We start from the raw sequence: 141,269 nt of genomic DNA on the forward strand, positions 1-141,269 counted from the left end.
TAATAATAACTCTTTATTGTACACACACAAGAAAAAACTTACATTCAATAACACAATATTAAAAAAAAGAAATATACAACAGACGGTCTTATCGCTTAAGAGCGATTCCTTCCAGACAACCAGCATGGAGGAGTTAATGTGAAAAAGCGGAAAGCGGGTGTACAGCACATACTATATGAAATGATATTATTATATTTATACATAAAATATTACACTAAACACATATAAATATACTACACAAACACATATACAAATATATCGAAACATATAAAACATACATACCTACACATACATACATACATACATATAGATATAGACAGCGTGTCTTAAACTTATGTACGAGTACAATCGAATACAAATATGAATAGCTAGTGATAATGTAATTGACAGCAAACTTAAAGCCTTAAATAGTATTCCTTAACTTTATTTTTAAAAGATACAAATTATTTCGCATGTCTAATGTGTAATGGAATTATTCCAAAAGCGTGCTACTTAAATACAAAAAGACTTATAATACTTATAACTTAAAGACTTAGAATATAGTGTTTTGGCGTTTCGTTACAACACGAATCCCATATTGATTTCAAATTCCTGATATGATTAATTATAGTTCTCACAACACAGAATTACCCCCAAAAATGTGCATACATACAATGAACACACACATATGAAATCGATAAAAGAAAACCAAAAAATATTTTCAAATTTCAAATAATACCTCTGTTTGTAAAATTGGGTTTTTTTTGTATTGAGTATTTATAAATACTAGTTATATGTATATGTATTTGTCCACGATTTATTTCCGTCACTGATAAGGTCTGCAGAAAACGACATATAAATTACATACGCCATCAGATAGGCCACCTGACTGTAAGCCACATAGACATTTACAAAGTAAAAAATATAAATTCGGCGATCGGCGTGAGAGTTTATATTATGTATTCCTGTGTTGTGCAATAAAGTATTTTAAATAAATAAATAAATAAATAAATTCGCTATATAATATTCCTAATAATTTGTTTATTATAAACTGTGTTTATTACAAAATTATATTTTTACTTCCTTAACAATATACACAAGATTCTTTCCCTTTGATTTCCTGCAAAAGGTTAATTATTCTATTTTTAGTTGAACTTTAATTTTCTATGAAAGTGAAAAGGCTATTTTGATATTTACACTACCTTTGAAAAACTCCACCTATACATTATTTTTTATTATATTAATTTAGGAATAGATTAGGAATAAAATCTAAGCTTGTGTATATCGTTAACATATTTTAATAGAGTTGACATCTTTGGTTTGATAAAAAAAATGGATTTTCGTATCATAAATTCTCTGTAGCAGCCCAAATCTGGAAGTTAGGAGTTTTTACACTCTCGTGCCTTGGAGAGCAGGTAAAGCCGTTCCGTCCGTCTCCGTTTAAGCTTAAATTGTCTGATTACATCGGAGTTGCCATCTCATAGTATGATAGACGATATCCTCCTAACGTAAAAGAAGCTTCGGAGTCTAAATTCCTCTTCCAAGTCCTATACGCTTAAATAGGCCTTTGCCCTTCAGAGAGAGAGAGTTTATTGTTATTTATTCCAACGTATATATAACTACGGACAAATTACTCATGAAATGGGCAAGATGGAGAGATTTAGTTGGACATACAACGTAGTTCACCCTACAGCGAGGTAGATGATCTGAATAAATGTACGAGATCTGATTGACCGAAAAATAAGGCGCAACTTATGAGCTTTATGTTAGTATAACGATCATGAGGAATTTATTTATTTATTTTCTTTAAATATACCTTTAACTGTTAAGGAACTTCCAGCCATTGCAACTAAACAGCCAAGTAAAGTAAATAGTCCACAAAGCACCATTAAATGTTATAGAGTATAATCAAAGCCAATACATAAGTCGACAATAACAATACTTATCCTGTTAAGCCATTGAGAGATATAAAGAAAAGCATTGTAGTACATTCCCGTAGTTAAGCCATCTCTTTCTAATTGCTAACGATAGTTGCAACGGAGAATGGGAGCAATTAAAATCTAGGTCAAGTGTAGGTCTTGGATGGAATAAAATCCTTAATTCCTAGGATAAAATCATCATCTGAATTGTACATAGAAGTTTTCTTATACTACTAAAATTCTAATTAATCTCAGGTAAAAAATCTCTAATGATTGTAAGCCTTATTTATTTTTGGCATATCATACACAGCACGATCCACATATTTTGAATTATATATGTCATTTATATAATAAATCATATATATACCCTAACCGTCCAGATTTACTATGGTCAAAATTCAAATTTACTTCATAAATTTTTTTAAGCCAATACTTTACAATACAATCAGGATCAATCCAAGCGATACTTGTGCTGTGCATTGTATGTATTCACGTCTTATTATTTAGTTGATAAAGCTTAATATTGTGCAGCACAAAAAAATACTTAGATTATTGATTATTTTTTAAATTTCAATCAGGTTAATGTCATTACGCTCTTGAATGCCATCATGTCCCCTCTCCGCCTCCGTTGTCTTCTCCCTTCTTTGTGAATGCACACTACACACGCAAACAACATTTTTTTTTCCTCCAATTTATTCGTTTAATTATAAATTGCTAATTCAGTACGATTGAATTTACTAATTTATATTTTACTTTCAATCTTTATATCTACCGGGCATTTGGCATACCAAAATTAAAGAGATACAAAAACATAAAAAAATAAAATAAATGAGGACTATGTATATAAAAGAATTTTTTTCCTTACAGATTCTTCCAGCATAACAAAGAAGATTGAAAATATATGGACGATTACATAGAAGGTAAATGGCGTATAAACACTCAAAATTAAAATTACAACGATAATAACAAAAAGTTATATAGTAAGTTATTAAGTTCAATCATATATTATAAGCCTTTATTATACTATACATAGTTATACATATTTATCGTATGAACTAAGATAATGAAGGAATTCATCCCTTTTAACTTTTTCTTAAAAATAGAAATTGATTTACTCGTGCGAATGATTTCCTTAATCTCGCTCCATTAACACTTTAGTTGTAGGAACAGATCAGTTAGAAAAGATACGCAATAAACATAAGTTGCAAATTTAATATGATTTAATGGCTTTATATAATAATATCTTAAGCAATTGTAAATTTAATATATCAATATAAAAATATCTTAAAATCAATATATTAACATAAAAAATATGTTATTTTAAAAACAAAAATTCCAAATCATAGAGAAGTAAGATATCATGAAATATTTTACGTTCAAGGTTTACATACATTTTATTAAATTTCAGAAAGTTTTTTTTAATCGACAGATTAAATTTGACTTCAAATTTCAAATTGAACGTCTGGTATATAAGTGTAAAATTTTCACTTAACTAAATTTATATATTTGTAATTTATAAATTCTCATTATTTTCATGATAGAATATCATTTCAAGGATAGAATATCAATTCAATTAATAATGACTCAATTGAGCCGTTATTTTAAAGCTTTTTTCTTAATATATTCGACTGATATGATGTGAGACTGACATTATGAACTAATACATAGTATTATAAATATATATCTCAACTTTTAACAGAGTATTAAAGTAATATAATATGCAATGACTACACTTTTTTGACTCAAAATAAAATTATCGCGGACGGAGCGAAGACGCTAGACCACTTAAGTTCTCTCTTAATACTCCATTTTCTTTAACTTTTTCTTAAAGTTTTAATAAACCGCTATAGAAGTTTTAGCGTTCGTTCAGACATGCGCGAAACCGCGCGATTACAAACTCTGCGTTACAATTACGGTTACGCTACGGTTACGACAGCGGCGGTTAGTAAGCGATTGCTGTGTTTTGACATTTTATAGATGAAAACAAAACAACAAAAAACCCATATTATGTTCCACTAACATTACTAGGTATTCAAAATTTAAATTATCTGGGGATCGACAGAATTCGCGCGGTAGAGCGCAATCACAGTTTTTTACACAAAAACAAAAAACGATTATTACATTTACTCTCGAGAAAATGATAACAATAATAAAAAAGAAGGATTTTTTTTAAACTAAGCTCTTCTAGTCTTCAGTAACTAAGAGAGAGAGAGAAAATCGTTTTAAAAGTACATATGCAACGTTGCTCTTTCAAAGAACTTAAGTACAAATAGATACATTCTGTTTTCAATAAAATCCACATTTGAATATTATTCAGTCACGTCGACAGTTGAAATAGAATTAGCATTTTGATTGAAGTTTAGAGAAAGATGTTTCTTCCTTAAGATTTCAATTGTAATTGAAAAAGATCTAATAATAGATCGGCAGTCGAAGCCACACTAAGTCGTTTTATTGACACAGCAAGCTAAACAGTCTACGGTTTGTTTAATATCGGAACTGCAGGTAAGATTACCTAATATATTTTCTTTCGTTTGGAATTATTTCTATTTATCTACCTTTAGAACAATTGGAATACTTCTCGGGGTCCTTGCCGGAATAAAAAAAAAAAAGTAGAACATTATTAATGTTTTCGATTTAATAACAATTCTCTCCGCAGTTTCAAACAAACCCATTTCGTAATATTATATTATTTGTTTACCTCGTATCAAAATAAAATTAAAATCAAAATATAAGTACTTTATTCAAGTAGGCTTTTACAAGCACTTTTGAATTGTCATTTTACAAGCTATTAAGTGAATCTACTATTAATAGAAACAAACATTAGCAGTACATTTATTATAAATAATATTTACGAATTACCAAATTGAACAGCCAATTATGTAGAACGTTTCACGTTATCGACAAACAAAAATAAACTTTAAACGTATCTGATAGAGTAGATAATTTGATAGCAAAAAAATCTTATTTGACTTTCAATATCAAGTATCGTTATCATCAATTTGGGCCGGCGTTTATTACGTGCCGAATTACTTCGACTGTAAACTAATGGAATTAGTCTAATCAAAGCTATCAAACTATGATCAGGGCTTGGCTACGATTTTTAGGGCATCAAAACCTTTTAGAGCAATGACTATGCCGTGACAGAATTTCATCCAAGCCTTGCTCTCATTTCATCCCAATGTTTACTTCCACAGACACAAGATACATTTCTATATATATATATATATATATATATATATATATATATATATATATATATATATTGTCATATAAATTCATACATTTGCAATTGATGTTATCATTAAACTCAGCCATCCAGAGGATTATCACGTTTCAACTGTCAAATAAACGGACATTTTGTTAACTATGTGTCATGTCCAACGGTTTATATAATAGATTCATTTCAATAGCATATGATTGAACAATCTAAATATACTGAAATTAGTCGATTGTTCCATTAGGATTGAACTGAAGTTGGCGTATTACCTAATATGAATTAATTTCCTAGTTACAATAGAACAATGGAATGTTCAAATGGTGCAAATAATTTGACGGATATATTGTCAAATGAATCACCTCATTGGTTTTGGATATTTTAAAATGCACTAAATTCAACAAGGTCCTATCGACCAAAGTTCGATCTACGAGAATTTCCAACGATAAAATCTTAGTACGAGCCCGAAGTAATCTCATTGAATATTGATAATTTAAACGGTTGCAAGGAAACAGTTGAAAATAACAGCCAACGTGCCCAAACAAGTTTTAGTACTTATTAATTCAGCGTTGTTGTTGTTTCTGATAATATCAAGGCCAAATAAGGTTGGAAACTGTTTTGTTTACTTCTCTAAAATATTTCATTATATTATATACTAGCTTTGCCCGCGACTTCGTGTGCGTTTGAATTTAAAAAGCGTGACTTTATTATTATTTTACATATAATTCTAAAATAAAAGTAGCCTAAGTTACTCCTTATTACATCAGCTCTGCCAGTGAAAGTCCCGTCAAAATCGGTCCAGCCGTTCCTGAGATTAGCCGAAACAAACAGTCAGACAGACAGACAGATAAAAATTGTAAAAAATAGGTATTTCGGTATATGTACCGTGTATACATACATATGCATTTAGTAAAACGCGGTTATTTTAATAATACAAACAGATACTCCAATTTTATTATATGTATATAATATATAAATCTATAATAAATATTTTAAAAAAATCGTTATCGCTATCTGTGACCGTTACTGAATTTACATACTGAATCTTGATAAAAAAATGCTGTAATAGCTACGCCCCTCGGTTTCACTCGAGTTACATTTGTATTATACAAGTATCATTCGGTTTACCATATCGTTTGACATTTATGGTTACTGCTCGCTCCTAGGATCGTAGCATAAAGTTATAACCTATAACATTCCTCAGTAAACGGACTACCTAAAGCTAAATAACTTATCAAAACGGACTTCTAGTTTCTGGAACTGGTGCCTTCAAATTCTGCACTTTTATACTTAATGTTTAAATATAGATAAAACATATTAATTATTATTTTTATTTTAACCAGTTAGACAAATTGACAACCTTATAGTATGTCACCACCATTTAAACCGAAGTTTTAAACATTTATATTATTAATGTACCACCACAACCTTGGGAACTAAGATATGGTTTAGTCATCGTTCAAAATATAACATAACATTTGTTAGTATTGCTATTATAGAAAAATATTTATAGCAAAATTATAAGAAAACAATATAGAGACTTGCAATAAAACCTCTAAGCCGGTCCTTGCACGTCTGATTACCACATTATTATAGAAGCCATAGACAAGACTTAGTATTCAATACCGGTGATCAAAGCAGGCGGTTTTGCGGAAAATTTGAGTTAATCTGTCAAAGTATGATACCTAATGCTAAATTACATTATTGATTTTGGTGTCTCTGAGCTATTAATAACTTCGATCAATGATATTTTTTTTATGACGTCAATTATTTTTTTTAAACTTTCAAATATTACCCGTGCCGACATAGTAGTTTTTTTTTTATAAAATAAGTTATGTGCAAACGTAACAATACAGATTCAACTGACGTATACCCGCGTTTTTAATACACGCTTTTATTCAAATATCTCGTAAACTAGTAATTAAAAGCTAACTATTAACATAACAAGCTTTAAATAATATATTATGTGTTTTGATTAGAGTTTATTCGCTAAGAAGTAAGTTGAACTAAATTAATCAATTATAATTCTTCTTTTTAATTGTGTTCATACCAGATAGGTTCCTTCCAGAAGAAATTATCTTAATTATTTTAAAAACCGCATCAAAACTCCATTGATCAAAAGAAGCTAATAGTCATAAAAGCTGAACAAATTTACATTTAATTTAATTTAAAGGCGACTTTTTTTACAAAGAATCAGGTTGGTGTAATGTTTCTATATATAGTTGGCGCTTACGTTGGTGTATGATATTGTTTCAGTTATATACTTTGAGAAAAAAAAAAAAGAAATCTTTTTAGATAATGATTTAAGCGACTTCGGACATATTTAAGAAACCCAAATCATCCACAGTATATGTTATCGAATCAAATAAACATCCTATATTAAATATAGAAGCATCACGCATACCATTTATGGTCAAATTAAGAAATACCACCGGTTTGGAAAATCAAATATCCTGAAAACGGTAAAATAAAAACAGCGGTTTTTTTATTCAATTTGTGATTGGTTACATTAATTCTATGTTACAAAGTAATAGCCGGGAGGCAACCGTTCAGTCCTCAAGGTATGCTATCAACAATGAACTCACCGATTATTAAACTTTTGCACAAGCGTTCCTTTATATATATTTGTTTAATTGGCAGCATATATTTCACAAGTGCGTAAACCTCAGTGAATACAATTATTCCTTTACTCTCAATCCGATTGGACTACAAATCCTCCGCGATCACAGTCATATATTTTTAATTCAATTGAAACGTTTAAATATTACAATACAATAAAGCCCTAAAATTTACGTCAATTAATTTATTTCGTGACAATATAATCCAACGCTAACCTGAATTGAAAACATTGGCTTACATGATACGATTGCGGTATTCATGTGGTATAAAGCTAGCTTGAATCGGCTTATTAAATCGAATAAAACTTTATATGCCATTGAAAACTAAGACCTGTACTACTAACTTGTTTCTCCAACGTAAAATTAACTTGGCTCCAATGTTATCGCCAACTTTACACAAGATCGAGGTTACGATATGAATTTATAATCATATTTCGAGATTATTTATCTTTATAGTATAATTAATAAGGTAATGTATGTTCATTTGGACTTGAATCGGTTCGGATGGATGTTGATCGGAGAACTGGAACTAATAGTGACTGAAAGCAGTGACAGTTCATTGGGCGGCACAATTGTCGGTGCAGTAAACGCATTTTGCGTGTCGATTATTGGTAGATTCCCAAATGCATGGCCTGTTAACGACATATCTGAACAACTTTGTTCCACAGACTCCTTCTAGTATAAAAGAAATGAAACAATGACAACGATAATAACTAGCATACAAACACAAAGCACATTAAAATCAATACTTTCCCGGATTAGAACAAGCGATCCAAGTATACCAATAGACCATCTCGGTTGCGGTATCTGCCGGATCTTCAGTCTTACATCTGTAAAACTTCGAAATTGATGATTATTTAAAAAAATTTTGGTGGAAGAAAGAGGGAATGACGTCATATCAGAGTGTCATGAGTGTTTGCCGTCACGGTATACAAACCGGTCCTTTCCCCAAGGTATCCCAATAGATGCTACTAAAATTGCAAACTTTATACATTTTAAAATGTTTTATGATTTTTTTCTTACAAGTTGCGAATAATTAGTTACAATCTATTTAAATTAAATTAAGTCTACGTGGCTTAAAGAATAACGATTTCATCGAACTTAAAATTAGCAAGCGACTAATATTCGGTAATAATTCCTCCGACTAGCGCAATCAACTAGTATCTGGAATCCTTTGATTTCCATGTTCTAATTAACATAGATGAGAGTTTACTAACATTATCTAAGCCTGATTATTATTAGAAGCGGTTGATTCATAATTGTTCACCTAGAATTAACTTTAAGAATCAATTCGCTTTTTTTTAAATACATCATCTTATAATTTACATTATATTCTCATTATACACTTAATGTTATTTTAATTATACATGTAACTTCATCCTCAAAAGGGCGAGGAGACCTTTGACCAACATTGTTACTTTTCTTTAAATTGTCATCAGGATCTCTAATTGACCATTTGCTTTCCAATTACAAACGTTTAAAAAAAAGATGAAGCTAAAACGAAAATTCATCAATGTAATATATAAATAATCATCATCAGCCAATCGTAATCCAGTGCTGGATACAGGCCTCTCCCTAGGATACAGCCTCGAGAATCTCAATCACTACCAAAAGATTATCACATCGCTCACCATGTATCATCTCATCACTGGGCACAAATTTAATTATTCCTCTAGACTATACACCAGAAAATAGGTGGAGCAATATGCTACGAGACACGTACATGTTCTCAATAACTACGTAGAATGTCCTCAAGACAAATGTTGCGGAACCCTTGTTATGGTCTACAGTATAGTCAGTATTTAAAAAAATGTCGCCCGTGGAGGTTGCGGCGATTAATACTGTGTGTATACTTATTCCGGGATTAATTAAACGTGACGTAGCACCATCTTACGGGACAAATTGAAGCACGTTATACGATTATATTCGGTAAAAAGGCGCAACAATGACGCCGGATTGGTGCGGTCGCTTGCGGAGCGGAAGCAAGCAACATATTTCGAGCGACGTAAAATGTTGCGGGACGCTGTACAACGTTGACGCATCTCGTAGGTGTAGTGTTGCACGTCATGCTATGGATCAAAATGAACCCTAGTGTATTCATCGCTTAACACACACTTAAATATAAGACACTGAGCACAAAATTCGTTGTTGTTTAACTGGTTTTAAACCCAAAATCTTCGGTTAATATTCACGTATCTCGACGACATACGCATTAATTTTAATAATTTTATTACAATATGAATAGAATTTCAGTATTAACTAAATATTATAAAACACGCCAACATTTCAAATACCTATTATAACTTTCAAAACAGAAAGCCATTGTTTGAAATTTAGTTTTGCGTAATATAATATTCTGAGTCTTGAGACATGGACAGAAGCGTGCATCTAATTTAAAATTTATAACAAGTTTTTCTCACTGTGAGATTATATACAACTATATTTCTCTGACACTATAAGCTCTTAAATCTCGCTTACTGTATTTAAAAAACAATTGGTTTTGCTTATTTAAGCGAATGTGAATATATCTTCACTCATTGCATTAACCCAATTACCCGTTATTTATAACCTACTATAATGGGCTATTTGACTGGTTTGTAAAATCCATTTTATATTATTTAGTAGTGATTCAGGAACCCAATAAAAATAGTTTTTTTTTTTTAAATTCTAGTACATATTTGCTGAAATATAACAAATCAAAATTTACATATTTAAATAGTGCGCGAAAACGCTACTTCGACAATATGGCGCTGCAATGGCGTCGGTGACGTCACTTGCCTGTATTGTAATCTGTGGCACATATAATCCACATACAGTAGGCAAACCAGGTTAACAAGCAAGTGAGCCCGACCAATCCAAAGCCAATCCACCAAAAGTGGATTTTTATTTATGGATTTTTGAATAAATTCATTATTATTTTCAACTTTCGTTACTAAATAACCATTTTTAAACTCATATATACTGATTACAATAATTGACACTTTATTTTTCGCATTATATACTTTCTTACCCTTCAAACTGGAATACACCAATGCTACCTTTTGCTGTTTGGCGGTAGAATATCTGATAAGAGGGTGATACCTAAACAGATGGAAGCCACAAAGCCCTACCACCAATTTAAGTATATGTCTGTTAGTATCAACGAATGTTTTTAATCTATATCTATATCTGTGCTACTATATAATTCTGTAGAGTCTGTCCGCGCAATCAATTTTTTGTGTCGAATTTCGTCATAATTACTCGTTTTATAAATCACTGACATCAGTTTTACCATTTTTGAAATTTTTGTTTGTCCGTCTCTTTGTATGTCCCGCTGAAACTCAAGAACGGTTAAACCGATCTTTATAATAATTAGTATACTGTAAAAACATGTAATTGAGCAAATGATAGAATATATATCTATATCTATCAATATCATCATTAATAAATATATTCAAAATAAAAAGTATGGCTTCCATTTACCATCGTCATCTATATCAGCCTGAATTAGTCCACTGCTGCACATAGGCCTCCCCCGAGGCGCGCCACTCCCATTTATAATAATAATTATGATTATTATAAATTACTAATTTTAAATAAATTTTAAAACGCCCAGCGAAACCGGCGGGTAACATCTAGTTATTATTATAAATATATTTATTCATTCTTAATTTTTACTTTATTTTGCACACCGTGTTTTTGTGAGTATCTTAAGGTGGATGCATTATGCATTATTTTTTATAAAATAAATAAAGTATATTTTGATTATTGTCGATAATATATTGTAAAAAAATTGTATTTCGCCTATACACTTTTGATAAAATTTTAAAATCAAGTACCCCAAAACAGCTTCAGTAGGACAAGCAATCAATAAATGTTATATATTTTTCAATTATTTAAATATAAAAATAAATTAATTCTAAAACATTTTTGTTATATATTATGTACACACCATCAGCGTAATCTATTCTAAGAAAATAAATTACAAGCTAGAACTTTGATAACCAATTCAAGGCAGAAAAAGTAATGATTATTTCAACGTAGCCTGAAATAAAATCTTTAACAATATTAATCGAATAAAAAACGTACTGGAATTAAAAAAGAAAGAACCAATAGTACAGAATCAATTAACCTCAAAATAAACGAAACAGAATAACGCCACTGTCAGGCTCTGTCGAGTCCTGCGTTGAACACCTAACAATAAGCTTATCAAGCGAAACCACAACATACATGACTACGAGTTGCAAATATACATTATTGTTACTATTTAAATAAACTGACTGCGTCAATCGATATAAAATTATTGTATCTATTAGTAGTATGGTATTTTATAAACACATATTATTGCATTATGTATGAAGGTGCTAAATTGTATAACTGTTTACCCAAAAATATAAAGGACGCAAAAACGATGGCTAATTTCAAAAAATTACTTAAATTCTACATTACTAGTAATCATAACATTCTAAGTTAAATTATTTAATAAATAAAAATATATGTCCAAAATTATATTTAGGAACCTTAAACTAATATAGATATTTACAGAACCGATGTTATTAAATTACTGTACAATACAATACATATCAAATATTTTTTAACATTATATCAAACTCCTAAATTTCGGTATGTTAACACTTCCAGTTGCAACAGTTCTTTGTTTCTATGCATCGAGTGTACCGTAAGAATTGTCGAACTACCCAACAAAATTTTTATAATTGTATTATTGTTTTTTAAGTGAATGTAAATTCTTTTAAATAAAGTTCTTAAGCCCGAAATTAATCATAAAAAAATTCAACAGCCCATACGAGCATTTAAACAGTTGAGTTTCTATTTTGACCCTTTTTTTCTATCAACTGGGCCATCAACTCCAAGAAACAAAAGGAGCGATAATAAAATACGAAATGTTGATAGCAACTAGGCTACTAATGGACGCTCTAATCACTTGATTGGAGTACTTACTCCAAATGGATTTGCAAACAAATATCAAACAGTAACGTAATACTATTAGCAGAGTCAATTTAAAGAAAGGAAATTTGGAGGATAAATGTTGAAACTCGACCTTAGCTGTGATAATATTTAATATGCATGTCGGCATAAAAGAACATCGACTTGTGTTGAAACGAGTTGATTCTACCTCCAATAGATGCTTTACAACAAAGTAAATTATATACAAAAAACTATCATTATCCGACGGTTTTCTGCTGTAATATCCACCAACTCTCATCCATTAGCAGCGGCAGTGAGGTGGGTCTAACAAGGTCATTTCACAGAAGAATTTCTCATAGAACATAGGTATGCCTAAAAACGATTATTTAAATATTCATCACCTATCGTATCGAGGGCAACAACTGCAAAGTCAAATGTCAATAAAACGTACAAAAACATACATATAACTATAATTAACGTTACAAAGTATTATGTAAATTTTACGTACGAAGAGGTGTATTTGTTCAGAGAGCGTTCTTGTGTTTAAATTCGTGATCATTTCACTTGGTTTGACATTAAAGGAACACAGCCGGTAACACATCAAGCAGCAGCTGTGACCGTTAGACGTTCACATCCTGTCTCCGTGATCTCTATTAAATCTGTTCTTGGTTTTCGTATAAATGTCGCACAAGAACATTATGGAAATAGGCTAAATACATGTATAAGTAGAGTAGCCTGTAGAGTTTTGGTAATATATGAATTTTATCTTAGTGCCATGAAGATCATATTATTGGAAAAGACTAATTACTGTGTTTCCTGCTGGTATTTCTCGATAGAATATACATTCTGAAAAGGTGATACCTTTAAATTAAAATATTTTTTTTAAAATGGTGATTCAAAAGTTTGTGCAACAGTCTATTTAAATAAAGTATACGTAGATTAAAACTTAAAGAAAAATAATATCCTTTAAATGTCCCACTGTTAGATTTAAGTCTCTTCCCATTTTGAGGAGATGGCCTGGAGCTGAGAACAAGCTTATATCACGCCCACTGCTGAATATACATTTGGTAAATTTACGAGTACGAGATAAATAATAAATTCAACTTAAACCCATAATCACCGCTTCAGATTCACGTATCACCAAGTCTTACTAATTGATTAATTTGATTTCTATAAAATTCCTTCACATTTATGTACTTTAAAAAAATTGATTGAATACAACGCACCGCCTTAACAAGAAATATTATGGAAATATGGTGAGTACTAAGGAAGGATTTTTCGAAATTCACAAGGAGATGCATTTGAAGATTGGAAGGGAATTTCATGAAAACTTACATATGGGATGAAAGTTTGCATAGAAATTTATAATTTTTAAAGTTTAGACTTCTTTTTATGAAGATAGGACTCTTTTAATAGCGTTTTGAACATATTTTATCTGAGTAAAATTGAGGATGAATGTTTGTATTGGAACCTACCATTTTTATTTTTGGGATAAAGTTTTAAATGGTTATTTTGCTTCAGTTTATGAGTAGCCATCTAAAGCAATTTAAAACAAAATGTTTAGATTTTTGTTAAAATGATGTAAGAAAAGTCGTCTGTAATTTATGAAATTCTACATATGAAAATTGTCGTGTAGGCGACGAAGATTAGCAAAGAGCCTATTAAGAAAATTAGATCCGTTTTTGAATGTTCCTTTGGGAAATCCCATCGGTTACTTATATTAGAATTTTGACATCACTTGTGTTCATAGCTGGATTCTAGTACACTATTTTTATTGTTAACTAGTTAACGCCTGCGGCCATTTCTCGGGAATTATGGACCCCACGTGTTGAGTCGTATAGGTATGCATTAGCAGCCCGTAAATGTCCCACTGCTGGGATAAAGGCCTCCTCTCCCTTTGAGGTGAAGGTTTGGAGCATATTCCACCACGCTGCTCCAATGCGGGTTGGCGGAATACACATGTGGCAGAATTTCTTTGAAATTAGACACATGCAGGTTTCCTCACGATGTTTTCCTTCACCGCCGAGCACGAGATGAATTATAAACACAAATTAAGCACATGAAATTTCAGTGGTGCCTGCCTGGTTTGAACCCGAAATCATCGGTTAAGATGCACGCATTCTAACCACTGGGCCATCTCGGCTCAGGTTGGTATAGGTATTAGGGATTAAAATTAATTTATGTGCAATCAATCTTCATGCCAAATTTCATTTCCCAATCAGCCATTCTGGCGCGATTGAGTATCTAACTTCCGTCCCACAAAAGTTTACATTTACAATATTAGCAAATTAACCTAGCTTTTTATATCTACTTGATATATTTTAAACATCTAAAAAAACCGCATGATAATCGATGTCCACTTTAGTTATCATTTATTTGATAATTTACTAAATAGATAATGTTATCGGGATAGCTTAGCAAGTTAAATTCAAACATTGAATGTTTATTTCTGTTTCAGACATCAATATTCATAGGTGCTTAAAACTTTGAAATAGAAAATATTTTTGTAACATTCGATTTAAAACATCTAGTCAGAAGCAACTGATAATAAAGTCACAAGCATACGGTAAAAGAGAATCAATTAATACTTACAATTTGGATTATACTAAAATAGTTAATAAATTTTATGAAACTGCCATTAAGGTCGATACTACAAACATGCGGTAAAATATATACGATTGAAATAGTATGGTATTAAATAATTTAATATAGGTTTCAAAATTTCAAAAACCGACAATAAACTCGCATTACAAAGTTAAACATAATGGTACAGAAAGCAAACGCCAAATTATAATAAAAAAGCAATACACCGATTACTATAAATACGAATAAATTAACCTGTTACAAAAATATATTGTCTCATAAAAAATATTGCTCCTATTATTCGTAGCTTTTTTGTATCAAACGCCAATGAAAGCTCCATCGACGGACAATTAATTTTAACTGGCAATTTCAACTCTGTGCTACGATTTTCAGCTTCGTATGACATGAATTGTCAATTTTACGACACATATTAGGTTTTTAGGTTTTACAGAAACAAAATAAAATAGAAATTGTTTCAAAAATATTTTCATTTGATGACGATATTTTTTGGACTGATGAATGGCTTCGTCGTCTTTCCGTCTGGATGGGTATTGTTGTGCTTCAGTCTGAGGCATGAGTTAGTTAGTGTAACTACAAATTTAGTAGCGTATTGGCGATGGCTAATATTTCTCACAGTATCACAATGTCTATGGGTGGAGGTGACCACTTACCATCTATTGACCAATAGATGGTAAGTGGTCAATTGCATGTCTGCCTTATCTAATTTTACATTAAATAAATAAAAATATTTTAAAACTTTCACTTTAAGAACTAAGGTAATAACAATTCTAGACCTCAATAACTTAAAAATTGTGATGTTCATTATGATTGAATAATCAATTGAATAATGAGGTTAACAATTCATTCATATCTAAATGTTTAAACGTGTTTTTTTTTAATTCGGTAAAAATATTTTAATTGGATACGATCGCTTTTTATTGCTTAAGAAAAAAGTAGTTCAATATCCTTTTTTCTGTGATCGAGTTTGTTTTTATTAAAAAATATCTCATCATACCTTTAATACTAAATTATAATATTATATTTATTAAATAATAAAAAGTATAGTGAATATATCCATAGTAATTTACTTACGGCTTACCATTGCAAAGCAATGCAATACGATTTCATATCCAAATGGACTACGTTTTAGACTTCGTATAAAGATAGCTTAGTGCTGAGTTCTTCATTTAATTCATTCTTTCAACGTTCGAATTGCAGCAGAATTTTAACGTTTCTGCTTATTTTCAAAGATAAAGTGCATTCAAGAAATCGCTCGAAGTTAAAGATGATGTCTGTTTGAGATTAATAAATATCGTAATTCGCTACTAGATGGCGCTGCAACAAATCAATTTTATTTTATTTATTTAAAAACCTACATTAAGTATATTTTACAACTAATAAGAAAGACAGAGTGTTCGCAAAATTCACTTATATGTATATCAATTGAAAATGTACAAAAAATTACAAATTTAAAAATGTAAGCTGATTTGTATTGTATATTCCGAATAGTGATCGATAAGTTCTTTCTAAAAGCACAGTGTGGATCGGGAAATATATCCGTACCAAGATTTCGATATTTCGTTATGCTTATTACATATGCTGCTAATGAGAGATGGATATCCGAGACAAGTTTTCGAAAGGGATGTGAAATCATTTTCGATATACAAGAACGGGGATCTCTACACTGAACTGCTATTTACATGCGATCGAAAAGTTTTCGACGATCTCCGTGGTCGAGAAGTGTGTACACGGTTTTCATCGGTACGCCAGTCCGAGGGTCCGGGTTCGATCCCCGGCCGAGTCGATGTAGGAAAAGTTCATGAGTATTCTATGTTGTCTTCGGTCTGGGTGTTTGTGGTACCGTCGTTACTTCCGACTTTCAATAACACAAGGGCTTTAGCTACTTACGTTGGGATCAGAGTAATGTATGTGATGTTGTCCAATATTTATTTATATTTATATTTACTATTTTATGTAGGAAACAAAGACAAAGATATTCACGTCTGCTTTCAAACTATTCAACCGTTAGTAATACAATAGTACATACAAATTTAGGCCGTCTTACGGAACCCATTACTACTATATAAATAACGTATTTTATTAAAATAATAGTACATTAGTAACAACATAAAAAGTGACTATTGTTCCTTATAATAATATCAACAGGGCATTTAACAAATTGTTGTACCTATGTATATTTTAAACACAATTAATCAAAGAAATATATTATTTATTTATAATATAAAAAGATTTAACATTTTTTCATACAAGTATTATTAAATGAAACTTACAAATAAATCTCATAAAATAATATTTTCTCCACATCCTAGAACTAACTTCATATTCCAGAGCCCGTTATTACTTTAATCTAGATTAACTTTTTATCAGCGAAGTGCACTTTGAATAAAGATTGTTTTTTTCATCTTTTAAGTTTTAATATTCATTATGTATTTATTTCCTTATAGAAAGTCATTCAGGAGGCACAATTTTCCATACTAGATTAGGTAACTGCACATAGCGTACCGTATTTAATCTAAATATATGTAAGTGAATAAATTGACAAAAAGGCATTTAGGTAGCCTCGCGAGCTAATATGTCATATCCCTCTTGTCTGTAATTATACTGGCACACTCGCTCTTCTGTATGGAATACAACAACAGGGCTAGACCGTGAGTTTAGGGGGCCCTGGGCTAATACTACTTATTGGCCCACCTATATGTACACCTATATACACACCTGAATGTAGACTTGAATTAAATAAATTGAATGGGTTTGTTTAATTGCAGAATTACTTGCAGGAATACGGGATTAAATGCAGCATACGATCTGTTTAATTTAATAAAATTTGGTAATTTCGCATTATCGTCTATTTTTCATTTTGACTTGACTTAGGAGGACCCTTGATCCACGGGGCCCTAGGCTGAAACCCAAAAAGCCATATGGTTGATCCGGCCCTGAACAACAATACAAAGTATTACTATTTTTAGGTAGACTATCCAAAGAATATGTGAATGGTTCTTACCCTGTTTTGCACAAAGTCCTACTATCAAGTAATTTATTATTTCAATTGGCTCAGCTTATTATTTTCAGCTTAAAACTTCATCGGAAGCGGATCCAAGTAGGAGTTTAAACTTTCTGAAGTAATTACTAGCCCGCTATTGAGATAAACGGTCGTTTAAAGTTAAAATCTTTAACCAATATTAAAACAACTATATCCACTGTGGATTAAAACAATTATTATTTTAGATATTATGTGAATATGACTGCACGATGACTTTATTTTTACATACAATTAATTAGTAAAGATTCTAGTCTAGATTCAATTGTTTTATTTCCAATGTACTAAAATCGCTTGGTTGTTTTGGTTGAAAACTATTTATTCTATTTTACACTGTAATATCTAGTTAAAAATGGCTATCATAATTCAATTAATTGTTTTTATATCAATTACTACTGGCTAAATAAATAAATGTTTATGTTAATAATTACGTTTAAATAAAGAAACTTTTTTTAAATTAAACCTATTTAGTATTTTTAGAATTAAAAAAAAAAACACTTCACTATTTTTAAATATGGAACGAAGGAAAACACACAAACGGTTTTAATGCATTTTAGCCTTTACATTCGTAGCCTTCGCTACAAAAAGCATCTCAAAAATCGAATTACTAGTGCTGCGTTGATAATTTAATACTATTATATTATGAATCCATAAAAAAGCTTTCAAGTATTTAAACTGTGCGCGTACACACTTTAAAAAAAATCCTATAAAATACATTAGAAATTTATGCCTTTATCCAAATCTAAACTATTAGATATTGTAATATTTGATATATATAAGGCGGGTACACTCACGCAAATCAAATCGGCCAGATTCTTTAGTTTATTGGAGGATGTTTAAGCAAAATTCTTAATATAGTTTTTATTTTAAGTAGTGATTAATTATTTTAAGTATAAAGAACTTTTCTCTTTCGCTCAAATTTTTCGTGCGTTTGCATCCTCCGTCATTTATTAATATAATTCTACACGATCTTATATTTAATATATAGAAATATCATATGAACGACGAGTCCTCGCACACATACAAACAATCTTACAATACAAGCGACAGATCTTTTATATTCTGTCAAAGACAGAATATGAAGACAGACACAAATTAAGCACATGAAATTCAGTGGTGCTTGCCTGGGTTTGAACCCGGAATCATCTATTAAGATGCACGCGTTCTAACAACTGGACCATCTCGGCTCATGTATGTATAATATAAGCATATTACTCTAGAGAAAAGCCGATAATTTTAACTTAACTTCCCGAAAACAAAAACTTTTTATGTTTTTCATTGTACCCTCAACGTACCCGTGTATAATTTAATATAATAAAATTTGCTTTGCTGTCAAATAATTAAGTTGATAAAATAAGGGTTTTAATAATAATTACCTATGTTTTTTAAAATAATTTTTGTTAATTTGTTAACATACTTTTTTGTTCACCACAAACATAAAATACTTAGGACTAGCACAAAAACAAAATAGAAATAATACTAAAAATAAGAACAAATATTTGATGTGTTGTACAAAGGGCGGACTTATGACTAGGTATTAGCCATCTCTTCCATACCTAATATCTTATTAATAAAAATAAAATATATGTTCTTATGTATGTATGTATATGTTCTTATACTATCTATAAACTTATATGCTATATTACTTTTGACCGATCACCATGACACTTGGTACACATACACAGAAAAGATGACATCTAATACTATCAAAAGAAAAAGCAAAACATTCGATTCGGTACAATAGCAAATTTAAAATAAACGTTAAGGAATGCTTAGCAAATAAGTTTAGAAAATCTAGCTATTCCATTGATGATTACACTATATTGGGAATAAAAACAAAATGTAGAACGAAAATAAAAGGGCTTGTAAAGCGCTTCCTTCAATAATGTAACAGATATTTTCATTTGATACGAAGTTATCATAGAAAAATATTCAAGTAAAAGTCTTTGATATTTCATAAAATGCCCGATGATATTTGAAAGTTACTTTTCCTGTAATTTTTGACAATTCATTTCTCGTTCTTTTGTATCACGGTGAATGGCTGAAGAATTTTCTCATTTTATTTATTAGTGATCACAATTGTATCAAATACATAAAAAATGGTAATAATTTTTATTTGCACGTGCCGTCATTTGTATTAAGTACTCTAAATCAGTAGTATTATAAGCTGACCACTAATTCAATTGGTAGACTACTCGTATCAACTATAAATTATAGAGTTTATTAAATTTAATCAATTTTAATTATGTTTCTATAAGCACAATAGGCCGTGCGGTTTCCGACATAGTTGAACATTGAATCGAGCTACCGCACCTCAATCAATCAGGTGTATTATGAACAGAAATTATAGGAAATTTTGTTTTAAGTTAATTCGCCGATAGTATCAACACTTGATGTGCTCCTGATAGATTTCGGCCACAGCAGTAAATTCTGAACGGAGACTAGCTATCTGCGCACATATTAAAGTGCACATGTTTGTGTGCAAGCAGTACACTTATCAACCAAGTGAACGAGGAATCTGTTATGACAGGAGAGTCAGGTACAGGCTTCTTGTGTTTTACAACTAAGACTGAACAAAACTAACTGTCAACACCAAGATGCCACTGAGAGTTTCTATACTAAAAATTTCAATTACTTTTTTTGGCCGAACGTAAGTTTAATTCCAGGACCTCGGAACATGTAGCTTTATGCGCAAACCATCAGACCAACGAGACATTATATTATAATGTTGGCGAGGAAACCAGAGAAAGTTTTCAAAAGAAGAATTGATTTCAGGGACGTGACTGGTCGAAGAAGAAAGGCAAGTCCATTTTTGCAGAGTTACATCAAACATAAATGGAATAGGTTTAGAAATTTAGACATATATTGAAAATTTACAAGTTAATCCTACAGGGCAGTGCTTGAGCAGTTTTGCCCAAACATTTGGTCATACTGACGATCCGATAGTGTACAAAATGAGGTTTAGTACATCGATTAAAAAAGTTATTTTGAATGTCTTCAAAGCAGGTTGATTCCAAAAAAGGAAAGAAATTATAAAAATCTGATCCAGATATTTAAATTTATTATCCTTATATTTCAGGCGAAACTGCGACATATCTTGCTATTATTTATGACGCATAAAATTTAATTAAGCATAAGGCCTCAATGATAAATGTGTTCGGTATAAGTGGAGCGAGGCCTTCTTATTTCGTATAACACAATAAGTCTTCACGAAGCTTTGACGTGTATTGATGAAGGAGCTAACAACGTTTGAATTTCAAGCATAGATTTCGTACACTTAACTTACATATAGGTCTCATACAATATTGTTTTATCAAAGAAGTTATCATACGTTTGATCAATCAAATATAATGGCATGTTTTAAAAATAAAAAACAAGAGTGTCTTTCGTTTATATATGAGAAGAAATTTAAAAGCAAAATTCTTAGGAATCCGTAAAGACGCTTCAGACGTTTTACAAAAATAAATATTACTAGCTAATTAAGTTTATATATTAAATGGCTTATAGTATATTATTCAATTTTTTTTTATACTAATATATTTGAAAGAATTCAATTTATAAATTTATGTTACATACATATTTGGGAAGATATTATACTAACCCATTTCATCTCCCCGGGCTAAAATGTTGCTATATTATAAGTACATCCCCAGGTTAAAATGTTGCTATATTAAAAATACAATCTGATGAATTGGTAAATCTTTATTAAAAATTAATAATATATTGTATTTATTAGCTGCGTCCCGCGGTTTTCAGTCTCATTCGATACCTAATTTTTATTGACGCTGATTGATCTTTTTACTCCCGGGAAGAAGACTGTATTGTATGGAATGCTTAGTCACTGAAACGATCGCGATGGCTATCTTCTACACAGCTCATTTCTTGAATCTTTCTAACTTGAATTTTCAAACTGGCACACAAAACCAATGCATACAGTACGAACTTAATATAATACTACTTTAAGCAAATAAACATATTATATAAACACGTACTCTTTACATATAAAAATATTTGCAACTATCCTAACCAAACCACACGGCACCACTTTTACATCTTGAATGAAGTTTTTTTTTTTTATAACATTGTTAGGTAGACGTGCAAATACGACACGATACTGGATGTGGCTCACTGCCCAAATACATTGACACCGTAACGATTTTAACCATTCCACACCGCCACGTGGCAATGCGCCACCAAGCGTGAGAACTAAGGTTCTATGTCCCTTTTGCCTCTAGTTGCACTCGCTCACCCTTTAAAGCGGAACACAATAATACTAAGTATTTCTGTTTAAATGTATTTTGCTAAATGATAGCAGCCTGTAAATTGCCCACTGCTGGGCTAAGGTATCTTCTCCCTTTGAGGAGAAGGTTTTGGAGCATATTCCACCACGCTGCTCCAATGCGGGTTGGTGAAATATACACATGTGTCGTTGAAATTCGTGAAAAGGCAGGTTTCCTTACGATGTTTTCCTTCACCGCCGAGCACGAGATGAATTATAAACACAAATTAAGCACATGAAAATTCAGTGGTGCCTGCCTGGGTTTGAACCCGAAATCATCGTTTAAGATGCACGCGTTCTAACCACTGGGCTATATCGGCTCTTTTTAAATTATATTACGTAATAATAATTATTATTATTTAGTCTATATCCAATAAACAGATCTAACGGAAATATAATTTACCATTGTGTTCCGTTCAACCAAACAAATTCACCAGAATTGTAATATAAATAAGGCGACAAGGATTGAAATGCGTCAAATATATTTATTATCAAGCGGATTTGGAATTCGTTCTATTATTGTCGATGAAAGCATTGCTTAAGCCGCCAAATCCATAATTTATTGGGACGTTCGAAGTATTGCATAAGCTATTATTATCACATTCCATCTAATATTCGGTTTTAACTGTAAGCCATATTTTTATAATATAAACAGAAAAGTTATTATCACAAAGAAATATAATAAAAAATACATTATACATTATATATATTTATACATCGTGATGAAAAGTATGTTTAATTTCAAATCAACCGTGTTATTCCATGCAGACAAAACACTTTTACAAAAACACACACTGTGCGTGTTTTGTACATATACAAAAAATTTACTACCGTGAACTTTCTTTTTCTTGGACGACGGTTAAAACTATGAAATATTGTCATACAACCGTTGTTTATATTGGATGTAAATTTGAAAATTTCTCATCCCGTATTCATGAAACGGACTGCGAAAAGTGTTACCGCTTTATCAGTACCGTCTACTGAAATATGCATCACATTGCATTGTCGAGGGATTATGAAGTAGATTTACTAACAATGCGAGTGAACTTTTGCTTTATAATAATCAGAGGACTACAGGTCATTTACTCTCGAGTTAAAGGCAAATTAGTATAAAACTTGAGAAGCAAGGCTTAAAGTTTTACCGCAATCCCAGCAAAAACTAAGCCTTTTGTATTCAAGTTAACTTCTTTTCAGATTTAATACTGTTCTGTAATTACAATATATTTATTTAACTCGTTGTGTTAAAATAGTCTTAAAAACTTAGCCACTAGACGTCTACGCTGTAGATTCTGAGTTCCCGGATTGAGAGCCCCGTTCAAGCAAAAAATAAATAAAGCGAGCTATTGATTTTTCCCGTCGAGATATTATCAGCACCATTCCTTCGCACTCCGTGTTGCTACTGAGAAATATATACATATGTTAAATAATCGGTACTATTAGGCGCAAGTTACAAGCTTATGCATTGTACTATCACCGGAGCATTTATTAACTTTATAACTATACTTCATATATTATTAAGTGTAGTTTGTAACGCTCTTATATCATATATATAAGAAAATGATAATCATAAGTCGAATGGTATCCATAACCTATCGTGGAGTATCACAACGCACCTTTTCCGGCACTCCTACACATAACGTATAGTGCCGAACACATGGAAGACTGCTTAGATGTACCCGGTATATAACAAGACTTTGTCGAAGATAAAACTTTTTTCGGCCGACTCGATCCTTTGGCTCTGCGTAGAGATCTTTTACCACATTATCACGAGGAATATTCTAAGGAATTGTTTGGCTTACAAACGACCGCCGAATTTCACCTTCAGACCTCGCGCCAGTTTTCCATCTACACCACCTCGATGTCCAGAAATCCATGACAGCGACATTTTTATTTGTGCGAGACAACCTCACACAACAACTTTCATGTGCGATTTTTCCAAGCTGCTCTGACTTGGAGACTGGAGACCTTTAGAAAAACGGGCGGAAACGCACCTTCAAGCCCCGATATTGCAGATATCCATGAGCGGTGGTTCTCATTCAGCCTGCCGCTCGCTTGCCACCCATTACATTACAAAAATACCAAAGAATAAAATCATAGGAATAGAGAATAGAATCTAAATGCCAAACTTGAGTAAGGTGAGAGTGTGGGCCTCACACATTTTTTTATAAGAGCTGAAAATCCCATATAACAGTATCCAATGCTTGGTATAAGGTAAATAATGATAGCTGCTATGTTCAGGGAAATAAAGTACTTTTATATATATTTTATTGAATGGGTTGGTGGATGGACAAATGACAAGGACAATGACGAAACAATTAGCCAAGTAGTTGGTAAGTAGTAACCACCATCCATAGAAATTGATGCTGTAAGAAGAACAAACTATTCCTTACATTACACCAACGCGCCACCAACCTTGGGAGCTAAGATGTTATGTCCCTTGTGCAATGTTGTTATAGCTTGCTTGTACCTGCTTCATTATAATTATATCGATATATTCTTCAGTAGATTACAGGAAAGCTTATTACGATAAAGTGAAGTCCATTAGCAGGATGACTGTGTTACACTATATATTAGTATAAATATTCTTGTGCTTCTATATAAAATTATTAAGGGTGGAATATAATTTATTAATAATTATTTATATTTGTTGTTGAGACTATGTGAAAGCTCGCCTGGGTAGGTTAGATTAGTACCACAGTCACTTATACTTACAGGTCTAAGGGATATTTAGCTAGTCAAACAACCTAATTTAAGCAAAAAATATTTAGTATGACAGACTAAATTATCCTGATGATTAAATGTCACACAAACACACTCACATAAAACTATTTTCCAAATTGAAAATTAATGTTAAAGGACATTTATAAAAAAAGAAGTCAAAATATATTTGTTAATTATATATCCCTAAAGATTCATATTAAGTGAAAAATAAATTAAAATTATCTTTTATCTTTTTCAAGTCCGGGCAAACTATTCAATTTTTTGTGCTAATCAATGAACTAGTCAATACAATATCCAATTCAAATGTACATTTAGTTTTATATAAATAGAATATTAAAAAAGGTTTCAATCGATAAACTCGGGTAAGATAAATAAAACCAAGCTGCAATTAGACCGATTTATTTTTAAATTTTAAACCTTTAATAAAAAAAGGATTTTGAAGTTATATGAGGAACGTAGATTAATAAATGGTTTAGCTGACAAAAAGGGTTATGATCGCCCATAGACATTGGCGCCTTTTATAATTTATAAACGATCTTTTACATCATTCAATCGCTACCAACTGTAAAAATAGGCACTTAGATGTTACACCTTAAGCCCAAAAAAAACAGAACAATAAAAAAAAAATAAGCGCTTGTACTTTAAAATTGCCATGTTACAGGATTGAATTGAACGTAAAACTATCGACGGTTAGGAATATTTTCAGTATGATATTTCTCAAATGAAAACTCCCCATTATATACAATTTCCTTGCAGTATAAGTAATACTGAAAGATATACCACCTATGATATCTAAGTTATCCCGCAATTCTAGCCTCCTCATCTTTTCCGATCCGTACAGGGAATGGCTACCGCAGGGGTTTTAGTGATTGAGAATCCCACATAATCCGGTTTCCTCCCCAACGACTTGCTTACCTTTCTGTAGATTTCACCTGCGTGGGATAAAAGAGACAACATAAATTCAAAATGCGTGGCATTTTAAAATATTTTACATAGCCTTGTATTTTTTTGATAAATGGATCCATTACGCTGCTAAAAATAAAATATTAAAAAAAACAACTTTTTTAGTAATATAATGTTGGAAATGAATTTCATATGTTTATGCATTGGATTCAAAGGAATACGTGTTTTTATAGAAATATGATATGCATTTTTTTTTAAATATATATTAATATAAATTTCTTCGATTTTACGTCATTTGTGTGCGAGTGTATTCAATGCCGAAGTTATTTTAAGGTATTTATTATTATTTGCACTTAAAAAAAATATTTCATTCAAAAACATATTTACACAATAATCAAAATTCTCGTGTATCTTAAGTAAGTTTTACTAATAATTAAGAGTTGTACTTGCTCTTGCATTACATATATTGTTAACAGAAATATGGATTTGAATTTTAATACAGCTAGAAAAAGTGCACCCTTATCAATCTTGTAATCCGTTCATCCTACATACATATATGTGAACTTAACCTAATTTGTAAGTCAAGCTGGACGTGCAGGCTTACTCGATTAGATTACCTCAGCAGAAATATGATTACAATCTGCTACATAAACTGGAATAACGAATTTTGCATTGAGAAAAAATTTATTATGGAAAGACAAAATTCAGACATGGTGCTCAAATCTGGCACGTATGATATTAAACACGGTTTCAGTTGCTCTTGAAATCAGTCGAATAGATATCTGGGATGTTTCTATATAAATTTTAGTCAAACAATTTTCTTTACAAATTTTACTTTAGATTTTTTGTTAAGATATCGGTAGGCGGACGAGCAAATGTGCCACCTGATGGTGAGTGGTCATAACCGCCCATAGACAATGGCGTTGTAAAAAATATTAACCATTCTTTACATCACCAATGCGCCACTAACCTTGGGAACTAAGATGTTACGTCCCTTGTGCCTGGCTCACTCACCCTTCAAACTAAAACACAAAAATACTGAGTACTGCTACCTACCACCTACCTACCCAGACGGAGTTGCACAAAGCACAAAAATTTTAAAAAGATAAATATGATTGAATTAGAAATAGGAAAATAGGTAAAAATATATTTTATAAAATCTCAAGGACGACTAGCCACTGCATCAGTACTGCATGACTACGCATATTATAATATAATACGTAAACACAATTAAACTCGCCTTTCCCATCTCATGATTTAATTGGACGGAATTCAAGTACCAATGCTTCTCATGTTTATCGAGACACGAAATTATTCTGCTAACATCCAGATTCCGGGTTGCTACCGTGAATAAGTCGTCTAGGAACCCAAAAACATCATACTGGTTCGAACCGGAATTTGATCCCTGTACCTCGGAGTCTGTGACTTTACAAGCCACACATTACACCAGCGAAGATATAAAATTTCTAAAAGCACATACGAAGTAAGATTTACGTGTATATTCTTTTATTAAAACCGAAACAATTTAATAAAGTTCAAAGAGCAAACTAATGAACATGCGAAGTTAATACATTCAAGCAATATAACAGTATATTGCATTATGCATACGAAATTGGAAGCAAATTGGTATATGAAATTTAATTTAATCGCTACGTTAGGGCTTTGTTTGCAAAGAATCGTATAAAAAAGATGAAAAGATGAACAGAACGTGACAGTAAATACTTTTACAAGCACTGTACAATTAATATAAAATATAAATTGACATAAAAACAACTTTAACTTGTTATCCCATACTCAAACTCAAATTCCTTTATTCAATATAGAAGCATTACACTTTCTTATTGATGGTCAAATTAAACACTACCAACGGTTCGGAAAAGGAAACACCCTGACCTGAGAAGAACCGATGGAAGGAACCGATAACAGAATCGTTTGTTATTGTAGAACTTTATCATCACATATATTGGAATGTAAGTATTTACATTTGAAAAATTGTCTTATTTTTATCATTGCTTCCGAATTTAGATTACTTTACTTTTTCTATTAATACGTCTTCCGTAGCGTCATCATGAGCCTGCTTCCGTACCTTTCTCAATCGCAAAATCAAAATCGGTAATTATTTATATTATTATAGTATTTATTACGCGCAGTAGGTGTTAGACATAAACATTCATATTAATTGCTTCGGAAATCGCGGGATTGCGCATCCATCCTTTGTTAACTGTTACCGTCGTCATCGAGCAAAATTCTTAGGCTTTGTGGCTCTTTAAGACATAAATATTGTCAGGTTTCAAATTTTGTTTTTATTAATGGATGCAATGTCATAATTTATTTGCAAAAAAAAAAATTCTATCCAGCGCATTGTCTTAAGTGTGTTTCGAACTTAACAATATAATAATTTTAAACCGAGCTACTTTTAAGTCACTTTAAAAATGTAAGCAATCAAAATTTAAATAAAATCTCTTCCAAAATCACAGAGCTTAGGATGAATTTTAATTTTATGGTCCAAGTGAGTTAATTACGAACGAGAATGATTTTATCAAAGAAAAATACATTTCGGTTCTTTATTGAAGTTTTATAATCATCTAAGTTTTGATGATAAAAGATGTTTCTTAATCATTGAATATCTGTGGGCAATAAAGTTGACAGCCTTGAATGTTATTATAACCAGCTATTCCCAGAATTGATTTCGCTTTGAGGTTTATCGTCAAAGCCTTATTGTTCTGTAGAAAATTGTTTCTTAACGGCTTATTACTTTCTTTTTAAACTTTTGAATTATCGTAGTCGCAAGTACATTTTCACTTTTACATCTTGCTAAGCTTCATTAAATTTTAAGATAAAATTATGTATAAAACAATATCCCTATAGCTTTTTGAGCTAAGCCTAATTAATAAATTAATATTAATAATTAAATATAATGAATAAAACAAACAAGAGGTCATTTATTCCTATTATCAAATAAATAAAACATTTTAGTTCTAAATGCTAAAAAATGGTTTGCCTTACCTAATGTAAGAAAGCAAAATTTCAAGTTAACTTTAAAAAGAAATAATCTAATCGTAGCCGACACTACAGTATTTCTAGGAATCACTTTAGATTAAAATCTTCAGTTGATTTTTTCAAACCGGGTATCATCCGGGTAATATCCTCATATAATGTCCATGTCAGGGAGACTCACCTCCGCAGCATACGCGGTTAGAAAAGTTAAACAACTAACTGATGTTGATACTGCTCAAATAGGTTACTTTCATAGTATTATATGTTACGGCATTTTGCTTTGGGGTAACGCTGCGGATATGGAGACTGTTCTCATACTGAAAAAAAGAGCTAGGTTTATTTATAATCTTGGAGCTCGAGACTCCCTTCGATTTTTTAATAGAGTGGGTTATAGTTTCAGTTGCTTCACATTATGTTTACAACAATATTATGTTTATTCATAATGATATAGATTTTTCGAAAGGAACGATAACAATCATTGTTACGAGGAGGAAAGTTAAACCAATAACACCTAGTTTCCGACTTCGCAAAGTTAATAACATCCTTCGGTATTCGTTTAAATAATAAGGTTCCATAGTTATTTAACTTGCCCTATTAAAAAATGTAAAACAACATTGATAAATAAGTGGTATTAGTCAATACGAAAATATATTAAAGCGTTGACTTAGTAACCTACTCTAAAATTAAAATGGTGGAACATAGTGACTGTTGACTTTCTTGCTGGTTCTTCTCGGTAGAATCTACAATACTAACCGGTGGTAGCTTTAAACTTAATTTAATACTGTAACATGACGATTTTAAAGTGCTTTTATGATCCTACTTAAATAAAGTGTATACTGATTTTGATATCTAATTTAATGCTGAGATTTATATTTATAGATATATCAGCACATGTATTTATTGAGTGACACTCAATAAATACAGCTTTTGTGTCGTGATTTCGCTTAAGTTTTTGAGTTTGAGTTTTTGAGTAAAGCTACCACCGGTTCGAAATGTAGATTCTACCGAGAAGAACCGGCAAGAAACTCAGTAGCTACTCTTTTTCAACATCTAAAAATAAAGTCTTGTTAGTTAAATACAATTACATATGTATGTTATGTCTCCTGCCTGGAAGTCAACAAGCATTAACTCTACGCTTCTTTATTATCTGTATTGAATACCGTTTTCTGTTTTTGTGTTAATAAATCTGAAGATTGTTTTTTCTTCTACATACAGTAACTATCGACGAGCTATACCTTAAAACCTCTTTAGAATACTTTAAATAATACGTCGAAAGAAAGCTAAAGTAATCCTTAGTTTCTATACAAAAAAATGAAAAAAACTAGAAAATGTTTACTATTATACATCCTTACGTTTTAAGGCAAAGACTGAGAAGTAACATCCGTCAGAAAGTAGGAAACCGGACACGTTTAACTTCGATGTGAAAGAAGTGTGAAATAGTACCACATATATTCTAAACGAGTGTATATGTATATACGCCTTAATAGCTCAACGATTAAAGGACCCTACAAAGATGTGAAAGTCTAAAATTCGACATGGCCTAAACCTAACCGATCATTGCTGTTGTAGTAAATATGTAATAAATATCTATGCACGCATTAATGCACGCAAATGATTATACAATAGGAAACCTTGATTAAATAAATCTACTAACTATTGTTACTATTGTAACTATTGTATAATTTAAAAAAAAATTACAAAAGTGACTTATCCCAATAAAAAATCTCTTTCAGCTATCTTTTGAGGTAAGAAGATGATAAATTAAATTTTGTCGTACGGAATGCAATAATCATCGTAATCATTTCAAGAACAAACTATGCATTTAATTGAATAAACTAGGAGTATTAGTAATTCCATGAAAATGATCATTGTTATAAGTATTAGGTTTAATTTTTGGTTCAGTATATTTTTGGTGACTTTGTTGATTTGAAAAAATAAAAATAGTACGTTAGTCGCGTGAAAACCCCATATTGATATTTAATAAAACTTAGTAAGACAAATGGTTTTAGGACCAGTCCGATATTTATCTTTTTGCATTAAATAGACTATTTATTGAGAAAAGTAATATTAAATGTATTCTGTAAAAAAATACTCGAAACTCACCACAGAATACGAGCGTGAAATGTCAATATGTGATATGCGACGTTTACTATTATAATTATAAATCGTATGCGGATATGAAAATGGCGCATAACGAGTGGGATACGAAGTGGATTCCCACAAAATCACACTGCAAATAATATACCATCACGCTATCTACTAGAGCAATAACGCTTAACGCGAGTGGAACTATGCGAGGCCTGTTATATATGACGATGCGTCAAAGAATTGAATGAATGAATTATTTGATAGCGTAACGCTTCGCTACAGAGCCGAACCAAGTTAAGCCAAAGCCGAGCCACGGCAGCTAAGTGCCGGAACTGGCATCCAACCCCACATGTCACCGTCACTTCACAAACAACGTCAGCGAGAATTAAATACCCGAATCGCTCATCAAGCTTACCCGTAACTCGTTAGTAAACAAGAATGTCAGATTATTATTATTTGCAATACGTAATCGTTATGAGAAACCTTTCTGTTTCGAGTATTAAAAGAGGTTGACGTTGGATATAAAACTGAAGTCACCATGACATGACAGATTAGATAGATGGAATATCACAGTGCTTACCTCAGATATTCAGTGGATCGTATAAATAAAATATATTCTTCAAGCAATAATTATTACAATCCTAGATTTGACCTAGACATTTATGAAGCTTTCGCACGTATGGAAGTAATGCTTCTAATATATAATAATAATAATATAATAGTAACAGCTTGTAAATTTCCCACAAGTGGGCTAAGGCCTCTTCTTCCTTTGAGGAGATGGTTAGGAGCATATTACACCACGCTGGTCGAATGCGAGTTGGTGGATTCACAGGATTCACAGGTTCATCACGATGTTTTCCTTGATGAATTATAAACACAAATTAGGCATGTGAAAATTCAGTGATGCTTGCTTGTGTTTGAACCCGCAATCATCAGTTAACATGTGCTCGTTATAACCATTGGGCCATCTCGGCTTCTAATATACCTGAACCTTTTTCATATTATAATAGGTAGCGACCCATCCCGATTTCACACGAGTACAATAATGGTCTATATACAACTTATTATTATTATTATGATTGATGAACAAATATAAAATTATTTTGTTTTTTTTTTTCGGCTTGGTAAATTAAAATTATCGACTTTTTTTCTAATTTAATATACATTTAATATTATATTCCTCTTGAATAACTGTTTATTAATGAAAACCGCATCAAAATTCGTAACGTACAGGCAAGAAGCGACTTTGTTTTCTACTATTATAATGGTTATAATAGCAAATCCCGGTACATTGTTCTGCTTAGATATATGTATAATGTATATATATATAAATACTAACTATCATGACGATCGTTTGATCTGCTTAAAAGTTCGTGTAATGAAGCGCCGCTTTTTTTATGCATGACTATATCATTCAATCTCAAAAAATAATCAACAGCATTCCTTTAAAACGACTAAAATTAAATTTTAATCATATTTATTTGTTTCAGATGCTGAGATTCACTGTAAGTAATAAAATTACTTTCTGAATTAAATATACCATCATTAGGAATTCTAAATTAATAAGACCCGCATATGTTTTAGGGTTATGCTTTACGAAAAATATATTTTTTACAATAAAACAACACTTCGGATTGAAAAAGACGTTGACATTGTCGAAGACTTTATTCAAATACTAGTTTTCTACTCCACTGACCATGTCAAACGAGGTAATGCCAATCATAATATTTTCGTTACCGTTCAAATCTTACCAAACTCCATGTCAAAATCTACTTTCATGTATGTTTCAATACAAAGTCACCAATAATTCAAATCAAACGTACGTACTCACACATACATACTTGGCATACGTCATACTTACAACATGCGTACCAGATTATACTGGTTTGGTGAAATTATAATCATTTTCAAGACGTGCATGTAACATCTACCAGCATAGGCATGAACACACACAGAAACAAAATTAAATTAAAAAATGGTCAATCCTATCGGTACGACGTACAACTGATATAACTTTATCGATGTATAACAAAGATTTATGACAATAAAACTTCGTCGATTGTAAATCTATTTTCAACATCTATCAATGTTAACTCCATTCAATTTATTAGAAAAGTTTCTATCTGTTGAATTACCTCTCGTTTGAACAATTCTTTGAACTTTATCTTCTTATTTCGATCGTTATTGATATAATGTATTGATGTAAAATGTATGTGTTACAAGTTTAAAAATGGTCTGTATTTGAATTTAGAGTACGTACTACGTAAGAACGAATGGAATATACTCTACTTTATGTAACGTATTTTTCAGTATTGCCCGTTCACCTTTTGAATAAATTTTCAGAGTTCATAAGGAAACGTGATCTAAGCAAGGTCATTTATTGAATACTAGTTTATACCTCAATTTACTTTTGGGCGGTATTTCGATGTTTTCCATGATATAAGCTTTATCGCTGACCGATCCATACGTTACCTAGTATGATTCACGTTAATCTGATCTTCCATTGTTGCGTGATAAAATGACAGACCAACTGAACAGTTTCACATTGACAATTATTTATTATTATTTATTAAGTTACTAACAACTAAAACATAAACATATAATAACTTTGTTTAACATTCTAGTTAAAAATAGTATTCAATTATAAGTTAACGAATCATTAAAAAGACAAAAAAATACATGAGGTTATGACAAAATGAATAAAAATATAACAGAGAGGTTTTAATATTGAGACAAGATTATATTTAAAGAATAATATCAATATATTGTTACAAAATCTCACAACCCATGTAAAAGTATCAGAATTTATCATGAGTGTAAAAAAATACACAATATGTTTGAAAACCATAGTTATTTATGGATACGCAATGCGTATTTAAAAGACGGATAACCCTGGTTTTTGAATATAACGGTATTGTTTTATGTGAACGGGAGAATATGAGAAATTCCTCAATACAGCGGAGTGGCGTTCGGGAATACCTATTTGAAATATTGAATAAAAAATATATTATTATTTATTTATTTATTGAAAAATTTACACCATCAACTTATGACTAAGCACTTAAAATTAATATCTGCCTTGGGTAACATACAAAGTGATACGTCTTTAAAGGTGTAAACAACATTGATTTAGATTATTAATGAATAGATTTGAGAATATAATGCATGAGTAAATCTGCCGACAGTTTGACTTGTATATAAAGTAAGAAAAAATAATTTGTACTACTAATAATCAGTAAAGCTCGTAATTATCTCAGTGCTGGGCAAACGACCCATTTAGCGTAAACTTGGTATAGTCATATAGGCTCCAAAATTTATAGAAGAGATGACCGATGTTGAGCACTACCAACTGCCGCTTTACCGAATTATACAGTACTTTAATTTTATTGACAAAATATTATTATTTCTAAGTCATAAATGAACTAAACAGATAACGAAACCAACGAACCATAATAATAATACACTAACCTTGACTGTTATGGTGTTTGAAAAACAAACATGGCTATTATTTTGTACGAGAACTGTTGAATTTTCCAGTTCCTTGAACAAACATGGCGTAGTTAATATCGATAGATGCTCTAATAATTCGATATCGATGTCATCGAACCGGAAAACTAAGATTTACGTGAACCAATTTCACTAGCTGCAAATGAAAGCCTTTTATTCGATACGAGAGGACATTTATTAATACCTAAATCCATAATACTCAAAGAAATAATAGATAGGATTTAATTATTTAAAAAACAATGACATATCATATTCATATTTTAAAACGGGCGTACATTTTCGTTTTAATAATATCTATGATAACACGATAATTAATAAACTTATTTTGTATAATATACGTAGGCGGACGGGTACATGAACCACGTATTCGTAAGTCTAGTCGTTAGTAAATATTAACCATTCCTTACATCACCAATCAAAGCTAATCTGGCTTACTAACTGTTTAAACCGGTACACAACACTAAGTTGGTGGTTCACTTGGTGGTAGGGCTTTGTGCAAGCCCGTCTGGGTAGGTACCAATCACTCATCAAATATTCTACCGCCAAATAGCAGTACTCAGTATTTTTGTGTTCCGGTTTGAAGGGTGAGTGAGCCAGTGTAACTACAGGCACAGGGGACATAACATCTTAGTTGCCGAGGTTGGTGGAGCATTGGTGAAGTAAGGAATGATTAATGTTTTTTAAAGCGCCATTGTCTATATGTAGTGACCACTTACCATCAGGTGACCTATTTGCTCATCCGCCTACCGATATCATAAAAAAAAGTAAGTATTTAATATTTAAGTATTAAGTGTTGCTATTTGGCGATAGAATATGTGATGAGTCACCCAGCTTCCACAAAGCTACCTAGTAATATATGTATAATCATTATAGTTATGCATAAATGGATAAAAAGAAAACAGTCTTTAATAAAAAATACCTTGAACTGCTTTTTTTAAAAAACAATTTTGTATACATTTTTGTAGTAGCTTTTGACGAAGTATAAGTATTAACAATAAACATTTTTGGAAACAAGATCAGAAAATTTATTTTCGAAACATAAAGGAACAATATCACGTAATATATTCTTCAATATAATTTTTTGTTAAAGTTGAAATTCGAATATTACGGTATAATTGTTTTCTATTTATGAATATTTATTAAGGAGCGATCTATTAAGTCTGTGAAGTTAAGTTCATGTGCAAAAATATAACTACGAACAATGTTGAACGACTTGATTAAATAAATAAAAAAACAAAAATGGCAAACTACATTTTCAAATTTAGCATAGGTTTCTGATTTTTTGTTTCACTTGTAGTTGGATAGACACTGCGGAATACAAATTACTCACTCGCATACCTTTCGTATTTTGCTTGAAAAAGTCAGTTCAAAAATGCATTCATAAAACTGTTTGATATTGAAACGTACTGTGGTCGATATCAGAATTTTTCTTGCTTTTTTTTTTCCTTGAACTTATAGGTTGTAATTCAAATTTGTTTTGAGATGATGCGACAATTCAACACGTGGATCTTAATAAGAGATCGATAATGCAAAACAATATAACCAATACTGAGTTTTACGTGCCATATTTTATTTATAATTAACATTCACTTGGTGGTTAGGTGAGGTTGGTACCACCCAGTCGTCACATATCGGGCAACTGAGCCAGTGTAACCATAGTTTCACAAAGTAAATATCATCTAAGATCTCAAGGTTGGCGGAGCATTGGTGTTGTAAGGAATGGTTCATAGATCTTACGGTGCTAATGTGGAGTGACCACTTATAATTCCCATAACGGCACATTCGTCTATCTTCCTTCTTATTTAAAAAAAATACACTTAACGATTTAGAAAAACTATATAAGGTAACCATGAGTCAAACCAACCAAGTCTGCCTCATTTATGTCCACAGTGGATCAGCGTTCCGGAATACATTCCAAATCTTCTAAACCGGCGATATTTACTGTCCTTAAATAAGATTGTATTATTTAATAAATATTTGTAAAAACAATCCATCTGCCTAATTGAGTGAATTCTTTAATCAATCTTAGAATATTCACCTCAATAAGATAAAAGCTGTCTTCTAAAATAATACATTATCTTCTAAATCTTCTGAAGTAAGTTTCAATGAATATATTAACTCGTCATGACCCGCATAACCCCAGCTAAGATGTACAAGATCTTGTTCAAAGTCGGAGAGATATCTTTACAAAACAAAATCCTTGAATGATTTATACAGATTTATACGATTGCTTGAAATGTTCTCGTAAATATTTACGCTAATGATTTAATACATGTAAAATGTTGGAAGTTATGATTTTTAACATCATCAAAATTAAATTGTTGCATATAGAATTATAAAGATACGAGTAAAAAATAAAATATGCCCAACATTTTATTTTCAAGCCTTTTAATTTTTATATTACGAACACGATTCAAACCCAGGCAGGCACCACTGAAATTTCATGTGCTTAATTTGTGTTTATAATTCATCTCGTGCTCGGCGGTGAAGGAAAACATCGTGAGGAAACCTGCATGTGTCTAATTTCAACGAAATTCTGCCACATGTGTATTCCGCCAACCCGCATTGGAGCAGCGTGGTGGAATATGCTCCAAACCTTCTCCTCAAAGGGAGAGGAGGCCTTTATCCCAGCAGTGGGACATTTACGGGCTGCTACTGTTACTGTTTTACTGTATAACACTTAAATTGACATAATAAAAGAAACGAATTTTAATTTAAGCTACATCATGTAAAAACGCTAACAATTCCGGCGAACCGGATTTTTATTTTTATTAAGTTCCAATTCTGACACTTCGTTTTATTTTTAATTCTATAATTTATTTTTTACATTACATATTGTAAATATTTGATTTATATTAAGACACACCTTGTTAAGTCAATAACAAATAAGTAAATTTTTTACTAGATATTTATATAATTTCAAATTTATAATTATAACTATTTTTACAAAAAACATACTATATAAGTACTTATATCTTTATTCTTCTTGAAACTCAGTACTCGTATTGAAAGTACAAAATATAATAATACTCCTGTCGTAAAATCTCTTCTCAGTCTCAAGATAACCTCTTCAAATATCTGATTCGGCAAAACACAATACAAGCCGTACTTGAAACAATCTACGCCATTCGACATTCTTATAAGCAGAGAAATTGTATTGTACAATTTTATATAACAAGTCAAAAAATTGCCAAAAGAAATATAGTACACTGTAAATATCACACAGCTGGACTTAGACCTCGACTCCACCGATTCTTGCACGAATGCAGGATGGTTAATACTCTAAAGATTTTCAAGTTAATACAAGTTTTCTGAAAGACATTTTGCTTCAACGACAAGTTTGAACGCAAAGTCTTCGATTAAAATTCACAACAACAACAACGATAGTGTTGTCTAAATAATAATAATTTTAAAGAAGATTAAGACCGAATAGTATGAATTGGTTGTTCTATTAAATTAAGTCACACCCCAAAGTATCATCACAATCAGGGGAGTGAAAAGTGGAATGTACACAAATGAACAAAGAAACATTGATTTTATATACTTTATTCTCAACAAACCAGATCTCATATTAAACGGAATTTCATATACAACTTTAATAGTTTGGTTATTTTATATCCATTTTATAATATTTTTCTATAAGAAAGAGCTTATTTAGAATCGAAAAAGGAATCTGTCATTTCCAGTGTTTACGTTAAGTGGAATGCTTTCAGCGTGACAAAGTAATAAAATTCAGATAAAATCAATGTTCAAAGAGAACGTATTTGATGCGGGTATGGGACACACAAAGTTATGTAATATACCGAAATATGTATAAGTACAATTTCACACAATGGTTGAAAGGTTGAAAGGATATAAGTGGGGTCATACTCGCAGTATGACAGCTCCATCCAACGATGATATAATCGCATACATTTGGAAGGGAATTCATAAATGTCATAAAACTGTCAAATATTTAGTGTTCCGTAGGCAAATTTATAGAACTGAAATAGCCCAGTGGCTTGAAAACAGCATTCTAACAGAATATCAGGAGTTCAAACCCAAACAAGAACCATTCTCAAATTCTCTATTTTTTTGTGATTCGTCTCATGTTTGATGGTGAAGAACAACAGCTTGTGAAAAACTGCATGTGCTGGATGAAAATCTGCTACATGTGTCCCACCCATTAGAAGTTGAGGTGGTCTTAGCCTAGCAGTGGGATATGTACGGGCTGATGCAATACGTTACTTTCTGTCTGTTACAACTATATTATTTCTTCAGTATCAAATAAATTCATATGATTTATTAACGAAGTTATTAAAGTTTGCACTTTCAAACAGAATTGCTTCCAAAGACTTCTGTTTCAATAAACTCGATAAATTTATTACGTTATTATTATAAATAACGACACAAATAAATATTGTGTTATGGTATTTGTAATACGGAACCAAACAGATAATATAAATTTTAAGATAATTTTGTTCTTGCGATGGGGTGACATATTTGACAAGAATAAAGTTCAAATGCAGGTCCAAAGGCTTTACGTGCTTCGTGCTCGTGCTGAAGTAAGGAAGTGTAAGCTCTATCAACATCCACTCTACGAATCAACGTGTTTGTGTATAGGTTTTTTTTATTAAACTGTTTATTTATTTTACAGTAACTGTTTATTAATTTTTTAATTAACAGTAAAATGTCATTTTTCAAGGCATTTTTGTAAAACTAGATTCCACCTGCGTCTTTGCCCGTGTATTATAGTGAATCAGGTATTAAGTTATTGTGTAACTTATCTTTATTCTAAATTTTATGCGAATTCGGCCAGTCGTTTTTGTGTACAAGTAACAAAAACAATCATACAAATTCACATTCATAACATTATTAGAATTCAAAGAGCTTAGTCAGGTTTACAGCCTCATTACACTAAAACCTTTACAAGTCGTTCTAGTCCATAACATAAACGAATAAAATACATTACAATTTATAGAGTTGTTATTTATTTTGATAGAGTACAACTATAAAAATATCTACATTTTTCGGAATTCGTTTACGACGAATGTCATTTGTTGGTAGCTTTATAGTAAATTTATCTTGTAAAAGTAACTGTACTCGACATGAAAACTGTAAATTTCGATTTTACTTTGGTAGAGCAAAATATTTTTTTTTTTAGCATTAGCAGCCTGTAAATTTTCCCACTGCTGGGTTAAAGGCCTCCTCTCCCTTTGAGGAGAAGGTTTTGGAGCATATTCCACTACGCTGCTCCAATGCGGGTTGGCGGAATACACATGAGGCAGAATTTCGTTGAAATTAAACACATGCAGGTTTCCTCACGATGTTTTCCTTTACCGCCGAGCACGAGATGAATTATAAACACAAATTAAGCACATGAAAATTCAGTGGTGCCTGCCTGGGTTTGAACCCGAAAACATCGGTTAAGATGCACGCGTTCTAAACACTGGGCCATCTCGGCTCTCAAAATATACTATCATTTATATTACGATTAAATGTACCCGTGGTTACACCTAGTCTGTTTATTTATATCACACATACATATCTATTTCATATAAATTGCTGTTTTATTGACGTTTATGGCTATCGTCCAGCTCCATTGAGTCGCATCTGAAAGCAATATACCAGTATGTTACCTACAAATATGAACCTTAAAATTAATTATTGTTGTACCGACAAACGATTGAATTACTCTAGTAAATACTGTTTGCGATATTTGTTCAAATGTCAAATAGTACTCTAAATATTTTCGTGTTCGTACAATTAATGCATATTACATAATAAGCACGTTACGCCAAGTGAAGAACATTCGTACCAAGTATTAAAACATCCACGCGAAAACGAATATTCATAACGAATTTTTGTTACATGAAAAATCCAACCTACGTGAAAGGATAGAGTATTTTTTTACCGAATACTTTACGGAGCAATGGAAACAAAACAAGTTACAAAGCTGTGTTTTCCCGCACGCAGTTTAATATGAAGGCGCTTTGTTTAAGTTTTGAATAAAACTTTGTCAGAAATTCTGTAATGAAACCAATATATATATACTTTTTTCATTTTATAATATCCTTGTTTACAATGAAAATTACGTATTATGAGTATTTATAATATACGCTTTATATTATAAATACTACGTCTCTCTCGACCTCGACCTCGACCTCGACCTCGACCCTAGAAGCTATCTCAACCCTAGAAGATCTTCTAGGGTCGAGATCCCGGTTCAGACATTAAGAAAGTTATTGGGATTTTCTATCAAGACATTGAGTGCAACATCCCGTGCCTTAAAAAGCACGTAATAGCCATTCTTATTCTTATATCACTTATATTGAGTTATTCACGTCAATAATTCTGAAGAAATAGAGTAGGTACAATTCTTACCCCGTAGCTCTTTTTTCAATTTTGTATTACAAATAAATAGTAAACACTCAGGGCCAGGTCTGTACTGTAGGGTGGGGATTCAAAATATTGAAGCCCACCTTATGCAAGGCAGCCAACGCAATGCGGTTCTTGTCTTCCACAAACACCTTTTGTCAATTTTGTGGCGGCTTGAGCATTCTTGGCACCCATCTTACGCTGACTTTAGTCATGCCAAGATGATCATGAAGGATTTTAAAAATGGTTGTATCATACTCCAACCATTTTTGCGAATTGTTTCTATTTTTATCGAGCATCGTCGAGTACAATTTTCACAACTTTTTGGATAAGTTCTGGCGTGGTAACCGCGATGCTTCTGCCCGGCCTCGGGTCTTCAAGTGATTTCCTTTCTTGTTTTAACAATTTGTGCCACTTGTACACCATGATTTTTCCTGGGCCGTCGCCGTAAACTGATGACATCTCATCTAGCATGGTCGGAACAGATTTTCCTTGTTTGGTAAGGAACTTTATAACGGCACGATATTCGATAGTTTCCATATTTCACTTTTCACTCCCGATAGCTCAAAGAATATAGTTTAATAACAATGAAACCTCGTATTTATACTAATTATGAGTCACTGAAAACGTTACAGTCCGAAAAAGTTTAATCACCCCCTCCAACCCTCTCATTTCGCTAACTTAAAAACGCACGCTCGTAAGATGTCATCCCTTGTGCCTGTAGTTATACTGGCTCACTTATTATTCAAACTTGAACACAACAATACTAAATATTGCTAATGAAACCTACCCAGACGGGATGGCACAAAACACCAATATGAATTAAAATACTAGTAATATTTTTTTTTAAATTCCAAACCTTATTAAAAATCACCTATAATTGTCTCATTAAAATTTAAATATCGTTCTACAAACTGGATCACTCGGGCTGACTAATATACACACAATTTTCAAATTAATTAAAATTCTATTCAAGCGGAAATTATTAGTATTAATACATCCTACATTATACTCCATTATTAGTATTTGTTATTCAAAAGTAATTTCCAGTATTAGAGATTAATATTAATCATAATGTATTCCGATATGTTTCATATATTATTATTCAAAGGAAATACTCAATATATACTATCTAGCTAAATACCAATCACTCGGTACAGATTTGATGTAGAGATTGTAAATTGAAAATATTTTATTTAAAAATAATCTTGATGGTATTGGGTTACCTGGATGGTAAGAGACACTGTATGAAATACAGGTTTACGTATGTACTTATAAGGATTTAATTAAACTGAAATTTAAAAAAAAAAAAGAACTTACCATATAAAGTTACTCAATTAAATAGGTACTAGGTGTGTAACTAGTACCAGTACTAGTAATAAGTAAATCGCGCGACAAGTTTTTATGATCATATCAAATCAAGAAAAGAGCGTACTCCTTCCTTAAAGTCCGACAACGCACCTGCAAGCCCCCGGTGTTGCAGGTGGCCATGGGCGGTGGTAGTCATTTTCCACCAGGTGAACCTTCTGCTCGTTTGCCATCAACGACATAAAAAAAAATCGTTTCCCTCCGATTTTGCAGCCGTCGAAGTGTGTGTACGGATCGAAACTTAGTTAAAGCGAGTAAAATGTTGTGTGAATTTTATGTCTTGTATAAATCTAGTGATTTTAAGGATGGCATGGTTCGAGTGGTTTCTGTGCGCACTGCACAAGGTGTTCACAAATATGCAATCGTTAAAGTGTGTCCGCTACCGGCGAGTGAATAATTTAGTCAAAAATAGTATAGTTTAATTACGATATAATATGTAGTTATGGTATAGATATCGTCCGAGTGTTTATATTAGAGTGAGTGACTCTAAGGCGGGCGGTAGATAGCGTATTTAGGAATAATGCATAAATGGAAACGTTGATAATTGTCCATGGTACGATTTTGACGTGTGATGTACTTCCCTTCTCGTGTGTGCCGCGGCAAAGGGTGTGTCGTGAGTGCGCCGCGTTTAAAAGTTAGCTAGTGTAACGAACTATTATCCTTCTCCTATCCTACAAATAACTTCACCTATCCCTTGGCATGTATTCTTCAAGTGTGTGAAGAATAAAGGAGCGCTCTTAAGAAGAAAGTGTCTTCTAAAGTAAGAACTTTAGAAGTAACAGCTCCCCTTTTTATTCATCATAATACAGTCCACTCTTCTCTCGCGCATAAAGAGGTTATAAGTTGATAGTAAAAATTTAAAGGAATATTTTATTTTCTTCTTTTTAGACCATTCAAATAAAACCGTTAAGAGTGATAACAGAATATTTATTCTTATTATTCTCGGCAAGCCCTTCATTTAAGAACCATATTGCAGAAGTGCATTTAAAATAACTAATCCGCCATCTTGGATGTTCCGCCATCTTGGATGTTCCGCCATATTTAATTTAGAATGATGTCACATTATTTTGCGAGTTACTCTCAACAAGCTTTTTCATTTGATACCGATATTGAAGATATGTAGACGAACCCCTTTTTTCGAGCTGAAACGAACTTCGAACTTCAGGTCATTGAACTTTATAAATTATAAACCAACAAGGATGCCTGTCTTTAATATTTATATTTGGTGGTAAAAAATTAACAATTATCAGAAAATTAATTTTCTCGTAGTTATAAACGTAACGTTAACGAGGCTTAAACAGTACTGTGTAAATATTATGTCTACATTTAGTACCTAGTTACTTTACCGCTGTAAATCATTTCTCTAACCGGATCTAATTAACCGAGCCTGTACTTCCGCGTTCCCATACAATTAGGTTAAGCTAAGTTAAGACGTGTATACATAACTTAAACAAGACTACATTTCGCGAATTCGTCTCCTACATTTAATATATTAAAAATTAAATAAGCGTAAACGAAATATACAAGAGTCTGCCTTATTTGCACTGTTTTGTTTTCAGTTATGGCAAACTATTATATTGTTCTGAAATTAAGATTGTTGTTTTATTTTGACTAGTAATAATAATAATGTGCTCTTATAAAATAGGTAGATTAATTTATACGCATACTAGTTTTTACCCGGAGCTTCACCTGACTATGTGGTAGATGTTCGGTTCCTACGTCCTTTTCTGTAGCCCTGACAATTTGTGCCTAATATTTAATGATGATATATTCGGTTGAGTCGTTATGGCGTTAAAGCGTAACTAACAAACAAACTCAGATTCGCATTCATGACATTACTTAGATTTATTTAATTTACTTTTTAAATATGTAATAGATACGTTTAGTATTTATAATGCATGTGCCCAGATATGAATATAATATTACAAATATTCTAAAAAGAACTAATAAAGCTTTACGTTCAATTGAACTCTGTAATGTGATGTTTAAAATAGTTATAATAAAATATACATATATATTACAAGTATTAAAAAAAAAATACGTTTTATTAAAATTTTAATATGCGTATAGGCTAAACACTTTTGTATAAAATAAACTAAATTTGGAAAATACAAAAGTACACAACAATAAATTCTACGAATTGCCAAAATACAAATTAAAAAAAAACAGTTCAAACATAATCGATTCATCAAACGAAACATCTATACTATATCAAAATTACATGTAATGCGGAAGTAACTCTGTCTGTCTGTTGCTCTTTAACGGCCAAATCATAGAATTAAATTTTAAGAAACTCTTATGAAACAAGCTTGAAAGTAATAGAATACTTTTTATGCTTAAAACTTTACCTTCCTTACCACGCGGAGCTGCGAGCGACAACTAGTTAATAATAATAGATTTATTAATTTAGTATTTGATTATGAATTATGCTAGTTGCAATATACTGTAACAAAATTATTCGTTTAGATAAAATACATTTTTGGGTTTTTTATTAATTAACGACACGAAACAAATTTATTAAAAATAAATTGAATCAATTAGTAAATTTGCTCGCAAATTACTGTATATTCTAGGCTTTATGTTTGATTGACGGGTATAGGTTTTGGACTATTTTAATGTTATCTATTGAATAATTTTTTTTTTGTAAAGTACAGAATTTATCTATACAAGAGTATAAGAAAAGTAGTTGCTAAAATTAGGCAAAATAATAATTTCGATTGTAAAGCAATATCGTGCAAAAAATATGCGTTCGAAATATATTTTTAAATAATTATTCCGGTATCTTAGTTTCAGAATCTGTGACGTTGATTATGAAGAAGGTTGTTCATTGAAAATTGTTTAACTGGGTCTATTTTCATTTTAATTGGTTACCGCATATTTATTTTACTTTTGTTTACACAATTTATTTTAATTAACATTGTTGTTTACTGTTCTAGGCAAATGATATTCCGATTGAACAATTTATATGGTAATAATATAACGTACTAATTAAAAAACTATTTACATATTTATAAAAATCTTTTACCTTAAACTGAATTCCCAAATGATATATTTATTCTGTACGCTGTTGAAACACTTGGAAGGCCCAAGTTTTAGGACCACAACCGCTAACACTCTTAAATACCAGGAAAATGCTGCCCATTTTTCTTAAAATAAATTTCTTGTGTTAGATTATATTTATTAAAAAAAAAACAGTTCAAACATAATCGATTCGATAATTCGATTCACGGCCGAATCACAGAATCAAATATTAAGAAATTTCTTATGAAGTAACCTTGAAATCCAAGGAAAGAAATAGACTACTTTCTTATTCTTAACACTTGAAGAACAACACATACAACGTAAAATTGCGAGTGACAACTAGTTTAATAATAATAGATTTAGTATTTTACTATGAATTATGCTACTTAAAATATTCTGTAACACCAATTAATCGTTTAAAATGCGTATATTTTTTCAAAACCAAAGTCGAAATGTATTAAACGTAAAACCACTGATTCGTAATGTAGATTCCACCGAGAAGAGTCGACGAGAAATTAAGTAGATACTCTTCTCTACCATTTCAATTACAATGCAGATTCTTCTATATATAGATAGTAATAAATATAATATAAATATAAATATTGGACGACATCACATACATTACTCTGATCCCAATGTAAGTAGCTAAAGCACTTGTGTTATGGAAAATCAGAAGTAACGACGGTACCACATACGCCCAGACCCAAGACAACATAGAAAATTAATGAACTTTTTCTACATTGACTCGGCCGGGAATTGAACCCGGGACCTTAGAGTAGTGTTACCCATGAAAACCGGTGTACACATTACCCGACCATGGAGGTCGTCAAGTAATATATTATAATACATGTCAACAACATCATAACATAGTTATATCAACTCTGTCTCGTACTGAAGATTACTCCAGAACTCCCTACAATCCGGAGTCTGTATTTATGCATTTTAAAGTCGAACTATAATGCTCCACGCTTTTTAGTGACAGTAATACATATTCTAAAAAGTTTTCCATTTGAATCATTCTTTAAATAAACACTTGACTTTGATTGACTACCTCGTTAGAGTTAAGGTCCTGCATAGCTGGCTAGTGATCTAAACTCCCCTAAAATTGACGGCAATGGCCATCAAGCCATGAGCCATCATAAGTAGATTAGATCATCACATCATCATAATAAATAACATTTTAAAACTCGTTCATTTGTAAATAATAACAATTATACAGCCTAATATATAATAAAAAAAAGGTTTTACACAAACCATTTCTTGCAATTTATTAAGATAAATAAAATCACATCGCATAAAATATTTAATAGATTCACGTCTAACAAATCCTTACGGAATCCTAATACGGCTGTAGGACATAACAAGGACTTCGATTTTGTCGTTAACGTAAAGAAAAAACGGCGCCGTTTGATTTATTTACTTACGATCCCGTAATCTCTTTAGTATTCTGAAACCAAACTTACCGAGAATTATGAACGATCTTAGTGGTATTAACATTTACGTATTTTATGCCAAAAATCGGATAACTTCGGTATTTAAGTTACGTTTCCATTAAAGATAGTACTATAATTTCTGTAGAAACAACTCTGTTGGATTCTATGGCTTAATATGGATTTTTATATGTATATATGTCAGTATGTCATATTGTATACCATAATATTGTTATTGTTAGTGAGAATTATCAGTATTCAGCAATAAAAGTACTCTTCGGCAATGGAAAAAAATATAGTTGCGACCCGCAAAAATAACCTTGCCATACTTTTTTTCCACTTGGTGGAAACCTTCAGAATCATACCCGGGAATCTGGAAACCGCGTTATGTGGAATTCGTACCCACTAAAACCACTGCGATGGCCAACTTCAGCACGGATTCGAGACGCCGACTTCGGCACGGATGAGATCTTGTCGATATAACGCATCCGCAACCCCTCCCCCAGTACTGTGCTCCGCTTGGAGCCAGCGGAAGTCTTCTTGCAGGCTCTCCAAGGTAATCTTGTCCCCTGTTCGCTAGTTCGTGCTTCTGTCAACACGAGGGCACTAGGTAGGACGCCTAGTTCAAATCTGTCACACGAACATCTCCATATAGGAGCAACGATCTTATATAATCTAAGAACGAAGAGACCTTTTGCCAGCAGTCATTTACGCGCTACTTTTTTAAACTTGAACGTTATTGAGTACCATTTATAAATACTAAATGTATTGAAATAATAAAATCACCTCACTACTGTTTTCACGGTGCGATTACGATCGCGTTAGCGTTAACGCTAGATTTTCGGCTCGCAAACACTGACGCAGACGCAAATACCGACTCGAAATGGAGAAGCAGGCGCGACGGTGCATGAAAAGCCTAAACAGATGCGAAAACCGTAAACATTCGCATCGCACCGTTTGTTTTCACTGTGTTTCAATATGAAGCCAGCATAAATCGCATTGAGATAATTAAATGAACAAGTAGAAATTAATCATTTCTGGATATATTTATTTGCTCTAAGTACTCAAAGTAGTCCTTGGTGGTAGGGCATTGTGCATGCCCGTAAGTAAATACAACCCGATACACATCAGATATTTTATCGTCAAGTAGTAAATATAGGCACAAGCGAATTCTTGGTTCCTATACATTGATGGCACATTGGTGATGTAAGGAATTGTTAAAATTTCTTACGGCGCCAATGTCTATGGGTTGTGTTGAGCACTTACCATCAGGTGGCTCATTTGTCTGTTCACCAAAGATAAACATAAAGAGTTTTCCACCATCTCGCTCACTAGTTTCCCTAATTAGTATTAATCATATAGTAATTATATTAAAGTTTTACTCTGAACCTTCATTAAACAATAATGTAATTAATAAACCAGAATTATTAAAACTAATAATACGAATACCTTTTTCATTGAATTCATCAAAAATGTTATCAGGTTAAAATAAGTTGAAAAGTATTAAACCATGATTTTTAAACAACATATTCTATAATCAAAAAATCCCCAAAGTGTTTTAAAGATGTATAAATAAATATCATTACTTTTGCTCGATGACATACTTTCATAATAATTTTCCATCTGCTTTCTCCGAATTACGTCTAAGAATGGGACTTTTCTCGTTAAAAGTACGTGCCGAAATGTTGATGTAAATACTTACAGATCGCGGTCCGCAATTTGGGTCAAAAAATATGACTCCCTGTACTTTCACACTTTCCTTAATTACATTTTTTCTAAAAGATAAAACATTTTTGTAATAAACCGCTTTAAATAACTTTATCATAGAATAAATTAGATTATACCCGTATTAGTTTATACAGTATATATGTTGTATATAAATTGTAGCCCGGCTTGGATAAATATTTTTGTATTGAATAGTCCATTTCCTCTATATCATACCATCGTACAACAATCATTGAAATATTATAGTATGCACGCGTGACCTTATCTATTTAATACAAAATATTTATTAAAATCGGATTAATAACGCCCGTAATTATCATCTTAAGCTGAACCACTTCGTCGGTTTCACCGATATGAAAAGAAAAAAATATGTCACAGCCAACTTGTAAAATAAGCGATTTAATGAAATGCCTAGTTTCTTTACTAAACCTCACTGTTTAACCAGCGGTCTGAATGACATCAGTCAATTCATCTACCGTTCATAGAACAGGGACAAGTATTTTTAATTGTGTAAGCACTAATTAACTTAGTTGTTGTTAAATTAACAACGTTTTTTTATTATATTCTGTACCGATAAACTTAAAACTCGCCACCATTCACATACACAATCGTAAAATTCTAGAAGTCAATTTTTATGAGAAACTAAGGAGTAATCACTGTTCCCTAACAATATATGTTATGAAAATGATCCGACGCGTGAATCATATTTTATTCAAACCATATTTTATATGTATATTTCGTGCTTAACACTTAAATGAGCAACAATTTATTTGGCGTTAAATTTTAATTTTAAATTTGAGTGGCCAAAAACGAACCGAGCGAGCTGATAAAAATAAAATGTGATTGAGCATTTATACAGCCTGAAAGTCAATCTAAAAATATAAAATTGATTTCATTTCAACCAATTTCAACGGATAGGAAAACCATCCATCAATTCCTTAATACATTTTATATCGAGATTAAAAGTCTTAAGTGCAAACCATTGAACTGTATAAACAGCTTAGCTCTCAAGAAATATTTAATTTTAAATTACAAATTATGGACACATTGTTTTCAATGAAACGTAACTTAGTATATTATGAATATAAATCATAGCTACCGCCTTTATTTTTAATAATACTGTTGTGTCTTTAGTATTGTATTCAAACAATATCTCTCTTGGGGACCTCAGGTATAAGAGATGTCCTAAGACGATTGCTTCAGCTGCATCACTGAGACTCAAGCCCTAGCTTGTTTTATACCCATTACTAAAATGCTAAAGTTGCGTCAATGGTGTTCCTTATTATAGGTTGTTATATTAACACTATCAAATAGCAAGTTACATATAAGTCCATACAAGACATTACTAAGAGACTGACAACGTAATTAATGTACATTACTTTTTACACTTTCAATGGAATTATTTTTCCAATCCACACATAGATCAAATTAGATTTAAGAAAGTTAGGAGCGTAGTCCACAGTGGATATTGCAGACTTGAATCAGGCACATGCAGATCTATTCGTGATATTTTCCTACACGAGATAAATTATTAACATGCAGATCTGTGGGTTTTACCTGAGATTGAAGCCGCAATCATCGGTTAAGATTCATATCAGCTTGAGTTAACCGATGAACGAGTAAAACAAAATGTCTTCAAATAAAAATAATAATATAACTTGTTTCATTGTAAATAAAAGTTAAAAAATAATATAAAATGGTAATTAATTCTACAAAGTTCTTTATAAAGGTAATAAAGTGGGAAAGAGGGCATTGTTGTCGGCTTCCGAGGGTAAAGGCTACTCTTTGTTTAAGGAGAAACACGGCTATTTCATTTTACATTCTCGCCGACGCCGCGTCTAACTTAATTAGCGTCTCTCATAAAAAACGCTAAAATAACATTCCTTGAAATTTATCTTCAGACATTTTCGTTGAAGTGGCAAAAGGAACCGATATTTTATAACTAAAAAATGCCTCTTTTGCCGAATTTAAAAAAATATTATACAATTAGTTCGTCGTTAATAGTAGACCTTGGGAATAAAACGATCGCCACCTATTTATTTGTTATATTGACTGTATGTAAACATACACAAATTAATTTAAAAAAAACAGAGTTTCCTTCGATGATTCTTCTCAGGTGGATTTGATTTAAAAAGATAATATACTGCCGTATCATTTAGGGTTGCCTTATTCGATTTTTTCTGATTTACTTACGCAGCATTGCCAGCATTGATAAATTTTATTCAAAACTAATAACACATCGCAGACCTGGGGACTAGCTTGTATAAGTAGCATTTTCGATCCCAAAGACCTTTGATTTAAGCCCAGGATAGCCAATAAAGAATTATTGGGCTTTTTCGGTGAGTTTTCTTAAACAGCGCACGGTATTAATGTGGGCACGGATTACAGTATATTGCCTTGGAATCAACTTATTGCCGTTGGTCTTACACCTGAACTCTCCCCAATTGTGTCAGATTATGTGCATCCGATTAAAAAATTAAACGAATACAGACTGCACCTGACTTTCCATATCTACCTACTCGTGTTATATAATATGTCATATTGATTAATCTGTTTAATAGCAGTACAGGAATATTTATTAAATTTGCATATATATGTACATATATAATACATAACGTATTTACAAAAACGAAGGAGATCTTAGGCGGCACAATGGCGACGAATTAAATGATCAGTAATTCTTAATTCGTAATATAATTACATAATAATTATTTTAATTCTAAAAGAGAGAAACTATTATTTTATTTTTAAATTCTTATTTAGCTATCAAAATATATATGTCAACATGCACAAGGTTCCCTTTTTTTTCACTATATTTACAGATATAAAAATACTGTTATTGTTTATGATTGTATAAAAGAAACTGTTTGAAGAACAGTTATACTAGACCTTTATCCTTTCTTACGTTTCCCTGGGGTCATACCTTTATGTAAATTTGTTCTTTGAATCCCATTCACGTGTTCTTGTCTGACGATTTAATTCCATTAGTTGAACACGAGATCGACGGGATACGGTCTTTTAAAGGTAAATTAAACTTTACCTCTCGATAACATATTACATACAATTTAACACTTTCTTAGCATTCATTCGAATTAATAAAGGTTTATATATGGTTTATACATTATTTTATTATTATTTTTTTTTTAAATAATTTCGCTCTATTTTTATACGATTTACATAATACACAACATTTTCTTGTTAAATAAAAAATAAGAAAGACTTTTCCTTTTATATAACAAATATAGTAACTTGTAACCCCTACTTTCCATTTGCATATGGTACAGAGAACGTTTTAACTTGTAACCCCTACTTTCCGTTTGCATACGGTACAGAGAACGTTTTTGGGCAATGGTATACGCATATATAATAAGATACCGGGATATGTAGCCAATTTACCATTTCAGAAATTTAAAAAGTTTATTAAGAGTAAATTAATTAATAAGTCTTATTATTCATTAAAGAGTACCTTTTAGAAAAAAAGCCTGGATTTAGGGCGGGTTCCACCACAGGACACTAACTATTGTAAAAAACAGCATTGTAAATCTGTTTATTTGAAAAGAGCAACTATGCGAATTTCTTGCCGTTTCTTCTCGCTGGAGGCTGCTTTCCAAAATGGTGGTAGTATTTTAATATCGACGATTCAAAAACGCATCGTTGTTAAGTTTACTTGAATAAAATTGATTTGATTTGATTAGTTATAACGAACCGATTAATTAAAATTGATTCTGGTAAAGAAAAACCAAAGAGATAAAATGTTACGTCTTGCGTGTGTAGGTGTCATCTGAATTGTTGAGCACCAATTAATCTCCTATCTGCCTTCACCATCCTACTTGACATTAGCAAAACCTATTCCATTTTGTCATAACAAAAAACCGCTTTGTAAGGAATTTCACTGAGTGTTCACTTCACACACAATAATAATTATTTTCGGTATTATTATATTTACATTATGCATGTGTTAGATTTTTTATAGATACTTAATACATTATGTCAGGATATTTTAAGATAATTTCTATTTCTTTATTATATTTTAAGGTAATAAGACAATAAAAGATTATATATGAAACACAAATATTTATTTAGCCATTATAATAGCTGTAGTAATCGTAATATTGTATCAATTAATAATTACAAAAAAACCAATTACCTTAATCAAAATATACTTTATTCAAGTAGGCTTTTACAAGCACTTTTGAATCACCATTTAACAAATTATTTAAAGTAAAAGCTACCACCGGTTCGGAATGTAGATTCTACCGAGAAGAACCGGCAAGGAACTCAGTAGTTACTCTTTTTCAATTTCCAAAAATACAGTCATGTTAGCTAAATACAATTATACTAACTTTATAAATATAATACTAACTTTGTATATTGATAATTGCAAAAACACTATTCGTATATTCATCAATAAATTAACAAGCAATAACAAGTATACTTACTATATCACAAAATTATATCGTACCTTAAATATTAGCAGCAACTTGCTGGTCCAGGATCAAAGTGAAAAGTAAAAATCAAAAGTGTTCTGTACCGAGTTTCCATCCCTCATATAAGCCTCACTACAAATCACGTGACTTACAATCAGGGCTTGAATAACCGAAAAAATATCGGTTAAAACGGTAATCGGTATGACGTCATACTTTTAAATTGTGATATCTAAAAATAATGATACAGCTATTTTCTGGTAGCAAGAAATATACCTACCGAAATTATTTGGTAGGGCAAAATAACGGTAGCATTATACTAGCATGATACCTAAATTATAAAAAAAAGGTTTTCTTTATACAATGCCGCCGCCGCTGCGTTGCCACTGGTACCGCCCGCCCCGACTACCTTGGCCCTTGACTGAGAGAGTCCGAGCGGAACGAAACAGCCGTGTCGCACACATAGTCTTGCTATTTTGAACTTTTATTTTTATTAATAATTTATAATACGTCTTACGTAAGAATAAATAGAACTAAATATTATATACACTCTACACACGTCATACAGTTATATAGGTACGCAAAGATGGATAAAAGTAAGTACATACCTACAATTTTTATGATTTAACTGTCAACTAAAACAGCTTATAAAATTTGTCTCTTTTTAGAGTATCCTAATGACGTAGTATATTTGTGCAACAATATTTTAAAACTTTTCCTATTTTCTTATTTAAAATTATATTAGTCGCTGCAGCTCAAAATATATAATGCATAAATCATATTTTGTGATTAATTTTAGAATCAGCAATAAAGCGACATCACTCGTCAGACGTTTTAGGAGATTCGGAACGACCACCGTCTCCCTCCATTCTTCATCCTAAAGTAGGTAAAATTTTGGAGAAAAAAAAAGATTGTTCTATTTGTTCCCACTGCCTATCAATCAAACAAAAAGAAAAGGACCGAAGAAACGAACTTTTTGGCTTTCTTATAAATGAAGAAATGAATAACATAGAACCTTGTATGAGAGCCCGTGTATATTCAAGAATCTTAATGTTTCTACATTCCTTAGAAGGAAAACACTCTAAGGAAGTTCCTTTAGCAGACTCTGAACTGCATGATTCTTAATTTTGAATTTTACCTACGCTCCATCTTTTGTCATTGTCAAATTCACTTAATTTAGAAAATATATTACAGGTCGTTCTTTCATAGCACACTTTTTGTTTGTAATCACTTTCCCTGTCTAACGACGTCCTTTACAAAATTATTAAGACAAACATCTTATAAACAAAATAATATTGCAAACGTATTAACTCGCTCTTCACTTCGACACGCTTAACTATCTGTTAATTTTATATTTTGTTAATTTTTATTTATTTCTATGTTGCTCCAATGTAAGTAATTTTGTTTCCTAAAATAATGTTTTATTTCTTTTTTTTCTTTGTTTAGGTCGTATAGGTAAGCGGAGTAGCAAATAAGCCACCTGATGGCAAGTGGTCACCACCCAATCATGTTACCAATGCGCCACAAACCTTGGCACACTACTGACTCACTCACCCTTCAAACAGAAACACAACAATACTAAGTATTGCTTTTTGGCGGTAGAATATATGATGAGTGAGTGGGTACCAAGTGGGTGGCACCAAGTAATTTACTGTTATATTTTATTTTAAAACAATTAAAATATTATTATAGGAAAAGGCAAATGTTTTATGGTATACACTAAATCACTGTGTAAATAAATTAAAGATGCTGGTTTAAAAAAAATATTTATAAAAAAAAGATTAAAGTTAGTAATTGTAACGCAAAACACAAAGTTCACGGAGTATGTAGTATAAAATAATTCAACCTGTCTCCTATATCCTTTACGTAAATTTTACTTCTGAACAATATTCATGTGGAGCTATTGGTACATTAATATTATTAAGAACTCCACACTTAGATTATTTATTATTTTAGGTTAGTTATCCACACTTAAGTTATTTATTATTTCTTATAACTAAAATGTCATCAACAATATTTTCATTTAAAGAGTAGCGCAAATTATTTATCACATATTTCAAGGACGAAAACAGACGCTCCACACTCACTTGCGTGGCTGGCACAGCAAACACCACTTTGGCTAAACGGTATAATTGAGGCTCCAACAGAGCTTTCTTGTCCCAAAATGATAATATATTTTCTTTTGACGGTAGACGGGGATGATTTGAAAAATTTTGTAATATAGTTGAAATATCAGCACGTGTGTTAATATAACGGGCCCGTTGTTGAGGTCTCCTCGCTCTTTCGGTTAGTGCCAACATCATTTCCATTTCATCTGGTATTTCTGGAACAGCCGAAGAAGAAGTTGGCCGGTTGGGGTCTTCATCATTTTCTTGCTGAGGAATAATATTGTTTGCCTGTATTTTTAAAATCTGTAGCCAAGTGGCGTTTAAATGTTGAACAGCCAGAGTTTCCTCCTCAAACGATAAAACCACTTGGAATCGAGGATCTAAATACAATGCACTAACAAAAGCAGCATTGGTCATTAAATTGTTTTGTCGGTGTTTCATAAATACACAAATCTGTTGTGCAAGAGGGATATGCACGTGTGATGTATCTAAGTAACATTTTGTCCAGTAGTAAAAAAAATCACTTAAAGTAAGCTGTTTTTCTTGTAACATTTTTGTGCATATTTTGGCAGGTCTCAGAGAACTTAATAAATCATCAATTGTGTCCCAAAAGTTGTTCGACAAATATAACGGTTCACCAGGGTTTTCAGAGCAACAATCCCTTAAACTTTTCAAACGCTCTAACATGTCAAATGTTGAATGCCATCGCGTGTTATTATCTAAGATTGGTTTATTTTTTTTCGCCGATTTTATCAGATTTCTCATAGTAGGCGTTCGGAGTTTTCTGACAATTGTTCGCGCTTGTTCAATCGTGTGTATCGATTCATCTTCTCTCAGGGCATCTTGAACTGCTAGCTGCAGTGAGTGTGCTGCGCACCGAACTGATGTAATTGCATATTGTACATCATCATCAGATTGGAAAGTCACCTCCAGTAATCGATCATTGTATTCAAAATCAGAGTCAGAGTCATCGTCACTTAAATCGTCTTCTCCATCTTCTCTTAAAACTAAAAGGTCATTAATCAACCGGGACAATTTCAACATATTTGCACCGTTATCTGATGTAATCGTATAAATTTGCTTCACATTTATTTCGTATTTCCTCAGTATGTACAATAACTTTTCCCGTAAATATTCCGAAGTACTATTGTCCCACATCTCCGTCACACCTAAAGTTTTAATTATAATTGACGAATTTTCAATATATTGGACATTGACGGCGAAAAATGTCCTATCTAGTCGGGTAGCGCTATCGATTTTTAAAGAAACTAGTCTACCTTTAATATCTTTACTTGTTTCTTTTCGCACTTTTTCAGCTGCCTCAGTAATTAATTTTCTTATAGAGTGTGAATTTAAAGATTGGGATTCTCTCAGGCTAATGGTAGTCATTGCTATAATATTTCTAAATGCTACATCATCCATCAATAAAAATGGTCTTCCGTGTACTGTTACTAAGTTTACACACTGCGTTTGTAAATAAGCCACTTTTGAAGAACTATTTTTTTCAGATCTTGTGCTATTTACTGTATAATCACTTTTATTTGAAACGTTCAAATCATTCTCATCAGCTGTCTGTGCAAGTTCATCGCTTTTGTTTAATTTGTTTCGATCGCTCACTATTTTGTACTCATCGGGATGATTGGATGACAAGTGATAAAGTAGATTTGTTCCATGTTCACCCTGAATAAAAAAATATTAGGTACCATTAGAAATTTTTTATGCAAAGGTTTATATATTGTTAAATATCATATAACTATTATCTTGAACATGACACATTATATGAACGATATATACGATACGTACATATACAACGATATATACGAATGTAACATTTTTTTTTATTGTATAGATAGGCGGACGAGCATGTGGGTCACCACCATGATGGTAATTGGTCACCAACGCCCATATACAATGAAATTATAAGAAATGTTGACCATCACTTACATCGCCAATGTGCCACCAACTTTGGGAATTAAGATGTTATGTCCCTTGTGCCTGTAATTACACTGGCCCACTCACCCTTCAAATCGGAACATAACAATACAAAGTACTGCTGTTTTGCGGTATCGAAGATCTGATGAGTGGGTAGTACCTACCTAAAGGAGCTTGCACAAACCCCTTCCACCGAGTAAATTATTTATGAATACCGAGTTTATGTTTTAAAATTTAAAACCTGTCAACTGAGTATTTTAGTTACTTGACCTATTAAGGTCAAGTAACTAAAATAAATACATGGTTAAGCGAAAAATGAGATAAAACAATACTTACCTATTTCCTAATTCATTTAAGTTACTCACACTACAATACATTTATTTTTCTCTCATTCTCTATTCTATATGTAAAGAAGTGAGATTACATTTTCCACCATTTAAATTCAAGTGTACCTACATGATCGGTGTTCTAGTTCTTTTATGCGGTTCTATGCTTTTGATTTCATTCATTGGATGATGACATTTCTCAGCCATCAACACTATTTAAATATGTCACAATTTTAATAAAAAAGGAAATATACCTATTCCGATATAACCTTAATACTATAATCCTAAATTAAAAATCTACCAGCAGATCTACCTGTGAAAAAAAATTCTATGACGTAAGCGTAGAATGAAAGTTTATAGATACTAACCTTGACAGTTGATTTACAACCAGGCACTAAACAAGTAGAAGATTTTGAATCTTTATCATATGAAAAGAATGAGTACACAGCGTTTTTGCGTTTTCTTCCCATTACTTATGCGTTTATAATGTATTTAACAATCGAAAAAAATGCTAATAGGTGTGTAAATAAGTGCGTAAACAATAATAAAACAAAGAGTCGTAGAACGTGGTAATGCCAATTGCGAGATTAGTGAGTGAATACTGAAATACTGTCTACTGTCTTTCAAGTCACAACAAGTAAGTAAATGAAAGCGACGTTGCTGTTCAGTTGCCGACTGATCGGCAACGTCGCATTCATCCCTGCGATTTTTTCGGTACCGAAATATTTTTTGTTAGGTACTGGTAAATTAAAACTATAACGATACCGTAAAAAAATAAAGGTACCGTTTATTTATACCGGTAGATTAATCGTAATTCTTAACCGTTTTGGCTTTACCTTTAAATCAAAGCGGTACCGTAATTTCATACCGATAACGTAACCTTTATACCTTAACCGCTTTCAAGCTCTGCTTACAATGAACAGAAAAGTCAAAGTACCCTCTTATTTAATATCAATGTAATCAAAACAATTCAAAAATAACTTAAATTAAATTATTGTTATTACAGAATTGATTAAAACATATAATACATAGTGTAAGCCTTGTTTGTAATCGTCTAATTATTTATTTATTTCTTACTTAATCTGACACATGCATATTCTTATATAATATATTGCATTCTAAAATATAATGGAAAGCTTATCTTAGTTTGCCAAAAATCGCTAGGAAAATTGTACTGATTATTGCAAGGGTAACAATCCAGTCATTATATTATAGTTGAAAAGTACAAAAAAATTATAAATCAAAATAAAATATATCTTTTTCAAGATGTTGAAGAAAACTAATTGGAAATCTTGGTCCACAATTTAAAGTTAAGCTCTATCTAAATATTCAATATCTAAATATCAGTCTTCTCAGTTCACTTGTATAATTTATTTATATACCAATTTTTCTATGCAATAAATAGACATAAAATGCGTCTGTAAAACTACGATACACAAGGAAATATTTAGTGGTTCTACTTAACGTTATTTAATTATGTAAGTGATGAGTTCTTCAAAGCCTTTTATGTGTGTTAGCCTAACACTAACTGTTTTAGTTATAAATAACTAAATCATATATTCTATGGCAAAATTGTAGCAAAAAAAATATCTTAATTATTTTTTCAGAAAAATTAATTAATTTATCCTTTGATAGAAAACTCCAATATAGGGTAATCGTATAGCAGTAATCATTAAAAACCTTAAAAGGTTTTCATTATACTCGTATAATGCATCGGATAAAATTGTTTTCGGAATGATATCATATTTTTTTTCATATTACCTCTATAAGTTCATATTAAAATCCACACACACGTACTATATACATTAACAAAACAAAAATGACACATAGATAAAAAATATCGTATCCAATTGGGAACATAAATACGTTGAAATTTCACGTCACGACACATAAAACCTAAATAAATTAAACAAAAAAAAATCTTAATGAGATTTCAAAGTAAGTACAATATGGAGATTGCATCAGAATGTTGATTTTTTTTAAATATGTTACCAAAAAAGTTATCTAATTGTAAATATAATTGTATACATACTATTCAGACATCGAGAAAAAAACCTTCTTTCACTGATTAAAATTTTCATTACAAAACGAATGAGAAATTCATTAAATAAGATTAGGGTATCAATTGGAGAGATACTTTGAATAGACTTTTTTTAATAATAAGAGATTTTCCTCAATCCCTTATAACCTACATATGACTTCATTTAATTAAAAATCCTAACTTTAATAAATCACCTGATTGTAACATAGTGCTGACGAAATATTTATTTACCTAAACAACGCCTACAATATTGATTATTACTTTAGGTTATGTTAAAGAAACAATTCATTGATAATGTGCAGATCAACGGCGAGATTACAAAACCAGATATTGATTTGTAACATAGTTACCCACATCAGAAAAAAAAAACGCGAAGAGAACTTTGCCTCTCGGAAAAATTGCAGATCGAAATCAATTTACCTAGAGTATTGTGAATAAAAATGTTGTATATATCAAAAGCTTTCAGAAATATCTTACCTTGCAAAAAAATTCTTCTACAGTGACAAAAGTATTTTTTGGTAAATATTGCTCGGAAAAGGTGTAAAATTTAATAATAAATATTTCATTTCAAATATGTGTTCATTATGTATTCTGTTGAACTAAAATTGCATTCTTAAAATATCATATTTTTTTTACAAATAATCCTTTTACGCCAACGAGCTAATATTAAAACGCCAATGCAAATATTTCAAAGCCGAAACACACTGAAACCCTCATTAGAATAGCCTGTACTGTGAAATTCTAGTTTTATGTATTGTTAGAAACAAAAAAATTACTATTCCAAATCCTGGTCGAGCTTAAGAAGATATTTTTTTTTCAATAAAACCTTTTCTGAATATAAAATAACAATTTGTATATACAACGAGAGTCCATTATTTTTTTTTATTTGACATAGTTTGGCGATAGTTCAAATATGGCACCTGATGGTAAGTGGTCGTTAACTCTACGAAATATGAACCATCCCATACATCGCCAATGCACCAGCAACTTTGGGAACTAAGATGTCATGTCCCTTGTGACTATAATTACACAGACTTACTCGCCTTTCAACCTGTCGCTGTTTGACAGTAGAGCCCTATCACAATGTAAAATCTTCTAAGATTAATATAGAGTAGATAATTATGCTAATAAATAAAAGTAAAATATGTTCAGAAAACTTTGCCTACTTTGCTACATTAAGAATTTAAACATAACTTTTACGAAATATTGACTAGTATGATATACACAGTAATGTATTTTTTTTTTTTAATATTGGCTAACATCACATACACATACTCTGATCCCAATGTAAGTAGCTAAAGCACTTGTGTTATGGAAAACCAGAAGTAACGACGGTACTACAAACATCCAGACCCAAGACAATATAGAAACCTAATGAACTTAATACATATATGTTTTGCGTATATTTTAAGGCCATTATATACAATGCGTACGTGTTATTTTAAAATATCTGTTTTAACGCTTACAATAAGAAACATTAACATCAAAAAAAGCCTGAGTTATCTTTAGCACACCCATTCGCTTACATTGATATATACGCTATAATATTAAAATGTAAATTACCTCCCGAAAATGAGCCTTTTGGAGCGGAAATTGGAAATTCGTGCTTAAGATAAATGTTTTCACGTGTTCCACCCCTGAATTAACTAACATCGCTTAAGCCACATAACAAATTGAGCTAAAACAATGCGTACGGAATTGAAATTTATAATTTGCGTTGTATGAGGAGGCCTTAGCCCAGCAGTGGGAAATTTACGGGCTGTTAATGTAAAACTACATATTAGGTAATATTGATAGCAATATTATGCTTTAACTTACTTTAATTAATTTAAATATTTGACAAAGGCATTTAAGGACAATGATTAAATCAAAATAGTTATTATTCCCTACTCGCAAAAACATATATATATTCGCTAAGACGATGACGAAAGGGTTAACCTTCAAGCGTTGACAAATTGCTATGTCCGCGGCAATGCTTCAGATATCGCCCTCTGCTGGATTCCCGTTTAATCATTTTAATTGTGAATGATTATAGGGACCGCCGACATTGTAAATCTACATTTTACATCGATTTATTGATTAACATATATATGTATAGTTATAAACGCACTTGTACCTACTTTGATTATTAACGCAAAACCAAGACTACCAAGTCTAGTGAGTTCAATTTTGGAACATGTATTTATATTTTTTGTATAAATTTTAACTTTAAGTAAATGAGAAAGGTAACTTCGTAAAAATATCACTCGTATGAAATAAATTAAAAGTACACAAAGATCAGTATTTTATTATTGACGGATCCTGTTATCTTACGACCTTGTTAGCTTCGACTGCCAAAATGTATTAATTTAGAAAATTATTTATATATTTTTAAATAAAACTTCTTGAGGAAACTGTCGAAAATTTCTGCCACATTTTAGTCCACCGCAATAGAGGAACTTAATGTAAGAACCTCGTTTGAGACATACATGTGTTTGCAAAAATAGAAATAAAAAGATTTCAACTATTAACTTAACGCAATTACTATGGAATAAAATATAAATGTAAAGGCTCTTCAAGGAAATATTCACCGTTTATTACACTTGTAAGAGGAAACGAGGCCTTTAGATTTCATCTCCACGTTGGTCTCTATAAAACATTTTCATTTGTATAAGATATGACTACAAGAACTTTCTCCATTTTTAACATAATAGGTACATCATTAATTATATCCAAAAATATAATTAAAATATTTTCAGTCAATGCTCTTGACTGAAAATATTTTTATTTTAATTATATAATTGAAATAAAAATATTTTTATTTTAATTCCACCACGATGCTCCAATGCGGGTTGGCGGAATACACATGTGGCAGAATTTCGTTGAAATTAGACACATGCAGGTTTCCTCACGATGTTTTCCTTCACCGCCGAGCACGAGATGAATTATAAACACAAATTAAGCACATGAAAATTCAGTGGTGCCTGCCTGGGTTTGAACCCGAAATCATCGGTTAAGATGCACGCGTTCTAACCACTGGGCCATCTCGGCTCTTACATACTTTTAATCATGACACTTAAGTAATAAGTATTGATTGTCAAATGAAGCTCTACCACCGATTCGGTGAAGAAAATACCCTGACCTGAGAAGAAGTGGCGACAGAAACTCAGCGGGAATTCTTAATCCATCATGTTTTTCCTATATTTAATTTGTAAATGTCCAAAACTCAAATATGTACATTTATTACTTGAAACGACCCTTGGATTTATTAATTATTGCCTAAAATGTTAAACAATTTTGTAAAAATACGAAAACAAAAATAAGTGAACTAATTGTCACCTGCGGCTTCGCTCGCGTTTTAGGGACTATCGGCAGGTGTACATAATGACGTATGACCATGTCTTTCCTTGGAGTTCAAGTTTGCTTCATACCATAATTCATTAAATTCGGTTAATCGTGAAAGAGCAACAAACAAACAGACAGCACTACTTTAGCATTTATAATATTAGTATAGATTACAAATTATTGTGTTGATCATAGATTATACAATAAAATTACGAATAATTTAACAAAACATGCGAGGAAACCTACTAGGATGAGCTGTAATTTTAGGATTTTTTTTAGTAATTCTAGATTAATTTTACATTTAATTAATTTATAAATATATAATCAATATTCAATTGTATGATTTAAAAGAATCGTTAAAGAGCGTTTGTACGCTAAAGGATATTACAAAACTAATGACTTCTTAGTTGATCGCACACCTTAGGAGTGAGAATATCGCCTCCAGGCTTTTTCAAATAACGTAATTTATTTTTTATAGGAAAAATCCCGCTGAGTTTGTTCACCGATTTTTCTCAGATCCAAGTTGTTAATTTCCGAACCGGTGGTAAATCTTTAGCTACCAATAAACAAGTGTAATGATTCTATATTCAAAAAAGATTTTGTAATTTGACAGTGTAAAAAATGTAAATGCCCGATGCGTTTATATCTTTTACATTTTTACCTAACGCGCTATGTAATTTGCCTCAAGCTCCTTCACTATTAAAACTAAAACAAAACGAGGCAATGTATTCATATTTTACAATGGAATAAATGATGAGTTCGTGGAAAGTGCCGAATGGATGTACACAAAGCCCTATCCTCTACCGTTTGATTCAAAACCAATACATTGACGTCATCGATATTCCGAATACAAATTATTATTAAATCAAAATCAAAACATACATCGTTCAAATAGGCTTTACAACTTGTTAATATAAGCATACATTACTTGTCTATGTAATAATTGTTTGTCAGTGGTTGTATCAAATTAACGTGTATATAAAATATAAAATATACATGATATATGACAATACAGCTGTATATCAGAAAATTTCAGTTACTGAAATTTTTCCTGTTTTGTTAAAAACATGCCGTAAAAATTCTCAAGCTGTGAGATTAAAAATAGTCCGAATAGCTTATTTTTGAAGAATGAAAACCGTCTCAATATGACGTATGACGACTTCAAAGTATAATGTTCCAAGACATATCTAACAGTATAAATATTATCAAAATATTCTTCTTATTTTATTTATTTTAATTTATTATTTAGTTATGCCTGCAATTAACGTACAATTTATTAATATTAGCCAAATATGACGCTTTTCTAATGACAGATAAGTCTTCAGTAAAGGTAATACACCTTACTCAGAAATATAATATTTATACATTCGAAATCTCGAAATTATTTTTCTTTGTTTCCATTTTTTAAAAGGAATTAATTTGTTTCATTTAATTAAATCTAAATACATATATGGTGAGATCTATATTTTAAATATTATTATACGCAAGTAACACTGTCTGTTGGTTTTTCACAGTCAAACCACTGAACCAAATTGGATGAAATTCGTTACGAACCAAGCTTGAATCACAAGGAAAGACAAAGTCTACATCTAAAACGTAAGTAAAGCCGCGGGCGACAACTAGTAATATGTTATTAGTTATATAAACTGAAAATTCAATTTAAATTATTATTGTTAATTAAAGCAAAACGTTAATAAATATATATTTAAAAAGAAAAAGTTTTAGATAAAATACGAGTAGAAACCGGCTATTGTATGTAGCACGAAATTTACACACCAGTTATTAGCCGGCTATTGTACGACCAAACAGCAAAGCTTTCCATCAATTCGCATGAGAATTGTAAGTAAGCCAGTGCTATTGTAACAACAAACGAGTGAGATCATATGGCTAGCCGTGTATTACAAATGTAGCGACTGGCTATTGCGTACAAAACGCCATTGTCTATGAACAAAGGTATTGGCAAAATGACCCACCTGTTAATATCTGTCTTATACTGGCCGTAGAGAAAAATGTTACGATAATTTATTAATAATATTGTTAGCGAGTAGCCCTAGCCTCCATACGGTGTGAAGTCATAGGATGTCATAATTAATTATATCACATTATTATAATAATTTTATTTGGCACACTATTTATGACTGGCAAAAATTACATATTGTACATACATCCTTTTTTTTTAAAAAGTTGATCTGTCACGAGAAATAATGAGATGATTGGATGTTACTTATAAGTATATTTTTGTTGGAGAATTATTATAAAATGTGATTTTATTTTGTCATTTTAAACTACTGAAATTAGAATATTATTTTCATGTTACGTGTATCTTATTTTTTTCTCACTTTTAACTGTTATTTTGTGGTACTAAAGGACGTAAGTGTGTAGCAGGAAGCGCTATAGTGTCTACGCTTTGTCAACAAAAAAAAACATATGTCAATTAATTGGAAGTATCAGCCTAAAATCGAATCCAAGTAAGTCAAACTCTATAATTTGGCAGTGTGTGTCGCCCTTTGCTTAAAAAAACACTTGCTAAATACATCGGTCCTGGTCTTGAAATCTTATCAGTCGTATTGTATTTGCTATAACAGTAGAATATGATATTTATTATTTGCACACACACTTGTGTCCTTTGCGGATTGACACCTTACCCTAATCCTGAAAGTTTCTGAAATACGTCAACATTGTCATAATAGATAAGTGATTATATTAAAAATAAAAAAAATATAAATATATAAACTCTTTGTGATTTAAAATAGATTTTGTATTTTATTTATAGAATTACATCGAATACATCTGACATTTTCAGACTAAAACTCTGTTCACTCAGTTCGACTAATAAGCTTATGCAGCATTCATGAAGCAATCAGTAAATAGCAATTCATTTCCCCCTAATATTATTACCGCATCAATTTGACACCCCACCCTTAATAGCTTCATTCACCAGATATAAATTATTCTGGAAGTGTTGTGGCGTATAAGCTGCTGTAGTTCTTTATTTTGTAAATAAACTTAACTTTTAAAAAAAGAAAATAATGAAATTAATAGTTATCTTGGATATGACATACTATATTTGTGTATTTATAGAACTAGTTTTAAAGATATTTCTTTTTCTATTTTTATACGGAGTTATATTTCTTCACTTGGTGTATATATGTATTTCGGTTGAAAGGTTGAGTAAGCCAGTATAACCACAGACACAAGGGACATCACATCTTAATTCCCAATGTGGTGCATTGATGCTCTAGTTAATATTTGTTACAGTGTCAATATTTCTTGCGGTGGTAATAAAGTAGCTCTTTTGCCAATCATTCTCTATATTTTAAACAAAGAAAATTAAAATAAGCTTTAAGTTATCAAAAGTAGCTTAAAACAATTTATTTATTTTTATTTTTATCATATTTATCATTAAGCAATTATATTATTTATTTTCGAGAAACATACAGTAATATGAAAAAACAATAAAATTATTTTTAACTATATTTGAACTCATACATACATATATTTATCCTTGTCGAAGCACAAACCCCGAACTGAGATAATTGCCTTAAATGAAGGGGCAATATGTATAGGTGTGTAATAATTATATCAGACATCTTCGCTTTTAATTATTCTCTAGATTCAATTACCATCGCAAAGACGTTAAAAATTAATTGAAAAAGACGTTTAAAAAGGTACCGGGCGTGCACAAGGCATCTACTATTAAGTAAAACCTCTAATCTCTTTGTCTAGATAAGAATAATAATAAAGATAAAGATAAAGAATAATAATCAAAGTAATAAAATCAAATATCCTTCTTTCAAGTAGGCTCATAAATGCTCATTTGAATCGTCATGTTACTGAGTTGAATTTAATTTAAAGCTACTATGGTAATGTCGCCTACATTGTTCCCAAATAAAGTTAGCTTTAAGTTTTCATTTCTCATTATATGGAGAAAGCTCATTCATTTTAAACTCATACAAAAATATATATAAACACCGTCGTGGAATTTCGAAATCTACAAATCACTCGAGAAACTTTTGGTTTATCTGTAATAGTCTTGCCGTCATGAAACAAAACATTACGACTTGAATTATTAACAAAACGGTAAAAGCTCCACTGGCGAATCGTGGACTTACGCCATTTAGAATATTTTCCATTAACATGTTCATTTTCGTAAAATATACAAATCTCAAATGTAAATAGTACATAATAACGATTATGATAATAAATAATAACTATATTGTGTTGAACATAAAGAGGAGGTATCCATCGTAATGAGGGCCTTTTTGTTCTATAACTGTGATATAAGCCATTACATAATACTAATGACTAGGCTTATATTACTAACATTTGCTTATACATATATTGTATTTATGATGTCATAATAAGATAGAAGTGCTTTTTTCTTTGGATTTATGTTAAGCGCTATGTTAAGACGATGTAAGAAATAATGACCATTCCTTACATCCCCAATGCGCCAGCAACCTTGGGAACTAAGATGTTATGTCCCTTGTGCCGGTTGTTACACTGGCTCACTCACCCTTCAATCCGGAACGCAACAATACTGGATACCGCTGTTTGACGGTAGAATATCTGATGAATGGATGGTATGTACGCAGACGGGCTTGCACAAAGCCCTACCACCATGTCGATAACTTAGTGATAACCAAGTTCTTATATAAATAAAACCTTAAAAATACTTCCCCATTTAAATCATTGTATTAAACATCATCTGTTATATTAAACATCATCGTCAAAAACTTTTTGAAAATGTGTCTTTTTTTTTTAAAGCATATTTTCTTTAAAACCAGCTTCTATTTCATTCTACTAAATCGAATTAAATTTGTAACCCAGACGAAGTCAAAATAAAACCTTATAAATTCCATCGGCTTAGAGTAAAACGTATTCTCCTCGGGAAAACTTTATAATTATTCCTAACTCAATATATCACATTTCCGTTTTTTGAACTCAGATAAAAAGTTAACGATGAATTGATTGAACTCGTCATACCGGGAACATGTTATGACATTAAAGACAAATTATGATGGATATAGTGACTCAGCCCTGGGATGGGCCGAAGATTAACGATACAACACTGGTTCCCGGTTTTAATATTACCGATTTATTTTATGAAAATATTTCTCATTCATTTGAATAAAATTACAGGTATGTTTCTATTCAAATATTCTAAAACATGAAGTTTATTATTATTAATAAATTACATTATGTGTGAAACAACACTTTTCTCAAAGTAACATTCCTGTTATTATTAATAATACAGTTATTCATGTGGTTTTCTATTCCAATAATAAGTCTATATTATCTCTCATACGCGTGCCTAAGCATTACTCTTATGCTACAATACTCTGTAACAAAACTAGGACTACGTAATTTTTTTCCCATTTCTAAATACTGAAAATGATTCCTTTATATTTATTTTATCTATTATACTAATACTTGTTATCAGGACATTTCTTACAGACAAATCTTTTATTATTATTATTAGTTGATTTCTGACTATTAGTTGTTGTATTGACGTTAAGAGCTAGTTCATTACATATTTTAAAGTAAGTTATTTACCTAATATTTTGGAAACACTATTGAAATAAAGATTATGACATGATATGTACGTACTATTTTCATCTAAATTTCTGTTTATTTTAGACGTATTGTGTTAAACTTGTTCATCTATACCGACATTGGTTCATTTCGTTTACCCAAATGTTACATAGCAAAATTATACTCCTTAGATATATCCAACGTTATGGCCATCCGTTTTGATAACTTTATTTTGTGACAGCTTAAAATATAGCAATCATGAATAAAATATTAAAGAAACTGTATAAACTATGACTGCGTACTACGGAGAAAGAATGCTTACAGCAAATTCAAAAAATGTATCAAGCCTTTTGTTACTTTGTGTCTATAAGATCTCGTCAATATTAATCTAAATTCCAAGCGGTTTAACTGCCAACTTTACGTCTTGTTTAATATTTTCTAAATTCCCTTTTGCTTTTGCCTTAAAGAAGGTTGTATTAGGTTGGGCGGGGCCTGAGTCAAGTGCGATTGTTGTTGTTTTATATGTTTCGATTATATATTGTGTTTGTGTGATGCGTATTTATACAAGGACTGAACGTGCACACTGAAAAACTTCTGCACGTAACATATTCGTAAACAACACGTGCGATGTTGTTTATGACAGCTGTTTGAAGGAGGATGTATATTTTTGGAGGTAGGTTAAGGGTTAAGTGATTGATGTACATATTTATCCAAGGATTTTTCTGTTGAAGAGTCGACAATAGGCACTGTTGTAATTTCCAAACTATTTGAATACAAAATCTATCTAAATCATTAACGCCTTTTTATGAAAGTGCAATAAAATGTGTACTAATATTAAAAAGTATCTAAAACCCACGGATAACACGGCTATTTGAAACTACAAATATATATATATTTTTATATTGTGACGTCACAATTTCCACATTCGTATTTTTCGTCACTTTACTCCATGTATTTAGATAGTTCTTCTTTTGATTGATATTGTCAGTGAAAGATTATGTACTTGGAATTGCTATGTCTATCAAATATGTAAGTGATATCAGGTCGATTGTAGTATACTCAGTTGTCTGCGACGATTGATTTGTCAAAGTTTAATTTGATGTGGATACTTTCTGGTAAATAACGTGCAAATATCAATACATTTACAAGATTTACAATAAACGAAGGAAAGCTGACTTTACGTTGGAATATTCAATCAATTCAATCAATGCCAACCAATTGCCAATCGCAATCCACTGCTAAGCATAAGCGTCTCCCATCATCATCGTCATCATCATCATTATCAGCCTGTGTTAGTCCACTGCTGGACAAAGGCCTCCCCCAAGGCGCGCCACTGAGCCCGATCTTCGGCCCTTCTCATACACTTCAAGCAAGCATCTCCCAAGGTGCAATAAAACTGTCCAGTTTCCCGCCCTTCACGCTCAGTCGGGAAGTATTCTTAAATTACCCGACTAGTAGTATAAGTAAGTATACTTTCCGTCTGGAAGCGAAATATTAAAAAAATAATTTGATACTTCATCTTATTTAATTTTTACTGAATCTTGTTTCAAATCTTTTTAATGTCTTACGATACAAAAAAAAATTTATTTAGGTACGCTATAATTTTTTTTATTGTATTATTCGTAGATTTATTGTCCCATTGGGATCTATTAAAAGATTCAGTTCTTGCGTACACTCTTCTTTCTTGATTGGAAGAAATAAAATATTTTTCAATCTACTAATACCAATAAATATAAAGGGATGCCCCTTCAATTTTATTGGTATTAGTAACGTGTTTTATGTCAACTTTACGATATTGAATTTTTAATTAAAAGAAGTTTCAAAATGGCTTTTTATTTAACTTTTCATTATCTGTGATCGATTTAAAATCCTACCTAATGTAGATTATAAATATAAAACTATATTTATAATCTATATTTTTTAAGGTCGAGCGTTTTGTAGCCGGTTCATAGATCGACGATCTCTCACATGGAAGCTGGGTAAAAGACACAATTTGTAATAGGAAGCTGATAAGTCAAGTGCGACACAAGAAACTGGGCAAGACTTTGCAGGTTATACAATAACTAAATTGACTCAGAAATGCCAAAAAACTATCTAACGAAAAAGTAATAATAAAATACATTTAGATTATTGAATTTTTAACAACAATTTTATTTCTTGCTAAATAATTATTCTCAAACGTTGTTAATTTATTTCATTGTCTGTTATTGAATGCAGAACGTATAGCAAAAGCGACTTCTAATTGTTCATCCCACGACACTTCTCCTTTCTCACGTAATTCCTTCGATAAAAACCAAAAGTGATAACAGCAACTTCTATGTTGCTAGCATCTAGCAGTAGCGGATTTCTCAAACTAACTCATGCGTCTAATACTATGACATATCATACCACTAAATCAACCCCTTGCATTATAAGACTTTGTTATTTAAAAAAAAAGTAGTTATTTTAATTTGAATTTAGAACTGGAAGTTACGCATTTAAATCTAAATGAGCAAAACATTACAAACTAGGATAAAAATAACAATTGTAATATTTTCGTTATCAAAACAAAACGCAACCCCAGCATAAAGCGCATTTTTTTCAACAGTGACATGTTCATGTTTCTGTGTTATTTATGATAAGCTTGATTCTAGTTTTTTCTTTGATGATAAAATATTTTTTCTTTGACAAATATTTTGAACTGTTACATGTATTTTAAAAAAATAATACCATTTAAGCAATTAATCAGTTTCCATTTCTTACTTTGAAATCAACATGATTATCGTCTCTTTACACCCCCTTTTTACTTTTCACAGTTCCCACATATTTTTAAGGTCAATAAACCCAGATAAACCACTGTATCTATACATATAATACTATAACAAATGTCATCATTATTCATCGGCCCTGTATGAACACGCTCTCGTTTATTTTTAATAAAGAACTGCATGGAAATAGGCCGAGTGGAAGAAAAGCTGATAGAGACATACACTGGTAACATATATTTAAATAGTATTTTTTATGTTACCAGCCAAAAAATTATAGCAGTAGAAATAATATTAAATGAATTATATAATGAAAACTAATGGTTTAATGAGACTACCTTTGAGGAACATGTTAAGCACTATTCGAAAACTTTTAAATAAATTCTGAATTTAGATGACGTAATTAATATTGTATAGTAATAAAAAAAAATATTTATTAAATCAAACTTGGAAGTGGCAAATGCTTTTAAAACTTTTTTGATAAAATATCCACAGAAATAACTTCCCACTTAAAATAACCTACTTTAGAAGCCAATAAATTACTAACAAATAATGTTCCGAAATATAGCGCTGAATTTTCATTTGAAAGAGTTACTGCATTAGATATTATATAAGGGTATTTAAACTACTATGTATTTTTTTGACGACCTCCGTTGTTGAGTAGTGTGTACACCGGTTTTCATGGGTACGTCACTCCGAGGTCGATGGAGAAAAAGTTCATTAGTTTTCTATGTTGTCTTGGGTCTGGGTGTTCGTGGTACCGTCGCTACTTCTGATTTCCATAACACAAGTGCTTTAGCTACTTATATTGGGATCAGAGTAATGTATGTGATGTTGTGCAATATTTATTTATTTATAATGTATATTCACAATATTTTTTGAAAAAATCATTGTATAGACACGAGGAGGAAAGCTATACTAATCTAACGCCTAGTTTCTGATTTCACAAAGTTAATTCATCCTTCCTGGAGCACGGTATTCGTTTTATTAGATACCACAGTTATTTTTAACTTGCCCTATTAAAAAATGTATATCTCATAAAAAAAAACCATTGATAAATAATACATATCACTCAATACAAAATGATATTAATGATGAAAAAGTATGGACTTAGTATTTGTTGATTCCGAACTGATATAAACTTTAAATTTATCTCTGTAATGAGCATACTTGAATAAAGAATATTAATTTTTGATTTTATCTTTTCTTAATATATAATTCCAAATATTCAATCTTCAAGCGTACAGACACATACATATGGCAATATAATTATTGTTCGTTTTTGGGGTTCCATACCCAAAGGGTAAATTGGACCCTATTACTAAGACTTTGCTGTCCGTATGTCACCAGGCTGAATCTCTTGAACCGTGATTGTAAGACACTTGAAACTTTCACAAGTGATGTATTTTTGTTGCCGCAAAAATATTATAACCGAAAAAAATATATATATTAAAGGGGGCCCTTACAACAGACTTGATGATTTTATTTATAATGATACGGAACCCTTCGTGCGCGAATCCTACTCACACTTGGTTGGTTTTTTCATAACACACATAACACAGAACTTATGGTCTTAAATATCCCAGACTAACAAATCTACAGAGTAATATTTTAATCAGCATTGCAATTTGTACCAAGAATTTTTAAGCATTTTTCTTAAAAGAATTTCTGCTTAAAACTTTTTTATTTCGGCATGTAGTGCACTCAAGTGCACGTGCTTTTTAAGATGTTTAAAATAACATATAAAAGAAAAAAGGAGTGAAGTGAACGCGCCATAAGATATATAAACACTAAGTAAGCAAATACGAGCAGAGAGATTACTTGGCGTGGAACTGAGAATATAAATATATAAAAATATATATCGGGTTCAAAAGTTATGGTTGAGCGCGGGCAAAATCTTTCCTATCGTATCTGGTAGCTTGTATTTTACTAGCGATATAATTTCATTCAATGCAAATTAATCCATTGTAAATGAACTTACATAATATGCAAATCTCTGTTAAACGATTTTAAAGACAAGCGGCAAGACCTGTTGCAACAGAGCAACGAATTGAGCAACTTGTACTGGCTTATTTCCATAGTTTTGAATAATAAATTGATTTAAAGTGTTGGTCAATTACTATTAAGCGACTGATAACTCTTTTTTTATATTAAACTATTTTACATGTAATATTATGGGTATAAATTGTTTCAGTTGCTCGTATATGACTAAAACAATAACTCCTGATTTTTAGCTGCCCTTTACTGTATAGAATAACATTTTAAAATACTAATTATTTTATGTAGATCTTTCATATTCATGACGTGACGTCTTAAAAATAATTGTTAATAACTATTTCATTCATTTTTATTTAAAATTTTTAATAATCCCCGATATCATTAAAAAAAAACTATTAATTATAATAAAGCGCTTTAATTGTGGCAATAGAACTATACGATTATTTTTTTTATTTATTTGAATATAGAAAGTTCTGCGGACTGTACCTCCTCTGTTTACTAGGACTCAACTTAGCTCATCTCTAAAGTTCCATAAGTAAATAGCATGCGTAATGAACTAGCTGACGTATTCTAATATCGAGCGGAAGTGACGCCTTTGTAAACAAAACAAATATAATAATATTAAAGTATAAATTAAATTAAAAATACAATCATAGTTTTATCTTGGTTTTCACACAATTGAATAAGGGTATATATTAACGTTTATAGATTTATACATATTACTTTATTAATTCACGCAGAATACGCCACTAAAACACATTTTTTCCGACATCAACAATCATCCTCATATTTCAGCTAATCCATACCCAAAACCTTTAATGATACACCTAATATATACCACTCCCTTTAATAATACCCATGAGTAACTTCCATTGGTGAAAACATTTAAATATCGATTCGGTATTTTTCGAATTTGTCGCTTTCAGATTGACGCAGTGAGGGGACATTGTTTTATAATATGTCTCCACGCGGTTTCAGCCGCGCTAAGCGTCACTGTTTCGCCCTATATGCTGTAGCGTGATGTTATACAGCCTAATAACCTTACTCAATGTAATATACTTCTTTCAAATTCGACTAGTAGGTCCTGTATTAGAGCACACTTCTAAATTAATAAATAATATGATAAATATCAAACAATACTCGCCAGGTACCCGTCAACGTTTTCCTCATTGATATAAAAAATACAAACCAATCAATAGGTAAAAAAATATTAGCACAGTTCTGACGAAGAAGTCGATCGATTATTGTATTACGAAAGGCGTCGTAAAACAACCGGTTGGAATAAAGTTTCTTCCGCCATATATTATGTATTAAATAAAAATTAAATATAAATAATAATAAAATTATAAAAAACCGTAAATAAATAAGGGCTAAGGCTAAACATTTTCTTTACGTGAAAATTTCTGCCAGTTTACTCTAAGCCGCGTAAATAAACTTCGTTGCAATAAGGTAAATAAATATAATGCAGTAAATATAATGACTTTCGCATATAATAAAAACGGAAAGCTATTACTAACGATCAGATACGGCTTTATCGGCTTAAACGTACCGAACAGACAGTTACTTTTGCCTTCATAATATAAATCTGATTAATAGAAAAATAAAAAAAAATTCGGTCATATAAGCAAGTGGCGTGTTTGTATTTTAATTAAGCTAAATCTGAAAACATAAGAGGTTCTTAAGCACCAACATCTTAAAGCAGTCACGTTTCGCAAAGGCAACTTAACGTTCTCACTGACGTCCCCTTAACAAATATGAGCTCCGTGAACCATTCTCGGATTGCGCAAATAACTTGTTGAAGTATCGATTTTTTCGTACACAGAAACGAAAATTACATTAAGTGCTTTTGAGGAGTGATTCTCGATCGTATTCTGAGAACGTTTCCGTCGCAATACGCTCAAATGTTAAGTAGAGGCTTATAACTTTATGACCCAAAAATTGAAGCGCGCTTGTTCTGAAAGGTTAATTTTAGCGACATAGAGCTAAGATAGGCCCAGCGGTTGGAACACGTGAATATTAAGCTGTGTTTACAGATTCAAACTAAAACTTGAACTGATCTCCTTAATTCAAGAGACTAAAACTTACTAATTTCTATTTTATTAATGTAATAATAATTGTTCAGAAAATATACAGGATGGAATTTTCTTTTCGTTTTTGTTAATATTATTTTTATTTTGAAATACTGTACTTAAAAATGTATTTAATTTTTTTATTATTTTTTACGCACAATTTTCAACAAATCCTTTAAATGTGAAATTGGATCAAATTATAATTAAAAAATAAAACGTTTTTGCTAAATTGATTTATATACTGTACGTTTCATCCCGTGAAATATCAATCGAATTATCACCCATATTTATAGCCAATTTTTTTTAATCAAACTGAAACAGATACTAGCTTTTTTGAGACATTAAAAATAACCAAATAATTAATTAAAATATATACATAAGATACACAATCTTATAAAGTATTGTAGTTTTTATAGTTATATAAAAAGCAGTAGAGAGCCTACCACGTAGTAGGTGGGTAAGTAACTCCAACATCAAATAGAATTATTCGGGCCGTACATGCTACAACTAGCCTATTACTTAGTTACGAAGTAGTTTATTGTGTCGACTATTGCTTGGAGTGTTAAGTAGAAACAGAAATTAGTATAATTAAAGCCATAAAACTTGGATTAGCTCAGCAGTTATGTTGGCTACCGTAAATATATTTATGTTAATTGGATTAAAGAGTGTAGTAGCGATAAAAGAACTAATTTATTTCGAAATAAAGATTTTATGTAAGACAATTTAACATCGACTATTTGTTAGCAAAGAAACAATTTCAAAGTTGAAAGCATATTTCAAAGTATATATCTATAAGATATATGAGAGTATGTACAAGTCGAACTTATCTACAGCGAGGAGTACAAAAGCTGTCGCCGCCATCTGCAGATGTTTTAGAAATTTTTATAAGCACCAAGAGAACATTTTTCACACATTTTTAACACTTTTAATACTTTTCAATTTAATTATTCCCTTTGAAACCGATAAATACATGGTAAACTAAATAACCTTCACTTTCTAAAGATAAAGTATTGAATAAAATCATAATAGTGCTCGAACAAACAGACACCAGTTATGTGTGCGTATTTCTTTAGCGAGAAACGTATTTTGTATCCGAACCTAGCCATTTACTAATGGTATGGCTTTTGACCATACAAGCAAGGTTTGAACCTTGCTTGTATGGTCAAACCACAGTCAAAGTTCTCTACCTATTCCTATTGAAATAGGAATAAAGATAAACAAACCTTAGATTTACGTATTTCATGCGATTTGCTAATAACTCAGCTATATTGTGCACTACTAAGAATTTATAATTCATAAATCTTTATTTATAATACAACACAATTACACTAAACAGCTTATAACTGATTTAATTTTGCTTCCAGAATACAAATGATTGTTTATTTGGCTTTTCTACTTTCATGGTTGGAATACAGTATACCTCATGTCAAAATATACTTCAATGACTTCGGTTCGAAGTTTTTCTACTGCGAGGAACTGTAATTTAATTATTTATTTTTAAGTGTGTTACAAATCGACAGTAACATAGACTTATTTTATTAGATACATTTTATATGAATATTACACATTGATTGATTGATTCTTTGTATCGACTATTTGAGTGTTAAGTAAAATAGATATTTAATTGAACAACAAGCTTAAGAGATCCAAAAGATACTGTATAAAACAATTATACTATATCGTATTTATCGCGATGTAGCAATGTTGAAGATTCGGCATAACGCCTTCGGAGTATTCGGAAGTAACAATAAAAACATGAATTACGTGTAAATCACGGTAGCTTACGGCTAATACTCCCGGGCAAGGAGGCTAATTTCGAGGCACGTACCCGGCTTGACCATTTATCGGACAATCAGGAAGACCACGATGATAATGTACACATATACTTAATCAAAAAGTACAATTGAATATATATGTCACGTGTATAAATCAACGAATACTAACAACACCCTTTTTTATCATCGATGCAATCTTGAAATAGTATCTGCGAAATTTAATATTTACTCATATTTTTATTTCGAAAAGAAACATAAAACTAAATCTCTAATACATTTGTTTCACGTTGGCAAAGTAATTTAAACTAAGAAGGAATTAAATCAATCAAAGCGACAAATCCGCAACCATTTAGTTGCCAACATCATATATCAGTTTCTTGCTGTTTACCGATAACCTCATTTCGAACTAGTTGCAACTTTAATATATAATAATTGTGAGATTTTATTGATTTTAACAGTTAATAGAAACTAGATACAAGTATTTAAAATGTGCTAAGCTATTTATATGAATTACCTTTGATTATAAATAATAATACATACTAGACGTGTTCATCAAAATAATAAACAGTTTGGAAATATTTCCCTTTCAAATAAAATTTCTGTAGAGATACAAACATAAATATTCTACATTTATATATTACATGGTAACACCTGCTCCTTAGAAACAAAATAACAACTAGAAACTTTTCAGAGAAAGAGAATTCGTCATTAAAGAGCTCGCAAACCGAATATTTAAATAACTTTAGGTTAAAACTTGAGAGATTTGAAGAGGGTTTTAAAATAGATAACTTAAATACATTTTAATGTTCTTTTAATCCAAATCTTCGTCAGCATTTAAATATTAAAGTTAAAATGAGAGATTTTGCGAAACAAAGGACTATATAAGTTACAAAAAAGTATTAAAGTTCAAAATCTATAGTTTTGGCAGCGTTCGCTTTAAACGCGCCCGGACCAACAATTTTCTCTGCAAACTCGTTGACATAATGAGCTTTAACTTAAAAAATATTCAACATATTTATACTATATTATATTGTTTATATTATATTGTTTTATAATTTTAATATAATATTTTGAATGTCTCTACCGATTCTTCTCAGTAGAATATACATTATTTACCGGTAGTAACTTTATATATTATTAAATACGTGACATGACAATTCAAAGGTACTTATAATGAAAATGGGAAGTGTAGTGTATATTATTTTAGTAATTTTTTTTCGGTTACGCATTACAAGATATTAGTTTAAAATATTAGTTAAAATACATTTATTAGTTAAAATTTCGAATTACAGGTTCTAATGCAAGGGTTACCTTATTATATTTATATGTGATTTTCTATATATGCGGATCAGAACAAACTTAGTTCAGTATAAAATAAATCTTATATCTATACTAAGAGTTGTAAAGGCTAACTTTATTACGGTAGCTTTGAACGGTGAGCGTACATAATAACGGTTATTTAATAACGGATAACGTCCTATCTTGTACATTGATATTATATACACATATGTACATACCTGTATATAATAGACATTAGGTCAATATGTGTGACCTTTATAGACTAGAAATGATTATAGGTTTAACTGGACTGGTAATGTCAGAAGATATTTATCAAGACAATTTTAATAATTATATTTCGGTACTAATTCTTATGATTATTAATAAAGTCGTTGCTCTGAGCGAATTTCAGCAACAGCGGCTAATTGTACTAAGCCACAGTGCACTCTCTGTTTCGTCGCTGTCATGACCCAATAGAAAAACCAATAAAAGTTAAGAGGTCAGGTAATACTTTTAAACCTTTTCCGAGGCATGACAGTGCGATTTGAAAGGACTTAGTTGACTCGAAAATGAAACGATGTTTCTTACGTTTCCTCTTTATTTATGATATAGTTAGGCGGAAAATAAATGGGCCACCTGATGGTAAGTGCTCAACACCGCCCATAGAAATGGCGCTGTAAGAAATATTAACCAATCCTTACATCGCCAATGCGCCACAAACAGGCCAAGCCTGTAGTTATAGTGGCTCACTCACCCTTTATACCGGATCACAACAATACTGAGAACAGCTGTTTGGCGGTAAATCAATTTTCCCGCCATGACGAGTATCTGTCAGTGTGTATGTTGCCAGATTAAAAAAGCCATATTATAATTATTATATTACAATGTGACATATACTCGTCTGTAAGATATATACAATAATAATTCGTATATTATTTAATATTAAGTATTACATTCTAATTAAGTCTTACGATTTATATTTGTGCCATACTGTAATTTCGGGTGTGCTTGCTGCGAATTTCATGAGAGAAATATTCAATAACCCTAACTGCACCTGCACTGGTAAAAATTTAAAATTTCGATCAAAAATCATCTTCAGACATGGTCATAAATTTCAAGCGAAATTAGCCAACTTCGCAGGTCATACGTACCCTTTCTATCCTCAATTTCATAATCTGATAAGATATCAAATCTGACAAAACCGGAAAGGCGACAAACTTCTTTCCTGCCAACGCGCTGACTGACCGAACCACTAATAAAATTAGTTTATTACCGACAGACCTTTGCGCCTGACTAAAGCTTTGAATCAGGGATAATATTTTAATATACTACAAAGCATATTTTTTAATTTATATTAAAACGTTCTTTTAAAAAACCGCACCCAACCGGTTTTAAATAATTTTAGTGTAATTTAAATTTGTGGTTAAAAGCAAGTTGAACAGCTGTCATTGATGTGTCGAATACATATAACAATTTACTGAAGTTAAAATAAACAAATGAATGTAAACGAAATACAAACGATATATTAAATATATACATAATTTATCAATTAAATATATCATAGCATTATTGCATAGGATATTGGTAACATAAGGAGACATAGAAATTGATATTATATAAAAGTAAAGCCAAAGATATAAGTACAATTAAAAATGTCTACTTTGATGACGATGAGAATACTGTAATAATATTTTTATAAAACGTAGATTTTCTATTTTTTATTTCGTATATTATTTACACGAACTTCGCACCAATGACCGCCCTTACGAAATTGGGTCAAGAGTCACGTGACGTCCTCTTGTGATTTCATTATGGGTCTGTTTATAGACGACATTGCTGCTTAATATTGCATTTTATATTAGAAAATTGTTAAAAATAAATCGCTGTCTTGTAGGTAATGTATGTAATCTATATAAATGTTATAGACATAGTTAAGGACAAAACAGTCACAGTTAAAAGATATTTTTAAGTAGAAGGCGAGTTCACATATAAGAAAAACATTTGAACAATTTTGTTATATAAAAATCTTCTAAATAAAAAACAAGAAAAATATGTAAGCTTAAAGATTATTTTTAAAAAAAAACCTTTTTGCATATAAGTTTTAAGTTTAAAATTAAAAACTATTTTGAAATAGCAAAACGAAAAAGTATTTGCATTTTCTATATAAATACTTAAGCCATTTTACAGATCTCTGGTCTTTATTTATAACGCAACACTTTTCTACTTAACTACTTAATTCTACGTTATCCTGACTTTCCATGTTTCGAAATCAATTTCGCCGACATACATTTACATACATACATACATTTTCTGAGCAAATTCATAACGAATACCATACATTTTTTACAACAATAAAAGCCTGTAAATTTCCCACTGCTGGGCTAAGGCCTCCTCTCCTTTTTGAGGAGAAGGTTTGGAGCATATACCACCACGCTCCTCCAATGCGGCTTGGTAGATACAAATGTGACAGATTTTCGTTGAAATCAGACACATGCAGGTTTCCTCACGACGTTTTCCATTACCACCGAGCACGAGATGAATTATAAACACAAATTAAGCACATGAAAATTCAGTAGTGCTTGCCTGGGTTTGAACCCGCAACCATAGGTTAAGATGCACGCGTTCCAACCACTAAGCCATCTCGGCTCACATTTTTCACAATATCGACCAATGATCACTAAAACGTCAATTAATTGTCATGTTGTGTATTTTTCTTTATTCGTCTTAAAATAAGACATAGAGAGTTCTGCTAGTAAAGTTTATAGAGTATCTGGTACTAGCATTATATTGTATTTATGATACAATAAGAAAATGAGTGAGCTTAAACAAATGTATACAAGCCATATAAATAATTCCAGTAATCTTTATTTTAAAGGCATTACTAATTCTCCTACGTTCTGGTACACTTAAGTGAACCTGTGCCATTTGCGGTTCTGTATACTAGGCTACGTTTAACAAACCAGTATAAACCAGTATAAACCAGTCTGAACGTTTTAATAATAAAGAGAACTGATAATGCCTCACATTGCCATCATCGGTGAGCAGAGTTGAGTTGAGTCGAATGAGACAATATTAAGCAGCTGTATTGCTCATTTGCCTTCTAATAACAATAAAAATGCCATATCTAAACGACACCCTTACATCTCTCCATTTTATAAATTCAGGTAAGCAATGCTTTTGTAAAACTCATTCAAAGTCACGTTCACGTATAATATGCTCATTTGTATTACGTCAGAACAATTCAAGTATAGAAAGTATCTTTGTTGGAAAAGACTGTTTGCTGAAAGTCGAAAGGTAACATAGCTGTTTTGCAAAACAACACTTTGAAACTAAAAAGTAAATTTAAACATAACAACCTTCAAATTTCGCACTGTTAGGTTTCTTAATGAGAAATTTTGGAGCGAATTCTTGCATGCTAATCCAGAGCGATCGTGGATACACATGTGGCGGTATTTTATCACACACACGCAGGTTTCCTCGCGATGTTTTCCTTCATCGCCGAGTCGGAAATTAATTATAACCATAAATTAAGAAGCAATGTACAATCGTATATGTTCTGTTAATAAAAAACATCTTTCTAATTCTCATCGTATTTTTAAATTAATAAGGTTTTTATTTAAGTAAAATTTACTTATTTCATAGACATTTAATGTCGATTAAACGTCGCACACTTTTGAATTGTATTTACTTTTACTAACGTAATGTAATTAATAGAAATAATTTTAACCAATTGATTGTAAAGATAAAAGTTTTTAAACATTTTGGAGATAATTGCTTTTTTATCTTTAAAAGCTAAATCAAAATTGCGGAAATACAAAAATTAGACGACTCAACTTTATTATTGTTAAAAATTTATAATGAAAATAATAAGTACAATAAATACATGTAAATACATCGAATAAGACACAAAAGTTCTCCTAATCAAATAACCGAAGGGCTCGAAATAACGAAATGTTCTTCAACGAAAGGCTAAATCAAAAGATCTTCACTCAAGTCTTACGTAAATTAAGTTTAATTTCAAACGGCGCCTGAATGCTTGAAGCTGAATGATGATTGTTTTGTTTCCATTATACCTTTCTCTCATTGTCAACTGAATAATGCAATTAAATGCTGCAGTCTCCTTAATAACGATGTCAATTTCTATAGTTCGTATTTTATATTTAGCCTAGAATTAAATTAAGACGATCGCACTTATTATTAATAACAGTTAATCTATCGAACCTTAATTTGAGTAAAAGGTCAAATCAAATCAAATTATACTTTATTCAAGTAGGCTTTTACAAGCACTTGTGAATCGTCATTTAACAAAGTATTAAATTAAAGCTACCACCGGTTCGGAATGAAGATTCTACCGAGAAGAACCGGCAAGAAACTCAGTAGTTACTCTTACTCTGGTCACGTCCAGACTCCATAAAGATGAACAGTGAAACTGACTAATTATACCCATACTGATACGCAATGATGACATACCTTACAGATATCTATAGTATTAATATATTATACACCTTTTTTTTGTTTTCTCAATGGAACGCTTTCAGCGTTTCCCCCACAAGAAGTGGGATATGTGGAACTCGCCGGTGCAGGACACCTAGCGTGTCCTAGTATACCAAAATACTTACTAAATAACCAGCAGTAATCTCTTCGTCTCTTCATCGGGCGTTACGGAATCGATTTTTTTTATTATTATTATTTTACTTGATTAATTACGTGTAATCGACAAGTTTTTAGGACAAATATACATATATTATAAGTTCGCAAGCGTTGCAGCGTCTATTTAAATTGGTTTCGTTAGTAATTTTGTTAGTTTATATCTAGTTTTATTATTATTATAGGGCTTACGTGCCACCTACTGTTCATTGATGGTACTATACTACTAACTTCAAAGAAAGTGTCGAAATGTAACCCTACAAAGTATCGAGTAATTAGACGTATGGTTTTATAAGTAACATTCATTTTAATATAATTATATACAAAATAATTAATTTGCTTAATTGTTATAATAATATTATCATTACGAGTATTTTTCGAGTATCGCCATCAACTTCCCACGCTTCCAGCCGGCCGCGAAATTAATTGCTTTTATGTTTGCGAATATTAATGAGAACAAACATCATCTCTTTACATTCTTAATTTATGCCGCGTAAAACTTATATAGGGTCACGTTTTCATTCTATCTTACGTTTTAAAAATAGGCTCTAATGACTTCAACTACAATTGGTTCTCAAGACTCGAGGAATTCTAATGGGATAAATGATTGTCCTAACTTTAATATCAGTAACGTTTTTTATTATTTATTTTTTTTACATTATCATACGTATTTTCATATTTCGAATATTATAAAATAAAAAAATCGTTAGGCCGTTAATAGCTAAAAAAAAAGGTTTTTTTATAGGTTTGACTTTTCATATAATATGTGTGCGATATTTATAAATAGCGGAATAAACTTTATAAAAAGTATAACTCGTCTTATTGCCTTCACTGGTGACAGGAGGGCTGGTTCATTTTTGTCCAAAGTATCGGAACTACGATTCAACGGGAAATGCTGATAGTATTCTTGCCACCATTCCATGCGATCTTGTTTTATACAGTAACTATTTTTAAATTTTATTTTTATATAGTTAAGGCCTTAATGTATATAGATTATACAAATTCAATTAGTATTTCTATTATAATATAAAGGATTAAAGCAAAACACAAATTTCAATAGATACATTATATTTACTAATCTGAAAATCACATAACCAGGCATGCGTAGCACCCGTACAGAACAAGGAGCGAAGCTAGAAAGCCGTGTACTTTACTAATTAACGACTTAGATCTTCAGCAACGTTATACTCATCATTAAAGTTATACATATATAATGTATACAAGCATACATTTTGAGATAAAGGAAAAAGTTCTCACAGTGTTAAGTAATCAGAAAGTTGAACACCCTGTATCTCAGAAAACACGTAAAACTATTCAGCACCTGATCTCTTTTTAGCTGTGCGATTGCCTTCTTTAGTAAGAAAGTTTAGGATCAAATAACCATTGCCTTACATGTTAATACTAGACAAACTGTTCAAAATTAAAGTTATGTCACATTGACGGAAAAGAGTTTAAAAGCGGGTAGATAGCACTGATTAAGCCGAGAAGATATGACAAAATAGTTTCATACCTTTATTTGTTTGTCTCTGAGAGTATTATAGTGAAATTATTTAATTCGATAACGGTCATAATTATAATAGTATTCATTACATTAGACAATCATTGTAACAGCATAATAACAATACATATATTTTTTTAACTTTTCTGCTTTGGCATATCTGTTTAAAGTATGTTTTGTAATCTATGTCGGTATACCGGTTGTACTGCTCCCTCTTTTAGCATTCTAGTTAAGACTAAGCGAAATGGTATATCAAGATGTCAGTCATACATGTAATTTACGTCAAATAATTTGTTTTCAAGAAAATACGAAATAAATTAGTTACGAACCATAAATAATTATTAAATCGTGTAAACAAATAGCGCAAGTAAATAAAAACATAACCATAAACATAACCCACTAAACCAAAACTGTCCGAATTTATTATTGGTTGAATTAATATGAGTTGTGGACAATTCACCGTTACTTAGTACGCAAAATCTTAGTACCTGACAGTGCATAGTATTATACATATAAGCCAATAAAAATAATGCACTTCACTTCACAGTCACACTTCTATTATTATTATTCAATGTATCATCTAATCAGTGCTGAGGCCAAAACCAATTGTCCCCCTGACCGATCATAATTATCTATTTTATAAAACATTATAATTTATATTCGTAATGTTATATGTATTCTGTTACGCTATCGTGGCGTTTTTATAGGTTAAGGAAAGACAATAGATTTAAGACGCCAAATAAAGATGATTGCACACTGTATAAATAAGATATTTCGTTATGATCACGATAACAGTTTTTTAGTGATTTCTTAATATCTTTCGCCGAGTGAATATAGAACGCGGATTGCAAACAAAGGTCACGTGTACAAATACAGCCGAACTTCCGACGGTTAAATTTTGCTTATGATGCTTATCTTATAACGTGACTTGGCTGGCAGGGTTTTAGGAGAACCATCAGATAAAAAATCGAGCACCTTTTTTCGAAATTTAAATTTAAAATTGGAATCAGAAATAGAAAGCTATTTTAAAATACTTTTTTATTGAGTATATATTTTATTTATAACTAGCTGTGCTCTTCGGCTTGGAACGCATCCAGTTTGGCTTATATAAATCTAATAACTATCTTGTAATACACACGAAACAAGCTGAAAAAGTATCCTTTTATAGTTATAATGCCATTCCTTAGAATCGCAAAATAACAAATCTATGCTATACCCTGTTCAAGTTAGCTTGAAAAACAGAATATATAACATTTATATAACAGTCGATGGAACTACGGAATGCATAATTGAAATTAATGCGTAATAGTCCCTGCCGTCCGACTGATGTAAATAATATAAAATACTAGATCTTGCCCATTCCGACTACGTACGGGTAAAATAAGGACTTTATCTTAATTTGTCCTAATTTTTAACCAATAAGACTGGACCACTGATAACTAGTCACAACTGCCCAATTGGTGCTGCAAGAAATATCATTCAGTACATTCAATACTTACATCGCCAATACGCCACTATCCTTGGGATCTAAGATGTTATGTCCCTTGTGCCACCCTTCAAACCGGTACGCAAGAATACTAAGTAAATATTACTATTTGATGGCAGATTACCTGATGAGTTGATGGTACCCAGACGGGTTTTATAAGTAAATTTTATAATATTATTATGATGTACTATATTAGTAATGCTGAAATGCAAAAATAATTAACTATTTAATTAGGACAAAACAGTTCCAGGGGTAGTATATATGACATACATAGATACACTTATAATATATTATTGAATCTTCTAAAAAAGTACGATGATAGTATTTACGATACTCGCAAATTTATTCCGAAGAACATATAGATCGTTTGTATTTTATATTTACACACTTATGTCAAAGACAAAAATTCTCATCTACTTTTAATTATATATTAATCATCAATAATAAATAGTCTTGAATAACCCACTATTTCTAACGAAGGAATAAACATAAACAAACCTACATATATTCCTTGCGATTTGCGTATAGATTTGCTGTATTATATGTGCACTACAGACAGTTCTTGATTAATATGCCTTTAGATATAATAAAATACTATATTTTATTTTTATGTCAACATGTTCATGAATATCATAGATTAAAGTTTATTTGGTTTTGCTCCCCTTCTAACCATAAGACTATGCGTAGTTTATAAATAAATAATGAAGTAATTACTAGATACGAATTACGAGTGTGTAAATATTAAATATACATCGAATTCATCCATCCATATACATTCAAACGGAAACTACTATTATTGAGACTAAATTAATAAATAAGTCTTATTATTCATTAAAAGAGTACTTTTTAGAAAACAACGCCTGGACTTAGGCTCGGCTTCCATCACAAGACACTAATTATTGTAAAAAAACAGCATTGTAAATCTGTTTATATGAAAAGAGCAACTATGCGAGTTTCTTGCCGTTTCTTCTCGCTGGAGGCTGCTTTCCGAATCGGTGGTAGTATTTTAAAAGTGACGGTTCAAAAACGCTTCGTTGTGAAGTTTACTTGAATAAACTTGATTTGATTGAAAGACAAAAGTAATATTAAGTTAAAATATTAAGTTTAAGTATCAGTAAAATAAATCGCCCGTGGCTTCATTTGCGTTTCAGGGGTCGGTCGGCAATCTATGTCCGTCCTTGGAGTTCAAGCTTGCTTCACACAAAGTTTCATCAAATTCGGTTCAATATCCTATCCGCAACAGTCACACAGAGTTACTTTCGCATTTATAGCATAACTATGAATATTAATTGATAAGTATTTTTTACTTATTAACAATCCTAAGACAAGTGCAAAGGGCCATCTTAAGATTAGCAGTTTTGCCTACCACCTACAAAAAAAAAATTTATGTTTGCATTCATTTTCACATATCAATCGTTATTTACAGGAAAAACTAAGAAAACTAATGAATATACTCGTAAATATAACAAACGCAAGTTGTTAGATAATATTTGTGACTTTATATGGGGTACTTATATTTGGCGTTATATTCCCAACAATGGCGCCATACAGATCGTTGCCATCCAAGAGACCTAATTTCGCCTCCACTTCGTTATTACCACTCCCATCAAAATTGTTTTCACGACGTTCGCGGAAATATAAGCTAATACTTAGTTTTCATCTCTACCCGTCAATGACAATAGTATCGTTACATCTTAAAATTAAAAAAAAAACATAAAATACTTTTTATAAAATAATTATTAATTTTTTTTTTATCAAGAAACATCAGTAGCGATGTTCACTCAAACATTATCAAAGTTTGTTTTATAATTGCGTTGGTGTATTTAAGACTTTTTCGTAAAACAAAAACGTTGTACAATTATAAAACGTATTAATCGTATGCATCCTGTTTATTAAATTATCTGACAAGAATATTATCAGTTTGTTTTCTTTGCAGGTTAAACGGACGAGTTGAAAAGCAATTAAAAGAATAACTAGAGTTCCTTGCACGATCCATAAATACTCTTATAGACTGCCGATGTTTGCTCTGAGAGTCTTATCGCTTGATAAGTTAGAAAACAAGCCGCGATCAAACAACCTTATCATGGTAACATTCTTACTGGAGACGCTAGAGAGCTCCGCAGAATCCAATGCAATAAGGCGTGGTGCGCAAAATACTTGAATATCTCCGCGATGGAAGAACTTACTTCCCAAAACAATAGATAGGAAGTTGTTGAAAAGTGATAGTGACGTTACCAAAGAACAAACCAAAGTTTTATAAATTTCTAGTCCGAGGCGATATATAAGTTCAGCAAACTGGAGGATCTACAGACTTTGGACGCTGCTGAGGGCGTGGGGGAGGACGCTAACGAGGACTGCTTGGCGAAGAACTTTAATTTATCTCTAAACTTCTGCCCTGCGTACTACGATGGCTTGTTGTGCTGGGACCCGACTCCGTGGAACACTTTGGCGATTCAGAAGTGTTTTAGTGAGTTCCACGGAGTCCAATATGATGACACGCGTGAGTTCATATAATTACTTATATTTAATATTTTAGAATTTTGAATTTATAAAATTCTTAACGGAATATTATAATCGTTTGTCCTTTTCAAATTGTTTATCCGCTAAATGTCATGGATTTATACTTTGATATGATAAAAATAAAACTAAAGAACGTATTTACTTTGTACTTACATATAAAGATTAAATATAACGCATTTTTCTATGACGTCAATGGATATGTTTTGCACAAGATTGATGAGAATGATTCTGTCTCTAAAATAAAAGTGACTTTCGTGACACGTTTGTATTTTTTCGAATTAGCACATTATACAAACATATATATGTATCTAAAAATGATCGAATAGATAGTGACCGAATAATGTAGAAGCTATTTGACGTTTTTTATATATTTATTTTCAAACAAGCAATTATACAACTTGAAGTTACTGACCACTGATTGTCAATACGCTTTCAAATATGCGGTCTATGATTTTGATTGGATTATTGACGGCTTCATCGGTCTAGTGGCTAGATATATGGCCACAGCTCCCGAGGTTCAGGGTTCAAACCCCCAGTCGACCCGATATAAAGTTATTAGGCTTTTCTGTCAAGTAACCCGGAGTTTAGTAGTTTGAAATGGGTCCACTCTCGTTTCTTCGAAATCACCTACAGTATCAGATCTCATCAAATAATGTGCACACTACACACTTGTGAACTATAATATGTCTTGCGTAGTTGGCTGGTTTAAATCACTCAGGACGACATCACGTATAATATTACATTCCTAGTGCGTGTAATTCCACTGACTCGTTTATCCTTCGCACTGGAATACGACAATACGACTATTGACGTTTGATGGTAGAATAATTGAGTTAGTTGTATTAACGCAGACCGGTCTGCACAAGGACTCACCAACGGGTACAACCTATAACTACCAAATTTTGAGAATGTAAAATGGGTAGTTCTGATTTAAATGAATTTTATATCTTTAATATGTAAAATAATTGTTTTATATTACGATTTAATTTATTAATATCAGGTTATTTATAGCGTTTCACTTGTACTGAATTTACGACTTACTATATACAATTGTTCTTATTGTGATATTCATCCTTATATATGTTTAAATTTATTTTATTGAAGGAATTTAAATGTCTTGTTAATTTAAAATGATTACGAATTTAGTGTTATTGTGAAATATTTTTGATTGACAGAAATATGTATTTTATATTCTTAAAATATTTAAACAATAACTAAATTTTGTTATAGTGCATTTTGTTTTATATTTCGTATTTTTGGATACTTTAATCGCAGTTATGTCCAGAGCGATACAAAATTATTACAAGAACTTATATTTTTATACAAGTAATTGTATTCGATTTTGTTATATAACGTTCGTATTTTTACAGAAAACGCTTCAAGATTGTGTCTCCAGGGCGAATGGCATAATTACTCAAATTACGTCAACTGCACGGAACGAATAGCGAACGTGTCGCCGACGGACGTCGCTAGTCTAATATACTTGGCAGGATACTCTCTCAGCTTGGCCGTCTTATCTCTCGCTGTATTTGTTTTCCTTTATTTCAAGTAAGTCCCTTAATATATTTAATTATGATGATATTCTATGCAATTATATATAATTATTATTCTAATAAATTAAAATAAAATTATTACCTATATAACAAAATGATGGGGCAAAAAATTATTTAGTTGTATAAATAATTGGGCCTTAAAATGTTTATTGATTGTATTGTAATTTCGTTTTGCCCGTTGCTAGACACGTGAAGTAACTTTGCACGATTTCGCTAATTCGCTTAAACTACTTTGATTAGGGGTCAATTTACCGACACCTGATTGACCTCAATCAAACTCGAGCCAATGGACTGAACAAGAGGCTACATCCCACGACCGGTGTTCACGTTACGAGATATATATTTGATCAATTCAATTGGTATCGTAGAGTTATAAAGTAGGGCTAAGCTAAACATAGATATAGCTATAGATAGATGCTAGTTTATAATATATAAATATTATATAATAATATTATATTGTATTCCATAGACAAAACTATATTTAATTTTGGAACGCGAAATTTTATTTCCTCTTTGATATCGGTTTCAATATACATATAGACTAACTGACAAATGATCCTCCTGATGGTAAGGGGTCACAACCGCTCATATACTTTGGCACTCCAAGTAATATTAATCACTCTAATATCTCCACCCACCTTTGAAACTTGTTAGTTTCCAAGGTTCTGTTATGTGTATCTTTGGCATATAGTAACATTTACTCATTCACCCTTCTAATCAAATCACAAAGATACTACAGAGATGGGTTTACATAAAGCCCTTCTATTAAGTGAATACTTTGACTGGCTTAAAATTATTATTAATCAAAATTACAAAACGATATTACATAAATAATACCTTTAATATTGTCCAAAATGTCCAAATAATTATAAATTATATTATTAACTAATCAAAATCAATTCTTGAAAGTGTGAAAGCGGTCTTTGATTAATTTACACCGTTCAATTTATATACAAATACAATACAAACTAAGGGTAACGTATTAAAATCGTTGTCTCTTTGGCAAGTGCAGGATATAAAATTTAAACACATATAAAACAAATAAAACGATGTAATAACACTTCTAACAACGACCTTTACCTACCACAATAAATGATACCAGTATTCTTGCCGCTATTCCATGCTAGTATTATATATTTATCTAGGTTCCCTCCGTTAATAATATTTAAATAAAATAAATTATATAACAGAACACAATCAACAGTTATAACATATGAAAAGGTTAACGATAAAAATTACAATTCCTTACGTACTACGTACTTATTAACAATAAAATATTTTATTTTATATTTGAAAAAGTAGAGAAAAAGGTATGAGTATGTAAATCTCCAACAGCTAAGTAAAGACTTCCTCCTCTTGAGAAGCTTATTCCACGTTATTCTACCAGGCTGCTCCAACGCAGATTAGTGGGTAATACGTTGTAGAATTTCGTTTAACAAAATCAACCTGCATCTCAAATTATGAGCATTAAAACTCAGCGGGACTTGCCTAGATTGAAACTCGAAATATTTGGATCAGATTAACTAATTTTAGTGACAGGGCCATTTCGGATAGAGCATTTAAAAAGACAGTTATTACGTGTTGAATTTACAGACTGAAGTTTTCATTAATAAGGCAAGCTAACGTTAAATAGCTTGACTCAGTTCCAACACAAACCCAAAGTAATGTAAATTCGTTTGCATAACATCACTAGAAAGTTTTGGAATCATGTTTCCTCCAATATAACTTTATCGTAACTTTTATTATTGTTAGTTTAAGCTTAATTATACATGCATTTAATTCTGTATGTCACAATAATAAAACTTGCCATTTGTTTATTAAAGTTTTAAACGAACGTTCAAAACTAAATAAAACACGGGAAAATATATTAATTTAAAAATAACGTTATTATGCACCAGTAATGACGAGCCGTTTTAACCGTTCCTATAAATCTTTACGAGACAAACATGCACTCCCAACCTTATGAAACCTTTTTTCATAATCTCCGTAAGCAAATTGTTTCATGAAGGCTGGCATCAAGCACCTGTCGTTTCCACAGCACATTGAAATATTATCCATATCTCTTACATCGCCAATACACTACCGACCTTGGGAACTAAAAACTAACATCTTGTGCGTGTAGTTACACTGGCTTATCTATCCGACAAACCGGAAAAAAATAACATTAAGTATGCTATTTAAAGGTTAATACCATCAAATAAAGTTTTGAATTACGTATAATAATAGTAGGTATTTAAGGTTCAAATCCAACCACTGAGTTGAAAGTTCTTTCAAATATTTTGGGAATCATAGAAGAATTTCTAAATCATTTACGATTTATTTAGTGAAACGTTTCGAAACGACAAGTTGACACAGATGAAATCAGCAGAGGGTTGATTAAATTATTGAATGACATCTTCAAAAACATGATGTGATTGTTAAGAGGGAGATTGATTAAACGGTTTAAGGTATTCCAATTGGAGGACTGAGCTATCTGAGCGTTTGAACAGGATGCATTTACAAACGCCCTACCGAGATAATCGTATTTCAAAAGTTAAATTGTAATTATACAACTAAAATTATTTCGTCTATCTAACACCCATGGGAACGACTCCAATTCACAGAAATCCTGATGATATAACTTCTTTCGTCACATAAATTCAAATGCCATTCAATCATTTTTATTCAAAAGACAATTTTTAATTAACCAAGCATGGTTCTAAAAGTCCGGATTCATTGAAACTGATACTTCCGTAAACAATGTGTTTATATTGTATATGTTTTGATATTCTATATCTTTTATGTTAATGTAATCGGAGAGAAAATCGTTCAGGCACTTCAAAAGTTGCCAAAACTAAAATACATTTACGAAACCTTTGTGTGACGTTTGTAAATATCTAAAATGTCTTCAAAAAACTGGGCAACAGTGTTTGTTTATCTAAATCGCGATTTAGATCTTTCGAGTTTTACATTATATTTAAATAAAAACACTGAGAATAAATCGGGTCACACAAGTATATTTACATATTGTACTCATATATATTAATGATATACCACTGACTGACTTATCACGAGATCTGGAGATGGAGACTAAGTAAAAGTTCAAAACACGAGGAGTTAATTTTGACATTTTATAACGAGTAAAAAAACGTGGTCTAAAAACCACTCGCTATGGAATAATATTTTTCAAATTTCTAAGATAATTTCAGAAACTGGGTGCTGATATAATAAAAATGGGCATTGTCCTTTAGCATAGTTATTTCTTCGTGATGAGGAAATTGAATTTTACTCGTTGAAGTCGGGACGGAAAAATAGTACATATATATTTATATATATATCCTCGGAATACATAGGTCCCTCAGGTTGATTTTGAGCGTATTTAAATAATATTTCCTTGTACATCATTAATTTTTAAACGTCATATCTGTTTAATGTACTTGCAGTAAAATAGTCTATGAAACTCAGTTGGAGCTGCTCCACAAATTTTAAATCAGCATAATGAATGTTTTACGAACCATTTGTGCTTTAAGTATTGTTTTACTTTCCGGTATCATAGTATGAATCATCAGAATTGTACATACAACATAATGCAGCAAATAATCACAATCTTTGCATTATCCACAAACAATGACTGTTGAGCACAAAAGTTGCGAGCATCTTATTGAGGCCGTTCCCCTTTATCTAAGGTTTTATTATTATTATTATGAGGAAACTTCTAGAATGGAATTCGTATGCGGCTGAAACAAGTGAATCGAAAACTATAGTTCAGAATTTAATAAATTTGTCTGTATTTCATAGGAAATTATTTTGTTTTGCTTTTATAGTTGACTAGTCAGTTTATCGAGGTCACGCATAGAATTTAGTATGGAGTCCTCATTTAAAAGTTTCCGATCGATATGTATCAAATGGTTAATCTATACAAGTTGATAATGAATGATACACACATATTATGGATTTTAATGAAATTATTTATTTATCGATAAAATATTCAAGACATAATTACAATAGTCACTGTTGTTTGTTAGTGTATTCTTTTCCAATTAATACACGAACCACCTCGCTATTTCAGCGACGATCATCAATTCATATATGTTTTTTATTTGCGACAAGATGTTTCAACCGAGAAACTGATATATCGGGTACTTTACTTTTAAATATATCACTCTGGTTACCATCCATCGTAGTGGCATCAAATATATACCAGGTTTTAAGTCTGATGATAAGCAGTGTCAAAATCAATTACGAAGTGTTTCACACTCACGATCACGTAAGGCTAAGGTAAAGTGTGACGATGCATAGTCACAATAGATATTCAGAAAAGGCCTTCTAGCCAATAAATTTATTAAATTATATTACTAAACCTAAAGCACTACAATTATTTTTATTATCTTCAGAAAGTTATTATTAAATTAAACATTAGATCAAGAGGGATGGTACATTTGTAAAACAATCAGCCTGTTATGCGGTAATCGTGTACCGTAAAATAACAACTAATTATAATTATAAAGAAATAAATAAAAATATTTTATATTAATTATAATTTTATTAGTTGTTATTTTTTTCTAATTCTATTGATAAAAAAAAAAACATCAGAAATATATCAGAAATATAAAATTATAGCAAGTTAATTGTTTAGCTTTTAACTATAATTAAATGATTTAAAAATTCGTTCCGATAAAATTTAATCGTGCGCTTATTCAATCCTTTTTATTTGAGGTATTTTATGTACATGAATAAGAAAATCTATATAAAAATATATTTGGCAAACCATTACGCCTAACTAACAGCTGGATGTTTGTTAGACGAACTTGCTATGGAGAATTCCTTGGTGAGTTTTCGTTAGACCGTCTCCCCGGCCCAAGTACGATTATTAAAGGCGCCTCAAGTTGTTATGATGAAAATTACCATATATTTTCATATTGATTATTGATCTCGCTAAGCTTTAATTATATGTAATACACTGTCTGTAATCAACTGATTAATATTGCTTGTTTCAGAGACCTGAGATGTCTTCGTAATACAATACATACTAATCTTATGTCTACGTATATATTGTCGGCATGTAGTTGGATGTTAAATTTAGCGCTACAAGTAAGTATGGTTTCGTTTATCTATTATTAAATTTAATCAATCATCTGTGGCAAAGGAACTACTGGAATGATCTTAACTTTGTCAGCTTTAAACACGGTTCATTAAAACTTTACAAATTTTTTTTTTTTAAAGTCTCCTTTTACGTTTTTCTTATTTTTAAGAAGCTTTGTTCAACTTAATCTTTACAAAGCCTTTTTGGAGACTATTATTGAATCCATGTACTAAAACGACTTAAGTGCAATATACAGTACCTACATAAATGTTTCATAACTGGCACTAAAAGTGTATGTGTGTAAAATTGAGTCTGCCCGTGACCACGAACACTGCAAAGTGCTCGAAACGTCGGGATGTTAAAATAATTAATATACGCGATTAAATCCGTTAAAAACTAGTTTTATTTCAAAATTGAGTTAAACCAGTTCAGTGGAATAATGGCAATAATGTGCGTTGTATTGTGCGAACATTTATAAGCTATAGATATTTTATAATATACATATGTTAGCAGACATGCAAATGTTTGGTGACTTCCCGCCCATAGCCATTGACGCTGTAGTACATTTATTATTTAACCATTCCTTACATCGCTAAATTGTCACCAACCTTGGGAAATAAGATAATATGTCCCTTGTGCCTGCAGTTAAACTGGCTCACTCAAACCTTAAAACCGGAACACAATAATATCAATGTTTATGTTGCCAGATTGAAAAGGCCATACTAAAATGATTTGTCACCACCGCCTGTTGACATTGGTTCTGTAGATTCATTTTATTATATCGGTAGGCAGACGAGCAAATGGGCCACCTGATGGTAAGTGGTTACCACCACCCATAGACAATAGCGCTGTAAGAAATATTAACCATTCCCTACAGCGCTAAATTGCCACCGACCTTGGAAAATAAGATGTTATGTCTCTTGTTACGCTATCTTACCCTTTAAGCCGGACACTTAGTGTTGCTTCTTGGCGGTAGAATATAATTATGATGAATGGGTCGTACCTACCCGGACGGGCTTGCAACCTTTTCTTCGCCAGGATTTTTTAATAAACGAGTTTACAGTACTAAGGAGATCGTTCTCGTTGTAAATAAATCAACTTTGTTTCAGAACTGGTCAGAAGAGGCGCAAAAAGATAAAGCATCTTGCATGATATTAGTCATATGTATGCATTATTTTTATTTGACGAACTTCTTTTGGATGTTAGTCGAAGGTAAGGTCCATACTATGCCTTAAATGTGAGTTTAATAATATTAAAACTTATTTGAAATATTTTCAAATGTTTCAGTTTTAACATAATGTTATTTAACATGGTAATCAAGCATATCTGTTTAAGATAGTAATACCTTTTTTTTTCTTATTATAAGGCACACCAACGCGTAGTTCATAAGTTATGTCTATACGTGCATACTATAAATCATAAAGCTTTAGAAAATGTCATTGATATAAAATTTATGAAAAATGTATTGAAAATTCGTCGATACAATTTCTTAACTTAATATTATAATTGTTGCAAGTCAATGATTTTTAACAGTTATTAATAAATTGTAGTGTTATAAAAACTAGGTGACATTTTAAGTGTTGTCAGTAATGAAAAAATGTAATAAAAATTCGATTATTCAACATTCATTACATCCATCAGCTAGATTATTCTAGAACATAGAAATAAATATTTTTTAAATATAATTTGCTAATAAACAATGTTTTCAATACGTTTGCTGAATCGCAAAAAATAATAAAAATATTTATGTAATCATTTAACTATGATATGTGAAAAAAAAATCAAAGAAATAGCTCATGAATACTATTATAGTATTCCATAAAAAACGATATTTTTATCAAGACCTTGAATCGGGATTCAGCGCCCTTTTCTGAATTCAACCCTTTACATAAATACTTATCTTTTCTTATTGATATCCAAGTATTTTGCTTACAATTTACCCTAAAGGTAAACGGTTATTGCAAATAACATAATAGCTAGTTTTTTTTCTTACCTTATAAACAGATATGCTTACACATTTATATAAAATAATAATATTATACTTAAAGCATTAAATTTTAAAGTAATAATATTGGATAACATGGTTTGATCTTGGCTGTATATATTTAAATCAACACTAAACGTAAAATAAAAAAAAATAATAAAAAAATATTGGCAGTTATAGGGACTGCCGATAGAAGTGAAAACTTAGAACTTTTAGTATTAAAATTTTAAATTTCCTGATGCTTTAATTAAAATCATTAAAATCACTCTAGTTTTCAAATCTGTTGCATCCTATGGTATCCAAGCAACAATTATATGGACGTTTATAAGGGTTTTTTATTATTCAAATATTACGGGCTGTACAAGACCATGACAAAATATGAAATCAATTTAATTGAAATGACAATTAAAAAAAACATCATATTATTTATGGACAGTATTTGTATTTACGTAAATGTCAATATGTACTTGATTTTTAACATTATTTTCATTGTTTGCGTCATTGTCATCATTAGTTTCAACAATACTTAAGACTTTTTGTACTTTTATTCAATTATACCATCGTCTTCCAAGAAAGATAGAATTCGCTTCAATACCATAGTATTGAAACAAATATTTTAACAAAAACATAACAAAGAAAACAACAACAAAGTACAAAACTATCTAAGTATCGCGTAAAAAACGCATCAATTGTCATTTTATATTCTGTTGTACTGATTTTTCGATCATTAGACATATTTAAATTAAGTGTTTCATTTAGAAATACAATTATTTCTTTTACCACCGTCTGAAGAAATATTTTGGATCGAGGATATAAACACGTAAAATGACGATTCAAAAGTGCTTATAAAAGCCTACACGAGTCAAGTATATTTTGATTTTAAAATAACCCAAATTCCACGACAATATTTACTAATAAAATCGAATGATATAAAATTATAGTTATAATCATTTTCCAAAAATAGCAAAGAACATATTTTATTTTTCACAATTTAAATTAATAATTTCGAAATATTAAATTTTTAATTATTTTTTTTTCATCATTTTAAACTAAAGATTTTAATAATATAAGCTAATGGACGATAATTTTGCACTAATAAACATATTTTAAGCTTCAACACTTTAATCTTAAATTATTGTTAGATGTTAGAACTTGGTAATTTCAAAATCCACGATAAAAATACAACTAGAAATCTGTTTTACCACGGTAGTAAGAAAACGTCCCAGCCACTATGAAATACAATTTCGTGATGCATTTCATATTATAAAATAACAGAAAATAAAAATTTAAAAATTTTCAAACATCAAACTACATATGAAGGCTTAAAATAATTTTCTATTTTTTATTTTTCATCTTAAAAATAAATAACAGATTATTATTAAATAGGACAAATTTTTGAAAATTATTACAGGTATATTTATTATGTACTCTCTTTTGTAGTACACGGTGATTCTACAATTAAACAATTCAAATAATAATAATCAAACGAAAACATAAAATACCTAATGTTTCTCAATACTTAGATGTATCTATGTAGCTACAAAAATTCTGTTATTTAGCATGTGGGTGATGGGAACCTATAAGATTTTCCTCTACCAAAAAGTGACCAACGCGGCTATAGAAGTTTACACTTGAATAAAAAATTGTTGACAATACCATCACAAAAAAATGTTTGTTTAGAATTAAATCTAACTGAACATATAAATTATGTACTAAGTTTTCAAAACTTTATCGATTTTTAAATTCAATTCAATTTATTTACAAATCTACAATATGTTAAACGACACATAAATATTTTATTGAACACTAAATTAATTTTACCATTTTTAAATTTTTTTTAAAAAATATTCTCGTACATCTGTCATTTATTTATATATTTTCTATCTTTATTTATGAATTAGTAAGAAATATTTACCATTATTATTACTTCTAGGTCTGTATTTATACATGTTGGTCGTCGAAACGTTCACCGCGGAAAATATAAAGCTGAAAGTCTACACAACTATTGGCTGGGGTGAGTATGCCACAACGATTTGTTTAATATCAATTAAAAGCAACATTACCGATGTTATTATTCGGAAACCACGTCGTGGTTTGCTATTTAATAAATTTATGAAAGTATTTTAACCTTTAGTTAACCTATTTCAGAAGAGAAAGGTGCTATGTTTTTTGCGATTTTTTACAGAAATTAAACCCTTAATATTATTAATGTAAGGGTACGTTTATTAACGAAGACCACATCTTATTCTATATATTTTTTTAATTTAGTTCGACTAAAAAGGCTAAGTTAATTTAGAGGATATTTTAGATTTTAAAATAACACACGATATTTATAGTGCGAGAAAATACAGAGTTCCGGGGGAACAGCTATTTATCATAATTCTGTAGTAACGCTTTCAAATGTTTTAGAATTTAAAGCTTAGAATTAGCACATGACATGAGGCATTCGCTTTTCCAAATTCCCGTTCCCAACTATAAAACATTGACATTTCTTGGACATTTCTTATTCTACAAATTCATTAACTTGAAATTGGAAATCAAAAAAAATATTACAGAGTGATTTATATGGGGAAGACACGAGAGTATCCATGTATAAAACACTCTTCATTTAAACTAAGTATTATAGTAGACCTACATAGCTTCATTATTACATTATCAATATGATAGGTTCGGCCATGGTAGTTATTCTCTTGGAAACTAACCATCTGTGCAGGCCATACTATGATACACAAGTGTATCCGCAATCGCAGACTGCATCAGGAAATCCGACACGACCTTCCGTTCACGGACCGAAATGAACGGCTTTACGAGCTTGCCGAAGTTGTGACGAATAGTAAACACAGCCTCCCACTATACCTAGAAATCTCCTCTAGATCAATTAGGATAGATTTGATCATATTAAGTACTAAATATTTAAAAAAATCAAAGTCGAAAGAAAAATGATTCCGACAAAAGAAATTTTGTCTTTGATATATCGCTCGAACAAATTTACACTTTTTTTAATATTATATTTTATAAAACTTTACAATGAAGTTGAGGATTTTTATTGTTTGAACGCGCTTCTTTAGGATTTATATAAGACGGATTTAAAAATATGTTGTAAGATAGCTCAATTCATGATGAAGATTATATGACGCTACGGTCGATGGGAACAGAGCCTAAACATTTAACGCAGATAAAATAGCGTGAAGCAACTAATTGATTTATTTCTTGAAAACCGTCGCTTTAAATAAATATCCCAACTATAATTTAAACTCATATTATCCAAATAGATTGTCATAAATATATTTTTTATAATATCCCACATGCTCTCGACACTCAATTACACAATTACAAACGAATATTATAGTAGTTATTTTGGTCTCTAAAACTTATTGAAAAACTACATGGTCACATCAATATTGACAAGTACTTTTGCAATATTCCATTGACATTTGATCATGTAAAATTTTCTGTAGAATATTTGTACATAGCTGAACTTTTGACATAGTTTACAACTATTTCGCATTCGCGGATTATATTGGAAATACATCTGGAATATTCCAGAGTGTACAGTTATATAGTATAGTTTTACTTGGTGGTAAGGCTCTGTGCAAGCCTGTCTGGGTAGTTATCACCTACTTATTGGATATTCTACCACCAAGCAGCAATATTCAGTATTGTTGTGTTTCGGTTTGAATGGTGAATGAACCAGTGTACAAGGGACATAACATCTTAGTTCCCAGGGTTGGTGGCGTTGGTTAATATTTCTTACAGCGTTAGTGTCAATGAGCGGTGCTGACCACTTACCATCAAGTGGCCCATTTGACCCTCCGCCTATATCATATACACAAATTATTAAAAAAAAATAGTCGACTAGAAAAATATGAAACATTAAATCCCTTTCAAAAATATATTTCTATTTTCTAATTGTATCCTGTCCACAAACTCCGTCTGGATAATCTAACATAAGCTGAGATTAGGAGTTGAAATATTTCAAAATATTATTGGATATAGGTCCAGCTTACAATATATTGTATGACAATAAAATCTTATTGACCTCGGATTATGTGACTGCGTGGTACAACAAACACATAAACAAAAACCCTACAAATTTATAGACTAGAATAGTAGTTAGTAACAGTCTATAAATATCACAATTCTGAGCTAAGCCCTCTCGTTTTTGTTGAGGAAATTTGAAGAGGTTTGGAAGCTGCACCAACTCACTTTGGTGCAGCTGCACCAACCCACTTTGGTGCAGATTTCAGTCCAGTGTTGATGGGTATACACGTGGAAAATTTCAACCGACACGTGCATGTTTAATTTCGATGTTTTCTTTCACAGCTTAGCATGAGATTTTGTGGTGAGGTGGTTAACACCGCCCATAGACATATACCATATTTCTTATAGTGCCATTGCACTATAAGAAATATCAACCGCTCCTTACATCGCCAATGCGCCACCAAACTTGTTGAACTAAAATGTTATGCCTTTAAGCTGGCTCGCACCGGAACACGACAATATTGACTATTGCTGTTTGGCGGTATATACAATCTTGTAAAAGCGTTACCACCAAGAGATTAGTTATAATTACAAATTATGAAATATATATAAAAAATGCACTATTTTTACACGGTAATAAGTTATTTATATAATAAAAGCTCAAACAACAAAGCCTATTTAATGAAATTCCATTCAACCGTGTCAGCTTTTAAAGCCAAAATGTCAAAGGGTAAAATTAAAACTGAATATTTCATCAACCGCCATTAGAGAGGTCTATTTGACTAAAATCTCCGAAACGCCGGCTACTTTGTAATACTAACATAACTATCATATTAAAATTTTGAAATATTTTATCAAAATATCGTAAACAATAGTCTATCTATATCAATATATCGTGAAAAAATTAAATCGAATAATCTTCGATTTAATTTTTTCACGACTATCCAAAACAATAGTGTTAATGCTTTCATGGTTCATGTATGTCTGTATGTCGGTTTCTCTGTCCGAAATATAACTTTTTAAGCATTTACCTGAACAGATTTCGATTTAATATCGTTAGAATGAATATATTCTGAGTGTCAATGATTTTTTTTTTTTTTGAAAAATATTACTTTTTTGTTTAATTTTTTATTGTTATATTTGTATCTCCACATAACATGACGTCCGTGCTTTTGGTATATCTAATTATAGTTTTAATTATTTTTTTTTGTTGTGAGCCTGCATATTTTTCTGACCAGACAGCATTTCAATTTGTATAAATACAATAAGGCTGTAAGGCTCAATTTTTTTTATTGGCAGTAATACGTTGTTCCTTTTTTGTTAAATTACTATAAATCACATTCCCTTTCATTTGATCTCATTTAAATTACGAAGGGTGATTATTTTTTTTGTGATGAAAAAATTAGATCATACGCCTTCTCAATTAAAATTAATTTCATAATAATATAATATAGTGGTAACTGCACGCGAACAGTTACACATTCAGAAACTCATAGACTATATAAATAAATACGTTTCATTATACAGGAGCTCCAGCCATATTCATCACAATATGGGTGATATCCCGATGCTTCGTAACGGTGGTGCCGTCCACGGGACCCGATGGGGTAAGGACTTTATAATAATATTATGATATGAACTCTGCTAACTGTATAGTGGTATGATTTGAAACGGACCCTAATTGGCTTTTCTATGCAAAAACAAATGAAAAATATCCTTCGGTATATATACATATATTAGGCTGGATCTAATTATATAATTGGAAATTTGGTTTGCCCGCGATCGAATTTGTCACCGTTATTCATTGCAGTAAACTTGGATACACCTACATCCTTCTGCTTGTTTCATGTTATCTTCTTGCGTTGATAAAATTATCCTCTTCATCGAAAATAAAAGATATAACACCTAATTCTTCAATCTATAAGTACATTTATATTTTTCGGTCGCAAATATTACACGATATTAAATACTTTAAGGTATATATTATTAATAATCAAAGCTAAATACTTCGATTATTAACGGTTCAAGACTAAATCGTAAACTAAGATAGATTGTCACATTAGACATGATTAGATTTTACGAGACCGATGACGGACCGAGAACGAACCGTGATGGACCTGATAGTGTAAATCCAGTCATAATGTACAATTTCTACCGGCCAGTTTGACTACAAGAATAAAAAAATAACGACTAGACCTGATTTATTTATGACGAAATATTTTATATAAAAATTAATGTACATATAACTGCAAGAATTGGAAAAACGGGTAGACGTGATTTTTTGAACAGTATACTCGTATAGACCATAGAGTGATGTAGAATATTTTTTTATACCAAAAGCCGCCTAGTAGAACCAAAACGGTCAGGTTAAATGGTATGGGTAACCTATAAAATATAGTAAGGTTGAATTAAGTATACATTATATAACCTATATATATTGCCTATCGTAAGCATTACTTGCTTTAGATTTTTTTTTCTGATTTATATCTCGGTTGTTTTATTTTTGTTTTGTATACTTATAAAATAAACATCGCTTTATTTTCATTGAATTATATTCTCTAACCGTTATAAACTGCTAGTGAGTTCAAGTTACTCTGTTAGTTTCGCATACTGTGATTGCATTTAATAGCTTAAATTAATCTTGTATTGTTTTATATGTAAATGTATCTAGTGTTAAGAATATTGAGAATAAACCGATAAAAATTATACTATAAATATTTGTCTTCAATAGAAAGAACTTTTCCCTTTTGAAAGAAGTTTTGGAACATACCCATGTACTTGAATGGGTTGATTTCATTTATAAGTCACAGATAACTTTATACGTAATATCTATATACATAAAAGCGAAATACCACTCACTGAATTATAACGAAATCTCAAAAATAACAACACACTAAAATAATAACACCTACAAACTTCAAATTTGGTAGGTAGGTTCGTTATATGGTGTAGATATCCGATATTTTACTATATTCCATCCCTAAGGGGGTAAAACGGGGGTTGGAAGTTTGTGTTTTATAAATTTCGGGTAAAGCCACAGATTCAGCTAGTATTTAATATAGGCTTAGTGAAATTTAGATTAATTCATTATTAACGTTCCATGTATTTAATATCGATAATCTTTCACAAAGAGCCCGTTTCAAACAATATTTTCAGAATGTTATTAAGCTAATATTGATACATAAAATTTAAATCGTCACCTCACTTTGTACCTGTGTATTTTTACAAAGGAATGTAATAAATATTATACCAAGGCTTCTATCGTTTTAATTATTCTATGTTAAAAAATCATACTTTGTAACATTATTTAATACCTTTTTGCGGTGTACAAGCCTGCCTACAAAGTTAAAGTAAATTTTTGATGGGATTTTTCCCCCAAACCACTTTCAGAAAGTTGATCTCCCTTTCATAATTAAGGCGGTTAAAATAAACGGTTTTTTTTTTCTCGAAGACTAACTTTTTATTCGTATAACCTGACACAGTTTTTTCTAACACTGTACTAAGATTTAAACAAGTACAAGTATAAAAATAATAATCTTTGCATCTTTACAATTGTAATAAAAGCAGCGTTTTACTTTTACTAAATAATATTTTCAGTTTCTGTTCTCTGAAAAAGGATTTAAATTTCACTTAAAACTGTGTATAATACGTTGGAAATGGTAGAATCTCAATCATTAGTATAAGCTCTTTAAAAATTACGTGGAATATAATAATCTAGGAATTTTCATTGCTGTCTCCTGGCTTATATTAATGACAACGTTACCTATGTCTGAGTATTTTACGTCTATAAACTCAGAAATACTTAATAAATAAAGCGTTAAAAAAAACTAAAGGGATTTTTACACGACCGAGCTTCTTGATAAATCAATTACTGTTAATTGCATTTCAGTTTTCAATCCAATAAAAGATCAGAAAATAAAATTATAACAGAGCTCCGCAATATCAGTGATTTAATAAATTTAACAGCATTTTAATCAAAAAAATTAATAATACGAAACGAAATTAAGTGGTATAAATTAATTACGAATTAATTATTATATTAAAAGATAAAAGATACATACAGTTACCTTTTTAAAAATTTGATAGACACACGTTAAATTGAGGCTAAGGCTCTATGAACCCTTATGTTAATCAAAGTGATACTCTTTGCTATACTTATATAATAGCTATTAGATATGATTCCCAGTGTTACCTACAGTAATATGACCTATTTATTTATATCAAATAGTTAGCGATCTCAGGCGAAGCTAATGATGAGATGTGCCAGTGGATCCACGAACACCAAGTGGACTGGATACATAAGGCTCCCGCTCTCGCTGGACTTGCTCTCAACCTGTTCTTCCTCATAAGGATAATGTGGGTGAGTATGTCTAAATTGTTTTTTATGGACTGACAAATGGGCTATCTGATGGTATGGGTCACCGAAGCTCGTGCCGTGTGATATTTTAATCATTTCTAGAATAACCATAAAGCCACTGGCTCACTCACCTTTTAAACTATAACACAACAACAGTACCTATTACTGCTCAGCGTTAAAATAAATAATGAGTGGGAGGTAGCTATCCAGATGGGCTTTCAAAATGCACACCTTGGTAACTACCACCAAGTAACTGGTGCTTAAGAGTTCCTGTTTTTGTTTTTATACGCATATTTAATTACATTGCCTATATTGAGAATTATATTGAACGAGTAGTTATTTTTATTACCACGACTAAGGTATATTTTTATATATTTTATAAAAAACACATAAATAAAAAATAGAAACATATACATCGATATATATATATATAAACGGGAACCAAAATGCTAGATATAAATAAATGACCACTTCAAAGAAGTATTTTGATGTCAACCGTATTCGTAACGATTATAATTAAAATGTAAAACAATAATTACTGTAGTGTGAATATTGAGTTGTCTGAAACGGCCCAGTTAAATACAAATGGTAAATTTAAAATCAGTTTACATATATGATTAAATTTGATAACTTTGATGTCTTTTTTTTAAATTTAATAAATTTTATTTTATTCAGGTGTTAATAACGAAGCTACGGTCGGCGAACACATTGGAAACGGAACAATACAGGAAAGCGACAAAGGCACTACTCGTCCTCATTCCACTGTTGGGCATAACAAACCTGCTGGTGCTCTGCGGTCCTAGTGACGACTCGTGGTTTGCACACACCTTCGACTACATCAGAGCATTGATGCTATCTACACAGGTAAGCCGAATGCACACACACCGTATACTAAATTAGGCTCTGTTTACACAATATGTTTCGTGCAATATCTCCAAGCTAACTCACATAAATCCGTATAATACCGTAATAATTCAACAAAAATAAATGAGTTCGTTCATTATCAATCGTGTTAAATCGTCCCAATGTGCTGTCAGTATCGCTAAATAAAATACAAACACCGGTCGATGTTAAATAGACTGAAAGAGATACTCGTTAAATCGGATCATCTGTCTTAGACAACAAGAAACTCCATCTATTTTCTGACATAGTAAGATTTATAAAATGCTGAAAATGCTTCTAAGTAGACGTTTTATCGATTTGAATCTTTTTTTTTCTTCTTTCCATACGAACCTCAATAAAAGGAAGTACCATTCATCATCCACATGATGATCTTCTTAAATCACACAAGGTATCACCGAACTCTAACTTTTGAATCGTCATTTTATTAGCTATATATTAAGTGAATCTACTACCGATTCGGAATGTAGATGTACCGGCAAAAAACTCAGTAGTTTTTCTTTTTAAAATACAAAGTCATGTTAGCCAAATACAATTATATATGTATATAATATATCCTGCCTGGAAGTCAACAAGTATTAGCTCCACGCCTTTCTATCATCTGTATAATCCTGTATTGAATAATATGCTTTTTCATTTTTATTTTTTTTATAAATGATTTGAATTTATAAATCGGCAAAGTTAAAAATGTCTGCGGAATTTTATTATAGAAACGGATACCTCTCCTCAAGAACGTTTTATTGACTTTGCGTTATAAGCGTATCCTTAAGTCTTGTGTCTATACAATGATTATCACTGATTCTATCAAAGTGATCAATGTTACTGTTAATATACATACAATTTTTGTAATTGTTTGACCTTCTCTAAATATTACATTAGTACTTAAAATTTTAATTAGGTGCAATAAACTAAATAAACCATTTAAAATTTATCAGTCGTCGCCGCTTATAGGAAAGTTCAAAGGACTTTATTAATGATCTAGATCGCTTCGGTGAATAGTCGCACTAAAATGTTTCAAACTCATAACGATAACGCAGGTCGTTTAGTGGAAAAGTTATGTATGTAATGAATACAGTATTAAAATGTCGTTTGAATAAATTTTCTCCGTATATAAAATAAACATAACGTTCTATATATATTTTTGAATATATAAGCTGGAAAATGGAATAGTTGGAATCAATCACAATAGATACTAGTATTGTATATATCTATATATAGTCTGTCTGTCAATATACTTTTATTATTTTAGTATTTCGAGTATTTCGAAGAACACTTCACACTTCTAATAGTTTATCATATAGAAACTTTTTACAGTTTATAACTTAAGGCATCATCACACAGGGACCGAAATAGCCATCTGGCAATTATTTCCTTATTTTGAAGAGAAATAAATAAAAACATATTTCACAGCCATAATTATAGTTTTAATTAATACATGTTTCTATGCTTAGAGGTGCATAACGTTTCACAAGAAAATGATTATTTATCGATACATTTTCCAATTTTCTAATAAAGTCCTTTGATAAATGTGCAAGGATTGGAATACTTTAGACTTAGATTTGGGTAATATAGGCGCCATATTACGTAGTAGTAATGCAAATTTTAGTTTATCCCAAAGGACGTTTGGCCCCGTATCATCCTTTACTGATTCGTCTATAAAACCTAACAATATAATATAGAAAAAAAATTAAACTAATAATTGCAAAATTCAAGAGTAATTGTTTGTTGATTGATGTGACAGACTATTTCCACGTGGAAATGCTGTCGACACGATTAATGCATTTTACGCTGTCCAATGAGAATTCAGTTTACCGGTTATCACCAAAATTTAAGGACAGATATAATTGCCCCATTTCTGTTTATTGGGAACTCAATGCTCGTTAAAAAAAACCCAAAAAAAGTCTCCCACTCGTTTGTTGAAGGACTATTAAGATCTCATTGCCAACGTTTCGAGTTATAATAATTGTCTTGATCAACAGGTTGTTTATTTTCAAAATATATGTTTCGTTTCTTCACTACATTCGTATTACAGAATAGTTTTAATAATATCTATTTTGAAATCTCGTAATAACAACCTTAATTGCAAAAGGCGATCTAAAATCCATTAGGAATCTCAAGTATCTATTAAGTCAACAGTTTGTTTACAAAGGTTTGGAATAGGTTTATGCCGAATGCGTCCCGAAGATGCTCAAATATTCCACGCAAATTATCAACAAAATATCAATTTATATTTCTTTGTCTCAATAAAAAATGGCTTAGATATAATATAGCTCTTTATTCTCCATTCTTCACACTTTGAGAACTGAGATGTTAGTTTCATTGACTCGCTAGCATAAAGTCCTACCACCAAGTAAATGTTACATACGACCTCACTTATGAATGTTTATCAAGTGTCTAGTTTTTTCTCTTTTTGTCATCATTGAATTGATATTTGAAAGAAGAAGACAGCATTATTAACCTAATTACCTCCTAAATAGAATTAAAAGGTGAAGTGAAGTAGCATTTAGTAAGTTATTTATCTAATAATGAGAATGTATTTGGGAGAAATTTATGTGTTTTTATTAGCAGCCCAAATTAATAATTGCTTGTAAAGTAATATTGAATAATTCCTATTATTAATATACCTTGTTTCTAACTTTTCTATATTAAATATGATATTATTCCTAGGGTTTCACAGTAGCTCTGTTCTACTGCTTCATGAACACAGAGGTGCGTCACGCGATACGGTACCACGTGGAGAGGTGGAAAACCGGACGGACAATAGGCGGTGGAAGACGAAGAGGTGCTTCCTACTCGAAGGACTGGTCTCCGAGATCCAGGACAGAGAGCATACGGTAAACAGATACATATGTTTTCATATATTTTGTCTATATTTAACATTGCGCATGAACCACTGCAACCATGGCTACGCTTTCTAGTTTCTTCAATTTTCAGATTATTGCAAATGCACCTTAGAAAGTAATTTGATGTTGTTTTTTAGTGATTATAAATAAACATTAATGACCTATAAAATTGCGAAGCATAATATATTTGTCAATAACTTTTTTTTTGTTTACGAAACATTAATAAATTAAATTCGTACAGACCTCGGATAAAGCCTCGCCTAATCTAATAAGAAAAACGCTAACGATGTTTGACATGCTCTTAAGCTTTTACTTGCGGTAATTAAATAATCTTTAGATTTTTAAGAAATAATTATAACATGTATCCCGTTTTAAACATAGTACAGGGACCGATGCCACTATTGAATTGTCACTTTATCGCAATCGAATAAAAACGTAATCATTGCCGTTCAGCCTACACCGATCCAGTTGCTGTACAGTCGAATTTGGATCGAAGGTAAAGCCATCTTAAAGAAAAAATCCATTAAGATGCATGCTGATTACGGCTTGTAATGATTTTAGAACTTTAGAGCTATCACCGTCTGTTTATATCTGCTTTTAAGTTTTAATTGAGTATGAGTAGAGGGCCCAGTGATAAGAATCATCAAATTCGACAAGCACAGCTGAATTTCCATTTACTTGACTCGTGGTTAGATTTCATCTTGCGCTCGGAGATGAAGGAAAAATATCGCAATAAAACCAATATGTGCCGCATGAAAATCTGCCACGTTTGTGTATCCAACAAATCGCTTTAAAACAGCGTATTTAAAGCTGCGAACAGTCTCCTAAAAGCAGAAGAAATTTTAGCCCAGTGGAACATTATAGACATTGTTACTTTTATGAAGAATAGGTACATTTAAAAATACGTTCTTTGTTTGGTACCAAAAAACATGGTAAACAAAATCTCAAATGATCGTTTCTCCTTGATCTTCTCGAATTGTATATCAGTATTCGATCGTTTCTGAATTACGAGTAAAAAGCGTTTCTAGAAGATTCCATTTAAGATTTCGAAACTTCCCAAGCAAAACAATACTCTTTAGTATCAGGCCTCATTGATAATTTAATTTAGAAACGAAACATACATGTATCTCGATCTATTATTCGAAACTAATAGTTCTCGAGATTTATTCGTCCATTTCCAAATCCATATTTGATCAGCCATTTTTTCTCATTAGGCTCACGGTATGAAGATTCATGGACCCCATTCCGGCTTACTTCAGCGATGCTTTCGAAAACGGGCTTTTTGCATTTAAGAAGAGAATAATTTATAATGGACATAATGTGGATTTGGAGAGAAATTTCTTTATACTTTGTTACACTTTACAATTAATATACAAAATAAATCAATGTTATATGCTTTTATAATTGACTTTTTTTCTGCCTGCGCTTCTCTCTACTTTCGCAACACGGAATAATGCATGCAAGACTTTCATTTCAGGTAAGCATGTTACGTATTCAAATTTGCTTACAGCTGCTTGAATAATAATCGATCTTTAAAAACTAATACTACAACTACTTAAATGAAACTAAGACCGCAGAAAAATAATAATTTAATAAAAAAAAAACTTTTTAATCACAATACATAGACAATACTTTAATATAAATGATAGATGATAGGTAATTTTTTTTTCTAATTTTAATTGTTTTAGTCAATAATGGCTTGATATATTTTTTTAAATAATTCAAATATTATTAATAAAAAGAGTATGGAACAGGTTGTATAGTCACCCTTCAAAACGGGAGTCTGCAGCTTCAGAGACGACAACGACTACACTTCTGGTACCAAGAATGTCGCTTGCACCTCACCATGATGGAAGACATCTGCATGCTGTAAGTTTACTGTTGAAATCTGTTTAATTATTTAATTATCTATTTTTAATTAGAAATGAAAACCGGTCAATATATAAATAAGATACCTAATCTTAAACGAACGTAGTGTTCTGGAATTCCCTAATTTACGTTTTTTATTAAAGGCTTTGCACATTCGTGTTAAAATTTTTAATTAAATAAAGGACGTAATATCTTCAGTCTCAAGGTCTAATCCGCGTTCGAAATGCGAAAACGCGAAATTAATTCTAATAGTAAGTCTGTTTACATATAAATAAATTACTAAATGTTTATGGTCCTACCTATGGTCATTCCTTAAGTTAATTTATTTGGCGTGAAGTTTTATCCGTATTTACTTGAATAATAATATGCGCAGGATTACATAACGAGCGGAAGCGCGAGCGGTGAGCAATCCCCTGTGTGAGGCGGGGGGCGGGGGAGGCTCTCGCGCCTGCGCACTCTGCCCGAGGAGGACGCCCCTCCCGCCTCTCCCGCCTTCTCCCTGCCGCATCTATTAACTATTAAAACTTCACCGATTTCATCAACCAGCGGCTCCTCGGCTAATACGCCGACCTTTCAGAATTCTGCCTATATTGAAGCTCTCACGTTTCACAACGCGAATGCAGACGTCTCCGACCCCTACGATATTAAATCAAGTGACTTCTCTATGGCAAATGGACCTATGATGAGTGTTGATCGAATATAATGTGAAGTTTGAGGTTATAATAAAATTTGTGTTTAGAAATAAATGATCTGATTAAGTGTGTAAGGTATTTTATAAAACGACCATTGTATGTTGGCTTTTAAAAGATTTATTATTGTTTAAAAAAAAGTATAAGTATATATATTAGCATGAGGTCGATATTTCGTTCGAAAAGCAACTATGTATATACCTAAACTAAATATTTGTAAATACTGATAACAAAGAGATTTTATTTCAGTGATGAACTTTAATTTTTTAATTTTTAGTATATTATATTTTTATTAAAATTTACAATATTTTAACAGAATAAATAGCATTTAATAAATGATAAATATATTTTAATTATTCAATATTATTTTAATAATTATATTGTTACTAAACTAACACGCCGAAACATTGTATTTTTTGACTAAAATTTCTTATGATTTTAAAATAATTATTGTAAAATAATTTTAAATAATAATTATTCATATGATCATAGTGTATATCCATATTTAAATAATAATAATAATATATGTTCTTGAAGTAGTTTTGTCGTGGTAATGGCAAATATCATTATGAAAAAATATAAATGTGTACTAAGAAATATTATTTCTCTAGCATTAGATTAATACAATAAGAAAATATATAATAAAGTCTTACCTTTTTGTTTCCTTAAATAACATATAGTCTATTATTTGAGCACTACTACGCTGACCTGACAAATATGATATATTTTTGCTCATGCTGCTATTATACATCTATTATGTTATATAAAGCTGAGGAATTTGTTTGTATTAATTGTTAGTGGATATACGTACTTAACCCCTTTCGATTGGTCGATAATAATGTCCCATGTAAACCTGATACTCCACTGTGCCCTATAAATGCTGAGAAAAATGTCACATCCGTTCATCCCGCACTGATTTATTATTCGACGTAGAGGTTGCATCACGAGCTTATCGATCACATAAAAATAATCTTTAAAAATATTCCAAAATAGATTTTGCAAAATTGAGCCGAAGGCTCCCTTTATATTTCGTTATATAATATTCCGATTTAAATAAAACAACTTTTAATACATAGATAGTACAGGAAAAATCTAAATACAACGAAATAAGAGGACACTTTGCATATTTATTTCTAAAAAACTTTTTTTTAATTATATGGTTATGCTGTTTGTTTTTTTGTGTCAATTACAAAGGAAGAAAGGAAACAACGTAACTCAGTTTTTTGCTATTTCACGTATATCCACACCTTAACGTTACTTATCTCACAGTTTATTATAACAGTCAGATGAAACCGGACGCAAAATTGAATATAATTGTAATGTCTTAATATCATTATTTAACCTAGCAATTTAATATTTTATTACACACATAATAAATTCATAATGTATTTAAATATATCGAATATTTAGGAATATTTTTAGAATATCATTTATCTCCGTGGGTGTTGGAGCTCCGGTTGAAAGTTAGTGAGCCAGCATAATAACATAACAGAGGTATATAACTTGTATTCCATTGTTGGTGAGGCATTTCTATAAATATAGGCTTAACTTATAGAAATACTTCGCCAACAATGGTTTCACACATCGACCGTGTATGAAATCTATGTATACAATTAACTGCCATATTTCCGTCTGTATATTGATTATATTTCCTTTTACTTTTCTTCTTTCTCTTACTTTTAAACTATAAGAGATAATTTGGTGCGATTGTTGTAATAAAATAATCATTTGTAGAGTAAAATATCATTTAAAATTATTTATTTAATACAAAACAAATAAACTTTTGCTATAGACCTTAGCAGTAAAAATTATAAACGAATTCGTGCAATGTCAATTTGCCGCAAATCACGGGATCGATTGCCTTGTCCTCTAATTACACTATCTCACTCAACATGCAAATTGGAACAGAGGTTTACCAAGTATAGTCTATTCCAACCACAACAGGCCAAAATCAAAATAAACAACATTTGACATCGAATTGACGTGCTATCATTGGTCAAAAGCTTAAAGATTGTTTGTGATTATGGATTTGCGAATTGGTGGCTTTTTGAACGCCGACGATGCTGTTGTCGAAACTATGAAACAACAATTAAAGTGGATATAAGTAGTTAAGCCGAGATGGCCCAATAGTTAGAACGCGTGCATCTTAACCGATAATTGCGAGTTCAAATCCAGGCAAGCACCAATGAATTTTCATTTCATCGTAAGGAAGCCTGCATGTGTCTAATTTCAATGAAATTCTGCCCGATGTGTATCCACCAACTCGCAATGGAGCAACGTGGTGGAATATGCTCCAGACCTCAAAGGGAGGCCTCTTCGGCCTTAGCCCAGCAATTGGAAATTTACAGGCTGTTAAGTGAAATAGTTTCGTTTCATAAGTAAAGATTTCCTAAACAAGAACTGTTAGAAGTGCACAATATAACTAAGCTCCTAAAATATCACAAGGAATACGTAAATCTAAGGTGTGTTTATATTTCTTCTTCGTTTGGAATAGACTATACGTATCGCTGTGTCAGTATATTTTAGAGTATGAAAAAATAATATATCATATTTTTCGTACCGAATAAGTAACAACAAGATATCAACGATTGTATGTTGACTACTGCATTCATCCTTGAAATGTTTCCTAAATACTTTTAAGAAGTTAAGATATTAAAAATAATATGACATTTACATTGAGATTCCAGATAACACTCAAATATATTTATTTTGCCTTATTAAAGGTGAATTAACTAAATGTTAAACAAATTTATGTAGTTCGCTAAGAATTAAACATGCGATGTCTGGTTATCTGTGCATAGAAAATAATGTTTTAGAATAATAATTGTAATTGTATATAATATATTAATGCTATATGAATTTAAAATAAATATATTTATTATTTTAATTGTAATAACTAAGACATGTTCTCTAAACGAAATTTTGATATTTGCAACGACTTAATTTTATTATTTTTTTTAACAACATTTTATAATACATTAAAAATACGTCCGACGGCATTTATTTTGAGTACAAATTTAAAAAAAATAGCTGATATTAAATTCTATATAACGCATTAAAACTTTATCTCTAGTATATTTATTTGTCTCGTTCTTGCATTTACAATTCTCTTATTTTGTTTCTCCCTCGCACTGTATTAAAAGTAGGTAAGTTTTCATCGCACTCATATTTATTCATCGTTATAGTGTCTATTTTAGGACATCGTTAATCAAAATCATATTTATAGACAGTATACAATATTTTGTACATGAACCTCAGTAATATTGTCTCAGAATATTGTGAATAATGTTATCAATAAATCCATATACCTCTATTATTCTTCCGTATAGAATAAAAATATTTATATCACTAAATATTTATAGGCATTGAATTGAATAAGTGCTTGGAATATTTAAAATATTTGAATACAAAATAAAATATATTTTCAGTCAAATATATATTATGCTAATTTTATCATTAATCAATCGATTAGTTAAATATTTTACGGGTATTTGTGGATCTTACTGGTATATAATCATCGATCGTCTAATATCACTTATCGGATGTTTAGTTAAATACAAATTTATCTCTTTCTGTCATCGTTTATTATACACTCGAAAGAAGAAGACAGCATTGTTTAACCAATCACCCTTTAAGCATTTATAGTCTATTTCACGAATCCAATTCCTAGTAAAACACTCATACCTTATTAATGTGTACGGATAGAGATAAGCGAGACGAATCCGACATGTAAGACAATCCTAAGAAATGATTTAGCCAATGACGGTCAAGCATATTAACCAATGAGCATACAAGGCCAATTCCTTTGGGAGCTCGTTTCGTGGAATGGACTATCGGTGAAGTCGTATACTTTTAATTAGATACATATTATAAACTTAGATATTATAGTTTATCTAAATCTGTTACTAAATGCCAAAGCTTTGTATATTTATACGTAGCATTTAACTTTATAATAGATAATATATAAGAAAATCGGGAAACAAAACGCTATTATATAGTTATAATATATAGCATATCGTTACGAAATTCGTATAAAATATACACTAATATGTTATATTAAAACGTGTGTAATTTTAATCGTCATATGTAAATACAATTTAATACGTGAAAAAAAAAATGTTTTCTTTTCTCTTAAAAGTTTTCAATGTAAGTGATTGCATTTTCATCAAAATTGTTTCATGTTACTGTAATATTTAAACGTTTATGTGTACCCGAATATCTGAATGTATCTATTATATATTTAATAAATTATTTGATGGTCTGTTTTCGTTTTTATTTTGAGGTCAACGCTTTCTTAAAACTTTATTAGCATGAAAGATTGTTTAGTTCGAATCTTGGAAGTTGAATAAGTATGCTTTTATCCTCGTATTCTACGGAGCTGAAATTTTATATGTTGGCTAAATGCATGACTAAATTACACATTAGGTAAGCAAACTTCTTAACGGACAACACAAGATATTATGTATGCAATCATTATTTATGCTTTCATTTATAACAGCCCGTTCAATATTTTATTCGTTTTACGCATTTAAATAAAAACTTTTTAGTATAACAATCATTTTCTTGCGTTCATTTAACTCATCCGAATGAGTTAAAAAAATAAAGGTGTCGCGGGACACTGTCGTTCGTTATAACCTTCCGTTTTGCTGCATATTACATATTAAATTACAGACACAATTAAATTCATATTTGTGAGTAAAAAGTTATATAAACATTTTTTTTTTAATTATTATAAAATACGAACATTTCTAACGCGCAAGCCGCATGTCTGTAGTCTCTACTGGAGTTAGATAATACATACATACATACATTATCAGCCTGTAAATTTCCCACTGCTGGGCTAAGGCCTCCTCTCCTTTCGAGGAGGCCTTAGCCCAGTCCGAAGGTATGGAGCATATTCCACCACATTGCTCCAATGCGATTTGGTGGAATACACATGTGGCAGAATTTCGTTGAAATTAGACACATGCAGGTTTCCTCACGATGTTTTCCTTCACCGCCGAGCACGAGATGAATTATAAACACAAATTAAGCACATGAAAATTCAGTGCTTGCCTGGGTTTGAACCTGAAACCATCGGTTAAGATGCACGTGTTCTAACCACTGGGCCACCTATATGATACCTATACATAATACACATATTTCTGTAAACACGCAAACAAACACTAACTAAAGTATTGTGACAATCTTACATATCACAGTGTGCGATAAGGAACTTTGTTCCTAAAACTTTTTACAGTCAAGTTCTTTTTGATACCGACGCGGTTCTTTCAGAAATAGTACAATCAACGTATATAGGAGACGAGCGAGTCGTATCGGATTGTTTACAAAAGAATAAAAAATAAAGAGGCCGTTCAACAAGGAGAATGCCTGCGTTGACTGTGTTAAGTAATCATTCGCTTTGCAAATCACATAGAACCCATTTAGATAGTTAGAGAAGGTTATAAATAAACAAGACTAAATTCATACGAAGCTATTACTCCTACTTTCCCCAAAATCCTTTTTAGAGAGCATCTTCTGATCTCGTGATTAATCAGTCAGTGGTATTTTGCTTAAATATATATCTAGATATCGTCTGAATTGTATTCATCATTAATTTTATGGTTATTTATATTATTTTAATGACACAACAGTCAAGGGAAACAAGAATTTAATTTACTTCCCCGTTGCAGTACCGAGTTCAAGTTATCATGTTTAGGCAGAGATCAGTTGCATACACAAGTACAGAATATATGTATATATATATATATATATATACAGATACATCAATGACACCCTATGTGTGTGCCTTTTATATGAATGAAAAATGTCATCATTATCGTCAGCCAATCACAATCTACTGCTAGACATAGGCCTCTCTTAAAGTTCGCTAAGCTTCCGGTTCTCCGACTTCATCATCCAGTCGGGTCCCGCCACCTGCTTTAGGTGATCAGCTCATCTACGCTGCGTTTGCCGATCTGCGTACTCCACTCTTCTGCTTCAACGGGCAACATGAGACTCCATTGCCACTTCTATCTGTAAACCATGCAAAATAAAACAAAATATACAAAAACATTACAAAATTTAATCGAAATCTTTCTTCAGAAGTACACTTGTTTATTGTTCGTCAAAAATCTACCACAATTTGGATAGAACCAGACGTCACAACTGAGACCTGAAAAAAGCCGACGAAAGTAACTCAGCTGGATATTTTTTTACCAACAATCATTTTATTTCATATTTGAAAAGATCCGATCGTTTTATTCCCAAGATATTCTAACGTCTATAAAGGCGTTCGTGTTCGATCGTTCGTTTAATTGTTATCAAACAAATATCATAATTTAATTTTTTTTGGTTTACATTTATAGTAAAAACAACTAAGATGAAATACGCGGACCTTAACCAAATATCTTAAGTTCGTATCCGGACAAGTTCACGTGCTGGACTTGTATAATACATATCGTGCTGAGCGGTAAAAAATAATTTAAAATTAAAGTAACCTGCTTGCGTCAAATTAAACAACTGCAAACTATTTATTGATAACTTGAGTAGCAACTGCTTTAAAATCTTGTCCCAATCAAAGCAGGGGTACTTTTGAAGGTTATATAATACTAAGGTAATTGACAAGAGCTCCTGTTGCAATCTTAATGCGTAACGAACATTATTGAAATTAGTAAAAGGTCCGATAATTGTCCAACAATATTAATTGCAATTTGCATTGTTAGTGACTATAACAATAAGTACAAATGTATACGTCCAAGCTAATTAAACTCATTTATATTATTTAGAATATCATAAGAAATATCGATTGACAATCGATAAAAGCCAAGTCGATAATTAGCAAAGACACCTCCCTATTTTCTGACAAGTTATGCCAATATGGAGACGACGTTTCTGGAGTTTTACTAATTGTATAAACTTCGTGTTATGAAATGATGAGAGATTTAGTACGTTGTAACTTTTGATATGAATATTGAGTTATAACTTTGACATAAATAAAACTTACGAGTTTTGGAGATACAATAATTTAATTTGTGTGATCATTTCATTGATATAAAAAAAATCATTTGACAGCATACGAATGTATATCTGTGATTTAAATATTTTAAAACCTAATACCCTGATAATAAATATATTATAACTGCTATATATGTTGTCGAAGGGTATAAGATCTATTCATGAATTATACTTCACATTAACAAAATACACTACCATTAAATGTACCATCAATACACTGAGACCCCAAAATGTCTGTTATAGCCGTAGGGTTTCTATAATAGTGGGCCGATCCGATTATGTACGACGAGTAGTTTGAAATTGACGTAATGCAAAATAAAGAAGAACACATACATGTACGGTATACATATTGAGTTTATATGATATCGATTTTACTAGGGTGGGAGATATTTATTATTACTTTTATAAAATCGCGAAGTACGGGGACTTGAAAGTGGATATTTAAATTTATTAATTTTAAATAAAACCATACATATAATTATATATAATTGCAAATATATATTTTTTAATTAAATGTGCAATTAAATTATTAGCAACGTTCATCTAAAAAACCATTTTGGCGAGACGTTTTATGTTTTAGTGACCTTACTTGTAAATGAATGAATAAGCTACATTCTTTAGCGTGGGCAGTGGCTTAGCTCGCTATAAAGAACCTGATGCCTAGTTACATTGCCAAAAAAAAAATTTAATGATATACTATGTATATAAATATATCCATTTCGTAATTTGTTTTTCATGACATAAGTAGAAGAATGAAGATGGTAAGTGTTACATTAATTATTCCTTCCATCGCAAATATGCTACCAATCTTGGAAACTAAGATTTATGTCTCTTGTGCCTGTAATAACACTGGTTCACTTACCATTCAAACCAGAACACATCTATGCTCAGTATTGTTGCTTGGTTACAGAATATACGATGAGTGGCTAACCTAACCTAACCTACCCAAACGGGCTTACACAAAGCCCTACCACCAATTGTAGTGCTCAAGAGTATATAAATAGTAGATTACCTTTTTTTACTTTTAAAAGTGTGTGTTTTACTTTTTAAGCACTTATCCCTGATGCACTGCACCGGCTAGCCTTATAATAGCTACGCCACTGATTATTTTGGACATCTTTGATTTGACATTCGAAAGAGTACATTTGTATCTTACAAAGTTGTTTGGCTAATCAATCCTTGAACAAAGCTTATGAGTAAAGCCGAAAATCTTTTGAAATATGTTACTGTTTACACAATTTTTTTTGTTTGTACCATATTAGAGTTAGGTCAAATAAGACGCAGAATATATTTTGGTATTTTTTACTAAAATTTATTGATCAAGATCTCACCTCGCCCCTCTATAATAATCAAAACAAATTATAACATGAATAATACTTAACCAAAATGTCTAAAATATAATAACATTATTAACAATGAAAAAAATCCAATACTAAACCTCGTGACTGTGATGAGGTTCTCCCAAATTCGATCACAGCCAATCTTTATGGACAATATCCAACTCTGCAAGAGATATTATATTGATCAACAGTATGCGAAACAAGTGCACTCTCTATTTGTAGGCTTCACAATCTAGTAGACAAATCCAATGCGTTCATCGAATTCTATAAGCTTTTCAGGTCGAGACAAACACTGACAATCCCAATCTTCGAACTGCCACACGATACTGCGACATAAAACCCATTAACTTTACTGGTATATTAAGCCACGAAACTCAAGAACTGCAACTTTACAAGCATAACCACAAAACCAACGAAGCGATAACTATTTATAGTGTTAACGTTGATGACAATGATTCTAAATAGCAAACCACAAAAGCAATATAACGCACGGTAACTACCGTGCGACCAACTGGTCGTCGATTTACGGTAGTTGTATCACAATCAAAGAAATTTTCTGAACAGACATCATAAATTTTTGAGACACATTATGTGAGAACGAAAAGATCGCTTATTGTGTTTCAGTTTTATATATGTCCATTTATATCAATCCTATACATATTAATACCTTACAGAAACATATACGTACAAAAAACCTGGATAAAAAGTATAAATATACCTGAAGCGATCAAAATTACCATTACGCGATGCAATATTACGCTATACGATATTACTTTACCGAAAATATCAGTAAAATATTTTGTTCATATTATACAATTATTGAATTTTATATGATATCGATTACAGGATAAGTTTGTGAAAATAAAGTTTATCATAACATGCGGAATAATCACACACTACTAGTACACAATCAGACTACACTCTTCATCACTGATTTGCCTGATAAAAACGTTTTCATAATAGCTAGTTTAAAATAATAATATTTATATCATGAAACAATTAAATTGCAAATTAAAAACTGCAAAGGGTGATCCTTACACTTCTCAGTCCATTCCATCAATGTATGATAAAAAAAGTTTGACGACCCGTTTGAATCCCAATGAACAAATCATCACTGCTACTGCAAAAGGGTGGGATACGTAGAAATTAAGAACCCATTCAAAACTGCAAAAGTTTTATGTAATCTAATGCTATGCTTTAAAAGTTATGCAATTCTTTGGTTACCAGTTCGTACGTTCAAAACTATATCGTAAAAAAAAAAAAAAAATTATAAATGGAAAATAAGGAAATGTAATAAAAATTCTTATTTCAATTTTTACACACGATATTGTTGGGCAAAGAAGAGATTAAGCAAATCATTATTTATATTAGCGAGCGTGAAAACACAAAAATCAGCAAAAACTACTAAAAACAACAGTCATTGTATTTTTTGACGCCATCTTACACAAACATATTATTTAGAGACATGTTTAAAATGACGTAAAAAAAAAGTAATAAAATGAGTAACTAAGTATTATTTCGTTAGGTAAAGTTAAAATATACCCAGTTAGAAACAATGTAATACGTAGCCAGCTAAAAATTTTACCACAAAAGGACAGGGTTTACGTTGACGTACCCTTTTAAAATAATATATCAAGTAAAAAACGGTTACATAAGAGTTACGCTACACCCACCTGAAAGTTAATCATGGGATTTACTGCATGAATATCCCTTGAAAAGTGAATCTAATAAAAAGTCAAGTAAAAAAGGATTTTAATTAAGCATTTTTTAATAAAAACGTCCTTAGAATACGACTTGCCTAAATCTTATGTGTATATAATTCATCTCGGTTTCAGTGGTGAAGAATAAACTTGAGGAAATCTACATCTACACATTTTGCCAAATAAAATTCTACTAAATGTGTAACCACCAACCAGCGTAAAGCGGAGAGGGAAGCCAGTAATACAAAATAATAAAATATAAAAATGTATACTACAATATTACGCAACTAACCAAACTGCAGTAGAGTATCTTGATGGAATAAAGCTTTCAAATCATTTTCCTTAATAGAAGCAAAGGGCTTCTATTAGAAGAATTCCCTAGAAGTAGGGCATTTACTTTAAAAGTACATCGATATAAAATCTTTTTAAAATCAATCTAGTTACTTTAACTATGACAGGGTTCTTATTGAATATGAACAAAATTACGTCAAATTACATTTATATTATAACTGAAACTTTTATTTTTTCGAATGCACTAATATTAGGCACTGACAGTCCGATTTAAAAGATCTTTTTGCGTTGATAGATCGTTTATTGAGATATAATCACGATACGACCCAAACTGCACTCAAACGCGTGGCACATAGTGTCAAAATCCTTAGCTATACTATAAATGCAAAAATCAGTTTTAAAGTTTTTTTTGTCACATTTTCACGTCTTAAATACGCAACCAAAAATGCTATCAGAGATACAGACAAAGGCGTAAAAGTATATTGCTAAAATAGAACATCAAAACGAAAAATATGATAATCTACATTTTCAACTTCTTGAAAGTGAATAATAAAAGATTAAAAGCACTGAAATTCGTGTAAACATTTGTAAATTTAAGCATGAGCGAGCAACCTTTTCAGGCCTTAATAAAACAGGCAAACGCGACCCTTCAACTAAAATATTCAGCAATGTCGGTAGCTCTCCTCTTAGCTTCTACACCCAGTATCAAATTATTCGTGAAATTTAAACGTTTTTATAATTGTTCCATTGTTCTGTTTGTTTAATCTTATCCAAGTTTAAAATAACTTTCACGTGTGATAAAATATCATTATTCATCCACAGATTTACAATTTATTTAGATAAATTATTTCATTTTAGGAATTATCTGTTATTCTTGTTAATTACTAATTTTCATCCACATATTCCGTATATTACGAACATGTTTTGCATTTCACATGTTACAAGCGTGTGCCAAAAAATAATGACGCACACTTATTGAAATTTTTAATTGTCTGAATGTCATACAACGCACAGCCTACGTCGGTGGGGCTAACAAAATGACATTTTACACAATAATTTCTAATAGAACTTAGGACTTATTTCTTATTTATTATCAGATCTTATTAACTTCTAAGAACGGATGTCCTTAGAAGGACTTGTCATAATTCATCTCCTAAGAAATTTAAATAGGAGATGAAAGTCTGTATGCAAATTCGAAGTATCTGATGCTTGAAATAAGATATTATATTTTAGCCTCTGTTAATTACAAACAGTTGTCAAAGCTTTTTTGAAAATTCATCATCTAGAGGGTAAAATTAGCAAGAAAGATTGTATTAAAGTTCGTCGAAATAAGGAAATTGGTCATCATGTTTGTTTGAATTAAAATAATATTATAACAGTATTTTTGATTGTGAAATTATGGAGAGAAGTTCGTCATTTTTGTAATAGCAAATATGGGTTTTTATAAATATAACTCTAATATTTTGGGATATCCTTTCACTTATACTCATACTAGTTTATTAAATGACGATTCAAAAGCCTACTTGATTTTGATTTTGGTGACACTGCTATTGAAATCTTAAATTTAAGGTCTATTATCTTAATAACCTTGTTTAAGCTTGTAGCTTATCGGCTATAATTAAAAATAGCTTCCTATTAATATCGGAAACAAAATATATTTTATATAAATACTGTAAATCAAGTCAATCTTTACTTGAAGATATACTAAGTGCAACATCGATTATCAAGCTAATATCTCGTTGTATATCAGTACTACGTGATATTAGCTTAACACCAAGTTTACATTAATCATGAGTACGCTAGCCGAGTGGACAGACTCCTGTATATCAATCTTACGTTCAGACATTGACACAACTCGGAGAGCGAATTTATACGTTCACGCATAGAAAGACTGATGTCTCTCGTATATATAAAATTTAAACGAGATTCCTGCGTCTTTTCGTCCTAAAAGACGAAACTCAGTGGATAGTACAAAAGATATACAACTAAATAACGGGTTGCAACCGTTGCAACCGTTAATGATTTTTCATGTGCTAACACAACGTCACGAAACCACGTTTATATATTATATATTACCATATATTATTTATATATTATTTTAAATTGAAAAAAAAAAATGTCAGTGGCCACGTCTTCCAAGAAGACGACAAGCTCGAAGTCCAGCGTAGATTTGCTGATGTTTAGTAAAAATATAAAATAACGCCACAATTTATAAAAATAAAATGTAAAAAAAGGCACGGGCAACTGTGAGCCCGTGGATGTTGTATATTAAAAAAAAAAATTCATGTATCGGATGTACCATATGTGTATCCACCGAATGGCATGAAAAAGTATGGTAGAGTACGCTCTAACCATTCTCCTCAGCCTTTAGTCGGCAGTAAGAAATTTAGAAATATTTCTTTAAATCTTTTTTTTATTTTTTTAACACTAAAGCAAAATATAAACACTAAAACTACAATATACAAACAATAGAGCCATTCGCTGTTTTTTATTCAATTATCCAAACTTTTTGTTAGTTAACCGAACACACAGTTTTGATAGATAAAATGTAAAAGTATCAAAACAATGAATTAAAAAAAAACTACCAGAACCTTTTTAAATATCGAAAGATAAAAAAATTAAGGACATCCTCTTCAGTCACAATGAAAGAATGGTAGACATAGTCCGTCACTGAGGGTATTTCGTGTGGAGGTTGTCTTAGTTAGGTGCATTTTTAATAAAAGCGTTCCTGAAGTAATAGCTAAAACCAGAATATATTCATTTTTCCCCATTGTACATTTAATTACCAAAACGTAAGGAACTTGGGTAAAGGTTTTGATTTTTACGCTTGGATAAAATATGTTCGCGAAGAAGCTCAGATGAGTTTTTAATGCCTTCTTGTAATCCAAAAATTTGGAAATCATAAAATTCAACTTGAATACGCTTTTGTCTGTCGCGAAGCAATTTAAATTCATCATAATCGAGTAGATTATTGTGTATCTTCCATTTTAAATTAAATCAACGCTTTAGAGTACCAGACCCGAAAGAGACTTAGACACGAAGGAATTCCTTATTTTATACAGTAGTTTATAAAAACTATGAAGTGACTCCTCATACTTCACTCCTGATCTTTGACTTCGCACTAATGAAGAATAATATTTTAACTTATGAATATATCTGCAATATTCCTTAAATGCATAAGTAATATATTGAACGACACATATGTTTAAAATGAGTAACTACTTTCAAGTAATAGTAATATGAGAGAGCCGAGATGGCCCAGTGGTTAGAACGCGTGCATCTTAACCGATGATTTCGGGTTCAAACCCAGGCAGGCACCACTGAATTTTCATGTGCTTATTTTGTGTTTATAATTCAACTCGTGCTCGGCGGTGAAGGAAAACATCGTGAGAAAACCTGCATGTGTCTAATTTCAACGAAATTCTGCCACATGTGTATTCCGCCAACCCGCATTGGAGCAGCGTGGTGGAATATGCTCCAAACCTTCTCCTCAAAGGGAGAGGAGGCCTTTAGCCCAGCAGTGGGAAAATTTACAGGCTGCTAATGCGTAATGCGTACTTATTCATCATAGTATTTATGTACTATAAGAAAACAGAAATGTTCATTTTAACATTATGTTCACTTTAATGTTCAAAATACGCTTCAAGAGAATCTTCATTATCTTGTTATAATATTGATTTATAAGGTTACCGAAGAAATATGAAAATTACCACACTCCCCTTGTTTTAAGAGTTTTGACGAAAACTTAATCAAATATTCATATCGCGTTGAATAGACTTACGAGTTCTCTTTGACTTTCTCTTTTGTTTAATTATGTCTTATTTTTTCGGTAAATTAGGAAATATTTAACATGACATCAATTATTTCAAAATTCGATCGTCATTTATCGCTAACAATGATGTAAGAAGGATCAGCTGGACGATACCATGTCATTATTACATAAAAAAAAGTTTTAACTTTGACATGCGTTGCCTTTGGCAGTTTAAACGTACACCTTTAATATTTCGTATTAAATATTATGTATGAATATGTGTGTGTCAAATATTTTTTATTTATTATTTTAATGTTTGTATTTCTATTGCATTTTATATAAAATTACCTTTTACCTTCGCCTGTTATGAAAACGAACGTGGACTGTCGATTCTGGCGTTTCACTTTCGCTACATAATATGGACAGGGCAGCCCATAACCTTAGTAAACTTACTGTGGGTTTTTGATAAAGAAAGCAAGTAAAATTAATAATCTCAAAACATTTCACTCTCAAAGAAAGCCGGCAGACTAAAATTTAGTAAAAAAAAGTGAGCTTATCTGTCATTTTTTGTAACAAGTGCGGTCAGTTTCGCTGGTTCCCCATAAAAAATAATGCAGTTTCAATCACGTCTGCCGAAATTTAGAACACATTTTCCTTGTGTTTTTTTTTTTAACTTTAATGAGGGCACTGGATAAAATATTTTTAATTAAAAATGTCAATCACCTGTGGCCCGCTGAGCCCCCTTGAATCAGGCATAGTCACTATTGCTGCGCTCTTTCTTCATATAAACTCGAAAGTTAAAAGAACTACAAAGTCTTTGCTGCACATATTAAAACATATTAGTACGTATAAACAAGAATATCTTTCACGATTTTCTCTCAAACTACGTTATATTATTTTTAAAAATAATGCTAGGCTATCTTCAAGGAATTATTGATATTGTTATTTTCCACTCCAGTTAAGCGTGTAGCTCTTGTGGGTGGAGACGACTATATCGCACTCGTATACTGTTGAGTTATTGACGATTATATTTGAATTATAATAGCTTTTTTGCGCAATTCTAAAAAAACGTGTGTCTCGGAAAGGCAGAAGTGATAGTGATAACTAGTCTTTGTTGTACTTATAACTTAGTAATAAATACTTTGTTGTACTAATAACTTAGTATAAAGAGCCGAGATGGCCCAGTGGTTAGAACGCGTGCATCTTAACCGATGATTTCGGGTTCAAGCCCAGGAAGCCCCACTGAATTTTCATGTGCTTAATTTGTGTTTATAATTCATCTCATGCTCGGCGGTGAAGGAAAACATCGTGAGGAAACCTGCATGTGTCTAATTTCAACGAAATTCTGCCACATGTGTATTCCGCCAATCCGCATTGGAGCAGCGTGGTAGAATATGCTCCAAACCTTCTCCTCAATGGGAGAGGAGGCCTTTAGCCCAGCAGTGGGAAAATTTACAGGCTGCTAATGCTAATAACTTAGTCTTTGAAGATTAATACAATATTTTATGAATTATATCATAAATATTATTCTTAATTATAATAAGAATGTATAAGAAAAAAAAGCCAGACGGACTGCCGTAACGCGTTACGTAACGAAGCGCATTACCCTCTCATAAGAAGTTATCACTTGAAAAATATATAAATTACTAAAATCCGTTTCTTATTATGATTTTATTTATTTCCTTTTATTTTATGAATAGAATAAATGGTACATGACACAGCTCAATAAAGGTCTATTAAAATAAATTCATGTAACAGAGAAAGAATTGAAGCACTACCACGCTGATCCAATGCAGATTGGAAATTTAAATGTACACAAGGAAAAATTGTGTGCTGGATAGGAAGGATCTATTCGCGCTGGATAACAAGCTGGTAGAGGCGGATACACAAGATATATACAAATTCTTTACACGAGACTGAGAGAAATTTCATACTTTTCATTGTTTTGTGAAAATACTGTGCGAAGTTGGCGTGGAAATTATATTGTACAAAATACATATTATTAAAAATTCTATTGTCTTAACATATTTTGCTTTTTATACATTTCAATTTCGGGAAATAAAGGAAATATATTCACGGAGATATTATATATATATGTAGCATATTAGTTTGCATAGTTCATTCTAACTTAACAAATTATTAACCTCTTTTTATATAAATGGGCCACCTGATGGTAAGTGGTCACAAGCGCCCATAGACTCTGACGCTGTAAGAAATAGTAATCATTCCTTACATTTCACCAATGCGTCACCAACCTTGAGAGTTAAGATGTTTTGTCCTTTGCACCTGTAGATACACTGGCTCACTCACCCTTCAAACTGGAATAGAACAATACTAAGTATTGCTGTTTGGCGGTAGAATATCTGATGGGTGGGTGGTAGACAGACGAGCTTGCACAAAGCTATGCCACCAAGAAAGACATAATGGTAACCTGGAGTCCATATTTATGATATCAATTAATTATTAATTAATATCCAAAGATCGAAAGCTCATTAGATAAATCCCGTATAGAATTCATTTATTAAAAATCTTAACACAATTTTATTTTTACTAAACTGGAAAAATATTTTTCTGTAAATATTAAAAGGGCCCGAGCGGATTAAATCTCTATTACAGTATCGGGAGTTGTGTTAATTAAATTGATTGGGTTTTTGCAACAAAAGATTGTCAGAATCAGAAGAATTTCATATTATTTACACTCGCTGGTCCGCCGCTGGATATCTCTTCAATCTACGGTCAGTGCATCTCCTATCATGACAGTCTATCATCCAATTGAACTATGGGGGATTTGCACCTGCAAAGGATTATGCGCCTGCATAATCCGGTGTACTAAAATCCTGCGCAAGAACCTAATTGTAACAATTGCAGAAATTCGGTCAGGAACACATTATTATTAAGTTTTTTTTTTATATTATAGGGGGCAAACGAGAAGGTGGTTCACCTGATGGAAAGTGATTACCACCGCCCATGGACTTCTGCAACACCAGCTGGAGGGTTGCAGGTGTGTTGCCAGCCTTTTCGGAAGGAGTACGCTCTTTTTTTGAAGGTTCCCAAGTCGTATCGGTTCGGAAAAACCGCCGGTGAAAGCTGGTTCCACAGAGTGGTTGTGCGAGGCAGAAAATGAAAAATTATTATTACAAGCTTTTATATAACTTCACCTGTCCCGATTTTTGTCATCAAATCTTGCAAATTAAATTTGATCCACTATCCGGTTACCCATTGAGCTAAGATTTTGCAAACATATGTAAATCGCGTGACAATGGAATATTATGATAACATGGTGCCGATCTAATGATTTAGCTGGAAGGTGGCCATCGACTATGGACATTTGGTTTGTCTTGACTAGTGTCGTTAGGGTGTATAAACGTGTGATATTGCTAACGTTGCACCTCAGGGTGTTACATTGTTCTGGAACATTAAAGAACATTTTGTATAATGAGCCGAAATGGTCCAGTGGTTAGAACGCGTGCATCATAACTATATATTATCTTCTTCTTTTATAATTTATATCGTGCTCGGCGGTGAAGGAAAACATCATGAGGAAACCTGCATGTGTCTAATTTTAATGAAATTCTGCCACATGTGTATTCCACCAACCCGTATTGGAGTAGCGTGGTGGAATATGTATTGGAGTAGCCTTCTTCTCAAAGGGTGAGGAGGCCTTAGCCCAGCAGTGAAAAATTTACAGGCTGTTAGGGTTGTATAATTACATATTCATTATTTTTCTTTTTGCAATCAAAATGTAACACGCTTTTATTTACAAAAAAGATATGTATTTATCTTATCAGGATTAAATTATTATTTAAATTTTTTTAGTTCTTTTAATTAACCAGAAAATAATAAAAACTTGTTTGTAAAAAACTTTTTTTTTTTCTTTTAATTTTATTTATCTGCATTTCTGTATAAAAAAATATATTACGTAATGTAAAAAGTAAAACCGCAATCATTACACCGCTACTTTTAGAACTCATGTTATTAAGAAGGTTATTCCATCACGTAGCTCCACTGGGGGTTAAAAGATGGTGGTAAAAGTTATAAAGTAACGGCTTATAAATATACTAATTCTTGAGGTATGGCTTCCTCTCCATTTGAGCTTGATTAGGAACTTAATCAACCATGCTGCTACATTGTGAATTAGTGGAATACAAGTGAGACAGATTTTAATTCAACACAACAGGACTCATCTATGTTTTCTTCGCCGCAATTCACGAGATCAAAAAACAAAAATAAAACTCTTCAAAAATCAGTGATGCTTGTCGGAGTTTGAAACAATCTTCGGGCAAAATGTAAGTGTTCTAACTGGCCAATCTCGGCCAGTTAGATGTGTAAATATAACTACATATTCCATAAAATCAACATAATCTCCAACGAATGAGCACAATAATATGTTTTCTATTACAATATACAAATAAAATGAATTTTTTAATTGTTTTCCTATTCTACATCATTGTCGCAATAAAAACAGTTGTTAACAGTAATGCACCCATTCCGAGATTGTGTTTCAAATTTTATTATCAGTGTAAAAATGTACGCATAAAAATATGAAAGCGAATAAAATGTGAGTAAAGTCTGTTTTATTTTAATAAAAAGGGAAAACGTACTTTAATTTTATGTAACAATAAAATCTAATTTCCTTCAGTGTAATGATATTTTGTTCCATTATGTTCCTCAATAACTGCCAATTTATTATAAAATCTTTGTAAGAATTGTTTTCAGATATATTTTAGTTATATTGTAAAATACTTGTTTTAATTTTTCTTATGAATAGACAATTTCACGCTAGAATGCTTTACATTCAATTCAATACTTTTATGAACAATTATAGAAAAATAATTTTCTTTTTACGATGACACCAACTTCATTCTATTTCAAGTGTATATTTGTAAATACAGTTATCATTATAAGTATCCAAAACAAGAGAACAACGAATTGACAGTGTTAGCACACAATGCACAACATTAAACCGATGCGGTTTTAATGTTCAATGCATTATTATCCTACAATTAAACTCTAAATAGTTCCTCTCCGTAGCAACTAATAATAATAAGTTTAATTAAACTTTAAATTTTAATCCAAATTATTCTCACTTATTGGACGTTTGCGTGTTATTGATTTAAAAAAAAAATGGCGCAATGTCATGGTTATGCACTCAGAAACAATTCTTACACGGTGCTGTTTGATTTACAGGTGCGGCTACTAACAGCCTTTATTGAGGGAAATACTAACACACGTGAAAAAATGACCAATATTTTTGTATCACTTATTTCACGATCTTTATCATATTAATAATGTTCTCTCTACCATTATTAAATTAAATAATTAATTGCTTAGCTTTGCTACCAATTCCCATGATATAGAAAAAGACAATTTAGTTTATAAAAATAATTTGTTACGTTTTAGTTCAGTATTGTACATAATATACTATACTGAATATAATACAGCAGTGCGATTTTGTAAGAGCACACTTCGACCTGATTCCTCGAAAAGCGACTTACGCTCATTGAATACATGTATCATTTAAACGTTTAAATATTTATTAATATTATAATTATTTACATTAAATGTATTAAGTATATAAAAATAAAAAACAGCTAATGTACAAATCATGAGCGCGTGGAATGGTGGCTGCAGCCTTCCTCTTTGAATTGCATTTCCGATTAACTGAGTAAAAAATTTCAATACAAAAACAACAATTTCACAATTTCATAACAAAAAAGCTCTCCTGTCATATGTGTATAGGTAATAACGACGTGTTACACTTTCAATAATGATTTAATATTGGTTATAATTAATGTTGTCAATGTTGCATAAAACTTTTGTATTAAATAATTTATGTTTATGCTCGTCTTTACATGTGTGCGTACGTCATGATATGTAGTCGTCAAAATAATACGGTTTTCATTGATCAATAAATTTATTAGTCTTATAAAATATATCGCTTATAAGATTTGAAGAGAAGAAAGACAATTTACAGTTGTATATGTATTATTATAGCTATAGATCAAATATCAAAATATTACAGCAATGTCTCGACATGCCTAAAACTTTATACTTTTTAATAATTTCATGATTTTCATTTACCAAACAAGTACATGTATGTTAATAAATAAAATATTTTAAAATATTTTGAAACAGAAATGACTTTCATATACTTTCAAACGAATCTCGCCCAAAATAGAAAACTTTCGAACAATTTAGTTCCACGCATCACCTCCCATCACATCGCGTATCCCGTGTTACAAATAAATCGCGCATTCGTCAATAACGAGCAAAAATAGAATTTTAAATAATTTTCCCGTCTATTGCACATTTTTCTGGAATGTTCTCGGCGACGCGAGGGAATTCCAATTCCGATACGAATATACAAATCTGGGTACATGCGTTGATACGAGTAAATATAGGTGCAATTTCCGAATATATTTTGTCGAATTTTGCAAAAAATTGCCTACACTATTACCTTCGTATTAGACGCTTTTACAATCATCCACTCTTTTCTGCTTTATTATTAATATAAAGTGTTGTAAATCTCCTTAATATTTATAGTGACGTGCAGAGGACCGCCCTGGTATAATGCTATTTAACCCTAGTGGTTCGTAAGGGTGCTTTATTTAGATGGCTTGAAGGTACCGGGTTCAATTACCGGATCGAGAAAATAAAATTTGTTTTCTGTGAAATTGGAAGAAAAAGAGTAGGAGCCTGGATTAAGAACTCGTGCGACTGTGAGAGGGAGGGTATAATGAGAAAATCTATGTTTGCGCTATCAACTATCAACTGTGTGTCTCTCGGAAAGCTTAAAGGGTTCTACGCTCCTTTTTCTTAATAAAGATCAAACAGAACAATTACGTATCTATCTTATGTATACAGCGTATTAAATCATATTATGCTTAGCATATAAACTTAGCAACATACTTTACAAGGTTCAGAAAACTCGTAGAAAAAAAACTTAATAAAACTAAGTAAATTTCATAAGAAACATTTAAAATTCTTATTTATATGATTTTGAAGATTACTTTTAAGCAAATTATCAACAGTTTCAGTATTCCACATTTTCACTCATAAAATTAAAAATTAAGATTTTTCAAACAAACAATTCAACAGTGGCTGACATTCTGACATTCTGATCGATGTTTTGAACTGGTTCGAAATACAATAACTGTTCTTTTAAAATGTTTAATAAGCGACATTACAAAGGCAAGCCTTACACAAAACACATCTAATGGTGAATACAGTACTATTCATCAAAGACCAATCACAAGGCCAAACGAAATGCAAGGAAACGAACATTGGAAGCACTTAAACGGGTCTAAAGGAAAACGTTAAGTGCGCGCTGCAAGGGAAATGAAACTTTTGTAAATACCATTATGAAAATACTATCGGATTTTATTTCTCGATGAATTAATTACATGAGATCTTATTATATACTTATCTCGGTTATTATAAACCTAATAATATACTCAAGACTATCTTATTGATTTGTAATACATCATAGATCACAAGATCATAATTATCCTTTTTCTATAAAAAGATAAATTGTGGTAAAAGACAAATGTTTTACCCATTTCATTAATGCTACTTATCTAATGGATATGATACTTTCATATATTTTTTGTTTATAATTTTAGGGTTATAATATACTGTGTAATATGTTGCATGTCATTTGATATACTTAGTTTAATATATTAACGTAGTCGAAGATAGATAGAAGATAGAAGATAAATAATACCGTCTTTATAAATTCTAAACACCAGAATAAATGCACAGAATCTTTGCTTGTAAGATGTGTAGCTATTTTAAATATATACAGATAAAAAATAAACAGAATAATTAATCTATTAAAGATATCTCTACTAAGATAAACTTTTAAGAAAAAAATCAATAAATATAATAAAATTTAGTTTTATTTAATGGGCAAAAATTATAATTCATGTAATAAAAAACTTATTAATTTAAAACGTTTTATGTATATAAATATTGCCTCTTACACTTTGCAATTCGAACTCAATAAGAAATAAACGCCTGAAAAACACGAGAATGTGTTGCACTATGGTTTTAGAAATTTAAAAAAAAAATCCAGATACAGAGTAATTATATGACAGATAATACATAAAGATAATTTTTATTCAATAAGTTCAGAATCTTAATATCTCGCAATCCCTTGAGACCGCATAAATAATCTAGCAACTGGTGCAATAGTCGATAAACATGATATAGAATACGATACAGAACGTTTATAGGCTCTCGTAAATTTCTTTGGTTAGAACTTTTCTCTTACTTCGATTTATTTATAAAATATTCATCGAAACGCGGAACATATATTTCCCTATATGTAACGGACATGGTATAATATATATACATGGTAAATATTTATGTATGTATATGTAAATAAATAAGTTTCTTTAATTTGACATATTACCTGTTGTATTCATATATAATGAACTATTTCCTAACATTTCGAATTTATAAGAACCGTTAAATAATTTGAATTTCAAATACTTAATAATACTTCACACTTCAAAACGAGCCAGGAAATGGCCAAATGATCGAATCTTAATCAAAGATTGAAGGTTCCAATCGAGGGAACAACGATGAATTTCCATACATTTATTATTCACCTCGTGTTCGGTAGTGAAGCAAAACATCGTGAATAATTTTTTTTTCTTCTTCTTCAAAAATACTACCAACTAAATTTACTAATAAGTACAAGACTAGTACTACAGGCACAAGGGACGTAACATCTTAGTTCCCAAGGTTGGTGGCGCATTGGTGATGCAAGGAATGGTTAATATTTCTTACTACGCCAACGCCAACGCCCAAAGACAACTTACCATCAGGTGGCCCATTTGCTCGTCCACTTACTGATATCATAAAACATATATATATGATTATTCATATATCATATATAGTTTACCAAGTAATCGACTTTTAAGATGAGAGAAATCCAATTACTTATCAATTAAACTAGGTTCCTGAGCCGTCGTCAGTTGCAGAATGTATGCCGTTAGTAAAGGTTAATCTTAGTTTCAATTCTGAACTGGCTTAATATACTGTTGCGTTGGTTCATCACGTATCTCTTTGACGTTTCAGCGATCAATTATATTTAATACCACCACACAACCTCATGTATATGTTACTGTAAAAGCTCGAACTCAGGTAAATCTTAAGATGTTCCAGTAATACCTAAACGTATCCTTAATTTCGTAAGTGTATGTTTGTCCACGAATTTCTCGAAAACTAAAAGTTGTAGAGAAATGATCATTTTTAATCTAAGTTGGATACACTTAAACTTAGGGAACAATGTATACTCGTAAGAAAATATAGGTAGGTCATTTTATAGTCATTATTTTTATGTTTTTTCATAAAGTTGATACAAAAGTCCAAAAGAGTGTGTTTGGTACTACTAGTTTACGAACTACTGAATAGATAAATATGATATATTTTACTCTTTGTCCTAAAAGAACATAACAAACAAATAACATACGTTACACACAGAACAAATACAAATTGAAAATTTTCCTTTAATAAATAACAAATATTTATATTTAATATTAACACGCGTCTGCTGCTGAGGGAATGCTGGCACCGACCTCAAAAAAAATTGTCGACGTGTATACTGAATTAGGTATATTTTAAACAAATCCGTTTTTGAACTTTGTTTGCTTTTCCGTAAGTCTTAAAAATTTTATTTATTTAATTTTTGTTTACTAGCCCTTTCTAATTTTGATGTCGGTTTAATTTTTTTATAATATAATATTTATTCGATATACAAAAAAGTCACGTACGAAGTGATCATTACTCTAATTCTTACTTTTCATAACCAAAAATCAAAATGTTCTTTATTAAAGTAGGCTCAAATAATACCTTTGAATCGTCATGTCCCAGTGTTGAATTAAATGTAAATTTACCACCGTTTCAAAAGTAGACCAGACTATGTCAGTAAATTACAATTATTTTTTTATATATCCTGCCTAGAAATCAATAAATAGGTACTAATTCTTGAGCCGAGATGGCCCAGTGGTTAGAACGCTTGCATCATAACCGATGATTGCGGGTTCTAACCCAGGCAAGCACCAATTATTTTTCATGTGCTTAATTTGTCTTTATAATTCATTTCGTGCTCGGCGGTGAAGGAAAAAATCGTGAGGAAACCTGCATGTGTCTAATTTCAAAGAAATTCTGCCAAATGTGTACCCGCATTGGAGCAGCGTGGTGGAATATGCTCCAAACCTTCTCAATAAAAGGAGAGGAATTTACAGGCTGTTAATGCAAAAAAGAAAAAAGTCTAAGCTTTTTATCTTTACTATTTTCGTACTTAAAAGGAAGTGAACTAGTTTTTAAGCGCTCGTAGAAATCGGATTAACTTAGTACTGACCGCTCATTGGTCACCTCAATGCGTTCGTCATCGACTGCCGTCAACCAATAACAATAAAATCAGTTACCCTGACGTTGATCAAAGTTTCAAATATTGATTAGTAGTTAATGATACACAAAGAGTCGATTATGTATTTATTAATTAAGTCATTCTATTTATACCGCCTTAGATCGATATACTATTATGCTTCTGAGAACGAGAAATTTATAGAGCCTAACTAGCCAACATCACTTAATCTCTTCAAAGGAGGCTCAGTAAAGTGGGTCATTGCACGCTTCGCCTCGCTAACTAATTACACAGCCACCTTCGGGATTAACCGCCAGCGATTCGATTATATCCTTATATTGTGAAAGTGCAATAGAATCTTATTTGCGTCAACTAGACTGCAACCTATATCGCGCCCGTCATTATAAAGTTAAATTCGTTGAAAACTTTATTGGTTTTATTTTAACGTTATTCAAACATTAAAATATTATGATTGAAATGAATTCATTGAATTTAAAAAAAAATTATATTTCATTATATTTTATTTCAACGAATTCCTAGATTTTCTGTGAGGTAATTTTACTATTATTAAGTATCAAAAGGGACACAATAAATAAAAAAAAACAATAAGTTTTCAACTAAGATTAATAAAGGGGCGCAGGGCTGGATCTCCTATATAGCCATTTTGGGCTTCAGCCCAGGGCACCATGGATTCAAGGGGCCCCCAGCTAAGTCAAGTAAATGTCAAAAATAGACGATAATGCGAAAGAATCCATAACTATATTAAATTAAACAGATCGTAATAAATTGCAATTAATGAAACCCATTAAATTAATTTAATTCAAGTCTACGTTCAGATATGTCTTAGGAGGGCCCTAGGGGCCCTAGGGCCTAGGGCTAGGTAGTGTTAGCCCAGGGCCCCCTAAACTTAGGGTCCGGCTGTGAAGGGGCATGGTCCGTTTATTATTTAATAGAATAGAGGTTAGCGGTAAAGAGAACCCTGATATGTGGGACAAGATAAAAACTAAATAACAATTAAAAAACCAAACCAAAGCAAGTAAAGTGTATGGTTTGAATGCACTTGTTGACGGCTTCAAATGTGACTAGGATAGTGACAGTCCAATGCACAAAAACTCAACTAGTCCGAAACAATTTTGTTAAAATAACCTTTTGGTAATTTCGTTGAAACAAACCCTATTCCACCAGTGTCATCCTAATTTAACGCATTTTATAGGACGCTTTTTTATATATCACTTTACCTCAACATACCGTAGGAATTTCAAACAACCTTATGTCAAATCAATAATGACAGAAAGATAATTTAAGCCTCTGCTACACGATGCTTGTAAAACATTTCTTGCTTCAATTTTATTGAAAGTATGTTCTAGTAAATTTTTGAAATGAGATAACTGATTACAATAAATAAATAGTGAACGCGATAAAACAAAAACATTTCTTAGAATAAGAACTTAAAAAATTGAACTTCAATAACTATTAAATCTAAATAAAACAAAATTAAACAACGTAGTTTAACATGTAATCGTTCGTATTTAAGTTTTCTTTTAGCAGCTAATATCAAAATCAAAGCGTAATCGTGCCGGAAGTTACACTGGCTCACACACGCTTCAAACTGGAACACAACAATAAGAAGTACTGCTGTTTGGCCGTACAATATATGATGACGATGATGATGAGTGGGTAGCACCTACACAGACGGGCTAGCACAAAGCCCTACTAGCAAATATTATATAATCATAAAACTTGAACTAAAACCAATCAAAAATCGTTTATTTCTTTATTTTTTTTTTATTATGGAAACAATTCATAGATAAAATATTCCAAGATACTATACATATATATTTTTTTAATTAATAGTAAATTTATTAACATAAGAAATAATAACATTAAGTGCTTAAATATATACAAATATGAATTAAAAATTGTTACTGTGTATGTGACCTCATGTATATATCTTGTTATTATCTATATAAAGATAATAAATACATAGCAAATTTTGGATACTCATATAAATTCCAACTCAAATTTATTAAATATTCACTTACTGAAGCATCACACTTACTTATTGATAGTCAAATTAAACACTTCCATCGATTCGGAAAAGATAATACCCTGGCCTGAAAAGAACCGGCGAAAGAAACTCAGAGGTCTTTTTTGTCTTTATTAAATACATATATTTAATAAGAATAGAAATAACCAGGAGGCGATTCATTCCCAAGGTGTGATATCAATCATAAACTCAGTAATTGTATTTAACTTTTGCACACAAACATTCCTTAATTTTTTTTTATTTGGCAACTGAAGCATTTTGAACGCTTTCTGGGATCCTGTTGTAGAACCGTATACATTGCCCCACAAAATAGTTACTGACTCTATGCAGTCGAGTAACCACCAATGCTATGAGTATCACATTTTCTCATAATATCATTAATATTTTTCCGTACATACATAACACCACAGGATATATATTGAGAAGCAACAGTTATAAATAAAAAATAATAACATAGCAAGAAAGAGAAAATATTGAATTGTATATATTGCATAATACTAGCTACCGGTCCCGGCTTCTAACGTGTATAATAACATTTTTTTTCTGACAACTCCAACAATCATCATTATATTTACACAAAACCTAATGGATTACCCACCTAAACCTTCCACGTGAATCACTCCGTCCATTAGTAAAAACTGCGTAAACATCCGTTTGGTAGTTCAAACGCGTACAGACGCGACAGGACTATATTTTATAATATGTAGTGATTATAAAAGAAAGTTAAAGAAAATTAAAAGAAGACCTATTTAAATTACGACCCATCTAAAGCTCTCATATATTTCTATATGATATTTCAATTGAAGATGGTGTAGAGATTAATAAAACTTAAACTTACTTACATTAATAGCCTGTAAATTTCCCACTGCTGGGCTAAGGCCTCCTCTCCCTTTGAGGAGAAGGTATGCAGCATATTCCACCACGCTGCTCCAAAGCGGGTGTGGATACAATATGGCAAAAATTTCGTTGAAATTAAACACATGCAGGTTTCCTCACGATGTTTGCCTTCACCGCCGATCACGAGATGAATTATAAACACAAATCAAGCACATGAAAATGAATTGGTGCTTGACTGGGTTTTGAACCCGTAATCATCGGTTAAGATGCACGCGTTCTAACCACTGGGCCATCTCGGTTAAACTTACTTATTTTTATATTGCTAGAGACATATCATACTAGATTCGTATATGTTTATTTAAACTTAACTACTTATTTCAATTTAATTTTTGTTACAAAGTTCTTGCTTTACTTTACTCCTCATGTAAGCTAGATATGTAGCTAGTTATTAATTTAAACGTGTAATATCATACATTAGGTATCTTATAATTACGTCAATAAGATTAGTTGGTACCTAATTCAATTAGTACCGGTTGAGTGATTCACATTGATTTAGAATGTCACATGACACAATGTTCAATCGTTTACGACATTACTCAGTAAATACTAAAATGATGAACATTATGGAAGGCATTGAAACTATATACTAATAATAATAATGTCCTCTTGAAGGATTTTGGCGATATTTTAGTCTACAGGTGTGTGCGCAAACTGTGATGCGAGAGAGAGGGAAAAAAGAGTGCAAGGTGCACTAGCCCAATAATAGTATTTACGGGCTGTTAACTTTTTTCTTTACTTCTAACTGGTAACTTTAACGCATAACATCTCTGCTGTTATCCACTCTTACATAATAAAGAGGTACTTTTCGAAACGACCTATTTTATTTCAAAAAAACCCCTATCAAAATTTAGAATGTCCCTTCAGGATATTCTAAAATTTCTTCTTAATCAAATAAAATTGTTTTCGTTTGAACTAATTTTACAAAGAAAGTCGACAATGACGCTCTTTTTTGAACGATGCCTTAACAAGATAAGAAAGAGGTATATGAATACTTTGGATTAGAAGTCTCATCGGAAAATGAGAGAGAGGGAATCAAAATTTAAAATGTCCCTTCAGGATATTCTAAATTTTTTTCCCAATCAAATAAAAATTGTTTTCGTTTGAACTAATTTTACAAAGAGAGTCGACAATGTCGCTCTTTTTTGAACGATGCCTTAACAAGATAAGAAAGAGTTATGTGAATACTTTGGATTAGAAGTCTCATCGGAAAATGAGAGAGAGGGAAAAGACAGTGCACCTGTGTTTGTGCACACACCTGTGGAAAAAATAATTAATAAATGTGTATTCTGTTTAATATTATAAAAAACGTAATTTAAAAGAGGTTGCATCATTTTGGCGCCAAATGTACATGAGTGACTTGCAGTTTACAATGAAATGAATTTAAAATAATACATAGGCATCGAAATTCCTAAAAAATCTTTTGAATACACTCGAAGTTTTGGAGTCTATCGCGGTCTAAACTATAATTTATTCAAGTTATACTTAACCAAAGAGCTCTCATATCATCAATACGCATATCCTTTTTTAAAATGCTTAAGTAATAAAATATAATTTCAATAAATCTATCATAATAATGATATACTTGACATCTCAGAATAATTAAGCACGAAACATTGATTGGTTGGAATGCACTCAATCGTTTAATTATAAAATTAACTCGACGACCAACAAACAAATTAACCGTATAATCTAACCACAGAACACTTCACCGCAACGAATCGAATCCGCTTCAAATAGAAATACATACATATTGAGACCAAATATATTCAACCGTAACAAATGTTAAAAATCTAACAACTCTCGTTATATACATAAATATCTATACATATAAATATCTATTGCTATTCGTTAGTCTCGCTAGAACTTAAAAACGGAAAACGCAAAAGAAATTGTCCATTCCTAAATTAATTAATTTATTAGTTTTATTAGATAGCTCGCTAGTACTACAGGAAACTAAAAGTCATTTCACCGTTGTTTTCCTTCAGCGCCAAGCACGAGATGAATGATAGACACGTATTGAGTTGCAATTGAACACAATTATCACGAGGCGTTCTAACCACTGGCCAACCTCAGCTCTTACGTGAAAAGACAAGATATTCACGATGACAATTTTTGGATTGTGCTATGTTCGCCAATATTATCAAAAGTTTTTATATGTTATCGGCGGTGTTCATGTCGCTTTCTGCGATGCTTTCGCTCGCAATTTGCTGTGAGATGATATGCCACGCTAATAAATATGGAACGCATTATCGGAATC

At 31.2% G+C, this 141,269-nt stretch overlaps 1 protein-coding gene and 1 long non-coding RNA gene across 3 annotated transcripts; both read left to right on the top strand.

Annotated features, from left to right (window-relative positions):
- The first annotated feature begins 2,763 nt into the window (after positions 1-2,763).
- Positions 2,764-88,260, top strand: LOC125070507. Its single transcript, XR_007119884.1, has 3 exons — positions 2,764-2,818; positions 32,755-32,769; positions 87,794-88,260. It is a non-coding gene; the product is annotated as an uncharacterized LOC125070507 (long non-coding RNA).
- Positions 88,261-89,811: 1,551 nt separating this feature from the next.
- On the top strand, positions 89,812-111,807 carry LOC125070506 (diuretic hormone receptor). 2 transcript variants are annotated; one of them, XM_047680401.1, is made up of 10 exons: positions 89,812-89,925; positions 94,907-95,000; positions 96,102-96,204; positions 98,910-98,990; positions 102,485-102,564; positions 105,186-105,317; positions 105,990-106,178; positions 108,882-109,048; positions 110,812-110,926; positions 111,300-111,807. In XM_047680401.1, exons 2-10 carry the CDS (start codon positions 94,947-94,949, stop codon positions 111,345-111,347), a joined length of 969 nt encoding a protein of 322 aa, XP_047536357.1. In that variant the 5' UTR covers positions 89,812-89,925; positions 94,907-94,946; the 3' UTR covers positions 111,348-111,807. The 2 variants fall into 2 exon arrangements, with proteins under 2 accessions (XP_047536357.1, XP_047536358.1); XM_047680402.1 differs by lacking the exons at positions 110,812-110,926; positions 111,300-111,807 and adding an exon at positions 110,272-110,458.
- Positions 111,808-141,269: the final 29,462 nt, after the last annotated feature.

The sequence above is a fragment of the Vanessa atalanta genome, chromosome 17 (genome assembly GCF_905147765.1).
Source record: "Vanessa atalanta chromosome 17, ilVanAtal1.2, whole genome shotgun sequence".
NCBI classification, from domain to species: Eukaryota; Metazoa; Arthropoda; class Insecta; order Lepidoptera; family Nymphalidae; genus Vanessa; species Vanessa atalanta.

Coding starts and splice junctions, on each gene's coding strand:
- LOC125070506 (XM_047680401.1), top strand. CDS start 94,947: ATGTCTACGTATATATTGTCGGCATGTAGTTGGATGTTAAATTTAGCG. Junction 106,179..108,881: donor CATTGATGCTATCTACACAG/GTAAGCCGAATG, acceptor TATTATTCCTAG/GGTTTCACAGTAGCTCTGTT. Junction 110,927..111,299: donor ATGGAAGACATCTGCATGCT/GTAAGTTTACTG, acceptor TAATATGCGCAG/GATTACATAACGAGCGGAAG.